We start from the raw sequence: 144,179 nt of genomic DNA on the forward strand, positions 1-144,179 counted from the left end.
ATTATCCTGCTGGAAGACCCATGACCTGTGGATGACCATGGAGCCCATTTTCATCCAGATAGCGATGAGAGCTAAAACTATTGTACCTTGAACTTGAAAATCAGCTTGAATATGCAGTTGCCCTTGGCTCTCGATGATTTGAGCTATCCCTTTGTTTAATCTCGGGTCAATTTTCTTTTTACAACCATGTCCAGAGATGTTGGCTACAGTTCCATTGGCCTTAAACTTCTTACTAATATTGGCAATAGTGCTCCAAGGAACATCAAGCTCTTTGTAGATGGTCTTGCAACCTTTATGTTGACCATGATGGACTATTTCTAATGTATTTTTCCTAAGGTTTAAGACCACTCTGTAGTTTTTTCTAGAAAACTAGAGTGGTACACAGTGGCACAAAACAGAAGAATGAGTAATTTTTTAAAGTGCTGCATGTGTGATAATAAGATTGGAAACACAGGTGATACTAATTAAATAAATATTGTAGTTTCAATGAATTAATTTTTCCTGTTTTTTAAAATTTCTTTTACCACATTTAGAAAAGAAGAATCATTTTTTCCCGGGAAGTTTGCCTCAAGTCATTCTCTGTTATGAATCCACCCAGCAATAGCATGACTAACTTTGAGTAAACATAGTTAGTCAGGCTATTGCTAAATATAAAGCTGTGATGCATACACTGAGTCACTGTGAATGCAAGACAGCAATACAAATGAAAACACCCAACTCTTTCAAAACACTTAAGGTCAATAAGGGTACAACAAAAAGTGTCAAACCATCAGAAATCATAAGAAAACTGAAACCACTGGAAATGAAAATCTAAGCAAACACACATGAGTATCACAGAACGAAAGGGAGAGACAAAACACACCCAGATCACATGGGGTGGGTATAAGCAACTTTATTCGCACCTTTCAAATACATAAGACTGAAAGTGCCATATGTTAGGTATAAAATCCATTCAAGCCAAAAGGCAATGGAGAGAAAATGCTGTAAAGGAAATCAATAGGCATGAGAGGAAAGAATTTCATTAGAATAAAAAGTTGCAAAAGTTGACATGTTTAACTGTAACTGTGAACCTTCTGACACTTGCAACAGTATTTTCTGAACTGTCAACCTGTATAACTGACACTACACCTCAGCTGAGCAGTAACTACGACTAATAATACCAGAGAACAGGAAGTTGGTTGACCAGTCATCTATGTCATACACCCAACACAACTTCCTGCTTGTGTTCCTGCCTGTATGTGGTTTTCAAACTTGAAATAGCGAGAAAGAGAGAGAGAGAAAGTAGGTGGGACTGGGTGGCAAACGTTTTCGACAGTCAAAAATCAACAAAAGTTGCAGCGAACAGCAGCAGCAGCAGCAGAGAACAGGGTAATGGAGCCTCAAGAGATCAGAGAGGGATACCTGGTGAAAAAGGTAAGAATAACAAGAGAATATAATCCACTTCCTCACATTTACTTATAGAGTTTGAACATGTTCTTGACAAGTCTAACATTGTCAACATAATATAACAGGCAAATTTGGTGCTGCAACAATAATTAGAGACAAATTGCAAGAAACAGTTGATTAACACTGTCACTGTGGGTTAAGGTTTAGTCCAGATGTATCAGTTAATTTGTGAAAAGTAAAAAAAGAAAGATCTAAACTGGGCAAACAGTACAAGGAATACTGTAAGTCAAAACAATGCATAGAGGAACAGATTCACATGTCACATTGTACTGGTGCATTATACACAACTACACACTTCTGTTCTACAGTCGGAACAAAAAAACTCAAGTTCCTGCTTCTGTCCTGAATTTGTTTTGTCTTTACAGTGTGTTGTGAATGTACTGTGATCTCCACAAATACATTCCAACTCTGCTTTCATGAACATCAGGGGCTAGACATATAAAAATATGCATGTACAAAAATGATGTTATTTTCCTACAACATAAACTTATGCTTAAAAATGTAAAAAGAAAAGAAAGAAAAGAAAGAAAAAGAAAGTTCACACATTCAGTTCACACATTCAGTACTTTCAGCCACACGCACACACATTTGTTGAGCCAAGCGAAGTGAGGCAAGCGTGACATGGCTAAGTGTAAATGGAAAAAAAAGACAAGTGCCATAAAGACTAAAAAGGTACATTTACACACTTTATTTTAAATAATTGCTCTTTTGTCTCAGTTCCATTATACTCCCAGTTTAGTTTAGTTTAGTTTATAAAGTGTTTATCATTCATCACTCTATTCACCATGTTCTTTTAATTTTGATATCATCTTTCAATATGAACATTAATAACATTTTAATTTATTACTGTTTTTAGTTATGATTACATTGATATCATGATACTATGGATACTAGGGGTGTGACGATACACTCAGCTCACGAGACGAGATTTTAACTATATAGAAAACTTCAATGAGGAAATACATGACTGTTCTTTTATTTGAAATTCACAAAAAGGAAATTGAATTGAAATGTTTTAACTAATCATCTTGTAATGAATCACTTTAGTTTTACTTTCTAAATATATAATTATCATATGTGGTATGCAGCACCGTAAAAGGTTTCCCCATATAGATATTTTATAGATGGATACTTTTGGTATTTATGGAAATAACAACCATAAATACAAAAGTTAGATACAATCACAAATACTAAAAAGTAAATTATAAAGAGTAGAAACAATTCTAATATATAAATATAAATTAAATAAAGAATCCAATTATCACAAATTATAACATATAGCTAATAAAAAAACACAGAAATAAAAGTAAATTGCACAAATCCTGTATCACATAAATACACAAGTAGAATAACATATAAACTGTGTTATAATTTGGTAGTGTGACTCATTTTACTTTTGGCATTAGGCTACCATGGCTGCGCTAGATTCCTCCGCTCCTCCTACCTCAGTCTCTCAGTGTAGAGACCTGAGGTCAACCTACTGCTGCTCCCCTCCTCATCTCATACTTCTGACTGAGATCTTCTCAGCAGGTAGAAGCTGTAACATAGTCAATGATCCACACTGACATTATAAAAAGAAGACATGACGTGCCAATGAGCGATAGAAAACCGATCGTCTTTTTTTTTTTTTTTTCACTTCTACGAGAAATATCGTCGCGTTTTCGTCTCGCGAGATCTCGTCACACCTCTATTGGATAAATGTCCAAAACTGTGCTTGAAGATTGCACCTTGAGATAGTTGGAAGACTTTCCTTCATCACTGACAAATCAGTCAGATAATGGTGCAGCTTTACCCTTTCAATAGAAATGTAATCAAACAGTATACCCTAAGCAAAAAAGAATTTGGGCACTCCAATTTCTTCTGAGTCAATCCTGCATTTACTGTCCTGCTACTGTAATACTCACTGGAGCTCCATGAGAGTATTATTCACAACTGAAAGTATTCCCCAACAATAACACTATTTACTCCTGTTGTTGTTTGCTGAACTATAGTTCCCACATGTTTTAGGAAATTACTAAGTCATTTTAAAAAGTGAACCTATATATTTGTGATCTTTTTTTTTAAGTTTCATGTCTTCACTGTGGGCTAATGGGCTGAGTAGAGACATGCTAAGGGAGTCGGAATGAGAGATGGGCTATTGCGTTGTAGGTTTTGATCTTTTCATGGTATTTGTTGACAATAAGATAAATGCTGATATGTGTGGGATTCTATAAATAGACAAATAATGCATGCAGTCTGTGCATACACACACTCAGTTTTTGTATTGAAACTACACACAATGTTACAACAGATCTAAACATTACTGAGACTTTATGAAACTGTTTGAAGAGTGAAACCACATTCTTATGCTCCTTATCTGTGCTACGCGTGGTTCAAGACATGAATGACAAAACCGGGGAATACAGCTGTTCAGAAGGCAAAGGCTGATATTTCAGCACCATATTGTTACATGTTTCGGTTATTTTATTTATCTCTTGCATGGTTGAATTCAGAGAGTGCCGTCATCATTATTCACACAGCTCTGTTGTGATGCTTCAAGGCATATGTTTCACAGTAGAAACATTGTAGGGAAACTTTGGGTTTGTCTCTGACATTAGTTATGTAACTCCAAGTGTTTCTCAAACTTGCTTAAAGCCGTTGGTTGGCTTCCCCTGTTTCCTGGCCTGGTGGGGGAGTGGGGGGGGGCAGATGACACTGCAAATACAACAGGCCACGTAAGCTTACTTAAAACACCCAAATTGGTCAAGAGTGGGACTTGCTGCAGTCAGTGATTCCTCTTTCCTATATGTATTAATAGAATTTTGTACTGCAGAACCATGTCTTAGATTCATTTCTGCATTTACATTTAGCTGCGGCATACTGTCGCTAATTTAAGCCTGTATGTTTCTCTCTCCTCGTGTTGCCAAATGCAGTGTGGGAAATGCAAATTTAACATTTACAGAGGGGCATTTTACTTTGTTCTCATGATGCATATTAAAAACAAAAAGTAAAGTCTTGTAAAAGTGAACTTTTGTACTTTTGAGTGACCATTGACCTTCAAAGTCATGTACTCACCCTCAAATTTTAATGTCAGTATTGAAAGTATGATATACAGTGCTATCCCTGGTGCTCTCGCAGTGGTCAGTTTTGGACTCAATCTAACAGGAAAGAGTACCTTTAGTGATGTGAAATTATAAAATACTGTCAATATTCACTGCTTTGTCTCAACTAAGTTCTCGACCAGTAATGTTACACCTTTGCTCAAGGTTGCCTGCTGTCACCTGTCTTACTGATCCTCAGGGTACAGTACTAAACTCCTGGAAAGCTGTATGGGCGGTGCTGTCAGAAGATGGACTTGATTTCTATAAAAAGAAGACCGACCGTTCTCCGAAAGGAATGATCCCTTTAAAGGGAGCAACACTCATCAGTCCTTGCCAGGATTTTGGCAAGAGGATGGTAAGAAAATGTCAAGTATAGCTGTTAAAAAAGCAGAACAAATATTGAAGGAAAAGAGCTGTGAAAACAATAGTTATGGAGAAATATATAGGATTTGTAACAGGCCTCCTGTTGCTGAATTTAAAAATGAAATTGAATAATAAAATAATAATTAAAATAATTTTAGACACCCAATTAGGTAGGTAGGGCAAAAATTCTAATGAAAAGAGAAGATATAACAGTTTGACTAACTCATATTTCACGATTTAGATGGTTTTCAAGATTACAACAGAGAAGAAACAGGATCATTTCTTCCAAGCCTCACATGTGGAGGAGAGAGAGTTTTGGGTCAAGGACATTAAGAGGGCCATTACCTGCCTCAAAGGGGGAAGAAAGTTTGCCAGGAAGTCAACAAGACGATCCATTCGCCTGCCTGACACAATCAACCTAACGTATGTTTGGATAGTCTCCTCAGTTGTGGAAATTTCATTCTTAACATTGCTTGTGCTATTGATAGTATGGGCCAGACATGTTGACAGCATTTACACTGTGTTTTCTCAGTGAGCTGTACACTCTGATGAAAGACCAGGATGATGGAGTCAGAGAGTTAAAACTGGAGCAAGAGAATAGAGTCTTCAACCACTGCTTCACTGGTATTGCTGTCAGAGATTTTTATGTTACAGGTGTTGAAGGTGTTTTTTTTAACATTCTTTTTACATTTTTAAATCCTTCCTCTTTTTTGTGCAGGTGCAACTGTGGTAGAATGGCTGATCTCAAAGGAGAAAGCGAGAAATAGGCCTGAGGCCCTCATGTTAGCAACAGGGCTTATGAATGAGGGTTTTCTCCAGCCTGCGGGTGACCTGTCAAAAGAGGGAGCTGAGGGTGGAGAACAATCTGCCTTCTTAGATCAGACAGATGCTCTCTACTACTTTGTAAGTAAACTGAGTATTAAAAAAAAAAGATCTTTATTTCAAGTGTAAATCATGTCTTTCTCAGTAAGTTTTTGATATCATATTCACTTTATTCACTTTCAGCAAGACAAATATCAGCAAATACGTATTAGACATTATTAATAGAACTGTGAATGAATGATAATGAAAAAATATGTATATGTAGCTCTATCTATCTATCTATCTATATACATAACATGTGTGCATTGCTTTACTTTTTGACAGGCAGACAGTGGATTCTTCTGTGAAGGATATTCCAGTGATGATGATGTACTTGTAAAGGAAGAATTCAGAGGGAACATCATAAAACAAGGATGTTTACTTAAACAGGTGAGTTAAAAAGCAAACAAAAGTGTCACAATAGCTGTGTTTCCATCGAAAGTTTGATGGAAACAGCAAAGTTCGATATAACGTCCTTTAATTTGGCTTCAAAAGACTGATTTTGATGTTTTATTTTTTATACTGTGTGTATTGAGTAAGCCCTATACTTTAGCTGCTGCTGGCTGCTAATGGGAGTATTTGTTTAGATGTATACTTAACAAAAACGATTGCGTTTATTTTCTTACTAATATCCATGTTATGCATCACGTTTCATTGAGCTTCTCAATTAAAACTAAAACAAATACAGCCCAATAAATAGATAATCAGAAGCTGTTTCTCCCCATATCACCAATACTTGTGATCAGTGGCCTAAATTTACCCCCTAGTGTTTGAAAAAAACTTTACATTTAACCCAAAACGGATACATGGCTGTGTATGTTAACAATTTGAAGTTGGGTATTTTAATTTTCAGCCTCGGATGTGGCCACTTGACATGACTACATATACACACTCACTAATGAAAACTATCTAAAAATTCATCTTCCATTCAGAAGTCAGCTTCTGTATTCCTTTGCAAGCAAACTACTGAAAAATGCTTTTACAATCACAAATGTGCATGGAAATACCCTTCAGCTATCTTGCAGTAGAAAAGTGACAGCTTTTTTTGTTATTTTAAGTAACTTGTCAAATTCACTGAAAGAGGAAGTCCTGTTCACATTTCTTGGCATGATGGCGTGTTTCCAGATTAGAGATATTCAGCATATTGGATAATGCTATGTTATATTATTACAGGGTCATAGGAGGAAAAACTGGAAAGTGCGAAAGTTCATACTGAGAGACGACCCTGCTTATATGCATTATTATGATCCTACAAAGGTAAATATTTAAAGGCTGAAATGAATTTAAACAACCAATTGAAACAGAAGAATAATTTCAACACATTTTATTCTACTCACAAGTTGTCTTACTGTTGCTTTTTGCTCCTTTCCTCCCTTGTCTCAGGGTGAAGAACCTCTGGGTTCAATCCATCTCCGAGGGTCTGTGGTTACAGCTGTGGAGTATGTGCCTGACGGTGGGTGAGACTGTTGCCACAAGATATAAATGCCCTGTTGCTTTTGCAGTGTGACACTGTGTGAAATGTAATTGGTGTTTACTGTCAGTAGTTTCTCATCAGTTCATCTCTTTTAACTCCCTTCTCCTTCTGTTCCTGGTTTCAGCCAAGAAATACGACGTTGACGGCAACCTCTTTGAGATCATCACTTCAGATGAGACTCACTACTTCCTCCAAGCAGCTACAACTGAAGAAAGGAAGGAGTGGATCAAAGCAATACAGGCAGTGTCAAAAAGTGGAAAATAACAGAAGCAACTAATGAGTAGAGGAATATTTGCTAGCCATTCAAACTTACTGAGTATAGTCCCACATTTGATAGAGATATAATGACATTAAACAGTGTGTCAGCTAAGAATAACTCATATCTTTTAACTTGCAAAAGTCACAAACTCAAAACATTTTCTATGCATAACACACTGAGACATTAAAGGGTGGTTACTACTAAAGAGAGACTCTCTGCTTTTGGTTTCATGCTTGATACTCTGCCAATTGTGTTTTTTTTTATTTCCTCTTTGTTCATTTATCTTTCAAATGTTTTAGATTGAACTATCATGCGGGCACACTCACTTCCTGAGTGCAATAGACTGAATCACAATATGCGTTCACAGCTCAATGTCACTTTGTGGTTCAGAGGCCTGCTGCATCTGTAAGTGACATTTATCAGTGGCAAAAATGACTGGCTCAAGCTACACCATGACTGCATTAAAAACGTCCGTTATGTAACAATTTAAAGCGATAACAGTGAAAGGATATTTTTAGTTTATCACAACTTGGCGGTTATTATTTTCATTTTGCCTACATATCAGTCCTTTTGTATTTATAACATTATACTCACCATGTGTTTTACTGAGATCTAGCAACTTCAAAAGTAAGACATTTTACAGCAATGAAACTGCCCTAATTATAGAAACCAGCTATGCCAACAGCTGATGCTGGTGTTGTTCACTTTTATTTCTACTTGATCTTTGCTCTGCCTTTGATAAAGCTGATTAAACAATTTTGTTGGTTCACCTTAAAAATGGGTTGGGTTCAGGGATACTATTCCCTGAGGCTCCATCCTTGGCTGTCTTGTGACAAATGCTGGATGAAGAATTGGACACAGCAGTGTGTGACCAGGCAGGTGACCAGCATGAGGAGGAGGTGCCAGGCTGTTGTGGCTGTATATGGTTCTTCGACACACTACTGAGGCTCCTGTTTGTTAAATGAATAAATTGTTAAAGTGCCAATATGTCTTGTTTCTTCAGACTTCAGTCATCCAATCCACCAAACAACACAAACAAGAGGCAATAGCAGAAATAGCTGTTCGGCATTGGCAGAGAAGATTTGGCAAAATGTTCAGGGGCACAACCCACATACTCAGCTCTGCTGCTCATCACATAAATGCATGTTCCTTACAAATGTGGCACCATTTAAAAAGGAAATAAACAGGCTTTCCAACAGTAAAAGATGTATTGCCAAGAAGCATTGTTAAAACAAAGAAATAATCTACCAAATACAAATTCCCTTACTTTTTGTGCTATGTTTATATATATACATATATCATTGTGCATGTCTGCATGTGTTTCTAAATGTACTGTTAGTATGTGTGTGTTTTACCATTTTGACACAGGGGGGCACTATAACTCAACCTAAGAGTGTTGCTGTGTGTCATAGTGTAACAAAGTGCTATCTTGCTGCCATTGTTTAATATACAATTTACCATACTTGTAAAAACATGGTGAAAAGTGGGTTAGACTAATCAAATAGCTTAATGCATATTATGCATTAGTGTAGTGTGTCTACACTGTGTGGTACATTGCACAGCTATAGCCTCAGAGCATGATTTATGCATGTCTCCCTTACAGAAAAACAAGAAGAGATGCCATGCATGTGTCTATGATAAAAATTGGAAGAAAGCAACTTACAACCATTCAAGAAAGCTACCATTACACCTGAACGCTTGTTAAATTGTAACAAATCACATGTTAACATCAGTCTTGTTCTCAGTAAGTGAAAATGTTATAAAACAGTTCTGATCGTTCCTGTTTGACATATATGTGTACTCTGTAAAAAGCAGAGCAAGGCAATTATATTTATATAGCACATTTCGTTAAAGTTAAACTAAAGCAACAAGTGACATGATAATATACTAAATCAAATACAGGAATGTTTGTTTTGTTTTTGTGTAAATGGGTGAGGACTCTGACTGACTGCAGAACAAGCAATGGAGGTAACTGTTTACAGCACAGCACCAAGACACAGCACCTATTTAAACTACATTATAAAACACTGATCCTGAAGGAGGCAACAAGCACCCTTCACTGTACAAACAATCAATCCTGTCAACATAGATGAAAGAGACAGTGAGAGCAATAATCACCAGCACCAGGTAAATGACTATTGATTTCTGTTACAATTTGACAGTATTTATTTTATAAAAGCTTGAGATGTACCCTATAAATAAAGGTGCATGTATGTATGTGCAAGTCTTTACGAACAGATTTGAAGGATTTTCTAAATTAAACTAAGAAACAAATCTCCCTGGTTCAAGCTTCTCAAATGTGAATGTTTTCTTGTTCCTTTAGTCCTCTATAATAGCAAACATAATATCTTTGTATTGTGGACTGCTGGTTGGGACAAAAAACAAGACATTTTAGGTTGCATTTTGGGCTTTGGAAGAAGCTGTGTCCATTTTCTGACATATTGTAGACTAAACTACGGTGGCCGACAAGGGCAAATGCACAGCAACGGCCAAATGCTGCAAATACATAAACAATGCAGAAAGACACACAAACACAACAAAATGCTGTAACAGAAAAATGTTGCAAACAAAGAAACGATGCAGAACCAAAGACACACAAACAGACAAAACACATGGGGTCTGTTCGAAACCGCATACTTTCCTACTACTCGTACTAACGCTGACGTCATTTGAAGTAGCCTATGTAGTGTGTTTCAACTGTGTAGTATGCGATTTAGAGTATGCGAAAAGTTCCCGGATGATTTACTAGATTCTCCAGAAATGCGGAGTATGCATCAAGAGCTGCGTACTCACACTCAAATTACCCAAGATGCAACGTAACTTCTGAAAAAAAACCCAAACCCAACGTCACAGATCACCACCATGGTGGTTTCAAGCTTCTTTTATACAGTCTATGGTTTCAAGTTAGCTACAGCGAGGGTGTGTTCGCTTCCTGTTTTCAAAATAACACTGTCATTGCAATGACACTATCAAAGCTCTTATTGTGGTGTAGGTAAACAAAGCAACTTCCTGTTACATCATTTCCTGTTGCTTACTATTGGCTGAGGCTGCAATACCAGCGATAAATGAAAGAACGATGACCCCTAGTGGCCTGGAAGTTCTAGCAGTAAATAAACAGTTTTTCCCTTTTCTCTCTTTTCTTTGTTTCATTTCAATTTGATATGCTGTACATTTCATAATGCAGTTGCCCAACCCAAGGCAGAATGTATTGGATTTCTGTGACACTTCTTGTGCCTTGTTTGTGTGTAATTTGCAATAAAAAAATAAAAGTATGGGGGTATTACACTAGTATTGTATTATAGATAGAGGTCTAAATAGCGGTTTGTTTGTAGTATTGATTTATCTTTAGCCTTTCTTTATGGTAGCATGTACTGTATAACTGTAAAAATCACTGTACAATATTCATACAGTTGGTTGACTGCGGAGGCAGACAAATATCTCGGACAACAGCTCTGTTGTGTGATTGTTAAGCTACCGTGGAAACACCAAATCAGTGATTGCAGAGTCAAAGGCGACTGAGTGGAGTTTCGTCCTGCTGAGACCAAACAGTGAAGACCAAGCTGTTCAAAATATTCTGCTCATTAAGCGACAAATCTTACAAGAAGATAGTGTCACTGCACAATTACGTTGTTTCCAACTTCACACACAACATGATCCAATAATTCTCACGTGTATAGAACGTGTTTGCCTCGTGAAGTGCATTTCGATCAGCACAGAACAACATTTATCTCAACTTTGACTGCATAATTCCACATGAAGTGTTCTTTATGAGTTTGCATGATTTTTAGATTGGATCTGCAACCTGCTGTTAGATTGCACTTCCCCTTCTGCTCAAGTGGAGCACTTCAAAGCTCTTCAGACTAAAAGCTTATCTTCGATCAATTGTGCAATCCACAAGATTGGACCTGGCACCTATTAACAGTATTTAAAATGACTGTGTGCCTGTCTTGTTTCAACTTCAAAAGCTATAATGTCTGATTCTCCAACTAACATATTATGTGCTGGAGATGACATGATGATACATGTTCATGTATATTTTTTCACAGGCTAAGTCGTACTGCACACTATAATATGGTATATGAACATATTGTTATAATGAAATATAACTCTGTCCTTGATTAAACAAAAAAATCATGATATGTAGCTCAGCTACAGTTCAGTGAGAAGAAAGGGTCTTTCATTGGATGTACAGGTCTAACTCCTCAGCAGGAATGAAAGCCATGCTGAGGAAGTATCACTGAAGGGTTTGATGAGTATGAAAATGGCATCCATTATATGGTATAACCTTCCCAGTCAAAAAACAATTCTGACCAGTTGAACATGACTGGAGTTTTGAACCTATGTGTTAGACTCTCCACCACCATCATTAAAACTGCAAAGAGGGAGTATATTTTGGAAGAATGGTGTTTATCCCTCTAGAAGAAAATCAACCACACTGGTTACTTTGTGTTCAGTCAACCATACCGTTAACTTTATTTAAGGTTTCATGATATGTATTGGAAAGCCAAAGAAATTATTAAATTATGGCTGCAGAAGAGGGTGTTCATTCTGTGAGTTTGACATTATAAGAGACCTTTTCAAGTTCAGATGTGACAAAACTCAGTATGTCATAAAAAGTTAATAAAAAATGAGACTGGCAAGTGTTTATTCTTTGCCTGTCTTCTCTACATTGAAATGTATCAAATTATTTTTTACTATGATTTGTTATTCTGTTAACTCTGATTCTTAATGTCCACCATTCCTCGGTTTAAGGTTTAGATACATATGCATGCATTTATTGTATGTTGGTTATAATGAAATAATTGGCATTGATATATAATCCAAATCAATAAATTCTTAGATGGTTTACATCAAAAGGCATGCCAATTAGCTGGATTCAAGTAACAATTTTCTAAAAGCGTAATCTACTTTCGTGTAGCAATAGCTGTCTGCGACAGAAAGAATATAATTATAAACATAATTACTCAGGAAAGAATGGTTTCTTTAAAACACAGACCCATTAAAGGGTGATACAGGAGTATGACTACTACATGCAGGAGCCAGGATGTCTTGTGGATGACACCGAGATTATGAAGTGCTAGGGCCATATGTAATCCATGCTTTCACAACCAGAATCAGAGCTGTGTCCATTGGCCATTGGACTTAGCCAAGGTTGTTCTTTGTCACCAGAGTCTGGTTTAGTAATCTCATGGTTGCATTTGCACTTTCTTGCTCACAATCTACTTCTTCTGGATTCATGATGAATTAAAGTGACTTTTTGGGGTTGTTTGCAGCCTCATGTGAAAGGATTAGGATTAAAGTACTATAGGTGCTTTTCCAACCCGCCATTTTTAAATACCGACAACAGTGTTACAGCCATACAGTTCAATTTTCTTGCTTTGTGTGTGACATAAAGCCACATACAGCAGCAAGTACACCATTGCCACCATGTCCTCCATTGTTTATGTGTTTGTGTCACGTGTACAACGAAATCACGGCAGTTTCGCGGAGCCGTGCTATGACGACCCCACCCACGTTGAGTAGGTACTTCTTTGAAATGGAAAAGGTCGTTCCTGGAACCAAGCCGAGTCGAGGTGAGTCGAGTCGTGCTGGAACTGTGTAGTGGAAAAGCACCGTATGTTGTTTGAATCTCCTTGCTTGCTGCCATGGCAAAGTCAATGTCAAACCACAACAGTGTCTGTCTGTTTTAGATACATCATCAAGTTTAAGCTTTCCTGACAGTAAAATTTATAGCACCATTACATTTGTGATGAATGATCTCAAAAATATGACACAATAATCAGTTTACTAAAATGCAACTTAAATGAATGTGTGTGTGTTATTGAATTGAATATACCCTCAAAAGACAGTCCATTATTTTGACAAAAAAAAGAAATTTGTCCAGACCAAAATTGTTTCATTCTCAAAAATCTCTTTAGCAGCACTATAGGGAATAATAGCCTTTTGAGACAAAAACACTTGTGTTATCAGTTTATGAAACAACATGTGGCATGAAAAGCTATTTCCATCATTGATAACATCATGGTTAAGATTAGAGAACAAAAATACTTGATTAAGATTAGGGAAGCAATATCTTCACCATCCTCAACTGAGACAAGATGGTTATTATTGCTTGATCGCAAGAGGTCACTTGTCATGGAAATGGTTACATACTGCAGCGTTGTTTAAGGGTTTGAACAAAACACCAAAGCCATTTTTTGGAGCAGTGCAGTCTCTCAAAGTAATGCACTTAAGCTGTCATGTTTCATGTACAACAAACAAGAAGGTGGACAAGAGGTCTGCAGATCCTTGAAATAATTCACACAGCTTGTCATTTCAAAGGTCAGGCTGGGAGATATTTCAGTCTGGAGTATTTAGTCTCCACACAGGAGATTCTGACAGGATAAAATTAGCATCATTTGTCCCTTTCTTTGATCCTAGATATATGTATGGTGTCCAATAAAGTCAAAGAGACAGCTATAGGTCAGGAAATACTTTGTCATGATTTCACAAATCAGCTAGCTCACTCCCTCACATTTCAAATATAATTAAAGCTGCAAGTAGCAATGATCGGGCCCTCGCTACCCCCCCAACGTTTCTGTGCATCTGGACATGACACATTTGCATACCAAATTACCTTCTCCTATGTCAATCTGGACAGAACAAATTCACATTTTAAGGTGTCGTATGGGGTTCCATAGAGTCATTTCGCCACGCCCTCACCAGGTCTGATCTGTGTTTTCGTGCATGTTTAAACTGCCATAAATGCGTTTGTTTTGGAGGAAAAAAACAGAGCTTTTCCTACAGATACAAAAGGGCCTTTGCGCTGTTAAGTACTCGGGCCCTAACTACAACAAAGAAGTATTTGAACCTTTGAACCAGATCAAGGGTGATTAACTCTAAGTATGACCCTGACATGAGTATCTATAATTTGGTTTCTGCAAACCATGTTCTATTATTCAAAGTGAAAAAAATACAACCAATTCATTATTTCAAGAATATGTCCTCTCCAACAATATTGCTCTTGATTCAAAGTCAGATTAATATATTGCTATCACACTCATGTGTGTAGAGTTTATCTTTATGTATTTTTCCTTTTGTCTCTCTTTTCCCCATGAGGAGAATGAGAAACTATTTCCAAAGCCAGCAAACCAGAACATTTAATTTTCTATTCTCTGAGGGCCTCTGCATGACGCTGCGAGGTTCATTGAATTTGTCCTGCACCTGTCCAGGCCACAATGAATGACTAGTGCATTACAGCTTAAAGAAACAGCTTGCCCAGGCACAGGGGAGGAAATACTTCCATAAAATATAACAGTATATATATATACTACTAATATTTTTGAAGTAATAGTTAATATGTCTTAAACCAATCAATTTTTGTTTTACTAATGACTCATGTATTAAAATTTTGTCTATGTAGTAAGCCATTTTATAGAACAGTGTAGGTCAAAGTAAAGAGGAGTAAAGATAAATGTGGTTGATTAAAATTCATGTACATGCCAGTTCAATAAATTAGAGTTAACACAATTACACACAAAATAGCAAAAGTACTCATGTTTTTTAGTGTAGCATTAAAGGTTGAATATGTAGAATATTTATTAAAAGCTATATTTAAAAAAAATAATAATACAGCCACGGGGCGTTTTGAGGGGTACAGAATGAAAGTATTGCTTTTCCATAAAAAAAAATATTTAGTCTGAATTAATATTTTTTTTTAAATTTTGACAATGACGTTCTGACACGTTCTGTGTACATTGTACCAGCCATTTAGCGGCCGGAATTGCGGGTCGCCAGGGTTGTCTGTACACCGGCGCAGCTACTGTAGGCTGGCACTGGGTGAAATGGAGTTGTAAACAAGCAGAGCCGTGTTGGACTTACTAAAACCAGCGTTTTTTGCTCTCAAGTACAACTTTTCATCACAAAACTTCGAAGGTAAGACAGAATATCTGTTAGTCGCTGTAAATAAGTGGTTGTTTACCTTTGTATTCTTTGGCTGCTGGTTCACTGAGTTTTTAGCGCAATAATAGTACTGTTGAACTCGCCAGGGTCTTAGCTTTCATATGAGATGCTATTTGTTTGTGTACCATGAAGTATCAAAACGGTAGCAATGGAAATGTGGAGAGTGGGTTGACTTTCTGGCGCTATTCGGATTTTGATATTTGATCATTAACCTCTTAACGCACGCTGTTCCGTTCACGGGATGGGACGGATGTTAGGAGGCAGCCACACGTTCTTCTGGATGTTTTAAACACCAACCCTCAAACATATATATTCATGCCGTACATTGTTGGAAAGCTTAGATTGTTCTGATTCATTCAAGACCACTCACGGCTTATATGGTTGCTCACAGCCGTAATAGTATTAGTGATTAGCTTGGCTAGCCACTCAGCTAAGTGAGAAAAGCTATAATGCCTACATACCTTCAAAGTCTTCCCTTTATCCACACCGATCATCTTATGACTCAGGACTTTCTGTACAGCTCGCCAAGTATCCATTCTTGTGAAATATGAAATCCGTTTCCATAAAACCGGAATACTTTCCTCAATATGTCCATGTATTTAGTCCAACACGTAATGTAATAACACAAATAACAAACCATATACGGTCCGTTTACGTCATTTCCTGACCTGCGCGTCCATCTCAGAGTACACGTGACTAGATGTTTACGACCGCGAGCCTCTCCTGCTTCTGACGACACCACACACAAGCCAATCGGTGTTTAGGATTAGGCAGTACATGCAGAGACATTGCTGCTACTCCCACTGGGGTTACAATGTAATGTACCTCGGTGGTTTCAAGTCAGTTACAGCGAGGGTATGTTCGCTTCCTGTTTTCAAAATAAAAGCACCAACTCTATCGTTATGGTTTTCTTAATAATAAAAGGCAACGGGTGTTTTATTTTGTGAAAATGACCGGAAGTGCGTTACTCGCTACAGCTAACTTGAGTGGCTCCGAATTCGCAGGAACAAAACTTTAAGCAGATGTTATTTGGACAAATTAGCGTCACATTGTGGATCTAAAGGGCTACTTCCTCGCCTAAAAAGGTTACACATGTGGATAAAGTGGTATATTTACAGAGTTAGAGCTAAAATAAAATCCGGCACCGGACCTGGCAACCCGACTGCTGGAATTACTTTTTGGTTGTTGCGACTACGATCTCGAGACATTAGATGGCGTTGTTCTGCTCATTCTACATATTCTACCTTTAATACTGACAACTCTGTCTTTGCTCTCTATGCCTAAAGTAATCTATGTCAGTACTGTACAGTGCTGTCATGTCTATCAATGAAATCGTTGACCTATATAGACAGTAATTGAAAAGTGTGATTGACGGTCTCAGGCCCACTAGTATTTGAGCTGATGAGATATGCTATTCATGGCAGGGGGTTGATGGGTGATAAGAACTTGTACATGTTAAGATTTGTTTACTTGTCCTCCTCCTCTTCTTCTCTGTCTACAGAGTTACAAAAATACAGACTTTGACAAGCTGTCAGCAACACTCTGGCCTCATCATGGGAGGGTTAGGTCGCATTAATAACTAAAGACAGAGTGGGATGGGTGATTTCCTGTTTGATTTTATGCCTGGTGGGGCTGGAGTCAAAATGAATGTATTGTTGCGTAGGATGTCTTAATGATTAATGTCATGTATATTAATGTCTTCTCAAGAAAAACATCAGAATAGGTCATGAATTCAGTAGCTAAAAATGAGTTGCGTTGGGTAGATGCCATCTAGTGGCTGTATTGATTATGATGTAGTGTCGCAGTTCAGATGACTGACATTATATGGTGACAAATTTCCTTTTTTGGAGGAAGAGGGTTGAGAGGATGGCTAGAAAGATAGATGGAAAAAATAGACTTAGCTGCAGGAAACGGCTGTTTGCTTCCTATTTCCAACCACAAATGTAACGTTTCCAACTGTAAGGCAGAACAGTTTTTGTTTAAATATAACTAAAATTGTCAAGCTGTTTAACTGTTGCCATGACATAAAAGGTTGCTTTACTTAAAAGAGGTATTAGGGTAACTACCACTACCACTAACCCTCACCACATTTCAAGCAATCATTTTAAACCAAACCTTGTTTTTTTTCTCCCAAACCCTGCCCAAGTGTTTTTTGTTCCTGAATCTAACCAGACCTTAACTGATGTGCTGTCACACCATAACACATAGACAAACAGTTTTGGAAAGCTGCCGATAGAGGCAGAATATAAGAAAATGCTCCTATGAGTTGTTCTGGATTGCACGGTACAATTGACCTATTTGGTGTTTTAATTATGAGGATGTGTTGAGAATAGAATCACACACACACATATAGCATATTCAATTATGTCCTGCACCATTATCATACTGAAGTCTTCCATGCGAAAGAAGACAGATTACAATGTCACATTTGAAGCACAAAACCACACAGTGTGCATACTGGTTGTTAGACAGAGCCATGCCATTATTATCATGCTCATTACTACATAAACATTATCCTTGAAAACATCCATATAAAACTGTAAAGGGTCCAGTTTTTGATACCCAAGAGACATTTTAATAGCCATTGCTTTCCACTACTTAATCTACATTCAAAAAACAGTGAATAACTGAAAATACCCCAAACCATGCTGAGATCTTACTGTTGCTGTGCTCTTGTGGCTTGACTTTGTGACTTATATCATGATTGATGACTGAAAGAAAAAATGGAGCCAATTAGAGACAAGACAAACAAGAACCATATCTAATATTGAGGTTCATCAGCTTGGTTATGAAGCATGTGTGTAGATGTGATATTTAAAGAGAAGAAATGTGTTTGCTGATTTGGAAAAAATACGGATATTGAGGTTGCAACCAATTTTATTAAGGCATAATAGTAACTTTCTCATCCTCATCCACAACCTCTTACTTCACATGTTGCTGAAACACCTGCAACACCATAACAACTGACAATGGGAACAGTGGACAAATGGACAGTTCCTCATTTAAGCTGTTAAGGGAACAGTATTGATCAAATTGTTCTCCAGTGAGCACAAAGTGAGCCTGAAATCAGAATCATTATTCATGACCAGCCAACGATTTTCTGTCACCGAATGTCTCTTGCCCTGCAAAGCTGTGGGCTATGGGAGTGTGGGTAAGAAAATAAACATTAAACTGCTCTGTAAGAGAGGTGGCCTAATAACAGAGGTTTGATGTCTAAAAGTCAATTGTACATGGACCATGCAAGCTGCTGGCAAAACCTACCGACCTGTTGATCTGAGGAGGAGTGTCTGTTTCTTCAGAGTGGAGTGAATGGAGCAAAATCTACCTTAACTGAGTGTTTTCTGTCAAGTCTTTTTAAGGCCATTGCACAGGAATGATGCACACATTTTAATGTGTATGTTGAACTTTGCAATATTGCACATACTTTGAAGAGGCAGTTGAAAGTTCAGAGAAAAAAGAAACAGGATGAGGGTTTGATGTGCAGGTTTGATGTGCAGCAGTGGTGAATAGACATTGCATTTCGGTGGTCTGCGTGTTAACTGGTAGGCTACCAGAGCACCCCATAGGTTGTGGTTTTCTAGAGAGTTAAGTGTTGTAACTGTTTCTTGGCTGGGGGCAGTGACTTCTTCTTGTTACTATGAGGTTGCCAAACTCAGCAGAAAGTTTTGATATTTTTAAAAGCAAACTTCAAATGAATTTGATTTATTTATTAATCTGCCTTTTATTTTCTATTTTAGCCTATTCTGTTAATTCTATTTTATTGTTTCTTCTTCATAACCCACCTTTTTATGTCTGTTTTACTTCTTTACTTTTACTCTTTTACTCCTTACATCTCCAGTTTTGCTCACTTTATTCTATAGTGCTCTTTCCTGTCATATATTTTTAAATTTTCATTAATCTTTTATTTATTTAGTTTTTATTTATTTATTTGTACGTATTTATTTATTGATTCTTGAGAGTTATGATTGAGTTCCCTGAGATCCTATTTTTAATGAGTTCCCATGTTTAATGATATCTTTTTGTTTGTTGATTTGTTTCTTCTGAATATGTGAAACACGGTATATTACATCGCAATGTATGAAAAGTGCTTTACAAATAAAGTTTGATTGATTGATTGAAAATATGATGATGTTCAGTGATATAGTTGATATAATATATATATATATATATATATATATATATATATAGTTGATATAATTTTTAATGTTTACTTTTCTTAATTTTTTATTTCATTATTTTATCTTTTTGCAATTGTTCCCTTTTTCTGACAACATGGGAAGCCCAAATCCACTGTAGTCCTTGTTACTTTACCTTGACACTTACCTGATGGCTTTTACTCTGCGGCTACTGCTAAAGCTGTAAACATCGTCGAAATATCGTGCAATCATGCACAGATCTTTCGATGTGCTGTGTGGGTGTCTTCCGAGATTGCCCGATATTTCAACGATGTTTACAGCTTTAGTAGCAGTAGCCGCAGAGTAAAAGCCATCAGGTAAGAGTTTATTTTAATAAGCTCCTGGTGTACTTACAAACTTTCCAATGCATCGAGAGGGTAATGGCATGCCAATGAAGTAGGCCTAGTGCATTAGAGAACTTGGCTGGCGATTTTCTCAAGTACTACAATATACAACATAGTGCAGACCTACATTGCTGCACACTGGCATCTGCCTTACAAGGAACTACTCTCTGGAGACAGAAAATGTGGTTGCTTTTATTAGTTACAGCTATTTCCAAATAGATCAATGAAGGAACATGTCATCCTGTTCCTACTGACATGTTTTCATAGTTTTTGAACAACATCTGAGGTCTATGACACAGAGGAATACAATATGTCAGGTACACACACAATACATGTAAGTAGGATTAGTTCATTATTGGTTTGGCTGTGCACATGAGACTTGTTGACAATGAGAAAAATATAGAAACGTGTCAGCCTTGTGCTTGGAACATATTGAAAATACAGTTGAAGGACTGAGATGTCGATTGTGCTGCAATAGTGGTTTAAGACCATATGGACATTTAACAGGGTTTTTGCTATGAGCGTGGCTCATCATTGGTGTGAAAAGCTGTCATCCCCAGAGAGCAATAATTATTATTACAAGCTTTTAGAGCCACCTTTTTAAGCTTACAGGCAGCTTGCATTTGATACTCAAATGATAGATTTTTAAGAAGTTATTTTCATTATAGCAGTATAATATGTCTGGTCCTATAACATATAAATTGGTATCACTGGTATCACATTGACTTCTGATTTACTTTCTAATTGATATAACAATATGGGTACTAATAAACACTTTAAAAAATTGGATTCTCATTTAAAGAAAAAAGAAGGATCTGTGTTTTACTAATGAATCAATAGACACTCTCAGCATAAGACAGGCACATTTAATCAGGAGTAAAGGGAAGGACACAAATACATTCTTGTTAATGTCAAATGTGGCTGGTAGAGTCATCCTGTGGAATCCACTTATGATGACAGTTAAACTAGTCAACCATTCAAGGAGACAGTTTCTACACCAAACAGCATGATCTCTATGTAAGGAATTACATAGAAGGAATTATATATAATAATATAATAATATAATATGAAATCTAGTGAAGGTCAAGCAAAGCAAATTTGAAAGGGAGGAGAGGAAAAGTTAGAAAGAACTCCTTGTTAGTGATTAAGCTTTGCAGACAGAGCCACCCTGCTGGATCTGCTCTTAATGGCAGGTCAAACTGAGGGTCAGGTGGGCAGACAGGTCAAGAGACAGACACATCATTGCTCCAACAGATGAACATTGAACAGACACACACACACACACACACACACACACACACACACACACACACACACACACACACACACACACACACACACACACACACTTCTGAAAAGGATCAGACTGTATACAGACTGGTGGGAGGTTTAAATTATACCTCTTTCAAACAAGTATTAATCATTTATTTGCACAATGTCTTTTCAAGTACATTTTCACATAAATGAAAAGTCACAATTGCCTTCTTCAACATGTCTCTAATAATTACTGTATATGTAGCTACTTAAGTTTATTTCAGTGGTAGAAGGTCAAAATTAATAACTGACTGAAAAATATAAAAAGGAGATGCTTCAAATGACTGAATACAGCTTGAATAGCAAATGTATTCTGTAAGAATCCATTGAAATTAGATGTTGTTTGTGAGAAAAGAGAGAAAATAAATACAAGACACAGTTTCAGTGAGCGTGGGAATAAATCCCCTGGACACTGGTAGACTAGAACACTATTTTCTAAGGAATTCATCACTGCTGCTTACAGTGATGAAAGGAATACAGAACAGAGAAAATCCTGAGTTCATGCATACTTCAGGCAGTGTATCAAAAGTCTATGTTTGCGGTCATGGTATGGGGTGCACTTTCATGGCAGATTGGCCTGAAAGACCTGAAGGCTACAAGATATCTTTCCACCCTCGCTAGTCAGGTGTGTCCCATTCTGGCAGGACTGCATTCAAAAATAGATTTCATAAATAGATAATAGATGCAAAAAGTACTCAGTTAAACGTACTCTCTAATGAACATAGAAAAAATAAAAAGTGACAAGATTTGTTCTTGAGACATCAAAATATATTAAGATTAAAGGAATGCTGCTCTGGGTTTAATGTGGACAGCCTCCCTCAAGCTTGTCTACATCATTGAGCTCACAGTGCCCTGGGAGAGTTCAGTGGAGGAGGCCTATGAGCGGAAGAGGCTGAAGTACGCTGAGCTTGCAGCCGATGTGCAACAACAGGGCTAGAGAGTGAAGGTACGCCCGGTGGAAGTAGGCTGCAGAGGATTTGTAGCCATTTCAACATCCAGGCTATTCAGGGAGATGGGAGTGCGAGGGAAGGCCCACCGGCAGGCGGAAGAGGAAGTGCTCCCCCTGGGTTCTCAAATGAGTCGATGGCATCTAGGGGGTGAACCTGGGATGCTGGGATTCACTGCTGAACCCTCTGGAGGTGCTGTGGGTCTATCAGCAAAACACCCAAGAAGGAGGGCGCCCACTTGCACACTAACCCAAGGATGCCATCACTCACTTGACCTTCCCACAGAGTCTCATTGGTGCCTCAAGCACGTATGTAATATCAGCATCTCGTCCAACACAACAGATCTGAGATGCAACCTCCATGGTGCAATGATGCCAAACATATATCACCCCAGCAAGCACTGACCATGGCTCCCTTTTGGTAACAGACAAATCACAACAATCAGGTGCAGATTAGCAGAAACTGTGATTGCAAAATTTGAATAAAAGCATTCCATAATCAATCTATGGGATCCACTAGGATCCAGTTGAGTTAATCGAATGAATGAAAGAATAATGATATCCATATACTTTATTGCATGATGAAAGGTGTTGCAATAAAACATTATATATATATATATATATATATATATATATATATATATATATATATATATATATATATATATATAAATGCATACATAGTATATATATGATATTTATGCAATTGTGTCTTATCTTGTAATGATTATATCCATAGAACTTTCTAATAGTGCTAGTCTTAAAAAATCAAAGGTGACCCATACAATATTACAAAAAGTACCTCTTTGTTTGCTTTAAGCTGTGCCATAACTGGCCTTTTAAATGAAGGGATAGTACAAAACGTGGCCTTTTAAAGTCAAACATCATGTTTCTTATTCTGTCTGTCTTTGTAAATGCCAATGGGACTCACTATACACTGCAGCCTATGTCATCTTTTTGCAGTTTTGGGTAAGTGAAGTATTATAAAAGTGTAATGATGACCACTTAACACACACACACACACACACCCAAACACACAAAAAAAATACAGAAGGTAAAAATTTTCAGTGCCAAAGAGGAAGGGAAAATATGTGGCTTCAAGTGGGGAATACGATCTCAAGGAGAAATGGTGTGTATACACTTGGCTCTCACAGTGAAAAAGCCCATTAGAGCCAAACAATGAGAAACTAAGGTGCCTGTTGGCAGCAAAATATATGTGTTTGAAAATGTTGTTTATTTGTGCAACCTAATAGCATGTTCTCCAGGAAAGTGAGGTACAGGGAAAAAACCGTGCCTGCGCTAACTGACACTTCACCCACAGGGGCTTGAACACAGAGACTAATGGGGACAATAAGCGAGGACCCTGATAATTGCTAAATAAACATTTCCCAGCATCACACAACAGACTTTCAAAAAATTAGCATGAGAGGTGGAAATCTTTACAAGCTGCTGACATACTGAGCACGAATCTAATGGCTAAGGTCACTGTAAACAGAGTGACACACACTGTGGAATAAAGTGGGTAAAAATAAAGTCAGCATATGTAATTTGAATAAATGTTTTCCAGGAACAATATCTTGTTATTATTGTTCCTATTTTACAGGCTAATGATTTGTAGCATTTAAAATAACATAATGTGAATTATAATGTGAATGGACTTTTTAATTCACAAATGGGAGTTATTTTACATTATTAGCAGTCAGCTGGTCAGCATGCTTTCACTAATACGAATATACATACATGACCCTCTGATTTCACCACCACATCAGCAAAAGTTGGCAAGCAATTAAGTAAAGTACTGTATAGTGTTGCTTACAGTATATTAATTATGTCATACTTTCACTCCACTTCTTTACAGATGGAGATATTGTACCTCTACACACCACTGCATTTGTGAGGGCAAGTGTAGCTAAGATAGACTTTTTAAAAAATAACTTTTTATGAAAGCAAAAGCCGTTACAACAACAATATTGACATTTCTGATTAAGATAATCTTTTCCAAAACTGACAATGACATTTTTTACATTATTTAAATTGTTATTTTTGATTATTGATTATTTGATTATTGTTGATTGGAAAGACGTTGGACATTTTCCCTACCTGTACAGGTGCATGTAATGCGTAAAAATGCTAAATACTTTCAGCTGCAGATTCACTCCATTGGCAAGTATTCATAGCAACAGGAGGTGTGTTTTTATGTCCCATCAGTACCTGTCTGGACTGTGCAATAAAAATAATCTTAAAAGTTAAAGGTATTTTACACTGTTTGGTCTAATACTATATTGGTCAATTTTGGTCCTAAATTTTTGACTTAATAATAAAATCTTATTGAATGCCTTTTTGCTAATTTATTTTAACGACTGTTCTAATTGCTTGAGTCTTAGATTTTATAGAATTTGTTCAGTTTTATTAATTGCTTGCTGGTTCATTACCTGCTGTTTTAATTTGCTGCTTTGTGTGAAGCACTTTGTAAAGTGAGCTTAAAAAAGTGCTCTATGAATAATAATAATAATCATAATCATCATCATCATAATAACAGGTAACTTGATCTCTGTGGCACAAATGAAAATTGATTCATTAAGGTTATATCGACATTAAGGAAGGTGTGAACTGCTGTGAAATGTGCCATGAGGAAGTGGCCCTTAAAGGGAGGTTGCTCTAGTGTGACCCAGATGGCCACTTTCACTTCCTGATAAATCTGCAATCTGTCTAGCATGTGTCATGCCCCTTACACAATATGCTTAGGTAGGCTAGATACACTTTCAAATCATCTTTTTGTGCATTGTCTGAGACCTGACCCCTGTCCTTTTAGATGTAAGGTCTATTACAGAATCTTGACATCAGACAGCAGACTTTCATCCCAAAGTCATCAAGCTTCTTTGCAAAGTCAATGCACTGCCACAAACTGCAATGGTATACAGTTTTAGCACCCTTGATTGGTAAATGTGTGCACCAAGAGAGGATGCACAAAACTCAAATTATCACTCAACAAAGCTGGAGAGATAAACACCCTGGTCAGCAAACCTATCAACAGCTTCAAGGCCAAGTTGAACACAATACCATGCAAGAAAGAGCCTTTGGTAAAAATGTGAGGTAACCAGTTCACATAGGGCAAGTCAGGTTCACCAAGGTGCAGTTACTCACATGAAATGAAAGTTGTTTTCACTTGTAAGGAACAAAAGTGACTCATAGCTGACACATTGCTCTGGATTCGACCACATTTTTCTTTTGGTAGTTGCAATGCCTGTATGTGAATTGGATTGGCAGAGCTTCTGAAGGAGCACAAAGGGAGAGGTGTAGGTGTTTCAGTGTTTAGTTCAAATGTCAACAAACTTTCTCTAAAATGACTGACTCTACCTCTAAATGTAGGATGTGGTGTGCCCTTTATGTAGTGTGGTGAAAAGTAAAGATGTGGCGTTCGGGGGGGTTGGATGGATATGTAAGTTGTAGTGAACTGTAGTTGGCATGCACAGATATTGAAGAAAGCTAAAAATAAAATAAATTAAAAATACTGCCATTGGATGTAAAATAACAATGAACATAATCCAGTCTTTTGTTGTTGTTTTTTTTCAAATATTAATGTTATTAATATTAATGTTTCAGTAGGGTTTGTCCCAGTATGCCATGTGGTTAATCTACTTGACTTTACCTCTTGGTGTATATCAGGCAGGCCTAATCTGCATATCAATTTAACTTTAAGAAGCAGGTGCGAATTTGCTACTTTCAGAGGCAGGTAAAATTTGTGAGCCAGCCAGGTTGTTACATGTTGGGATTCAGGATATCAGGATTTAAAATAAAAGTTGATGACTGCCAGTGCCTTAAGTAGAAAAAAAAAACATTTGCATGTTGACTCAGACACTGACAGCAAAACCTGTGGCGCACTGTTTTTTGGGGTTTTTTAATCATATTTTGTATCAATTCTGGAAATATATGAACATTTGTGCATTTCTAATTCATGCACAGGAAAGATATGGATACTCATCTACATTATTGTAAAGGAACCAGAAACTCCAGGTATATGAGTTTTCCCCCCTTTATCTTCCTGTCAACGGTAAGAATAGCGGAACTTTACTTGAAGGTATCGTCATAAGATTGACATGACACTGTCATAACTGTTACATGGCACAGTCATGAACGTGTCATAAACATTATGTCAATGCCATAAACGTTTATGACTGTTGGCGTTAAGTGTCATTCGGTTTTTGTAATGACAAGTTAACATTGTTTGGGTTGTCTTGATTATGACAACTTGACATTAATCAAAGGGACATGACCAGAAGTTGTCTTTGTTATGACCACTTGACATTAAATTTGTTTGGGATGTTCTTATTATGACAACTTGACTCCTTCATGATATGTCAATGACAAATCAAAATGCTACCAATTTACTGGAGGTCAAAGAATATCTTCATTACACTGCCATAATGGTGTCATGACAGTCAGTTGTGGATATCCTGTCTGTATCCTGTCAAACATCTATGACCAAGTGCTAGAATTGGTCTGTAACCTTGCACATCTAATTATAATAATCATTATGTCAACTTGCCATAAACACAAAAATAGGTGCATATTTTGTTAATGTCAAGATGTCATGACAAATACATTTTCTGGTAATGTCACTTTGATTAATGTCAAGTTGTCATAATAAGCTCCCAAATAATACATCATAAACGTTTATGGCATTGACATAATGTTCATGACACATTCATGACATGTAACAGTTACTGTATGACAGTGTCATGTCACTTTTATGATACCTTCAAATAAAGTGTTACCAGTGTTCATTGTGGTACTTCTGTCCCAGGTTAAGTGTTTAAGTGTTTACCAATGTTTACCATTGCTAATGAAATTATTGTTGAGGCCCCTCACTATTATGTGCATTTCTATGCATGCCGAGGTTTATTTCCATTGTTACAGTTTTGTATATTGTATATTAAGTACGCATCTGCAGATTTACAATAAATACTGAAGGTGTCCTTGGATAGGCAAACTTGCATACAAGAAATAATATTGACTTTTTCCAGTGTTTTATTGTTTATTACCATAAGCACACATGAAATGCATTCATCAACAAAGAAAGCATGTACATTGGATTTTCCCCCTCCAGGAAAAGCAATCACGAAAAGACAATAGAATATGTCTTTGTTGGCTTAGCAGTTTTTCAAAGAAACCTCCTCAACCCTCTACACATTCAAAAAAATAACATTTATACTGAAAACTCCTGGGTAAGGGTTAGGGTTAAGCAAAAACAAACAAACAAAAAACAATTAAATACGAGTTTAAATAGAGAAGCAAGTAAGCGATTTCTTCTGCATCAAAAGTTATTTGACCCAGATAAAAATCAATTTAAACAAAACACAGTCAAAACAAAGATTAACATTATCTACTCTAGGTAGTCAACACAGTGATGCAATAAAAGGGCAGTAGTAGCTGTTATTTATAAGTTTTCCAAGTAATATAGCTTATACAAATGCAACAACATTTCACAATACACAGTTTATACAGTTACAGTATAAATAGCACAACAATGACATTCTCATGTCTTAGCTAGAAGTACTGTGTGAACTGCTGACTAACAGAAGCCCCTTTCACACATGCAGTCTTTCCCTGAAATATTCAGGAACATTTTCTGTATGGGGTCATGTTTGAATGGCAGCAGGGGTCGACATTCAGGGAAATCTGTACCGCTAATTTCCGACCTCAAGAACTAGTAACAATTCAGGGAAAATACTAGTATGGCCGTGTTGTGAATATGAAAGCAGCAACATTACAGGGACAAGCACATAAGAGATTATGCCTGTCTAATGAAAGAAGCTTTCATGTGGAGAAAGATAACCAATTACAAGACTCCACATATGACGTATTTGAATCTGTGACTTGTTCGCAGTTGCCTCGCCACTGCTTTTGTGGGTGATTTGTTTCACAAACTTGGATTACAAAAACATTGGTACCGAACAAAAACAGTTCCCCAGCCACTATGTTCCTGAAAATAATAAGAGACATCCTTTGCCCATGGATGTATTATAAGAGTTGGATATGGCGCTCTGCTCAGCCTTGCAGTCAATTAATCCCAGTGGCCACTCACAGTATTACAGCAAAAAAATCCCCATGCAAACCACAAGATCAATTATGACTCTTTCTATGACTCTAATTTTTGATCCATGGAGCTTTTACATTTGGGGAAATTTTCCTTGAGTGAAAATCACTCACAGTGCCTGAAAGGTAATCCCAGTAATTAGCTGGGAAATATGTGTGAAAGATCACTGTACTATTAGGGTTTGACATTTCAAGATGTTTTATAATGCTCGAAATCTTCCCAAAAGGGACACAAAAAAGAGACAAATGTTTTATGTTAATGTCATCACTGCTATCTACTATATGTAATTTCTTTCTATCAACAGTTCAAATCTCAATGACTCTTTCTTCTCTTCACCTCAGGTGAATGCATTCAATCTCCTCTGTCACAGGCATAGAGGAGGTCCTTATATCCATCTCATCTACAGTCTTATTGGGGGCATACGTAGACCTGCAGCGCAGCAGTACAATCTTCTTCAGGTACTTAACTGTGTTGTTCTTGACGCTAACAAAGCAGAAGGTATTAATCATGCTATTGCTCATGGCAATGCATTCAATGATGTAGAAGGCCACCAATGAGTTCTTCTGGCGGGAGATGAGTGTTGGATGGAAGTCTCGCAGGATAGTGAAGCCATAATACGGTGCCCAGCACAAAATGTATGCCGTCAAGATCATGATCAGGACCATCACTGTTTTGCGTCGACAACGCAACCTCTTCCTTATCTGCTCTGTCTGGAAACCTGGGACATTCTTGAACCAGAGCTCACGGGAAATTTGGGCATAACACATTGCCATGACGATCACAGGTCCAACAAACTCAACAGCAAAAACAAACAAGAAGTAGGACCGGTAGTAGGCCTGTTGGTCCACAGGCCATATCTGGGCACAGAAGACTTTGTGGCTGGTTGGGGTTGTGCCACCATGAGGGTACATGGTCTCAGAGGCAAAGTAGGCAGAAGGGATTGAGATCAGAATGGGAACAATCCAGACTCCTGTTATCAGGCAGTAGGCAGTTTGATACTTCATGCGAGGCCTCAGAGGATGGACTATGGCCATGTACCTGCAGAAACACAGACATTGTTGCATTGAGGAGTCAGGGAATACATTCCGAATAAAATACACTAAAGAAGTCTATTTAGGAGCTGAAGTTATGTGCAAATTCAATAGATTTGGCAAATGGCCCTCAGTCACTCATAGAAAATTAAAGTTCAATACACAATAATAGCTGCCAGCTAAAGCGCTTTTCAGAAATTTTTGGAAATTGTTGATAGGGAAATAGGGTCCAGGTTGAAAAATACCAAAGTTTCCATTTTAGCTAAAAATTACTAGTTACACACAGTATTACAAATCTTAAATTGATAAAACAAGAAATGATCTTCAGATACGTCGGTTAAATGTAATTCTTGATTTAATTGATAAGAAACCAATTAAATTGGTTATAAAATATTTTTTGAAAAGGTCATATTTATTTTCTAATGTCACAATTCTAATTCACAATTCATGTTTCTCACAGCACAATTCCCTTTTATCGCAGTAATGCTGCGCGTAGACTTAACATTTGAATTTGCAACCAGTGTGTTACACTCAAATACAGAGCACCACTCACAAAGAAGTAAGTGATCACCCATTACCTTGGCAGCATGCCTGTGAACTCTCCATAACAAGCTGCAGTCTGCATGCTGTTGCTTGTTAATACTAGAAAGCTCACACAGTGTCAGGAGGATTATGGAGTCAACGTGAATGTACAATAATTAGTTTGTCACGTTAAGCACTCATTATTAGGCCTTCATATTCAGTTTCTAGGCACAGATCAAATAATACTGTGCACAAGGCATCTTATGCCTGAAACGTGCTTCTTTGTGACTCTGTGGGTGTTGAGTACACTTATGCCCTTATCTCTCTGCATTAACAAGTGCACTTTGAGGCATTGTCACCAAACCAGACTAGAGACAGCAAAAAAAAAAAAAAATCCACATCCAAGGGAAACCAGTTTTCAACTCCTAAAAATAAATCAAATATTTCTCTTCACCTGGAAATTATAATAATCATAAGGTGTGTTTCCAATATAGGGTGTAAATTAATGTAGAAGCTATCCGAAACTGTGGCATCTAAAACACGTTTGGATTACTTATTGAGTCAGAGCCGTAAAAATTAAGAAAACCAAATGACAAATGCAGATGACAAAAACCCTAAACCTGTCTGCTAATAATCATGTTTATATGCAGTTATTCTGCATATATTCAGCACTGTGGTATCCTTCAGTTCTGTGTTGACATAAAATCAATTATATGTTGTTAATTTGGAAAATGTTACTGTTTGCTTACACACAAACATGTCTGAAAAGGACCCCAAACAGTCTTATACCTTTACTGCATTATGCACAACAGATAATCTGCCAATAAAATAATCTGAAATAAAATAATAGCAACCATTTGAGTCCCTCATATTTGAGTCTTAGGAAGCCTTGTTTTTGGGGGGTTTTGGCCTTTAAAAAGAAGGAGGAAATATGGACTGTACTATGAGTGACAATAGCACTAATGATCTTCAAATATCCCAAAGCATTGCAACAGTGTTGCCGGCTTTAAAACAATTAATCAAGCTTTATACTACTGTATATGTTAGTATAATGTGAATCTGTTTTCACAGCAGACATTTTGATTTCTCATAGTAGGAAAATCACAGGTATTACAAATAAGATTAATTCTATTCAAGTCTACCAGTAAGCCATAACAGTGTGAAAGTAGGCCAGCATGGACACCATCATGACCTTTGAAGCAGTTAAATAAAGGCCTTCATTAATTTTATTGTTTATATCTGCTTTTCCAGCTATGATGTCAAAATGTGAAAAAGGCCCAGTGAGCATTGTGTGTATCTGTGCTGTTACTTCCACCCTTTAATTAACTGAACCTGCTCATTGATTCCACCTGTGCCCTGTATGCTCAAAGGCATTCATTACTTTGTAGCACTGACACAAGTCTGGAGGACTGAAATATTTGCTATTAGTCTTTTTCCTCCCTTCTTGCACCTTTTTATTTTTACTCTCAGATTACATGTTGTTTGAGATTTTTTTCCCCAGCTTGTTTTGCTTTCTTTTTTTAATTTAATAGCTGAAAGTGCAGAGAGAGAGAGAGATAGCCAAATGGGTAGAGAGAAGGCTATGACATGCAACAAAGGTCTGCAGCTGGAACTGAACCACTGATTATATGGTTATATGATATGGGGTAAGGTAAGGCACCCACTTTTCTTTTCTTACCTACACACCAAGCATTCTGTAATGCTCAAAGTTAATTAAAGCATATCATTACTATACGCTTGCTGATTGTGTTTATTAAAGCATTTGATTTAAAGATTGGTAATCTTGGGATGTAATCTTAATCAATTTGGGTTTTTTTTTTACCTCAACTCAAAAAAATGCATTGGTGGTGGGTTTTTATCCTATCATGAAGGTGCCAGAAATGAAGTTTTATTCTTAAGTTCGGGACCACGGCTCATGCTCATCCTATTTCCACACAGTTTTGTATTTGTGAGTATTTTGGCATACCTTTTCCATTCCTTTCCCCTTTGTCTCCATTTCCCCATCCCTCCCACCCAACCACCTTTTTTAACCTTCACTATCCATAGTTTGAATACTGGACCCACTGGGGGCTCAATCTAATCGGACTGACTGTAGTCTCAACTCCCCTCCTATCTTCCTGCCACTGACATCAGTTCATTGCCGTACACCGCTATTCATCCATCCTCAACCCTGTCATGACATGTCTTATCCTTTTATCCCTCAACCCTCATCCCTCAATCCTCCTTCCCTCAACCCTCATCCCTTCATCTGTCAACCCATCCCTTGATCCTAACTCCCATCCCTTCCTTCGTACCTTCAGTCCATCCCTCAATCCTCCTTCCCAGCTCTCTATATTCCATATTATGCATTCAATAATTTCAAATCCACTATTTTCTTGGCCAGGTCTGTTAGTGAAATGGGTTGTTTTGGAGTCCAGTAATACACAACATATTTTGTCAGTTATTCATGAGAATTCTAATGTTGAGTGTAAGACTAACACCAGTCTTAGTTAATTAATACTGGATGGTTCATTATGTAAACTATATGTTTGCCTTCCAAATCAATGTTTGATGCATGTTTCAGCCCAAACCAGGGAACCAAGGAATAAACCCCTTAATGTAGCTGGCACAGATACAAGAGGATATACAGATAGATTGAATAGCAAGGGAAAACATATTCTCTTGGGTGTTTCAGTCTATCAAAGCATGTTATTACATGGCATGTGTAGTTCTGGTAATAGTATGCATGAATACAAATATTTCATACTGATAAGTTATACATCAAGACAGATCTGAGCTCCCATATTTTCATTGCAGTGCAGTGCCAGCTTATGCCATGAAAAGGACTACATCATTAAGTATCATAGCATCCACTTAAATGTGAATACCAAGTAACCATTAGGAAGTACAATCTTGTACAACTTATAGCGGAGAAATTTTGCCGCAACTTGGTGGTAGTTCAGCTTTAGTTAAATGTGGTAATGTTTATTGTGGTTTGAGTTAACCCATTAAATGGCATATTTAAAATAGTTTTTATCACCCAAGTCATTTTCTATAAGAGAGTGGTTACTAATGGTAGTGGTAAAGAGTGCTGTACATTTGTTGGCTGTTTTTAATTAAAATAGACATTGCAACAGTGTCTCAATAATGGAGGAGAAACTCAATATCAGACAATATTTTCTCACTGAGATGCTCAATGAGAGCTGAATAATAATGAGAGTACAAAATAATGACAGATAAAAACATGGAGGATTAATTGGTTCGGATTTAAACTCAAATATTTGTAGATAATGTTGGGGAATTTTTGCAAGAAGCAGTGCTTTACTGAATTTAAAACGTCCATGCTCACAGGGAAACACTCACAGACAGAAAAATGAAAGAAATAACAGACCCACCTGTCAACTGCAATAGCAAGCAATGCATTTGTGGACACGTAAAGCGACACAGTCCTCAGATAGTTGACAGAGGCACACAGCACCAATCCATAATTCCAGGATAGCTGTCTCACTACATAGTAGTCCACCAGGAAAGGGCAGCAAACCACTGCTACAATAAAGTCTGAGATGGCCAGGTTTGCAATCAGCAGGTTGGTGAGATTGCGGAGCTTTTTGTAGCGTGTCAGGGTGGCAATGAATATGAAGTTTCCCAAACCACACACAAGCATGATACAGACAAGGACCATGCCGATAACAATAGTGGCCACAAAGAAGGCCTGGCCCTGTGTGGTGTCTGGGATCTCATCAGGGGGGATGCCATAGTCCATATCATAATTGTCCATATAATGATCCAACTTGCCTGCTGGGAGAATGTCCTGCTTCTCTGTGTAAGCCACTATCAATTGACTGATGTTGGAGTCCCCCATGTCTTAGCATATACACTCTTATTATGCTTTAGGGAGAAGATGAATACTTGACCAGGCTGTGTCTTCTTTGGAAGCAGCTCATCTTCACCTGAAACACAAAGTTCCCGTCTCAGCATTACTCACGCCGGGTCAGGAATCATAGCAGCAAGATATGATCAAAACCAATTAGATGACCTCAGTGCTTCAAGCATAATCATGTTGGCATGTGTGACATTTCTATGATATTCTCTGATGAAAAATGTTTGTGGGTGAGGTCATTATATCTAACAAAGGCCTTTATGTAATTTATCAGGACCTTGTCACTTTACAGCAAGCCAACCTCACAGATTAGGCTCGGCATGATGACAAGGTATTTCATTTGCAGTAAAAGTAGTCACATAGATTTCATGTGTATGAGGTACAACACAACTGTAATGAAAAAACAAATCACAAGAAAGAAGTTCACACATTTAACCAGATTTACAAGATATGTAATGATACAGTAACACAAGGCGAATAACCTGGCTGCTATCCAAACACAGTGCAAACACAACTACTGTAATGTAAGACAAAGAAGGACAAAGATGATGATGACATTCCCAAAAATACAGATTGGACTCCAGATTTCAAATAACTTAATGTAATGCTGGGTATAATTAATAAAAGAAGTATTACCTTAAGATGTTAACTATAAACTATTTCTAATGCAATGCAATGTAATGCAGTACAATGCAATAAAATAAAATAAAATAAATTAAACGAAACGAAATTAAATAAATCTGCAGAAGTAGAGGTTGCTTGGCTCTATTGCGCTGCAGCGGGTCTCAATTGGAGTATTCACTTCTTAATAGATAACCGCAGTCTGGAGGGGGGTCAGTTTGTGAATTTAAATCAAGATAAGAAAGAATGAACTAAAAAGGTAGACCTTTAGGTGTGAGAGAGTGAGACCATTTTATCTTTATTATAAGAAATAATGCATCATTCATTTCCATTGACAGAACGAAGTAAATGAAAACAAATCAGTTACAGTTCAAGCACTTACCCGCAAACGTTGCAGAAGGTTCATGCAGCTAATGAAAACACAATTAAACAGCCATCAGTGTCAGGTATGTAATCGAGCTGAAGTGCCGTATTACTGGACAATCCTCACAGTAGAGACAAAAGGTCGTTTCATCAGCCGCCCTGCACACTGACTGTATCTGTTGCTCCGCTTTCCTCCAGAGCGCTTCTTTGAAAGGGGGAAAACTAAGTTGCGTTTGTTTCTCCTCTGCCTCAGTGAATAATGTGATGATGCGCGGTGAAGAAGGCATCGCGCGTCTCCCAGGAGGTGTGAGCGAGGATTGTGCGCGTGCGCGTGCGGAGGGCTGCAACTAAAACAACTAGATTAGACAGAGTTATAAAACAATACAGCACTCCACAGCTGCACAATATTAAGCATGTCTATTCTTAATTCTTATTCTTGTTTACCAGCTTATACTTAATATCTCATGTGATGTATTCTTGCTTGAACATGATGGGAAGATCATAAAAAGGTCGGATGGTCCTCTTTAACTATCAACAGGGAGAAGTTGTTGGCTCTGCCCCATCTTCAAACTGAGCTTCGGATAAATGGTTTTAACACGATGTCTTGTAAGACTAGCCTATACAAAAACTTTTACATTAAACTTGCAATAATTGATCTTTTGGCCCACCTAGAGGCAAGCTCTTAACTGAACACTGTCATATCAAATTTGATAGCAAATTTGATAGCAAACAGGCTGGAGTCATAAGTCCAATGTTCACTCTACTTTTTATTGGCACAAAATATCTCACCCTTTAACTGTATATGTTCCACCATATTCACCAGTTAGCTACTGACCCATAGAGCAAAAAAAGAGTGCATGAGGGACATGGTTAAAAGTAGGCTATATTAGAATGTGGAGACAGTGTTGAAGGGAGGAAATGGTTATTATATTTTTTGTGGACAGAAGCAGAAAGACAGTTTTAGAAGTTAATGAACACTGAGGGAGAATAAAACTTGAAGGTGATAGTAATGCAACATCATGGATACCAACTGCCATAAACCAAAGAGTATGTAAGTTCTTTGACACTAGTGAGCAAATTCAGAGGTCCACACAATGCGGATGTTGTCAAAGATTTTTACATTGATTGTCTCAGCTCGAGAAAAGTTTTACAAAACCTCTATGGATCAAAAATTCATAATAGAAAGTCATAATTGACTTTTGTTGTAGTTTGTACTACTTACAATTTTACAAATGTCTATTTTACAATAGTGGTCTATGAGGAAAATGCTTTTTGGGCCACATAGGGATTTTTCACTGCAATACTGTGAGTGACCACTGGAGAAAATTGGCTGCATGGCTGAGTGGCATCACCTTATCCAGCTCTTGTAATATATCACGCAGATGACTTGTGTTCTCTGACCTGTCCAATTTCCTTTTCATTTCACAAAATTATACAGCACTAACACCAGCCTCCGTAAGTATTACAATTTAATGTTATGTCATTGTACACATAAGTATTTTGGTATTGCCCCAAAAATGGTAAATTACGTTATGTGCTACTTCTCTCTGATGCTCTGTCAGACTTTAGCTAGCTACTTTTACTGACATGGCTAACGTTATTTATTGCTAATGTTATTTAATTAAATATCTTAGCTTACATAAAATTACTCTGCCATGAGTTTTATGATTTTTCCTTTTTGTGTGTGGTAATTATAACATAGGGTTGAACATGAACAAGTATTTCTGTTGTGGACATTTTAAATAAGTTAACTTTTGTGAAACTTTGTCCACACAGTGAGGTGCCATTTAAGTTAACTTCTTGCTTTGCAGCATTTTACTTGCATCAGAGTACAGTATGGAGAAAGGAAGGAATAAATGAAGGAGAGGAGCAGACTTGGAATTTGGTAAACACTAGCTGGAGTTTACGGATTGAATTAACTGTTAAAGTTGTATCTAATGTAACAGTGCAGCCTTCAGTCCACCAAAGTACCCAAAACATTCCTGCAAATGCACACAGAGTGAGTGTAAAGCTGCTCACCTCTGATCAAACTGAAACTGATTCTCTATGCAGAGAAACTTGATTCAACATTTGCTCCTGGATTTAAGTTGAAGGTAGGTGTTTGTTTTCGAATTTTTGAATATAAAAATAGACACATGGTGAAATTGCGAAGTTTACTGTAGGCTAAAGGTTACACACAATACATTGTATTAATCTATTTTAGGAAATAATTTATTTTTCCTCAAGAACTTCAGGCTTTTCTTTGTTTTGAAGCAGAAGCTCTGGAGATGTCTTGTAACGTCTAATGCTTTGGGAGTCTGCAGTACGCTATGGTTGACACTTTCTTTCTTAAACCCTGTAGATTGCTATCTCTCTTGAAAAAGATAGATTTGTGCAGAATTTCAGTAATATTTAAGAAATTTTGATCAGATAATCCTACCCTTTTATTTATTTTTGAATTCTCAACATATATTTACCAAAATAATATAGTTCCGATACTAGAAGGGGGTAAATATAGCAAATTATGGTATTTTACAGTGTCAAGTTTCAAGAGTTGGCAGACATAAAAATGTACATATTTTAAATCATGGTATTCCAGTCAGGCAGTCAGTCACAATCACTTTTCGAAACAAGATGCCATGTAAGTGTTTATTTGCGCTCAAGTGCTCTCGCTCAGATAAATAAATAAAACAAAACATCTTTGATATTCACAGTGGCCATGGTCATTACTGGCACTGATTGCATTGACTTTGGTAAAAGCAATCAATGTCAGAGATATTCAAGCCAGGAATATCTCTGCTCGTTAAGTTTGATTAGGTTGAGTTTATTGTAAACTAATATTTCTTTGAAAAATACTGCTACACTGGAGGATCCATATGACTAATTATTGAGACTGTGATTTTTTCTCCTTTTTTATGATGGTGGGGGCGGAGTAAAGACACAGCTATGGAGAATTGTCAACACAGTATCTTTGTGGTCAGCCATCCTGAACAGCAGATAAACAGACATAGACAGCAGCTCTGATGACTTTTTAGAATCAATTCCTTATTGTGATGGAAAGCTAACACTGCTGTTTTTTATATCGCCTCTGACAATCATCTGTCAATAGCAGCGAGATGGCTTTTTGTGTCCTTTCATATAGAGTGCAGTGGGCTGGCAGATATACTCAGCGCAGTTTAAATATAATAACAAATCACAAGAGATACAAGTGAACCAGCAGACCCCCTGTCATCCATTACGAATACAAGAGGGAACAAAAACTTGCTGAACATGAACATATCCATCTCCCAGATTGCGAGAGATGAGAAAAAATGTTTTTGCATGTTCCTATTAGTTTTTGTTACCCTCTAAATATTACTACTTGCTCAGCCTTGCCTGTCTGTCATGGTAGCCCAGGAGGCCTGACCAGTAGGATAAACACTAGGCTTTCATTTCCAACTCTGGACAGCTCTCTAATCTCATCCAGGCCTCGGATTTACAGCCACTCGTAACCAAGGAGTATAGATGGAAAAAGAGGGCAGTGTTATCCTGGCATTCTCTCCTCAACCATGAAGAATATGCACAAGACCTATAATCTACAGCCACTGTGTGAGGGTGGACAGATAGTGGGGTGGTTTATGGGAGACAATGTTATGGAGGAATAAGCAGCAGTGAAACAGGATCCATAGAAAAATATGTCTGGGGTTTAAATCTGAACAGGGGCTGTTTTGGCAAAATGTTTATTCTATTGGGGGGGGGGCGGGGGGTGCTGACTATGTTAGTATTTGTCCAAACACACTACCACTATCCTTTCTAAATAGTCTCATGTTTCTCTCTCTCTTTGTTTCTCATTCACTCATTTATCTGGCTCTATATATGTGTGCAGTAATGCTTCAGGCAGCATGTCAACTAGCTGTGTGTGGTTGCTTCTGTAGGACACAGGAATGTATAAATCTGATAATGGGGGTTCTTTTTTCAGTACATTCTCAATTATCAAAAAAAAGAAAATCCCATATTGTTTGTGAAGCGCATCAAAATCAACTGTGTTGACCTGCCTTCAGGTTAGAGGTACCCTTAAATGTCACTGCACATTTCCTCATGGCTGTTGTACACATTTCATAATGTGGAAAAGGATTTCAAACTGATCTTACAATAACATCTCAGTGACATTCTTTTAAAGAAAACACTATGTTGATGTACTAGTCCTAAAATGCAATACTGCCAATACAAGGTACAGTACAACATCATGCAACTTGTACTTTTTATAGGTGGACAATGTCTCAGTGTTCTTACTGAAATCACTGCATCTTGTGCAAATGTCACATTGGCACTGTGAAAGTTTTGGGAGTCTTTCCACTACACAAACATGAAAACAGGCAGATTGATAAAGTATGTGACAAGTGCATTAGTGACCGATAAAGACGCCGCTCTTTAACCAATCCTTTCATGCACTTGGAGACTGACACAGGAATGGATTTTCGTAACTTTGGAGAGACTGCTTATAAGTTAGATGGAACATTCCTGTTCTTGGTGCAGTAGGAAATACAGTCGCGGATGCTGAATGCTAAACAATAGCAACGCTTTGTAAATGTATTTAAAATGGGATTTTCTGTATCTTCAAGAATGTTGTATATGAATATGCCACAAATTGTTCTGTAATATTCACAGTAAATTAGGGGGAAACGTGTAAGAGTATGATTTTGTCTGCAGAACGTTACATTTGTGGCTAAAATTATTACAAAGTTCAAATTTTTTATGGTGTCTGTCAATTGCAGTGTTAACATTTTTTATACTTAAACAATTACAGTACATTTGCTAATTTTTCTGTAATCTTTAAAGTTGGTAGAACCAGATGAAGGTCATCACATTATCTATGGTTCTATTTACTTGATCACTAACTGTGAATGTGAAGAACAATCCAACATTTGTTGTTTGAATGAGAAAACAACTTACTGTATATGGCATTATTTCAACTCCATTATGTCTATTAATTTTTATACTTCAGCTGAACTATCACAGTCTGCCCTTGAGCCACAGGGTTCGCTGAAAATATGCTGAATTGCTGATGAAAAGCTATTTGACATAAAAGGACATTTGGACTGACCTTGTACCACAGCCTGCAGTGAGCAAAGCTAAAGCAGAAGTCCTCACTGTCTCTTTTTCATTATTATATCATTTTCTTTTCTTCTCATCTTTGCGAAAGGTTACAGTAAGTGTAAGAGACTGGAAATTCAAAAGGAATATAAAGAAATACAGAAAGAGGAGCACCTGGATGAAAACAACTACAGTTTGTTTTAATGAAAACAATTATTTCAGCTTCGAAGCCATTTTCCCCAGAAAACACAAACAACATACTTTGCATTCAACAATGAACTTGACTAATTGCTTCCATCAACACAAATGTAATCAGGACCACTCCTTTAGTCTCAGTTTCTCAGTTCATTTTATCTAGTTTTTTCCTGTTGTTAGCATTATTTTTCATTACATTTTGACTGTAGACAGAACTTATACTATGATTACACAGTAATAAAACATTAATGGTTTTGAATGGCTCAGTAACATAGTTTTCAAACTGGGATCATCTGCCTATCACCGAATGTTAATACATTTCTATAATATGGGTTTTTTGTGTAATATTTTTGATATTACAAAACATAATTAGCACCCATGTGTAACCAAAACAACAAAAGTTTTTTTCAGCACAGTATGTCAACACTAGTGAGTTTTGGCAGAAATAGTTCTCCACAGTCCACACAAATTGGACTGCACGAAATTTCCCCTCTGTCCTGTGGTGGGCCAACATCCAACCTCCCATATCAAATAGGGATCTAGAAAGCAGCTGACTAAGAAGCAAAATAATGGTGTTCGACAGCCCAGTGCTTTCGCAGACTGGCCAATTGTTTGTTTTTGTGGTTCTGCTTTGTCATCATCAGCATGGCTTTTCTAATCTCTGCCACAAAGGCAACAATAAACTCTGGAAGGCCCCAGGCTTGCAGCATGTGCGGCCACAGCCAGGGGGAGGTTTTGGGGGCTATTTCGCTGCCAGCCAGTGCTGTGTAGCGTTTAGTCTAGCATGAGACAGCCAAGGGTGAGCACCCCAGTTTTCACACATTAAAGGTGCTGAAAGGGACCTAGTACTCCAGGGATACCATCTACCCGGGGGAGAGAAACGTACCACCATGTTCAAGACCACCTACCTGCGCGAGGTGCGCAAGGAAAAGTATGAGCGCTCAGATGTTTTTGATGAGGAACCTGAGGACTGCGAAAGCTCTGCAGGAATCTCAGCCATCCAGGGCTGGGAGAGCCTTCAGGAGCTCAACAGTCGCTTTGCCCGATACATCAACCGGGCACGAGTGTTGGAGCAGCGCAACGCCGTGTTCCGCAAGCAACTCGAGACTCTGCAACGAATGGAAGAGGCCAGCGGCCTAGAGGAGGCCTTCACAGAGCAGATTGATGTCAACAGGCAGCGCATCCGAGAGCTGTGCTCCGACCACTCCAAGCTGGAGCGAGAGCTGAAGGATGCTTGCTGTATGCTTGATGAATTCACCAGCAAGTAAGAGAATGGGCTGTGATTGGTCTTAACTGTGTGTCAAAGGTCAAATTTCTTGATGGAGGGAATGGAAATAAATATGCTAAGAATTAAGAGAAAGTTATGAATAACTGTAAACCTAAAGAAATGAAGATGACGGTTCCAAAGAAATCCAAAAACAGGCCATATACATTTCATAAATACATTATTCAAAGTAAAGAAAAAAGTTAATAGTATATTTATTATTGTTACTAATGCACTGCCTTATAGTTATATTCAGGCAGATAATCAACCAAACTGCTGAACTTTTTAAAAAATAAAAAATTAATACTGTATTTGGACAATATGTCAGCGAGACACTGAATTAGAATAGTTGTAAATTAAAGGGTCAGTTCACCAAAATGTAAAAAATAATCCATAAAACAAAAACAACTTCATTGTCTCACTTACCCTTAGTGCGGTCAGTGTCTCAATCCCTACATAATGGAGGTAAATTGATTCACTATTTTCATTTGTGATGTTCATATAATTGAGGAATGTAAAGCAGCATTTAAAAAATATACTCAACTACTTTATTTTTCCAGAAACAGTCAAATTTGCTTCCAGTGAAAACGGATAACAATGAGCTCTGTTGTTGCTATTTTAGAGAAAGTTCCATTTACTTCCATTGCACTGATGTGGTGGCAGAAATTTCACAAATAAACATCTGAAAACCCTTGGCAATAAAACTGTTTTCATGGCTAGATACCAGTAGAGGTAAGTGAAAAAGGACAACAGATTTAATTAACTTTACTTATTACTAGTACTTATTTAAACAATTGCAAGGCATTGAAGCCTCACTAGAGAAGAATATTGATCAACTCTGGCTGTATCAGATGGTAAGGAGAGTGTAATTTATCTTGTGTGGTTTTGATTTTCAGCCATAACACACTACAAACTCACACTGAGAAAAGAGCTTAGTTGTTAATCTGCCCTATCTTTCTATAAGCATGCAATGCAAACATGATATTAGATTAGTGATGTTGATCTTCACATTTTTCACAGATCAAGTAGTCATCAAACTTCTTGATTCCAGATCAAGTAGATGCGATGAGAGGATCATAATGACACAAATATTAGACCCTTAAATTCCTCATCATCTGTGAAACCAATCATTCTTGGCTGCTTGACAGATGATTTGGCAGATGACTTTAGGCTCGTTTTGACTCATGGTGAATTATTTCCCCCATGGTAGTCAAACATGCACTTTTAGGGCTGATTAACTCAAAAGGCATTTTATAAACATAATTGAAGAACTTGTGAGCTCAGGAATAATGAGGAACCTCTCTCTTTACATAAAAAAAAGAAAATCTGTTGTAACACTTTCTTGACTATATCATAATGTTACACCATGTTTTATTTAACATTACTTACATTAGACTCATATAAAGTATATGTTATTTAAGGTGATTCTTTATGCACTGTGTATATAGTTTGATATGCCACGTTTTACCCCCTCCTGCTTAACATGAAACATAATTGTCATATTTTGTATTCCAGATACAGAAATGAATGTGATTATCAAGAGCAGCTGCGGTGCACGCTGGAACAGTTAAATAAGGTACTGTACAGATTCAATCAGATGGATCGTTTATACAGTCATAAAAAAACAGAAATATCAGCATTTTTAAAAACCTGCATTCTCCAACATTTTTTTATTTATTCTTTTTCCAATTTTTTTGTTTTACTTTTACCATCGGGCAAGAGACCTTAACTTACTCTAGATTACTGGAATTTTCTGCATCATTATATAACTACAGTATTTCATATATTTCAATATTTTTTTCTTCTACACACACTAGCCAGATGAATGCTGCCCATAAGTCTTACTGCAAACTCCTTGGGGCTTGGTATAGCCTGATAACCTGCTCTTTTGTTGTCTCTTATGCTCTTACTTAATTCTATGATTTCTTCCGGGACCTTTGTTGTTCTTTCTCTTCTCTTCTCTTCTCTTCTCTTCTCTTCTCTTCTCTTCTCTTCTCTTCTCTTCTCTTCTCTTCTCTTCTCTTCTCTTCTCTTCTCTTCTCTTCTCTTCTCTTCTCTTCTCTTCTCTTCTCTTCTCTTCTCTCCTCTCCTCTCCTCTCCTCTCCTCTCCTCCCCTCTCCTCCCCTCTCCTCTCCTCTCTGCAGGAGGCCGACAGTGCTCTGCTGAGAAACCTTGAATATCAAATCCAGTCACAGTTCCTGCAGGATGACATTAATTCCACCAGAGATAGACACAAGAAGGTTAGTGTCACTAAAAACTAAACCAACTTACTGTGAAACTCAGTGGTTTCAAGCAGCATACAATAACCAAGCCTCTAAATTATATTGTGCAATAGAGATTTTGGCTTTTACTGTAAGAAAATAACACCTCATTGAGATCTCATAATTTAATATGTTCAGTTTTAATAGCTTAATGAAATTTGCCAATGTTTGGATGAATAGAAGTCTATACCCACAGTTCAAAATTGACTGCAGTGATTTAAAATCCATAGATTGCAATTAAGAATAATCACATGTAGCTATTGATGATCACACATTATTTATGAAGATTCTATCTACTTTTATGGCACAAATGTATTTATAATTGCATATAAGTTTTCATTGTATATGTACTATGTTCTTGAATGAATTATCTTAACAACTATTGAGTGGGTTACCATTACATTTTGTATGGGCAATTGTAGTCCTCAAAGGATAAACCACAAAGACTTGAGCTGTTATACTGGTGTTATCATTTTTCTGAAAGCACCGCTGACGCTCAGTGTAGACTCACTGAGCGTCCAGTGTGGCTGAATACTCTTAGGGATACTGTTGCAAATTGCATTGGGTTGTAAATTAGATAATTAACTGGCATTAGTTTAGTAAGTTAACAAAAACAGATAAAAAAATTTAAAAAACTGCACAGATATGTGTTTGTCACTGACAGGTGAGAGTGTTCAGTACCTCACAGAAATCAATATATAGTGATGGTATACCAAAAATAGATACAGAAGGGTTTTAAAACCCACTTAATGAAAAATGGTTTTGATCATTAATTTTCATTGATCTAAGCTATTTGTGTCTCTGAAAGACTGCTTTTAAAAAAGCTTTTATATTTAACTGTGCCCATATTGTTCACAGCCAGTCAAGAGACCTATTCTACATCCAAGAGTATCAGTTTGAGGTGTATTATACAGCAGTGTGAGTTTTTCTTGTGGTTGCTTTTGAACACTGCTGACCTCAGGCCACTGCTCTTCGGATGAGAGGACACAAAACCTTGACAGAGGTGCCAAAGGATGTGCTGTGATGTACCTGGGGCTTTAGCAACAATTTACTGTCTGTGATGTGAGCGAGGAAAGGGCTGCAGGAAAAAATGTAACAGTTTTTCAGTGGCAGAGAATTATGACAGGAAAGCACAGAGAAATACAAAAACTTAAATATTGCCTCCTGCACAGAAAAGAAAAATGGTTTGAAGGCTCTAAACAATCGCCACAAAATGATACAACATAAGAAAACTACATAATGCATCAGGCATAGTTTCAATAGACTCTCTTTCTTGACTGAGCAAGTTTTTTTTTTTTATGTTCAGCCAGCGCTGCTCTTGATGATGAATTAATCTGTGACTCTGCAATATTGAGATAGAATATTAAAGGGCACTGCCGTTATTATGTGGGAAAGAATGGGGAGTCGTCTCACATCAATATATGGAACAGGAAAATATCTGCTCTGAGAGTCTGAGTCTGAGATCACTCTTGGATTCAATCACAAATTAATTTAAAAAGGACCTCTCTTCACTGCAAAGAATTGTTAGCACCATTTCTAAATATATATCAGCCAAATTAAGCCTTTAATTGGATATTGACATTTTCCCATTACTTATTGAATACAAAGTGCACAATAAATAAGCAAGAGTACCAGATAAATTGCTTTTACTTTGCACATGGATGTTGTTTTTCCATAGCTGTCATTTTTACAGTATATTTTCTTTCATATTATTTAACAGAACCTTGCAGAGATCCAGACCTATGTAAACATTTTGCAGCAAATCAACCAGACACTTCCCCTTGCTCCCAATGTGTCAGTGGGCATCTCTGAGGTGAGGTCACTAATGTTGTCACTGTGTGTGTGTGTGTGTGTGTGAGTGTGTGTGAGTGTAAGGGTGAGTGTGAGTATGAGTGTGTGTATGTGTGTGCGTGTGTTCTGCAGTCCCTGCGGGAGAAGATGGTGTTTGCATGTGTGTCAGTCCTGCCTACGTGTCTGGGGTTGATGAGGTTGCTGCCTTCTCAGTCCAATTGGTCGTCTGTGCCTGCATTTGTCTGTATTTTTGTGTACGTGTGCATGTGAGAGAAGCAGAGACGGGCAGTCGAGCCATCCTCACGACACATCGACAAGCCAGCTATTTAATTGTGTCAGGACACATTATGAACCAAATGCTGGGAAGAACAGTTGTGCATGCTAATTTTCTTAGGAAGAGTGTCACAGTGATTGGCATTTGTGTAGCAGATTGAAACGTTATTTATAAGCTACAAACATTTCTCAGAGGCAGAGCTGCTCTGGATGGAGAATTTGTTTAATTCATTGAGTTAAATCTCAGTGGACAGAGACAAAGAGCCACAGTTCTTGCCTATTGTGTTGAGCTGAAACCCAGTTAAATGGGAAAGTGACAAATATGTTAATGTTAAGAAGCTTTGTGATCCTGTTAGTCTCTCAGGCGCAGGTAGATATGATAGACAGGTGGCAAATTAAAGGAATACAGTGAATTAATGAATGAAGAAACATACAAATGCAAATGCTTGTATGAAACTCAAGTGAATCAAGTGCTATGGCCTCCACAGTCACTGGATATTGATGGATTTGAACATTCAGTACTTTGAAGCTTGCTAACATACTAGTCACAAAACTTGTCTCCAGTGTGCCGTGCTTTATTATATTGTTAATGGCTCATAATAGTTATAATGTCCTTCAATTCAAAAATGTGTGTGTGTGTGTGTGTGTGTGTGTGTGTGTGTGTGTGTGTGTTTGATATAAAAATCATGCTGTAAAGATACACTGTACTTCCCAGCATGCATGTTCTCATCGATTTTTGCTCAATGTGCGAAGGAGCAGGAGAAGCTGCTGGCCCAGAGGAAGGTGCCAGGACTGCAGAGTCAGCTGGAGGAATATAAGAGCGCCCTCTGTCAGCTGCAGGCCCAGAAACAACGTCTACAGACTGAGGTGGGTCACACTGTCACCATGACAACACAAGGTTTCATGTTGTTTACATGCAGTTTTTCCCTTTTCTCCACTGAGCCTATATACATTAAAAAGACGTGTGTGAAAAGGATCTTTTTATTCTACTATAAGAAATACAAATAGCATTAGGACCAGTTCAAACTGTTGTGAAATACACTCAAAACAGTAAAATAACATTTATAAACTTTGTAAGGCTGCAACTAATAATTAATTGTATACTTGATCAATATCAATCTGCATATTATTTTCCAGTTCAATTGATTCAATATTTGGCCTATAAAATGAATACAGAAAATAGGGAATATGGACAATCGCAAGACCAAGATGACCAACAGTCTCCTAAGAGATAGGAGATTAATTATAATGTATTTATTTCTCCACAGGGACAGTGTACATCATTATACATTTTTAGAGAACTAAATATGTAAATGCACCCAATTGCAGCCAAGGGCTGATTTCCATTGGTAATACCCCCTGCCAGATGTTACTGGCACAATTCCTAAAATAAATTAAAAAATAACTACATTACACATAATATATACGAGGCAATTACAATAAATATTCACAACAGTCATAGCGTCACAGTATAAGTCCTCCAGCGACACGATAAAATAGTATTGCACACTTGCTTCAGTACATTGTGCTTGTTTAAGCTTCATACCCTGTTTCTAAGTGCAGCTGAGTAGTGATCAGAGGGGAAAAGGGACTGCTTGGCGTGTGTAGATGGATTCTGAGATTGCAGCAATGCAGAATCCGGTACATAGTTGTTATTGTGGTTATGATTTATTATAATGAATGACAGTGGTAGATATATGAACATTTAAGGGGTTAAAGTGCTACAATGCTGATTTCCAAGTGCTGTCAGTTACATAGTAAAGTACACGATGAAAAAGGTATAGCAACAGAAAGGCATAAATAAGTAAATGGGAGAAAAAACAAATAGAAAAAACTGCAAAAAAGAAGAAATGTAATAATAATAATAATAATTGAATTAAATAAATAAAAATAATAAGTAAGATAAAAATAAATTAATTAATCAAATAAAAAAATTAATGAAGAAGCAAACAAGCAAAACAGACATTGTACATTAATAGTGATTACAGATTTGATTATTTTTAAGCCACTTCTTTAGATTTTATATATTGAACAGGCATACTTAAACTTTCTGAAATTGTCAAAGCTGAGAAGGCTATGTTTCAGTAGTATGTGACAATGATGAAATTATATTGTTTTATCGCTCTTTTGTAAACTGATCAACTAATCATTTCAGATCTAAAATTTTGAGGAAATATCATTGGCTGTAGTGTTATTACCATTTGCTCATGCTCAGAAGATAACTGATTAATTGAATGAAAAGGAATGTAAATGGACATTTTGCTATTTGTTTTTCTATACTGATTTATGTATTGATTGATGAATGATAGCCGCCCACTAATTAAGGCATTAACGGAGCCTCGTACTTGCAGCCTCGACTGTATTCTTTGTGGCACAGAAGTACCACTAGATGTCATCCATAACCTTCTTGTGACAACAGTGTAGTTCAATTTAAGTGAGGACATTGTTTCCTCACAAGAAATGAGAAACAAAGCTGAATCAAATTGCATTGATTTCCAAGGAGTCAGTGTTTCTTAATGTGACCACTTTGTTCCTGCAGGTTTTGACTAAAGACATACCTCTACTGTCTACACAAATGATGTTCTTCATTCTGCTTATGTTATGTATAATTTATCTCTCATCTATCTGGATCCTATAGAGGCTTACAGTGTGATATGTTCTAACCGTAGTTATTAGGGAATAAGATTTTTTTTTTAAATCAATAAATTATTGTTATGCTTTACTTGCTTTAAAAACACTGTTTTCATTTGTAGAGTTTTTACAGAATTTATTAGTGAAATCATCTGCTGGGCACAAATTAAACTCCTCCTTTTACAGTTCATCCTCCTTACTTTCATTACCAACACATGCTAAGCTAGTGAATTTATTAATGACCTGTGCATTGCACTGGCAAACCTCTTCAAGTGGCTTCATAATTTTTTTATATATAATAATTTAATCAGAATTTCTTAATTAAACCCTGCCTCTGTCTCTCAGACTGCAATGTTGGAGCAAACCATCAAAAGCACACAAGAGTGTTACGATGATGAGATCCAGATGTACAACGAGCAAATTGAATCTCTGCGGAAGGAGATTGAGGAAGCTGAGAGGTCCCTCGAGAAGTTCACCAGTGAATGTCGCCACCTGGCCATGTATCAGACATCCTTGGAGAATGAGCTGGAGAGGTACAAGAGGATCATCGAGAATGAAGACAACAGGTAAACTTCCTCCACCTGGCTGCTAAAAACACAGTAACACACATGCAGGGCCAGTAACTGAGCTCAGCTAAGTGCTGAAATACTCAGTAACCAATTTAATACACAGAATGAAAAAAATAATAGTAAAATTATTTATAAGACTATGACCAGGAAAGTATAATTATAAAATGAACATGAATAGACAGATAAAAAGATTGACCGTCATGTACTTCTCATAAGACAAAGATATAGTAGCCAGGACTTCAGAAGTACTGAGGTAAAATGTCAAGATTCAAACAATTTTCTAAATATATTGCTTTTTTATATTATATTTGTGTAGTTTTATAGTTTCTGTAAATGTTATCTCCATGATTATCTAAAGTATGTTTCATGGCCTCCATACTGCCAAGAATATATACTTGTTTTTATTTTTGTGTAAAAACAGTAACATTGAAAGGTATTGATTAACACCAAGGGTTGTTAATAGAATTACATATCTATAATAATAATAACCCTAACCCTATAATAATATATGACATTGAGATACATGCAATTGATGTTGGGTTAATGAATCAGCCAGCAGATGTCACCGAGTGGCAATAGATGTTGCATAGCCATCTTGTTCAGTACATATGTGAATTTTTACTGCTCTCTCCCTTGCAGGTTGAATTCAGCGATAATTGGCACTCCCATTACCCTGTTCACCACTAATTACCGCTACACTCACACACCCTCTGCATCAAGCAGGGGTAGAGGTAAGGGCACCATCAGTATGTCACAGCTGGTTTACATTGATAATCTCTATTGTGCACGCATACAATCAGCTGCCATTGTTAGATAGTATACTCTCCCTGAATGCTTGCGACCATTCAATGCCATGTCTTTAGTATACCAACAGAAGAAAAGGTGTGTGAGTGCATACAGTATTGTGACCTTTTTTTAGTTAATCAGTTCCATCTCGCTGACATTTTACCTCATGTGTGTCCAGATATCACCCAGGCTATCCAAGACATCACCAGCATCAAGCCGCGCCAAAAGATCTTGGCCAAGAAGGTCCTGAAGAAGAAAGAGCTGACCCCAAAAGATGTGATTGACAGTGGCCAAGAGGATAAAAATGGAGGAGTTGCTGGAGATGTTCCAGATGAAGAAACAAGGGTGATCCCTTCTGAGGGAATGCAGGAGGACATAGCGAAGAGAACAGAGCAGAGACCGTTGCTCACTGGAGTGTCTCCACAGGATGTCCCAGACGGAGCTCAAATCAGCAAAGCCTTTGACACTCTCTGTAACATTGTCAGAGATCGAATGAGGAAGTACAAGAAACCTGAGCCAATAGCTGACTTCTACACAAAGGGTCGTTATGTCCTTGTCACTGGGGATGGAAGCTACCCCCATCCCTGCTTCTACACCTCCACACCATCAGCTGGCCACATCTTTGTCACGATCAGAAACGGGATGATGCCTCCCTTTGACAATAATGGGCCCAGCAAGCCCACTCCTCCACCTCCTCAGCCCATGCCGGACCCCAGGCCTCTAAGTCCTACCCTGCCATCTAATGGAGGAGGAAAGGCAGATCCCAAAGGAAAGGACAATGGAGGCAAAGGCAAGCAGAGGAACGGAGAGATTCAACCTCATCCTAAAGATCCCACCCCAGTCCCTTCACCCTCTGGCCCCAAAGATCCCACCCCAGCTCCTAATCAACCCGCAGGTCCCAAGAAAAACAAGGATGACAATGGCCCTCATGGGCCCACTCCAAAGGCTGCCCCTCGTGGTGCCAGCACCAGCTCCAGCTCCAGCTCCAGCACCAGCTCCAGCAGCTATACCCCTGGCGCCATGAGCTATGAAAAGGTGGAGGTGGTAGAGTCTGTGGAGAAGTTCTCCAATGACCGCAAGGTCAAAGGCTATGAGGAGACTTCCATGGTAGTGGAGACCATGATTGAGAAGTCCAGCAAGAAGAAACATTGAAACCACTTCACCTGACATGAAGAGTCAGTCAACTCCACTGCGGTCCCACATGGTCCAGGTCCTCATGAAGACAATACTGATGTTGGCACGAGACGACACAAATTCCACCGTTCCACAGACTAAGAACACCAATGTTTTTGTCTCTAAGAGAGACCAACCATGCTTCAAGACCAACTACACATTCCTGCAATGATATTCAATGCTCTTCCATTTGCTTGCAGTCTCTGGTCTTGCGTCCAGAATACGTTTTGCTGGTTCCACAAGTTCTGCTGTTGTTGTTCGACTTAACACCCATGCTCATGCTATAGTCCTTTACTGTCTGAAAACTTGGGACAAAAGAAAGCTCCAAAGCTCCGTGCCACCTATAAAAATGACCAAGAAAATAAATAAAAAACCAAGAAGCTGTGCCACCCTTCTGAACTCTGTCCTAGAACTCCAATTTCCCCCCTTTGAGCTCATTTGTTCAATTGGATGCCACTGCCTGCCCTCAGCACAATTTTGCTGTGTATTAATTTGCTTTGATATCTTGAATGATAAAAAATATTCAAACATCAATGAATCCTGTGTTCTGTTTGCTTTGAGTCTGACATTGTGTATCAAGCATCTTGCATACAGTGTAGGTCGTAAAGCCAGTCATGCATCAGTGTGTATGTGTGTGTGTGTGTGTGATAGGATAAGAAGTACATCTCACACGAAGTACATCACAAAAATTGTAATGTGCATTCAAATATAGCAATTACTTTAAAAAAATCACCCACGGTGATGTACTTAAGAAGTCTTATTTGAGTGCTGCATCTGCAGGAAACTCATTTGACCTCTAGAAGTTCATTCTGTCCCTTGGATTTAACAATAACTAATCCATTAAGTTTCCAGACGGGATACAGCATTAAAGTAAGAAGAAGTGGTGGTATAAAAACACGAAGATAATCTGAGAGAGAAAGTAGGAATGAGTAACAGATGTTAGAATGTCAAAATTATTTTCATAAATGAAAATAAGCGAACATGAGAGTATGAGTGGGATACATGAAAAGACTGAAGGAATAATGGCCAATGAGAAACCATTACACACACATTGTCATTTTATCCATTGTTTTTAAGTTTTTAAGATTACTTTAACTAATAAGATACTGGTTAAGATTATTAGGTTAATAGTCTCCCGTGCGTGTGATATTGTTAGACATGTAAATTTCCTGTAATACATGACACCTACTTTTCCAAACAGCTCTATGAGCCAGTCAATTAGAAGCAGACATTCTTAAAATACAGTTTTCTTTGCATGATTTGCTCATTTATACATCACTGAATATTGTCATGTATCTCATTTATGGTTGCTACATGTACCATTATCTGTAACAAAACACATCAATTACATAAAGAGTACCTTGGCATGAGTAGCTCAGGCTCCACTTTTTAGGGGGCATTTTCCCTTTATTGGACAGCACAGTACAGAATGAAAGAAACATGGGGAAATACTCAAACTGGGTAGACTGGTGGGCTTCTAGGATGCTGCTTGTGCTCCACTTTGAATTTTTGAAAAGTTTACTCCACATTCTCTGTCTTCTTTTGTCTTTAACAGATTATTTGAGTTTCCCTATCAAAGTTTTGAGCATCTAAATGACAGAGAATGGCATCTTACTTTTACACAGTTTGTTCAGGAGTATGTAGCAAATCACTCAAGTGCTTTAATAAACAGCTGAATAGATTTATTACGTCAAAGATTGTGAAATATGAGTTCAGGAACACAGGCTGCAAAATTAATCACACATTCCTTTCCTTGTTTATATAAACAGTGCATTTCACAAAAATATAAACAGAAAGAAGTATCACTGCTCTGTTTGCAAGATATTAAACTTTAAGTAGAATGACACAGAAAATCATTTACAGTCACAAACTGTACAACAGTTGGCAGAGGAGAGGTGCAGGGCAGTTAAAGCAAGAGCATGAAAGAGTGGATTATATTTGATTTATGTACAGTTCTGTAGAGTGTAAAAATTTAGGTGATATAGTTTCCTTTCTCTATGTAGAACAGATTACTGAAGGTTACACTTTTATTCTGACTGGATAGCAAGAAACATTCATTGAAGGTTGGGGGGCTAATTGAAACACTTGATAACAAAAAGCAGAGTGAGGAGGGGCAAAGAGGTAGACAAAAGGGAGAATAACAAGAGAGTGAGAAGAACTAAGGAGATGCAGTGAGATTTAGAGAAGGATAGAGCAAGATAAGAGAAAGTGAAAGATTTGGCAACATGCAGGTGAGATTTTAGTTGTTTTTACTCAGCAAGCTCTTCAAACTTCTCTCTACGGCTTCATCCAGCTCCTCCTCCAGCTCCTCCTTTTTTGACATGGCAAGTTTGGACTGATAATCACGCACTATCTGGTCTATATAAGGGGCACTTTGTGTTCCATGCAGCATGAGAGTCCACTCCTTCAGGACTCCGCGCTGTGGCTCCTCACCTTGAAAACCCACCTCCAGGACCCAGGTCCCGCGGGGGTCCTCGCCCCAAGTATGGGTGGTCATGAAGGGCCACTTGTCAAAGCCCACCTTGGAGTCGTCGTCACGGGGCCTTCGGCTCAGCAGGATAGATTTTGTGCCCATGGGCGAGGTCATGTTGATGTTGAGGTCACCACGGCGGCTGGCATTGACAGTGACCACCGCCTGAACATGCTCCAGGTAGCGGACAAAGTTGTCCTTCCCCTGGCAGGCTTCAGTGGTGATGGCCAGCACTACCTTGTTTCCAGACTGGATCTTACTGTAGACAGAGAGACAAATTAAATACGTTAAGTATATGTGGTATAGAGAAGAAGATAAGATAAAGTCAGATATCATCGCTGCAGCTACTGTACAGTATGACTGAGAGACCAGGCAAGACAAGTATTTTTTATCTTTCAGTGTACTTACACCCTGCCCTGCCCTTCTTTCAATGCCCCAGTAAACACAGTACTTGACCAATTTGTTCTATGGAACCATCCAACCCTGACAGAAAATCAAGCCTCTATTTGAACCTGCTCCCTCATAGCATAGCAGCAGTGATGCCTGTCATGTCTGCTTTGTAATGCTTTGTACCTTGTAATTTATCTCCAACGGAGGGAATAAAATGCTCTGCTCGTTGGTCTGAAAAACACGACCATCTTTTGCATTGGTACCACACATGATTGTCCTATCCACCATTAGTTGCTCTCCAATAGTATTTGTACTCTATTTTGATTTTATTACAAATTCTGAAATTAACCAATTACTAGGTATATTCAATAAGTCCACAGGAAGAAGAAAAGAAAATAATTAAGTTTCTTGTAAACCTATGTTGAATGTTTTTTTTTGGCCATTTGGGGCACAGCAACAAACTATGAAGTCACCCAGTAGATACATTTGTTCATTTGGAGTTGTGTTTGTGTCCAATTCACTTTTGGTTCTGCTTTTGGTCTCCACCAACCCTTGAAGGAAATATTGTCTTAATCTCTTTCGCCACCAAATGCTCCACTGTGTACACCATCTTGTTGCCAACTTTGTAGGTCTGCTATCTGGTGTTGTTGAAAGAGTGTACAGTCGGGTTATGGGGCTTGTGGATTAGAGCTCAAGCTGACATCTGTTTGCTTTGTCTGACCAACAGTCCAAATATCAAAATGTTAAACTTCCAATTATATAACACTGATATATACAGCACATTCTCACATGTGAGAAACTTAAAACAGATACAAATATGTTCTCTCAATTGTTTCAGCACTTGAGTACATTAATGAGTACTATAGTATCTGTACTCTCTTCAGACTAACGGAAATGGGATTAGACTATGAATAATGTATTATTACATTAATTATTATAAAATTAATCATTTTCTGAGACTCAACTGGTGCAAGACTAGTTTAGGCTGGCTCTTCACAGAGTGCTTTAAGTCTGAGGATAATTTAACATCCGATGTTATGATGACAACAGTAGGATATTATATTTACAACACCTCAACAAATACAAATTGAAAACAATAAATAAACTACATTTTACTGTAGGATAGTGTTTGTAATGTAGCCTATACTGTGAATCTGAGGCCTAAGGTCAATAAACTGCATGTAACTTGCTAGACCACGTCTAAAGCCAAGCTCCTTTTCAGTACATGAGGAGATTATTTTCCTTTTTTTGTCACAATGGATTTGTTCAGAACAGAGTGTAAAAGCAAGGTGGTCTTGTTTTTTTGCTCCCATCTCTATGGATGATGCAAAGAAAGAAAGAAAACACAGCAGGACAGGGGTTGTTGCCAAAGGCTACGAGGAGACTTAATAACATTATTAGAGGCTGAGGCCGCATCACAGGCGGTGGGAAATGGAGGGATGGATGTATAAGGCAACAAGGACAAGACAGAAACTGAGCGAGTGTGGAAAAGTGCTCAGTTTGAAAAATGATTAATAGTGTGCAATGCTGAGCACAGAGAGGTGACAGAGTGGTGATGCTATGGGCTGATGAAGCAAATTACTATTCCCAGAAAAACAGAACACAGTTCACAGTGGGGTGTGTCACAGTTAAACTCTACACTGCATGATGGGAAATTTGACTAAACCAAATACTAAACCATATCTCCATAACAACATGACATGTTTTATGTGCTAAAATGAAAATGCATGTTTATTTGTATTGCTGTCTATGTGTATATGATTATCATTATTATCAATATTTTGTATTTATTTGTGTGCAGCAGGTACAGCATTCCCATCAGATAATGTGTGAAGAGTAATTACAGCAGTCTGCATAGAGCTAAGAGAGAGATGTCTCTGAGGGGCAGGACCAGTGGAGATTAAAAACAACCCCACCACACAGTAGGGCACTGTGTGCCAGCTTCTCTGATAATGAGAAGTTCTCCTCTAGCTAAGTAAGCCACAGCCAGCCAGAGCTGCTATCAGATCAATGCTGAGCAATGTGTTTGGAAGCATGGCTATGTTGGTGTTTTCTCTGGCGATACACTATCATCGGAGGTGGGCTTGTTGTAATTATATCTCTACCACAATAGAAGCAGCATAGGTCCTGCAGTGCTGCTGTGCTGCTGTGGAAAAAGTGAACTGATGAAAAATACAACACAGCCAGCAACACAGCTTTTAACATACAGCTCAAAATTAGCCCTCAAAATGAGAGATGTTACTGTTAGTATTTCTCCCTCATAAATTCTACTAGTCATCATCCACTCAAAAATGGGCTTTGCTTATTGTTCCTTCAATCACATGTTTGAGCTTCACTGTACAGAGTGGAACGTTTCCCTATTTTTTGTGCTCACCTTAAATTTCAGTTTAAGGCATGTACCTATGAGTACCTCATGTATGTGATTTATGACAATACAACTAGTTTGAAGCAAATTACAGTGTAGTGTTCAACTTACACAGGTGTGATGTGTAGACTTAAAGTCTCCAGTGCATATACACTGGGACTTTTTAGTAGTAGAAGACATGCTACAACAATATTTGCAAAATATAGCAAAGAGCCGAAGCCACTTATTGCAAAATCAGGGAATTGTTTAAAGTTAAAAAAAACACTCTGCATAAGAGGCAACGTCATCTTCCACATTTGTGTGGCACATCCTGAGGGATGCAGTAAAAGCCATATGACTCTTAGGGGGCGATCCTTTTTTATCTGGCACAGCACTCAAGGGAGGCACACAGGCACAATTTCACGCCATCAATTGTGGAGCACTGATATGGGACTAAAATAACAAACTAGAGTTGTTGATGGTGGCAACAAATACACACAACCTTATAATGTCTGCTTTTTTATCTTCACTCACACATTGACACTTTCACAATGCATGTGAATGCTGAGCATTAGGTCACACATCTACACACATGCACACCTCCACCTGGAGTCTCTTCCTGGCTGTCAGTCAGTCTAATTGACAGTGCTTCCAGGGTACACCATACTGGGCTATTTGTGGTGCTCTAATTAGTGTGAATAAGAGGACTAGCCACAGGAAACCACCAAGCAATTGATTGGAAAGCAGAGCCCTAGTGAGGCATGCAGAGGGGGGCAGGAGAGAGAGGAAGAAGAGGTGAGAGTGGAAAGTACAGAGTAATAGGGAGGCAGGCAGGAAAGTGAAGGGAGGAAGGGCTGGGCTGTGTAGATGAAAGAGAATGATAGTGTGATGCAAGGGAAGATACTGTAAATGTGGGTGGACACAGACATGATAAGATGAGAAGAGGGATGCCTTAATCACAGCTGCATCTGGGAAAGCTAGGAGGACTCCTTCAAAGGACAGGCCAGATGGCTGTATGGTTATCAAAACACGACTCTACCCAGAACAATGATAGATTAAAGCATAATGTTGACCTAATGTTTAGAAACTCATGAAACACTTATTTTACAATAATCCACTTCCAATATACAGGACATAATCTTTGTCCAGTAAGTGCCTCATGAGTTATTTGACTCTTTTTATCTCATTGGATGATGCATTTTGTAATGTGTGAGTATCTGTCTGCAGCTAATCTTGCGTACCACTGGACCCGTCAACCCTCAATCTTTTGTGCACATTTATGACTGTATGCTCAAGGACCTCTTGTGGTTACAGTCATTCACAAGTTTGAAAAACCAATTTTATAACACCATTGACTGCTGTGTTTTATACCACAATTCACTGCTGTGTTTTATACCACAATTGACTGCTGACTTCTCTCTCATAGTAGGGGCCGGATGGGGCTGCAAGTGATCAACACCTGCTTCAGTTTGGACTCCCATGTTAGATTAATCTGTGACGAATTTCAGTACCTTGAGAGCAAGCTGTGTTGTGAATTCACGGTATTATATTAGGTAATTTGGCTTTTTATAAAGCCTTATTGTTAAATTATCTACACTACTAGATGTTTAAAGGTCAATAGAAAATGTTTACCATAATTTACCGAAATCCAACCGAGATATCAAAAGAGTAATGTATTAACCCACAAACAGCGAATGTCAGGATATCAGGCTACAGAATGTCATTATGAATCTACAGGACCATCAGACAGACTGAGCAGCTAATCTAAATATTACAGGGTTATGAAGTGGATACTCCCATCGCAGATGTTTTATTGAATTAGGCCTTATTGGGATTACCCAGTAATTGGATGAGTGTGTCTCTTGTGTTGAGCAGTGTATTTTTTTTCCTTTCAACATCTTGGTAAGGGCAATTTGAGGTTGTAGAATACATAGTGTGCACATGTTATATGCAGTATGAGAATAATAATAAACATTATTGATGTTGCTGTTAGTGAAAATGTGACATACTGGTTCTCCTGGATGGATCCAGCCACACAGTGGAAACGCTCAGGCACTGTCTTCCATTCTTTGGCCATTTTCACCATGCCCCCAGCATCCAGCACACCGTAGCCAAACAGGTGGTTGAACTCGAGACCCACACCATTCCTCCTCCACTGGTGGACCTCATCATGGAGCTGGTTCCTCTTGGAGGTCAGGACTGATAGGTGCTGCATATCTCTCCATGTCAGGTTAGGGCTGGGGTGCACAAACAGCCATTGGGGGCAGGGGGATAAAGGGAGAGTACAGAAGTGTAGGAGAGATAGAATTGTAAGTTAGATATAGTAGGCAGGCTAGCAGTGGGAAAAAAAAGTTCAGCAACAAATATATTTTTTAAATGATTCATGGTTTTGCTTTGATTAAATGCTTTCAAATATCTTAACCTCATGTCTGTGCTTTAAAGCAGATGGTCGCCTTTGTCTGCGTATCCCTCAATTATCTTGGCTGTGTGTAGTGACAGCTTTGTTCTGGCTGACTCACCGACTCCTGTCGTTGCACGGTTCAAGTGTGTTTGACCAGTAAAAAGGCCATGCACTTGTTCTAACAGCCCTATGGGTTATTTGCTGCCGGACAGGGTGAGTATCCGCTCCTCCCAACAGCAACATCATTATCGTGTGTGCAAAGCAAACAGTGTCTCTTTACTCAACTCCACTAGCTGATGTTAGTTAATGGGAGCAGAACCCTGTCGTCCTTTAATGTGAGAAATGAAGCATCTGAGAGAAAAGAAAAGGCTCTTCTCTGAGACATGAGAAGCAGTAATTCATCAGGTTTGAGATTAATTTTACATTAATATAACATGATTAATATATTTTGTTGTAAACATCCACAACATAAGCTTTGCTTTCAATATATACTTTACATAGTTAGTGATACTTTCAGCAGGTTGAGATGATTAAGTACTCCAGTATGTTTCATCATTGAGCTCAGAGTCTCAGTGCTTCATGGATATCAGAAGAGCAGAGATAAATAAAACATAAACACTGAGCCCATCTTAACAGTACATAAACTGTATTTTTTAACCTCGTGCTGAGATATAAAGAGCACTGATCCAAATATGATTTGTGTCCTTAGCACAAGCACATATAGTCTGTACTCTGCAGGCAACAGATTAAGTGCTATTTTACTTTTCATTTGGCTTATGGTAGTGATAAATAAGCAATCCTGTGAAAATTGAAGAAATTAGTCATCCTTTTAAAGAGTGCATAAAGGAAGAGAAAACATTAAAATAAAGACTCTGAGGATAGAGATTGTAAGAGGAATCCAAAGACACTGATGCAACATCAAAACTCAAGGTTAGGAAGAAATAGTAGCCTATAAATGAAAAATGCACTCTTTAAAATCAGTTGAAGTTTCCAAGTCAAATGTGGTAATAAAAAAAAATTATAATAACAGCATTGTGAAGTTATACCTTCTAACCAGCACTCTCCTCAGCCCAGATAATTCGAATTAGGTAACATAATAATGTTAGGTAATAAAATAATGTCCATCTAATAATGTAATACATCTAATAATGTTTTATACAGCCCATCTAAATCAATAAGCACGTTTAGGTGTGTGGAATACATACTTAGCCTCAAGAGCCAGAGCAAAGACGCCCGCTGCCTCTGGAGCTGCTGCTGATGTTCCAGAGTGACGCAGTGTGCAGTTTCCATACAGGTCTGTGGTGGCCTAAAATAAACATATCACAGCATAGACAGAACAATGATACATCTTTAACAAGCTACAAGCTTAAATGGAAGTGGAGGGAGAACAGCAAGAGAAGATATATAGTAAATATGGTACAGTATTTCTAATTTTCTGACAATATCATCTTTTGCTTTAATGTGAATTTTGTAGCAAAGATAGAAAGATGGGTGCATAGTGGACTGTTATATAAATACACCAGCACACAAGGTATGCTTATATTTACTGACCAAACAATTATTTATTTAATATAGTGCTTAATTACAATTGATAACATAGTGACTGTAATTAGAAAAGAAACCCTAGGGAAGGTCCGTGACTCTGTCAACAGAATAATCACAAACACAAACACTGCTGCCTTTATACACTGGGAAACTATTTTTACACATGAGTATGGTATAGAACGTCATTAGCAGGTTGGCCAACATATAGCATTCAATTTCTCTGAACATTAACTGTTAAGGATGGGAAATTGTCCTCAATAAAAAGGAAGTATGCATCATCTGTAATGCTCCAGTTGTCTCTCTTTTCAAAGATAGTATGTGCACTCTAGGTTTGTTTGATTCTGGTGATTCATCCACTCATTTATTCAGGGACCACCCACTGGGGACACAATCCTTCAGGTAAATGTTCAAATGCTTGTGAGCCAGTTACAGTTATAGCCCATTTGTGTATGCTAAAGTCAGTCACTAGATTCACTTTAGTGTCTTGTGTGTTTGCTTTGTTACTTTTCTTCCCACCCATACAGTAAAGCAGTTTGGTGAAAATGAACTCTATCCTTTCCTCATGGTTTCCTTTGTCAAACAAGAAAAAAACAGTTTGCAATTAAATCAGGTGCTTGGAAAAGAGTATTTCCATTTCCTCCTGCTATTTTTTTGCAGCTCTGAACAGGAAGACCTTAAAATACATATTTCATGAGACCAATTACAAAAACACAAAATACAGTTCGGGCTGATAGGAATGTTATTTGTTTTGCAAGTTTTTGGTCATATATCAAAGTGATGATGTTGCTTTGTGAAGTTAGAAGACACCAACGTTGTTACAATTGATCCTGAGGGACATGAATGTCTTAAGTTATATGGCACTTCAGTCAGTAGTTGTGGAGTGGAGGATGTGTCCCTTAAGCCATGTGACTAATATTTCAGTAGCATAGTACATTTTTTAAAATAAGAAAGGCAAACCACAAGTCTGTAAAACCTATTTGTCCCTTCTATTTTTTCCTCTCAATAACACATCCACTATGCCCTAAATGCCAATGCAGCATGGCAGCCTCTCTAAAAATCTAGTGCAGAATGAAGAATCTGAATGTCCAGGAAGGTAATCAAAGAAGAGCCATTCCTCCTGATGAACCTCCATTTTTCACAACCAGCCTGCAATTATAGTGGAAAACAGCTTCTCAGGTTTTACCCCTGGTTTTATGCAATCTCCTGAAAGGCCCAGGATACACTCCCAACTAGGCAAACTGGAAATAAGCTTTTATTATTAACAAGTATTGAGTTGTCTGTAAATACTAAAAGTGAACATTTTCACTGAAATAGTCAACTTCTGAGACCATAACAGTAAAATGTGTCAAGCTTTACAACAAGCATTTCTAAGGAAGAGGATTAGGGCTGCATTATGAGATAAAATTTTGTATTCGACTTTTAAGATGTTTCAATCCATAAAATATGCCTTTACTTAAGCACAAACACACTCACAACGCCAGCCTCTGGGTTCCTCTTGCGTCCGTTGCTGAATGTGGATGCAAGTGTGGAGGAACAGCTCTCATCATATAGGGCAGTGCGTCCGTCATTGATGGCTGAATTGATGGAGATTGTCCACATACTCGAGGCATAACCATCGCAGTTACAGTCGTCATAGCTTCCACCATCTCCTGATGCCCACACATATATGCTGCCTTTTCCTCCTCGCCCCTGAAACAACATCATCAAGAAAGTTATGTGAAAATATGTGTGTCATCAGTTCAAGTGGGACTGCCATGGGTGAAATGATTTGAGAATTAAGGAATTTTAAGTGTCAGTGTAAGTATGCAGCCTGTGCCAGTTTAATAATTACAATATGCAATGTACATCATTTTATCAGAATTGCATAACAAGATAGAGCCACTGATAACTGACAAGTTTGAGGAAGAAAGAAAGATTTTGGGAAAACTGAAGAGGACACAAAAACTTTCAAACTGGTCTCCTGCCCACTAGTTTTAAGGTAAATGGGGTTTTGTTCCAGAGGTACACAGATAGCTCTGAGATTAGCACAATTGCGTGATGCCAATTGACAAGAACATTTTTTAATTAACGGTTATTCCTCCTATATAATGCATGCCCACCAGTATATTCCACTGGTGTTACAACAGATTAGAAATGCAAGCCTAACAGCAATGCAAAAAAAAATAAAAGTCAAAGGTTCTTGCAAAGCTGTATTACATGGTGTACATTCAAAGAAGGTGCAACAAGTCTGAGTCTATGCAACTTGTTCAATATTTCTGATGTCAAAAGCCTCTTTGATCTTGTCTGAGGATCACTGAAAACAGCAATCCTATAAGGAATAATTAAAATGGAAAAGACTGTAAAAGACTATATACCACTGCTATGTAAGATCACTTATATAGCAGTGGTCTTGCAATCTCTTAAAGGTATTTAATGAAATCTTTAACTGGTTTTAAAAGGAAACAACTAGGGAAACACAAGCATACAATCGTATCTCCCAGTTCTACCAAAATTGTTGCTTGCTGCACTATTCAGAACATATGAGGGCAATTCTAACTCGTTCAGTTACATTACAGTAGTCAATGCACAAAAATATTAAATATTTATGTCCTTTCTGCTGTTATTTTTGCAATGGAGCATAATGGAGGTGTGCAGAAACACACAGCAAAAAAAATGTCATAGTCATATTTGTCACTGATACAGAGCCTTGAAACATGAAACAGCTGATCCTGCCTCCACACAGAGAGCATCCTCTTCACCAAATGCTGCACCTGTTTCTACAAAAGGCTTGCCATTTCCTAACAGAACAAAGGGATCAAGTGGAGGAGGAGTGGCATGTCCTTCCCTTCATGATGCTTGTTTATGTCTCTCTATTTGAATTGCAAAGAGAGGTTTGAGCATCGTTAAGCTCAGCTATGAGCTTGAAGCGTTCTGCCTTCTTTCTCTGGCACGATTCAGACAAAGTGCTTTAATTTTGCACAGCAACCTGTGTCATTTATTTATTTTATTTGAAAGACCACACAGTTATGCTTAAGATGCAAACTTGAAGCCACTGTACTTGATTCAGTTGTTGAAATAACATAATGTGCTCCTTAATTTTTAATTTTTATGCACAGTGCACATCATGTTCAGCCTACACAACAGTTTATATAAGTGATCTATAGAATCTAAGAGGCAGATTGCAGGATGGTTGCTTGATTAGTTGTGTTTATATGATCAGAGATTACAGTCAGTTTTGCTTCTACTCAGCTATCCTGTCTGCAACATGGTCATTTTAGAGCAACCCACACCTGCTTCCACATGATGCATGATGATTAATCAAGCAAGCAATTGGCAGTGGCAGTGGTAGCATGGCAACTCTGTGTGTGTGCATATGTGTGTCCAAGAAAGCAGTGGGCCTTAGGGAGTTGTCACCCTACTGTAGTTTCCTTGTATTTGGGGGCCACAGTTCACTAATAAGACAACAACCATATGCAGTATAAACACAAAGAAATACACACAGTTAAATGCCAATGTCACTGTAGTCATTATTAGCAAAACATAGAGACACCAGTGAGAAGAAGAAACTGGGGGACAGTTTTGTCCCACATGCAGCTGTCAACAGGAAACATCACAGTCAGGCTTAAAAGTCAATGATTAAAACATATCAGACTCACTACTTAGAGGGTGCTAGAACTCCAGTAACGTATTTGAGATTTCTGTGTGTCAAATATCATTTAAATGTACAGCTTTCTTTACACGTTTCTTTATGGCACTTATTGTTGACATTATTATGAAACCCTCAGCACATCAGGTATGATGGCACCTTACCTTGTTGACACCATCAGCCATAGCCTGAAGGGTGAGCTCTCGGGGTCCGTCCACCGTCTTGCCGTCATCAGTTGGTCCCCAGCTGGCACTGTAGATATCAATAACCTGCGGCATGTGGCTGATGGATGATGCCTCAATGATGTCAGTCATAAAGGGCTGGTCTAGCATCCTGATACCTGAAGGAGCAGCATCTCCATATGAAATTCTGGTTTCTATTTACTTATTGTATCTGTTGTTACTCTGTGTATTGTTACTGCTGCTGTAAAAGACTATGAATAGGTAGCTATAAATGAAGGGTTTATAAAATCCTTATCAGCTGGTTAGGTTTGCAATATCTACAGTGTCAAGAAAGTACAATGCAACACCTTTATATTATCTAAATCCTTAACAATGAGCAAAAATGTGATGCCATCTTCCTCACAGCACACAAATCAAGGAGTCAATACTCATTTTCTTATTTCAACTGTGTTGCTCCTTGAGCAAATATAAAGAAAATCAATATGCAACAGCAACACGGAGCTGTTTGGATTAATGATGTTGTCATTTTGCTATGCGAACTCTAACTGACCTCTGCTCAATTTTCCAGTAATTCTATGACTATACTGTAGGTATACCATTAGAATGTGCTTCAATACCAAACCCTGGACCAAATTCTTCCACAATTACATATATGTTACATGTGATATATACAGTATTTCAGTCTGCTGTCTGCTCATTATTATTCCGCTCAATTTCCGAACTGCAGATTCAACATGACACACACCTGCCACCTTGGAGTTGTAGGCGACTCCCACACCGCAAATGTTGTTGTTGGCTGCTGCAGACACCTCCCCAGCACATCGTGTGCCATGACTGGTGACAACAAAAAGCAGAATATAGTTAAGAGGATTTACATGACTTTACATACATTTACAATAGTTATATTGTGGGTTAAGTCTGAGATAGGATTCCTAAGATTAACTCAACTCCTGTTTTTGTTGACTTTCTTTCTGACTAGAATGAGGAAATCTTTAATAGAAAAGATTTAGCTATTTCCGTTGCCATTAAATGAATTCAAATTTGCCTAAACACTCACCTCAAGGGCATTTGCTCATGGAACAGCTACATGATTTAACTTGAAGGGGAAAATGTAAGAGTTACTGGATATTTTGGGATTTTACTTGATATTACATGTGGCATGTGTGTTTGAGCACACAGATATCCATCATTCCTGTCAGCCTGACTGAATATGTTCGCACATATCAGTGTTTTGTGTGCACCACGTGATATGTGTCTATCTCTCCATCCCTCCGTTCCCCACAGGGACACTGCAGAGTCAACCCCGCTCTCCCAGCATGCTTTGCTACAGACAGGTAGCTATTTATAACAACCAGCTGATTAGCCAGCGAGTTGTGCCCGACAGTCAGCAACTGCTACACTGGCAACTCCAAATACTCCCTTCTCACTCCCACACACAGACGCAGACACACACAAACACGCACACACACACACACACACACACACACACACACACACACACACACACGCACGCACACGCACACACGCACACGCACATACATCTGAGCAGACGGAGGCATGGCGGAGGAGGATGAGAGGCAGAGAAAGTATATATTTTTCTATGTTCCTGCCCTCCATATGTGTTGCAGTGACAGTGGATCACCCAGTGTGACTTGGAGATGAGAGGCAGATAAGGCGTTATCAGACAGAAGGTCGCCACTGTGAATACTGCAACCCTGAGAAGGGACTAGACTTGTGCTATACCTCTTTTATCCACCTTATCTCCTCCAAGTGAACAGGTAAAAACAGGCATTATGTTTTTTTATTATGTTTTGTTGAACAATAGCTCTGTTTATACTGCACCATTATGTCTTAATGGATCTATGTGGAGAGAAAATCAATAGAGGAGAGCTGCCAGACTCCAGGGAAAGCACACACATGTGTACACAAAAACACACTGACTATGTGTTGGCCCTATATATAAACAGGGTTGGTGGCTGGGTGGGCTTTACCTGTTGAACCAGTCATCTGTGTAGCGTGGAAATGGGTATGGGTCATTGCTGCTGAAGTCATAGCTGGCATCGGCATTCTGAAAAGACCAAATGGATGTATTTACTAATAATAACAACATCGAGACAGAAAAACAAAAGGAGAAGAGGCAGAGAGGAGGATTATGTAGTGAAGTACTGACCTAATCACAGCCTGTTTGGTCACCTAGAGTACACCAGATGTGAGTGTTTTTTCCAAAACATATCCTTACAAGTATAGATACTGCACACCAGTAGGTGCCTCTAGTCATAAATAATGTAGTTTAAAGGAATAGTTATGAATTTTGAGAATTTCAGTTACTTATGTGTTCAAACTTAGATGAGAAGATCAGTACCACCATGCAGCCAATCAGCTTGGTTTACCAATTGCCCTAGAAACTAGCCCGACTGTGCAAAGAAATACTCTGTACCCTCTGTAAAACCACAACTCGACAGCTTTACACTTTGGTTTTGGTACAAATTAAACAAATATAAAGTGTAAATTAATTATTGAGCTGAGAGATGCTAGATAGATTTTGTTGCCTTAGGACAGCACAGACTAGCTGTTCTCCCCTGGGTCTTTATGCTAGGCTAAGCTAACAGTGGTACTGATTTTCATCTAACTCTCAGTATTTGCCAAAAGGTTTAATTATTCCTTTAATATAGTAAAAATTCACAAAATAAAAGCAACAATGTTTGTTTTTGATTAAACGGTTTCAGTATTTGTGGTTTGACAAAAACAATATCACACAATATCAGATCTGCTGAGGTACTGATTCAAAGTAATGGCAATTTTGGCGGCTATAGTTTGTAATGCTATTGAATTTTACTGTGGTATTTCTAATATGTAGTCTAAAAACTGGTTGGATAAATTCAAAACACCTTGATGCAGTACTTAACAACAAATCTTTACTCAGCGGCGACACTGGAAATAATGTGTGGTCACAGCGGGGATTTCAAGCTGAGAAAATAATGGCTCAATCACTTGCTAGCATTTAATTCCAAAAGTAATAGGATCAGAAAGAACAGCAGTGGAAGAGCAGGAGAAAGAAGACGACACAGGAGACACACATATGCCAGAGAGACATTAATGCAGTCAACATAATTATGAGAATAGCCATGTCTAGAGGACACAAACACAAATACAGACAGACAGACAGACACCCACACACAGTTAGATTTAAACAACATGCTTGGAAACGGCTCACATTTATTGCTCATTCTGTAACACAATTCCAAAACTCATTCAGGCCACCAATGTCTGCTGTTACCTCTCCTTAACCTGTCAATCACATCAGCTTGAAGTGCTATTCATTTTTCTCTGTGCACTTAGTAACAGGTGCATGTTGTGGTCATGAGAGAAGGAGAAGTAACAGCAGTGTTCATTAGCCATAGAAACGAACACATCAGATCAATCTTGGGGGCTGTTTCTGCACTCAGGTCTGACAGCTCTGCTGGCTGGCATTTAGAGGAGATGACTCAGTCAGAGACAAAGAGAGAAACAGAACAGCAAAAAGTGTGTGACTCAGTAAGCTGAGTGACCCAATGGAGGAACACCGTAATTATCAAAATGTGGAGCAGCTCACTAGTGGAACGGAAAAATGGCTTGAGTGACTGGGGTGCTTAATTATGGAGACAGGTTCACACTTCTGTTATTGTTACAACTTATTGTTTTCAGCCCCACTAGATGTCAGCAAACAACTATTTGCTATGTAAAGATGTAGTTAAGTAATGTCATCCAGGGGAGAGAATGAAGTGTTATCTGTTCTCTGTTCTTCTGTTTAGTTTGCCTTACGTGCATGTTAACTCATGAGCTTGCATGTAAGTACATGTGAGTCCCTGTGTTCTCTGATTTCACAAAATGTTCACAAAATGTTTCATAGTACAGGTAAACAGTACATTAAAATAGGTTTCTAAAAACATTTGAGGTAAGAAATAGGTGATGCACTAACAGCATCTTGATCCATATTTGATCAGCACTGCCGAGTCTGACAGTTTGATCTCAGTTTTATGAGCTACCGGTTCAGGGGCTGCTTTTGTTTTTCCTCAGCGTTAATGAGTAATTGACGGGGACATTTGTTTTGGTCTAAAGTGCTGGTGCTATAGTGCAACGTCTAGGACTGAATGTTGTATATTGCACATTGAAGGAGATAAAAATGTCAATGGCAAATGCCATATAAGTTATTGCTCTACATCTCTTTCACTTGTTATTACTTTCCCACCTTTCTCTCTCTTTCTTTTTCTTTGTTTCTCTCTGTGGGATGTGTAGATAAAGGCAGTACATTTCAAACAGATAGCACAACATCAGTAGCCAAGCTGGTTAAATGTGGAAAAACCTAAGAATTTGCTTAAAAATGTTTTTATTATCCAAAGCAGAACATTTTGGAACAGAGAACATCCTGCTCCCAAACAGGTTTTGTGCCCACGTCAGGAGTGTTTATTTTTTTATTTTTCATTAAATGGAGTGAAAAGTGCTCAGCCTCAGTGATAAATCACACAGCAGTATGTCCATGAATCACATGCTGTGCTTCTCAAGTTCATATCTTCTGCTTTCAGTCAGGCACTGCTCTTCCCCTGGTGTCCTGTGAGCAACCAGGGTCAGAATAATGGATTGTGCCCTGTTTCACAGTCACCTCACTTTTCCACAGTAACCTGTTCATTGTCCTCCCAGCGAATGGTGGGCTTTTATTAGAGAGAAATGATTCACGTTGCTGTGGTGGAGGCTTATATATGGTGTTTTTGTAGGCCAAAGGAGGTTGAGGTGTATGAGATTAATTTGACAGTTGATGATAGAAGAGAATGAAAAGGTTTTCATTTACTTAATACATTTACTGAAGGCCTATATATAAATACAAATTTTAAGTACTTTAACACTTAATAAGGGCCTGATTTACTAAAGGTCTGCATAGGTAAAAACGTGAGCAAACTTGACATCACCCGCAAAAAATGTGCAAGCTGAACTACGAACTGAGGCTTGCCACTTTCAACTGTGCAAGATAATACTCACTGTCCATTTAGTAAGTTTTCCATAAAGAATATGCAATTTTAACCCCAGTGTGCAAAATACAGGGAGAAGAAAATGCAAATATGTCATTTTGCACACGTATTGTGATTAACTAAACCTGAAGGTAATTTTTCTGACGGAAACTGCGCCTATAAATAATACCTTTGAAGGGTAGGTATTAACTGGCTGTGCACTGCGCTCAGATGACTTCTGTTATTGTGGAGAGGAGGAGACGGAGGCACAATGACAGAATACGTCCAGGACGGATTTTTTTCCACCTGTGTTAATAATTTTGGAGTGGAATATTTTTGGTTTTTACTAACAGCATTGACCTTGTCACAAATATTCTCCCATATGTCAGTTTTTCTGGCAATATTATTTTTTTAATAACTCAATATATTTGTTAACTCCACTAGAACCTGATCACATTTCATTTTGTGCTTGCAGCTTTCTGCTCATCCAAACTCTCCATTCAGACACGCAAAACCCTCATTTAAATACTGCTGTCTCCACCCTGTCGCACCTGTTTTCATTTACGCAGTTATTCTTAGTAGATCACCTACAAAACACACGCAAACATAACATGGAATCTATTGCACTATGCACGCAATTTAGTACCCTTTATTTGGGATCTCAGTAAATCAGTCAATTCTTCCTTTTTTAAGAAATGATTGTGAACAACACCAGAAATCATTTCCTTCACACCATGTGATGAGCACAAAAACAATATGAAACTTCGTTCTTCCCTCTACCTCTGATACACACTCAATCGAGCATAAACTAACATTTGGTTGTTTAAAGTAGAACCACATACACACATAAAGATACATAAACACTAACTGAAAGATGCTGCGAATCCAACATGACATTTTATTCTATTTTTATGTTTTTACTCAGTTGATGGTGGAGGTCTTCGGGGGTTGGCAAAAGACCATGACGACTGTAACAAAACAGGATTATATACACAATGTCCCTCTCGCTCACACAGACACACACATTAGATCCATGCACAGCATGATCCATCAATCCAGTGGAGCATGATCCTGCATGTTATTTTTGTGCCAAGGCTCATCTCTGTTCACAGGCAAGAAACATGCAAAGGGAAGGCAAACATGGTGGTAAGTGTACACACAGATAAATAAATGGATTTATGCATTTATGCCACATTAAAAAGGATCACACAGTGTGTGAGCTGGGGTGGAGAAAACACAAAGCACACTGCAAAGGAATACTCTTTATTATTTCTTTTGTGAAATCAATAAAATGGGGGGATTATTATGCAAACTGGTGGTTTCTATTCTTGACAGTAAAAATGTAGTGAAAAAAGCATAGACATGATTGTCAAAGGGGATGTTTTGAGGCCAACAAAGAACCATGACTCACTCTTTCAAAACACCTCAGTTTCTCTGGAAGCGGGTTTGCATCTGTACTTTAAAGACAACAGTTCGATGCAGTCTCACTGACGACATTGAATAGTTTATAGTCATATCAAACTAAGCATTCTGCATTTCCTTGTTCTATTTAGCAATCCCTCTTGTCCTTTAAGGTTTTATCAGTATTCTGGAGATAAAGCATCACATTATGCAGCGCCAACTACCCTGGCATTATCTCTGCTTGTGACAGATCGGCCTGCCATTGTGCCTGCCACATTGCAGTGTGCATTAACATTAAACAGCTTGGCTGGCCGTCTGCCTGTCTCTGCGTCCTCCAGGAATACAAGGAGACTCGGCAGCCATGAAGGCAACTTGGAAAGCACCTGTCACTGCCAATAGCACACAACACGGGGAGCCCGTAAAATCCACCACCTGAACCCTTACTTTAGTTATTAACAGCATGTCAAAGAAAAGAAGAAAAATATGAAATTCAATAAAAAACTGAGATACTCACATAATTTGATGCCAGGTCTGGATGGAGATAGTCGATGCCTGAAATGCGATTTTAACATTCATGTAAGATATGATGAATCACGAGAGGGAGGGCTTTACAGAGATATAGCATGACTTAAAGTGTCTTTTTTCTATTACACCACAGTTGTTATTTCATTTAATGTTTGGTCACATAATGATTAATAAACATAATTATCAATTGCTGTTTTCTTTGGTTATCTTTCAGTTTTGAACTGGCAACACATAGGTCTTGTGTCTATTTATGATGAGGATTGTTTTACTTAATTGTTTTCAACATATTTCTAATAACAAGTGTGCATTTGTATCTGTCTGCCTGTTTACACACTTTATTCTAATACTATATAACAGCTTTTCTGCTATCACTCATTGCTGTTTTGTACATTTACACTACCTGTATTAATTGTATCTTTCTTTAAATATTAGCAAATGGCGGAAAGTAGGCAAAAGCTTCCATTTATGATTGTATCCCATCTGGCTCTTTGACATTTTACCTGTGGTGTAGTACTGATAATTATTTTCTAACAAATGTTGACAAAGCAGTAAGATAAGTTTTTGTTTCCAAAATTCTGCCACACCTAAAAAATCCATTAAAGCCTATTGAATTATCTTAGACATGAACAGTCACAAAGATACTTATGAAGTTTGGTGTTATAATGCATCAGATTTAAATGCAGTGAGTCACCTTAATCAAAGAATGACAAATCACACATATTATTAATTACACTGAGGTAAGTAAAGTAATTAATCAAATCAGTGTGATGGATACATTCAGGTTTAATTGAGTGTTTCTCAGACGACGCTCAAGGGTATGAATCAAAAGTACTTCTTACTTACCATCATCCATGATTGCAATGGTGACTCCTTTTCCCGTGTAGCCCAGTTGCCAAGCTTCAGCCACGTTAAGATCCAACCCAGGGGTCCCATCTGCCTGGCCTGTGTTTATCTAATCACTCAGACAATATGGAGAGCACCCATGACTCATGGCACCCAGGTGAGCCACCATTATGAAACTAGTCAACATGGATATGTGTGTGTGTGCATGCTAAGGGGAAGCTATGGTTAAAGACTGCTTGGGGATGGGAGGGTGAAGGGAAGTAAATGTCAGTAATATGGCACTTTGCTAAATCCTTAGTGCATCCGTCAGATGTGCCAGATGAATGACAGCAAGCTTGCTGCGGTGTAAAAGTCACGCCTGCCAGTTAGGGGAAACAAGAGGGGTGGAAACTAGGCGGCATGAATGCAATGACGAGATGGCATGGACAGTATTGGTCAGGCTAATTAAAGGATGAATAATATCGTTGATTCAGAAAGTAGTGGGGAATATGCCTGGCCTCTGAGTAATTAAGATGGAACAATGTGGGTTGGTGCTAAAGGTCAGGCGGAATGCAGACGGCTACTTGGATGATTACTCACCAGATACCACTGTTTGGTAAATAGAGGGTCACTCATGTTGACTTCGATATCATTAATATTTCTGTAGCCCCGCTTCTGACGGTCAAAACCCTCCTGCTCAAAGACATTCTTCACCTGTGGAAAAAATCAACATAAATACAAGTCAGTAATGATCTCACAAAACATATCATCACAGGATCACATACAATACTGCCTGTGTTGGAACACATGAGAACAACTAGAAAAAGGATTTCTTAGGATGGGTGAGGCATGCGTTTTTCTGTGCACAGGAAATCAGCAAACCCAGCTGTGCTCCACTGTACTGTACCATGAAGGCAGAACATCATGTAAATCAAAGGGGCTATTCTCTTCTTCCTAATCAGAGGGGCTGCAGCTGGAGCTGAGGTTTCCAAACTCACCTGCCACATGAGAGATTGAGCTTCTTTTTCCACTCTTAGTACATTTTCAACAAAAAGCCACTGTAATTACACCCGCAAATACACCCGTGTTTCTTTGAATCATCAAAGTCAGTTAGGCGGATGAACAGCTGTGTTTTGGGTTAAAATGCTGACTGAAAGCTCCCATAATACCATTATCAACAACTAGAAGATGACATAGGACAGAGCAAAAGAATGACAGGAATTAATGTCTTAGATGAAACAGAGGTACTTGATTAGCTGGTGGCTCTCACTCTTTTTAAAATACAACAATGTTATATTTACATTTCTGCTACTCTATCAAATGTTAGAATGTCCATTTATAAATCATGTCACAGAACAAGCAATACACACAGCATCTCACTGCCCTCATTTCTGTCCGTCCGTTTTTCTTGGGGTCAACAGCAATTGTAGGAGCTATTTGTTAATTTTGTGAAGTTTAGCTATTGTTTATAGTTTGTTTCAAATCTAATTTACTAATTAAGTAATTTTTGTTTTGTTTACTTTATTTGGATTAAAATTGGATAATATATTTGTTAATTATTTGTTTAGTATATTTAGATTGATAGGATTTATATTTTGGGTTTAGTTTTACTAGTTGATTATCACTGAGAGCACTTAAAGTTTATTTAAGTAGGTAGGCACACTTGTACCAGCATGCACCTGGGTTGGCCTATGGTTTTTTACCAGCGCACTAGAGGCGGCAACAGCTTTGGATTTCTTTGTTCTTTTGTTTGTTTTTATTATTTTGAAATAAATCACCGCAAACGCAATATTTTTGAATGGACATTCATCTTTTCATCTCCCCTCTTTTGCCTGCGTTATCCCACACCCATGGTGCGTCAGTGGCCCTTTGATTATGTTTAGTTTAAAGTTGAATTTGTTTATTTTTGTTTATTTGAGGACAAATGGCCACTACATCAAGTAAAAAACCTGCCCATGGACTCAAAGGAAGGATTCTTCATCATTGGAAAGAGTGGATCTTCTTGGCTTATGGACTGATCATCAGCACGGATTGTTTTATTCAACGCCGTTTGTGACATCATCAACCGCAGTGGGAAATGGTCTTCGGCTCAGATCAACAAAAGCACTGGTATGTAACAGGACTGCTGTATTGGACAACAGCCAAACGATTGGAGTTTGAAAGTCAGTGTTTCATACAAAAATGGGAAAAGTTTGAACTGTGCTAAAGTGCGCCACGTCATCATTACGCACACTTTACGCCTATCTGCCAGCGGCTTTCATTCATAAAGTCGCCCGACTGCAATGTGTGATGTCTTTGTGTGATGAACTGAATCTGATCAGCCAATAATCATATTGATTTGCTGCTTTATCTGCATGTTTGGAGATTGTGGACTTTGTTTTTTGCGCCACAATCAGTGTTGGAAAGATCGCTAAAATGTCTGATGAAACTGTGAAAGAGTCTGAAACATTGTCAATCAAAAGAGACATTAAACTCACCTTTAAAGGATTGTGCTTCTACACAGAAATGTGCCAAGAAAAAAGGAGTGTGAAATGCAAACAAGCAAAAAAGTTTGTGGACAAAATCACTGCGTTAATGGAATCAAATGAAAATGTCAATTCAGTGAACTTGGAGCTTTCAAAGCTTATCCAGTGTTGTGACGACGCAAATGAACTGCATGAATCTTTAATAAACTTGCCTTTGCCACAAGATGAAATGAAAAGACAATGTGAATATTTCGAGGCAAAGATGATCAAATTGAATGATTTCACTGAAAGGGCAAAAATCTGGCTTTCTGAACTGGGTCATCCATATGTGTTTACCGAGTGTCACGATGAACAGGGTGTCACTGACGAAATACAAGCTGATGATATAACTGAATCTCCTGATGGTGACGCTGATGAAATAAAGCCTGATGATAGTGCTTCCAATGTGTCAAGTGTAAAAGCAAGCTGTTTAAAGCCTCCATCCCAGCTATCTCGTACCTCCTCAACAGCTTCAGCACGCATTAAAACCCAAGCAGAAAAAGCAGCGCTACTGGAGCGCGTTGCTGCGCTAAAAAAGAAACATTCAATTGAAGCCATGGAGGAGAAGTTGAAAAGAGAAAAGGAACAATTGGAGCTTGAAACCGAATTGGCTGCAACAAATGCAAAACTTGTTGTTCTGGAGATTAATTCATCTGAACGTGGTTCAAAACGGTCAGACGGTATGAACTCTTATTTTGAAAGGAATAAATCTCAGAGAGCAAGTGTATTAAATCCAGATGTTGACATGTTTGTGCCATTAACCTTGAATGAAAATGTGAATGTTACTGATGTGCCTGTCATATCTCAACCACAAGTTGTGAAGCCTAAACAAAAAACATGGATGAATGAAAAGTTTTTCAATGTTAATGAACCAGTTCAAGTCACATCAACTGCAAATCAAAATCAAGCAAGACTGATACCCCCTCAACATCAAACTGTGACAAATAACTCTCAAAATGAGATTGTGAATATAATGCAAAAGCAAAACGAAATCACTGCTCTGCTGGTTCAGCAAAATCTAAGCTCTGTACTTCCCTCTATAAGCATCCCTGTGTTTGATGGAGACCCTCTTCACTACAGGTCTTTCATTAGAGCTTTTGAGAATGGAGTGGAGGATAAAACATCTAACTGGAGTGACCGCTTGCACTATCTGGAGCAATATACCAGAGGAGAACCAAGAAACTTAGTGCACAGTTGTCAACACTTACCTTCAGAGATTGGATACAACAAGGCCAAGAGTCTCCTTGCAGAACATTTTGGTAATGAATACAAAATATCAAGTGCTTATATGGAGAAGCTTCTTTCCTGGACACCTGTTAAAAGTGAGGACGTTAAAACATTACAGTCTTTCTCTCTGTTTCTGCGAGGATGTGCAAATCTAACAGAGCAAATGACGCAAATGAAAGAACTGGATTTACCCTCTAACATGAGAAGTATAATCATGAAACTTCCTTACAAATTAAGGGAAAAATGGAGAAGTGTTGCATGTGACATACTTGACAAAAATGGTCGGAGAGCACAGTTTGTTGATCTTGTCACCTTTATTGAAAAGCAAGTCAAAATTGCCTCAGACCCACTTTTTGGCAACATTCAAGATTCACCACCCATCAAATCCAAGTCCTCCAAGCCTAGCTCTTTCATGCAAAGGAAGAAGGAAAGCAGTTTTGCTACTAATGTCACAACAGTAAAGGACAAAGACATGGCTCATTGTACAAGTAACAAAGTCAAACCCTCTCCAATTCACAACTGTCTGTTTTGTTCACAAAGTAGTCACTCGCTGGATAACTGCTCACAGTTTAGAATGAAATTACATCGTGACAAGATTAATTTCATCAAAGCAAAAGGGATATGTTTTGGTTGCCTGAAAATAGGTCACACAAGCAAAGACTGCAGGAGTCGTTTGGATTGCAACGTGTGTAACCAAAAGCATCCAGGAATCCTTCATATCAAGTGGCAGGATACAGGTACATCCTCCAAACACTCACCTGTGAGCACTCCAAGTGTTACTACTGTAATGACACAGACCTGTGGACATATCGGGGCCGGTTCTGAAGATGACTCCATCTTTTCTATTGTTGCAGTTAAAGTTAAGAGCCACAAAAGTGACAAAACTGTGCTGACATATGCTTTCTTAGATCCAGGAAGCTCAGGAACGTTTTGCACAGAGAAGCTGGCAAGAAAATTAAATCTGAGTGGAAAAAGAACAAGTTTTTTGATGAAAACAATGGGACAAAGGAAAGTTGTGAATGCTCATAGTCTGTCAGGTCTTGAGGTGTCTGGTCTTGACTTGAATGATTACATCCAGTTACCTGATGTGTTAACACAGAGATCCATGCCTGTTTCCTCACTCAATGTTCCACGACAGGAGGATCTTGATCAGTGGTCTTATCTGAGGGATGTGAAAATCCATGACATTGATGCAGATGTAGAACTGCTAATTGGAACTGATGCCCCCAAAGTAATGGAGCCTTGGGAGGTAATAAACAGCCAGGATGAAGGACCTTATGCAGTAAGAACCAGGGTCGGCTGGGTCATTAATGGCCCGCTTCGTGGAACAAACAATATGAGCAAGAAGAACTGCCCTGCTGTGTCAGTGAACAGAATATCTGTTGAACACCTTCAAGACATGCTGATTCAACAATATAACCATGATTTTAATGAGAGATCATCTGAGGAGCAAACTGAAATGTCTAGAGAAGATGTTAAGTTCATGGATGTTGTAAGCAGCACGGCAGAAATGATTGAAGGTCATTATTGCATTGACTTACCTTTCAGACAAGAAGATTGTATCTTGCCAAATAATCGCTGTGTAGCAGAACAGCGCCTCCAAAGTCTGAAAAGAAAATTTGACAAGAACAACACATTTAAGGAGGAGTACACTAAATTCCTAAATGACATGATAACTCAAGGATATGCAGAGATGGTGCCTGCTGATCAACTAGAACAAAGTGATGGAAAGGTGTGGTATATTCCACATCATGGAGTTTATCATCCCAGAAAAGGCAAGCTGAGAGTCGTTTTCGACTGCGGAGCAACCTATAAAGGAACATCACTGAACTGTCAACTCTTACAGGGACCTGATCTGACCAATACTCTCATTGGAGTTCTCATTCGATTTAGACAACAACCTGTGGCAATAATGGCAGATATCACAGCAATGTTTCACCAAGTACATGTCCCAGATAAGCACACCAACTTTCTCCGCTTCCTCTGGTGGCCAAATGGTGACATTACACAGCCTCCACAGGAACATCGCATGAGAGTTCATCTGTTTGGCGCTGTATCCTCACCAAGCTGTGCAAATTATGCTTTGAGGAGAACAGCAGAAGATAACACACAGCATTTCCCACTTGAAGTGATCAATACAGTGAAACATAATTTCTATGTGGATGACTGTTTGAAAGCCATGGCTTCAGAGGAAGAAGCTATTCAAATGATCCAAGATTTGACTGCTCTCTGCAACAAAGGAGGATTTATTCTTTCGAAATGGATTAGCAACAACCGTACAGTGTTGCAGTCTATCCCGGAGGAAAGCAGAGCAAACAAAATCATGGAGCTGGATTTGGATGCAGAACAACTTCCAACAGAGCGAGCACTTGGGCTTCAGTGGTGCATTGGTACTGACATGTTCAAGTTCAAGACCTCAGTCCGAGAACAATCGCAGACTAGAAGAGGCATTCTTTCAGTGGTCAGCTCTCTTTACGACCCTTTGGGATTTTTAGCCCCATTCAGCATGCCAGTCAAACTGTTGCTTCAGGAGCTCTGTAGGAGAAACATAAAGTGGGATGAGGTCATTCCCCTTCCCCTCTCTGAGCAGTGGACTGAATGGCTCAAAGACCTAAAAAAAATGACTGAAATTAAAGTGGAACGCTGCATTAAACCCAGAGACTTCGGAACACCTGTTTCAGCACAGCTTCATCATTTCTCTGATGCCAGCCAGGTTGGATATGGAACAGTGTCTTATTTAAGACTGGAAAATTATCATCAGACACATGTGGCATTTCTTCTGGGAAAAGCTAGAGTTGCTCCTCTCAAGCAGACTACAATCCCAAGACTGGAACTCACTGCTGCAGTTCTTGCTGTTAGAGTCGATAAAATGCTGCAAAAGGAGTTGCAACTTGTGCTAAAGAAGTCAGTTTTTTGGACAGACAGTACAACAGTCCTTAAATACATAGCAAATGAGACCAGACGATTCCATACTTTCGTGGCAAACAGAACTTCTGTCATCAGAGAGGCCACAGCTGTTGAGCAGTGGAGATATGTGGGTTCAAAGGAGAATCCAGCAGATGAAGCCTCAAGAGGAATGAAAGCTCAGGATTTCTTGAATGGCAGGAAATGGTTGAATGGACCTGAGTTTCTCTCCAAATCAGAGGAGGAATGGCCTAATCTGAAAAATGATCTTGCTGTGGTTTCTGTTGATGACCCAGAGGTCAAAAGGGACTTGATAGTGAATGCTATTGTCAAGGATGTAGAAAACCCTACCAGCCATCTAATCCATTACTTTTCATCCTGGATTAAATTAAAGACATCCGTGGCCTGGTTATTAAAAGTCAAAACAGTTCTGTTGACATTGGCCCAAAAGAGGAAAGAGTTTTGTGCTTCTGCAAGCCTAAATAAAGAACATGAAGTGGACATAAAAGTGCAGAACTTCAAAGTTACACTCAAAGGACAAAGTCTGACTCCTGAGGATCTGGTGAAAGCAGAAAAGTCCATCATTCGGCATGTACAAACACACAAGTTTAAAACTGAAATTGCTTCACTTAACGGCGGCTTCAAATTCATCTCCAAAGAAAGCCCACTATACAAACTGGATCCAGTGATGGATGACGGAATCCTTAGAGTTGGTGGTCGGCTGAACAAAGCAGCATTACCAGCAGAATCCAAACATCCAGTCATTCTCTCCAAAGACATGCATGTATCCACGCTCATTTTGCGCCATATTCATAATCAGCTGGGACATTCAGGCAGAAATCACATGCTGTCTAGGTTACGACAAAAATACTGGATCATAAATGCAAACTCTGCTGCCAGGAAGGTAATATCAGACTGTATTGTATGCAGACGTAACAGAGGAAAGCTGATTGAACAGAAAATGGCTGACCTACCAGAGGAGAGGGTGTTGCCAGAAAGGGCACCTTTCACAAATGTGGGAATTGATTATTTTGGCCCTATTGATGTTAAAAAAGGCAGAAGTCTTCTTAAAAGATATGGAGTGCTGTTTACATGTCTGACCAGCCGTGCAGTGCATTTGGAAGTGGCTTATACCTTGAATACAGATTCCTGTATTAATGCAATTCGGAGGTTTATCTGTCGAAGAGGTCCAGTTTCAACTGTCAGAACTGATAATGGTACGAACTTTGTCGGAGCTAACCGGGAGTTGAAAGAAAGTTTGGCTGCTTTGAATCACAGCAGAATTCAAAGAGCTTTTGTTCAGGATGGCATAAAGTGGAGTTTCAACACACCAGCAGCTTCCCATCAAGGTGGCATCTGGGAGCGTCTGATTCGTTCAGTTAAGAGTGTTCTCGTCTCAGTACTTAAACAACAAACTCTGGATGATGAAGGACTCCAGACCATTTTCTGTGAGGTTGAGGCAATATTGAATGACAGACCTATCACAAAAGTCTCAGACGACCCAAATGACTTGGAAGCTCTCACACCGAACCATGTTCTAATGTTGAAAGGAAAAGCAATTATGCCACCAGGACTGTTCGACCAAAACGATCTATACCTGAGGAAAAGGTGGAAGCAAACACAGTATATTGCTGAGTTATTTTGGAAAAGATGGATTTCTGAGTATCTGCCTATAATGCAGGAAAGACAAAAATGGATAAGGCCAAGGAAAAGCCTCACTCCTGGAGACATTGTTCTTGTTGCAGATGCCTCAGCTCCAAGAGGATCATGGATCATGGGGAAAGTTTTGGAGGTCAGATCAGATGCGAAAGGTCTGGTACGCACTGTTCGACTCCAAACAAGGACCAGTATTCTGGAGAGGCCCGTGACGAAGCTCTGTCTACTACTGGAAGCAGCAGTCTAACGTCATCATTCTCTCTTTTCTACTTCTGATTTTTCTTTCTATTTCTTTCTCTAATTAACCTGTGTTTTATTTTTCAGGTTATTCAAGAAGACAATTTATGCAGGGTTACTACATGATACACAGAATAGGTCTGTTTCATAGTCATAGTTTTATAAATAGCTCTTTTTTGTGTGTAATTGTGATATAATGCACAATTAGGGGCCGGAATGTAGGAGCTATTTGTTAATTTTGTGAAGTTTAGCTATTGTTTATAGTTTGTTTCAAATCTAATTTACTAATTAAGTAATTTTTGTTTTGTTTACTTTATTTGGATTAAAATTGGATAATATATTTGTTAATTATTTGTTTAGTATATTTAGATTGATAGGATTTATATTTTGGGTTTAGTTTTACTAGTTGATTATCACTGAGAGCACTTAAAGTTTATTTAAGTAGGTAGGCACACTTGTACCAGCATGCACCTGGGTTGGCCTATGGTTTTTTACCAGCGCACTAGAGGCGGCAACAGCTTTGGATTTCTTTGTTCTTTTGTTTGTTTTTATTATTTTGAAATAAATCACCGCAAACGCAATATTTTTGAATGGACATTCATCTTTTCATCTCCCCTCTTTTGCCTGCGTTATTCCACACCCATGGTGCGTCAGTGGCCCTTTGATTATGTTTAGTTTAAAGTTGAATTTGTTTATTTTTGTTTATTTGAGGACAAATGGCCACTACAGCAATCAAAAGCATCAACTCAGCCATTCCTTATTTGATAATGCACCCTATTTCCTGCAAGGTAACAAAAAAACAAGTACCTTCACACAGTAGGAAAAACTGGAGACGTTAAGGAGAGGTAAAGGATGGACGGCTTATGTAATCAGTTGGATATCGGCATTAGCTAAACTAAGCCTGAAGTGAAGCACTCAGTTTGAAATGTATTACTAACAAGCTGCTTGTCTCAAGGACAGTGATTTCATTTAAAGGTTTAGGTCTTTTTCTTGCTCTCAGTGGCTCTTTTTGTGAGTGAGTGAGTGAGTGAGTGAGTGAGTGAGTGAGTGAGTGAGTGAGTGAGTGAGTGAGTGAGTGAGTGAGTGTGTGTGTGTGTGTGTGTGTGTGTGTGTGTGTGTGTGTGCGTGTGTGTGTGTGTGTGTCAAGAATAGAAAATGTTTACATAAATTGTCAACCCTTACCTAAAATGCCTCATTAACAAATCTTTCTTTAATTCTATTTTTATACCTGAATTGCTGATGCTTTTAATAAGAATAGGTAATTTGCACAGCTTCAAAGCTTCATTTTGAAAATGGGCTCCTGTGGCTAAATGTTCCCCTACTCACCCTTAGCAAATTCACTCTTGTATGGCTGAGAGAAACAGGCATTGTCTGGTGTGTTTACCACCACCGATAAGAGACCAGAGCAGCACTTAAGATGGCCTTTTAAAATGGCCAAAGCCTATTCATCCACATCTTTTTTATAGCATGCTTGAAGCAATCAGAAAGAACACACACTGTAAATCAATACCTCAGTAAATCCTTAAAACAGTCCTTACAGTATTTTCACCATACAGTATTCAAATATTCATCTTCTGTCGGGGAGGATTTGATATTGTAGTGAGAGTAATTTTAACAATGCTTTCTTTTCTTTTTTTGAATTAGCCTCATGTTGGCCTCATAATTTCTTTGCCATTTAGAGGGAAACTAGTGCTTTCTCAATTATCTCCACATTTCTGCCCCTCCTCTCCATCAATCATCAATTTATTCCATCACTTGGCAGAGGAGCTGGTATTTCCCTTGAGACAGCATGTCATACTGCCAACTCACAACATCAAACAGTGCCCATGCACCGCCTTCACTCTCCGCCTTTGCCCACTGCCTGCTCACAGCTCACAACGCTTCAGTTCACTTCAAATCAAAGAGCAGGGCTGCCTTTCTCCTTTCTTCGTGTCCTCATTTCTCTTATGGCTTTCCCAAGCTGGGTTTTTCAGGGTCAAGGAATGCTGAAGATTACTTCAGTTTTTTTTTGCCACCTTTGTTTATTTCAATGCCACCCCCTAGCGTGCTTTAAATGCTTTTTTTCATGAAAGAAATATGCGAGGAAGGAACCATGGATGTATAAATGGATTGATAGATGGATAGATAAATGTATGTATTTATATATATGAGTTAGAGCTGTGTGTATGAATACATGTGTCATTTGAAATCAATGTGAGACTTGAGTTGTAAAAGGACAAGAGAGGACAAGAACAAGTAAGCATAGAGAAAGATGCTGAGAGGAAACACAAGGAAAAGCGGGTGAGTCAGAAATGGGTCAACATGCTCCACTAATAGAATCCAACAAAGAAATGGGCTCTTGGGTAACTCAGAAATCCATCTAATACACTGTCCAGTACATTCAGTGCTGCCACTAAATCACACATGTTTTAAGTGTATTAAATGAGAGGTGTAATGACTTAAAAAACTACAAAAGATATACCGTTTATGTTTTTACAAATACATATTACTATAATTTATTTCTGACACAAGTGCAGGTATAAAATGAAAAACAAATAAAGCCAAGACAGTTCCACACACCATCACCATACTACCTACGGTAGATGGATGGGAGGAGGACACTTCAGAATGATAAACAGGTAACATCAAATGCGGCTAGCTGACCTCATCCATTCCAGACATGCACAGAAATCAATAACTGCAGTGTCGCATATGAGCACGTCAAGCATCTGATTAAAAATCTAGGATCTGGAACGTAGACCTGACCGTGTCCACACTGTCTCACTTCCATTAGCTGTATTAGCTCGGTGGAGTGGCACGTATTTATTTTCATTAGCACCTCTCACAACTGCAATTAGAGAGGTTAGTTGATTGTCTGCAGAAGGACCTCCACTTTCACTGCCTCCAACAGTGGACAGAGCTTAAACATGCAGAGCACAGCATGCAGCAAAACTGTGTTATTTAGACAACTGGTTGAAGACACAGCACACATTTGTGTTTTATATTGTGAAGGAGGATGTGCGGGTGTTCATAAAGACAATTATTATATTAATACATCTTAAAGTTGGACTTAAAATTATATTTAGTTTGAGCTAATATCACTTTTTGGGGCATATCATTAGCATATTAGAACATAAATGTATGACATCATGAGTTATTGTACTTTACAATGCAAATACAGCACCACTGCTACACCTACTGTTATAACTGCTACTTTAATCATGTATCCAATCATAATGCTTCACATAATGTAATCAAAACAATTATCTTAAAATACACCAGTGGAACATAATATGGAAACAGATTCAACATTTTAAAAAGACAAAAAAAAGCTCTAAATAAAAGGCAACTCATAAAATATTTTGTAGTCAGTGATTTAGAGCTTGATATTTAATTAGTGGCATTCCACAGGATTTAGAGTTGCCCTGATGGTTGATACAAGGAAATTTGGAAGCACCAAGGACCTATGATAGTGATGATAATATGATGTCTCCAGTTTACTTGACGTCTTGAGGATAGAACATGCTGTGATTTAAACTCTATCTCAGCAATCATTGCCAACAAACAGCTTGACATTGATCTTCTCTCCTTGTATTATGCATATCAACCACAACTCATTAAAAATCACATATGATTATTCCACATTTAGATTTTTTTTACCCCAAAGATTTCACTTTAATTGTTCACTTGGTGGATGAAAATGGTCTTTTGTCATCGCTGTAAGGATTAATGGAATGATTTCCTGTTGATAACTGCTGGTGTCACTGATATCAGTTACTGTTTGACATGACAGCTGCTGTAATGAATGCTACATCCATTGCTGATTGTGATCTTTGTACACCAGAAAATCTAAATAACACACAAAAAAAATATTCACTCTAATTTCAAAACAATAGTCAATTTTGCTTCAGTGTATAGTTGTTGGCACAAGCTTCCAACCTTTGGGACATTGACACTTCCCAGTAGGTGTGGAGACCCCAGCACAATGACTTTCTGATCTTGCCATTGTAGCTACACTCGAATCGAATGAACATATGAATGTATCAATTTCTGTTCTATTCCTGTTTTTGTTTCATTTTTCATCCTCTTCAATACAGCCTCCTCCTTTTTTATCTCCTTTTTTATTATGTCATTCTTTTCACCTCCCTTGTTCCTATTAAAATCTTTTTTTTTTCTAGTCATGTTGTCTTCTCATTACAGTATGTTCTGTATTCCTGGGGTGGCTTTTGGTCTCATTTTTTCTGTCCCAGGTGAACTCTTTTTGTTCTGTATACCTTTTGTGATTTCTGCAAATGACATGTTATTCCGTGATAAATATTCAAATTTTTACAAGCTAGGTGCATCCAACCTTCTTACAATAATATTAAAGACCTGGTTTTACACTGTATTTGACACGGATACTAGCCTCAGAATAACCATTGTCATGCAATTTAAAGGGGAAATGTACATGCATACAGGAAACACAATGTGCTCTTCTCTGTGTGCGAGCTTACCCTGCGGTCTTTTTGGAGCCACTGTCTGCTGCGGGCACTGCGTTTGCTCCGCCTCTTAGAAGTGTCCTGAGGATAGAAGTGAAAGAGCCCCTCTCCAAAGGGAAGCTGGGTGAAAAGAGAAAAGAAACAACTAAAGAGGGGAATGGATAAGGAGCAGAAGCAGATATAGGAACATAATACAGCGACACCAATCTGAAAAATCAAATAACAATGGATCGTAAATGGAGGAGAAGAACAGCAGGTCATTCTCCAGGTGGGAACAAGGGCACTGATTCCCTGGCTTTCATGAAGGGTCTATTTTAAGGCGAGCACAGTGTTTTTGGAATAAACTATAATACATTACGAGGGCAGGAAAATGAGATGCATCATCCAGAGCTTTTTCCTCCGGCACTGCACTGATTAAAGACCCCTTATGCTTTAGTAACAGCAAGGGTACAGGTCAATCCTCAAACTAAATGCGTTCAGATGTGCCTGTCAGATCTCATGTGAAAATGAAATTCTCATGGAGGGATGAGGATTATTCCTATCTTTCACTGCTCTAGTTCTATCACTGTTGCCAGAAAACAGACGGATGCTTATGCATTTGACGTGAGGCAAACAGAAATACTGTGCTATTATTTAACGCTCTTTTAGAAATTAAGGGTTAATGCATTTTCTTTCACATTATCTCTTCTATTTCTTTGTGCTCACATTTGTATGTGTGTCCCTCCCTGCACTATGTCCCAATCTAGTTAATTAAGCAACAATAGAAGATAATTCAAACAACACAGACAATGTTTAATGGTGCATATCCCATTAAGACAAATATAGCTGCCGATTACATAACCTTAGAGGCAGGGAGGCAGTGGGGGGAGGGGGGTAGATCTTGTGCCTACAAGAAAAAGAACTAGCAATCAGAGGTAAAAAAAAAAATCCTCATTCAGAAGAGCAGACACCTCTCTGTTCACCGCTACGCCTCACTGGCTAAGACTGCAGCCAATTTCTCCCACACATTTATTTTGACATGTGACAAGGCACACACACTGTCAGGAAATTATTTCCATTGCTTTGCCATAAATGGCTCGTTACGCCTTCTGACATGTTGTGATACGTGGTGCATTTGTCAAGCTATTTAATAAGACGTCCCTGGGGAGTAAAAAACACCATCAGAAGGCCGTGTTTGTCTCAGTTTGTAAAGTGAAAACATTATAAAATTGATGTTTGTGTGTAAGAGAAATAAAGATGAGTTTTTTAAATAATTGTCAATGTTTTTATAAATCTCAACAAAAATATTCTTTCCACTTTTTGATGAAATTAATCGACTACTTATAGAAGGATACAATCTATCTAAATACTTGAGGATGAAATCACATCAGAACTTCACACTGAGCGTGAAACCCCTGCTGATGTCATGGATTGTTGTTTTTCACAGAGGTGTATTCTTTCTTCCCAGGACACTGAAATTGGATGTGTTTTCAGATATATAATATATTTTGGCCGAGACAGATTTGAAACCTCAAGGGCCATAGGCCAATGGGCAACCTATTAACTAAGGCTTTCATTTTAGTGGGAATGACGTCATCAAATTAAACAAAAGTGCAACGAAGTCAAATCGAGAATCCTCTCAGTAGCCTGGACTCCTTGTGCTGCTAAATACATTATGTTTCACTATATCTGATGGTGCAAGACGTTGCCAAATAGGCTTATTTGCTTTAGTTGTTTATCTGAATTATTTGATTTGCAATAATAAATCAATTTATAATCTTTATAATCCCTGCAGATAAAATAGCCTAGCTTAAAGTGAGAGAAATGCAGCACAATTTCATCCGAACATCCATACCTTTCGGGCACTCTGGAACCCATGTTGTGTTGCAAGTTGGTGCCCCTCATCCTGTGCGTCCTCATGCAACTGAACCAGAAGATGGTCCGTTAAGACTCTTTCTGCAGCCTGCGTCGTAAGCAGCAGCGCGTTCAGCAGCACTATAAATCCCATGGCTGTCCCATATCGGGGAGATCCACGCATCGTGTCTGGCTTGTGTCAATCCGCCTGTCTGCCTGCCCGTCGGAGTAAAATCAGTGTGCGGGATGCTCCTCACCAGGGATGGAGGAGGAGGATGAGGAAGAGGATGATGAAAAGGAAGTGGGGGTCGAATCAAAGCTTTTGCGGACGCATCTCCTCGTTGTCAGCTGATGAGACCACTGGAAGTTGTATTTCACCGAGCTGGAGCCGCTGATGCTGTGGTTCGAGTGGTGAGCTTGTGTGTTGTGGACCAAACCTGCATCCTCAGCTTTCTATCTCGCCTCCTCCTCCTCCTCCTCCTCTCATCTGTAATGCATTTACCTTCCAAGCTCGGGTAATTCTGCGCGTGACGTTTTACCAATGGGCTCAGGCGGGTGTGTCCCGTTGTTTCCTCCCCCCAGATGAGCTCGGAGACACTTTTCAGCACCTTGGAGAGTTCCCCCCATCACGACCAGAGTTGATAGGATTTGTATTGATTAGCATCTGATGCTAGCCTCATCCCAATGAAAAACACTATATATCATATCAGGATATAAATAGCTCATGGTGACCTTTTGGATGGAATACTTCTATAGAATTCCTATAGGTCGCCTGTAGTTGTACACCATTATTCTACAATATACTACCTAGCCCATTAATATCGTTTTAAAGGTTTGACATACAATATACCTCTATGACCAGCCTGAGTGTCTTTGTGTAGTGGAATGTAACAACAGTCCCACTGGACTGTAATTGGTCATTTGGATGAGAACAGCTGGTTGTTAGGATGGAACTGCTCATTAAAAAGACCTGCTTCCCACGCTTCTATATGGCACATGAATAAGATAAGTCACTGCTGTCAACTGTTCTAACAGTGAGGTGTGTATGTGAAGGAGCAGAGAGCAAGAGAAAGAAATTGGGTCTTGTAAATGTGATACCACTGATTTCCATAATACAGACAATGTTCAGAGAAAAGGAATTATGTGTGCTTTCTGCTGCACAGCTGGTAATTGTTACAACTGTGGTTACAACTGTGGTCCTTTCAGTGTAGCCATAAGGACTTGACAGTGGCCACCTGATGCTGCAGGTCATTCCCATGACTTAATATTCTCTTTGTAAGCACTTTTCATTCAGTGGCTCATTTCAGAATCAGTGGGCTCTTCAATTAACAGAATTTGGTGTGTGGTTTTGCACTTGAGCTGACTGAGTGCAGCAAGATGTTTCTTTATTTTTTTTTAATCTTGAATAGCAGAGCAGTGTTTAAGGTATCTAACAATCATTATGGGCAACAAACATAACAATAAAGACAATATTTAGAAAGTTAGTCATCTCATTGATACCAATATATCTGATTATTAAAAGTATTCACTATTCATAAAAGACAGATCATCAGAGAATAATCGTTTCATAAAACCCATTGTGAATTCACTGATGAGAAATAATTTGTTTTCATGCCCTACAGTCTTACTCATTCAGTAAAAAGTTAGATAAAATGTGCATGGAGAGAATAAGAAGTAGTCATCTCAGTTAAATCAGTATGTGCTCTTTGAAAGATACTAATCTATCACCATAATGGCAGTTGACACGTGGAGTGTTCATTATTATATAATGTTATTTGAAAGGCGGTATGGGAACAAAAGAACACGTGGATCAAAGATCAGTAAAAAATAATGAAGGTGGATTTTCTGTAAGTGGATCCGCTTTACTAATCACTGTTTCCATGCTCCCTGCAGACCTCCTCCCACACTCCTGCCATTCTGCAGCCCAGAGATTATTTATTTAGCCTGGGCAAGCCAGAATCCTTCCCTTCTCCATTAGTTCACTGGTCTTCACTGCTGGGCTCTCATGACTGATCATCATTCCTGTTTTGACTGCTAATTCACAGATACCATATCTTCTTCATCATCAATGTATCTGAAAAATCTGTAAGGGAAAACTACAGAATCTTCTGCATGTATAGACGGTGACATAATTAATAGTTTATGTTGTAAAAGGAGTGGGTATCTGTATGACTTTCATCTCCCACTATATGAAGTAGGCTAATACTCAAAGACTATCACACCTCTACTCTGAGCCAGTATGCTTGTCATTTTTACAGAGGGAAATGCACTCAATTTGACATGGTAGAAATCATGTCACTCAATCAAGTAGCTTATACTCTTATTATTGTACTTACATGCATATAAGACAATATGTTGGGGTACATGTCCTTCTGTATGGAGTCCTGGAGTCTTAAAATTACAAATATTTAAGAAATATGTGAGAATTGCATCTAAATATGATTTTGAAGTGCCTTTTTTCAGAAGTCTATTTGAGCTCTCAGAGATTCAAGCTTTATAAAATGTCAGAACATCAGTCATGTCACTATGTAGGATAACATACTGTACATGTCTTTGTCTGCAAATGACTTTTTGACAAAAAAAGGAATATATTTTATTTCATGCCCAGCCCATACAACATAAAGATTGTATACATCATATTTTACCTCATTTGGTGTAATAGCAATACTATATGGTATCATCATGCATTGCTATTACAACACATAAGGTTATATGTCATGTATACAACCTTTATAGTTTTTACTATATATATATATATATATTGCATATATGTGGTAGGATCTACGAGACCCCGAACAAAACAACAAAACCAATATTGACAGTACACAAGGGTTGAATTGGTAATTGTTTTTAGTTTTTTAGTTTTTTATGTTTACACTGATCTTCTTGACTTGGTTTGTATTTCACATAAAAACATGAGAGTGTCTATGATGGATTAAAAGTCTGTAGCACAAGACATAATGCTAACCAAACCCAATTTCAAGATTTAATACTCTTGCTTATTAGCAGAACCTAGTACTTAATAAACACCTCTCCAGTGTTATTAGTCTAACTGTGTGGCTGTTGTTCAAATGGCACAATATGGCCACAGCTTTTAATCAGCTGACTATGCACTGATACACAAGAGGCAAACTATCATTGTACATAAAGAGCAAGAGGGATGGCAGAATTGACACTACAGTAATCTTCATACATTTATCTTCAGTAGACTTGAGTACTGTAACGGTGTCTTTACAGTGCTCCCTAAAAAATCGATCAGGCAGATACAGCTGATTTGGAACGCTGCTGCTAGAGTCTTTGCTAAGACCAAGAAAGTGGATCATATCACTCCAGTTCTCAGGTCTTTACACTGGCCTGCTATCTGTCAAAGAACTGAAACACGACTATTGTTTTATAAATCACTGTTGGTTTATAAACTACTGAATGGTTTAGTGCCAAAATACATTTCTAATCTTAAAACTAAACATGGCGAAGCAGAATTCAATTGTTATGCTCCATATATCTGGAACAAACTCCCAGAAAACTGAAACTGCTGTAACTCTCAGATCAATCAGGAGAAACCAGATAATGAAGTAAAGGAGTTTAGTAGTTTAGTTTATTTCAGTGTAGCCATATACACTACAACAGTCTTTGGCCCTTCAACACTGCAGGGAGATTTTTGAATCGAAGGACATCACTCTGTAAGATAGATCCCCCCATATTTCCAGACACTGGTGGTGGTGGCTGATGACTTCAATCAATCAATCATATAGAGTACCAAATCACAACAAAAAGTTATCTCAAGGCACTTTAAACACAGTAGGTCTAGACCGTACTCTTTAATTGAATTTAAAGAGACCCAACGTTCCCCCATAAGCAAGCACTTGTGACAGCGGCAAGCAAGACTCCCCTTGAATGGGAAGAAACCTCAGGCAGAAATGGCCCCTAGGTGGATAGCCATCTGTCTTGACCAGTTGGGTTGACGTGACAATCGACTTCAATCCGAATTCTGCTGAGACTAATCCAGTTGATGAGACTGATGAAGTGATGCACTGATGAATCAGAAGACTAGGTGGTGACGGGGAGGTGATGGGATACGCAAAACAGTATAAACAAAAGCACTATATAGAGAAGGAGAAAACATTTAAAGAGACAGTTGCAATACGATAGGCTGACAAAGAAGGTGTGTCACCGTGCTATTGGTAAGATGTGACCAGGTGATTTGAACAGCTGTCATCTTAATTGATGTCCCAGAAATAACAGCAAGAAAATGATGAGCTTTGAGAGATCAGTATGAGCAGTGAGAAGGATCAGAATGACTGGGGGATGAGAAATGAAATACCTTGAGCATGCAAAAAAAAAAAAAAACAGAAGCTCTTCCTGTCTGATCTTTTGCATAGACTTTTCTGTTTGATGTTGCCTTTGAATAAATCAAATAATTAATAATTTCTTACATTGCACTGCAACTTGTATTCTTGCATTTTATACCCATCTTATTCTATTCTCTCAGCTCTTTTATGACTGTTTTTAATTATATTTAAATGTTTCTTTTGCACTTTGTCTTGATGCTTTTAATGTTTTATGAATTGCCTTGTTGTTGAAATGCCCATTTAATCCATTATTTAAACATGGATAAAGACTTAAAAAAATACCAATGGCATATTGTGACACCTGAAGATAATTACAGCTAAAAAGATTTCTGTAGAAACATAATTTCGCTCGTGCTTGACAGACATTCATTTGAGTCTTACTTGTTTAGAAATTCCCAGAGCTGTAGCTTCTTATCCATTCATTTTTATTTAATAATTAAATGTACTTGAGTATTCAGTGTTCTGCTCACAGTTTTGCTACATGCCTGCTGCCACGCAACTCACATGCTTACTTGGTGCTGTGGGGGGGGGGGGGGGGGGGGGTACCATCACCCCCCACTCTCTGTTATGTGAGATCAATGATTTTTGTGGAGAGCAATGAGGTCAGAGCCTAGAAACCAAACATTAATGCTGTACATATTCTACATGGAAATAATAATCTACTCCACATGAGGTGGCTGACTGAAAGTGAGTTGTTAAAATGTACGAATGTGTGTCTGCAGCAGGGATGGAGGAGGAGCTGACAAACATGGATCTTTAATTTTTTATATTCGCCCAAGGCTGGAGTGGATACAGGCTGTCTGTCAGTGCTTCTGCTATGAGTTTAAGTGGGAACAGCAACAGCAGAGATCAAGACCGGCAGCTACAAGCTGATACTCAGCAGATAATAAAACATGCACACAGCAAAACACATAGATCTCAAAACCATAACAAAGCCTCTACAGCCTCTACCACCAACTGTTCAACCAGACAGGAATCATTCACTCACTCTTAGACAAGAGCATTGATCTTTAACTCCTGCACTCTGCAGTGTGTTTTCAATGCTAAATCAAATGAATCCACAAATGCCCAAAAGGTTTGAAACAAAGCACTCTTTTTTGTGTATTTAACATGCAGAGTTTCTTAATAGTAAGAGTAATAGTCGATTAAAATAAGCTTCTATTCCTGTGTTCTCATTTAGATGAGACTAACTTGGGAAACCTCAAGAAAAGACCTGCAAATGGAGCCGAGAGCCTGTTAAGATGTTTCCATCTATTAGTGTCACAGAAATTAGGAGCAGCACAGAGAGGGGGCTGGATAAAAAGACAAAAGCAAAAGGCCTTTCTTATCTCTCCCTGTAGTTAAACTGTCATTTTAGAGGTGGCTCTATACTCTACTGATCCATCAGCACCAGCCGGTGTTGTGGGAGGGGGTGTGTCTGAATGAGGGGGGGATTGTGAGAACTATATCCACATTGAGTGCAGTGCGGATTGTGTCGGGAGCTTTACTTCTGATGGTTTCATTCACTCTCTCTGTCTCTTCCCCTGTGTCTCTCCACTCCACCTTCTCTAAAGCATAGGAAGCTACTGCCTGCCTCTGGTTCTGTGAGATAAGATGCCGGCCGTCACAGGTAGACAGATATCAAAACCAACAGACGCGACCAATGCTGGTTGTCATAATGGCAAAGGGTTGACAAGTGATGACATGCCATTATCACTGTGCATCTTGCTTTAGATCATTCAGTTTGGTTTCAAGTGAGTTCTTTTTACATAGAAATCTGGCCACCTCTGAGAAAAAGGACACCATTTTTTTTATTCTGTGCACACAGGCTCTGATGTATAGGCCCCTGTTTTTTATATGCTACAGCATGTACAAGAAGTTGGCAGAGGAAGTCACGAAGGAGGCTGGATTTAATTGCAGCTATTCTACAAGCAGATTGGACTGTAACACTGTGTTGTACAGATCTATTACTTCTATCAGGCCAGCTGGAGAAGCAGATAGCAGGTAGCAGAGCGACAGCGCAAGGTTATGTTGGGCTCAATGTGCTGTGAGGCGTGGCAGACAGCAAGGCCAACTCAGGTGGAAAAGCAGACTACAATTTGTCATGGACCACATAACTCATCACGGAGGAAGATTAGAATGAACCCATCACTCTCCTCCCTCACTCATCCCTCACTCTTTCTTTTTCCTCCTGCAAAGTCTTAGGAAAAGCTGTTCCGTCCTGTGGGAAACAGGTAATTTATGTTAACACAACAGCAGCTTTCATGTGTGTAAGGTCCAGTACTACACTGCTGTGATGTTTTGATTTTCCTCTCCACAGGGTGCTAGCTAATATGGACACTATGGTATTCCTGATTGTGCCTCAGCTCGGACTTGAGCCAACCATGAGTTTAATATAAATCATAAAGTAGACTGCTGTAATACTCCATAGAGTCTTGTAGTATGTTCATGAAGTGAGAGATCATTGTCAGAGTCCTTCACCTAATACTGAATATGCCGCTCCAGTTAGACACAAGCATTTATAATGTGATTAAGACAAAACCCCACAAAACACACTGAATGTAAAACATAACAGTTTGTGAGATAGTCATGATATATTATCAATAGATACATACAAGGACACACATTTTCAAACTAATGCATTTCAGTTGGAAATATCGTTTGTGCCTGTGCCACATTTCTTCTCCCAGTTGGTATTGGGAAACCATTACAAATCAGTGTTTAAAATAAATAAATAAAAGATAGCTTATGGTGTGACAACACTGTGGTTAAGGTCTGGTTACGTTTAGGCAAAAAGAGGGTTATTGTTAGGGTTAGGGTTAGTCAATTACATACCTGGGTAAAAAGGTAACATCTGAAGTAGAAAACATTGTCTCGGTCAACTATGACCCCATCTTTGACCATATGTTTAAGCTGCTAGAATTTCCTTAATTGGAAAAATGTACTTTCTTAACCACTTAATGCACGCTGTTCCGTCTACGGGACGGGACGGATGTTAGGAGGTAGCCACAAGTTCTTCTGAATGTTTTAAACACCAACCCTTAAACATATATATTCATGCCGTACATCGTTGGAAAGCTTAGATTGTCCTGATTCATTCAAGACCACTCACGACTTATATGGTTGCTCACAGCCGTAATAGTATTAGCGATTAGCTCGGCTAGCCCCTGAGCTAAGTAAGAACAGCTATAATGCTACATACCTTCAAAGTCTTCCCTTTATCCACAACGATCATCTTATGACTCAGGACTTTCTGTACAGCTCGCCAAGTATCCATTCTTGTGAAATATGAAATCCGTTTCCATAAAACCGGAATACTTTCCTCAATATGTCCATGTATTTAGTCCAACACGTAAGGTAATAACACAAATAACAAACCATATACGGTCCGTTTACGTCATTTCCTGACCTGCACGTCCATCTCAGAGTACACGTGACTAGATGTTTACGACCGTGAGCCTCTTCTGCTTCTGACGACACCACACACAAGCCAATCGGTGTTTAGGATTAGGCAGTACATGTATTGTTGCAAACAAAAAAATATGGTTATATGTAATAATAATAATAATAATAATAATAATAATACAGGGGGCGTGTGTTAAGTGGTTAAATTGAATATACTTCCTAAATGTCTTTACTTACTTCAGAATATACCATTGCCCGTACAAGAAAACTTCTTCCAGAGACTAAAAAAAGTCTTCACTAATTTTATTTGGAATAACAGGCGCCCAAGGATAAAATTATCTTTGCTATCCGTACCATTATGACAGGGGAGGATTTCAATGTCCCAACCAACAGTAGTACTAATTGGCAGCCCAATTGTGTTCTTCCTCTCAAAAGAATCCCCTCCAGCATGGATAGACGTGCTCTGTTGCATATGTAGTCATGCAAGCTGAAATCTTGGAAGAAAAAATCAAATAACCTTATTATACTGAATAGAATATGATAAAAGTGTGGTATGACAGCCAAAAATAATTGAAAACGTTGCAGCCTTTATCATATTTCAGCCCTGAGTTTAAACCTGGGGTTTCTGTACATGGGCAGAGAGGGGACTGAGGAAAATTTGTGGTCAATTCAAAGAGGGGAAGCTCATGACATTTCAGGAGATAACAGATAGGTTTGACCTACCAAGAAAGCTGTTCTTTAAATACTTGCAATTACACAGCTTTATCTACGCAAGAGAAAAGGGAAGAAAACAACAGTTTGGGCCACAAAAAAATCTGCTTAAGCACCCCCACATTATTATTATATCATTATTATTGATCTAGTGTAGTAAGGCATCAGGCATCAGTGTTTTACTAATGTTTTTGTTTTTTTGAAAAATAGATTTATTGCTATCTTTTATTTTCTGAAATGCCATGAATAAACCTAAAACCCATCATAATGTGCTGTTTGTCAAGCTACGATAAGTTTTATTCACTAACTGGAAAGATAAACCATGCAATTGTCTTCCTTCCCAGGGATGAAAAACAGTGATTTCTTCTCTCTGCCAGGCTCCTTCTATAAATCCCAATACAAATGAAACATAAACTCCCTGGGTTGATGCCAAGGCTCAGCATCAATGTGGGGTGGGGTGGCGGGGTTGGGGGGGGGGTCATATATTATTAATGATCTCTCGAAAAACAATCCACCATCGCAGCCTAAAGCGGTACAGTTCTCACACAGCTTTCCTCACTAACAGCAATGAAGGTGCAGCGTGAGCAGTGGTACCACCTGCTATGTTATTCAAAGCATATTCCGAATATAAATTTGGTTTAATTGGAAAAGAAAAACAACTGTGCAAGCAAAGATTATGCATAATCACAATAATTATTTCCCCCTGTGTATTATTTATTTTGAGTTGAGTATTCTGTGCTGTCTAATGAATGCATCAGCTAGGAGGTAATAAAAGGACATGCAAATTAACAACAGAGACGAATCACATTGAGAGAGTGAGAGAGGATGAAGAAACATCTGATTTGATTAATTATGGCTAACTCATTCTGACTTTGAAGGAAAAAACATTTTTTCACAATCTGCCAGAAAAAACATTTATTGTAATATATTAAAAAATGCATCTAAAGTGAAGTTTGTGGTTCTGTAACATAATTCTTTAGAGAACTGTTGTCTTAATTTATCTTACCAGTGTGTGCTTCTTTAAGAACATTTTGGAGAATGTCTCATAATTGCTGGGACATCTAAACCTCAGTCTGCCTTTTTCTATACTGAAAGATATCTCATTGCAAAATGTATTTGGGTCGCTGCTTTGCTGCTAATAAATCATGTCCTTGCACCATGTTACAATAATTTGATTGCTGTGACTATAGAATTGTCAAATTGGCAATTTGGAAAATGTGTTTTGACCTTGAGCTTTAGGTAGAAGCATTATTTGAGTCATATTTTGAGCAGAACCCATTTGCCAGCAGCTACTGCTCTGTCATATAATGGGATGATTTTTCAAAAGCACAACAGTAATCAGCTAAATTATGTCAGAAGGTGCTTACTTTACGGCAAGTTTTAAATGTGGGGATTAGTCATTCTCATCTCATGCCCAGCATGCATTCAGATATTATGTTGGTATCATGACTGCAGTGGTTTAATTGGCATTACGAGTGTATCATGCCAAGTGCCCCCCAACATGCCAGAATCAAACACCTCAAACACATTTGCAGCTGATGATTTTGATTGGACATTGTGGAAAACATTACCTCAAAGTTAATTTTTTCTAATCAAGCCTCCTGAGCTGGACCTAGTCCTTGGCTATTCACAGCACTGCCAACTTTCCCATTTCCTCTTATACGCTCATTAAGTCGTTAGCGAAGTCAGCCACCTCCAATCTGATGTCTGAGCAATTATCAGCTTCAGTCGGGCTATGACGTTTGACAATGCAGTGTTTAACATTGCATGTCTTTTTAGAGAGTCTGAAGAGACAGCCTGACCTTTGAGGCACAACAGGAAATAATCACCATGTCACCACAGTGACTGCCACAAACCCTCTGGACATACATGGGCAAAAAAGGAAAAACTCACTAGGAAAATGTAGCATTAGCTTACCATCAGTTTCCCATTGGTTTCTTTTAGGTTACAGCATTAGAGCTCTCTGACGTACCAGCTAACTCTTGACTCTTATTTTGTCAAAATCTAAATGTTGAGCGTACAGGGTGGTATCATGTCCACACAGCAACAAAAAAAAGAAGAAAAGCTAAATAGATACAAGAAACATTGGGAATGAAGACTAAAATAAGGAACATCAGCTGTAGAAATGTTCCTGTTTGCTAAGAGGCTAATTTCTGTGTCTGTGACTACAGGAAGGGCACAGACCAAGTGACCTTGGCAGGATATGATGACAAGGGGACTGTAACGCACAAACAGCATAAATAGCATGCACAGCAGTCTCAGTGTGTGGGCCCTGATGCTCTTTCCATTTTAAAAGGACATTAGTGCTAATGGTAATGGTATCTCAGAGGTTTCCAAGCCTCTTTCCAGTACTGCCCTATATACTTGCAGCTAAAGAGCATAGTCCATTAAGAAAGCAAACATGATATTTTTCATAGGCCACACAGGGCACAGGGTAACGACGGTTATGCCACAAGAAATTAGTGACATATCATGTGCTTTAGTGTTATTGTAATGCTTAAAGTTCCAACATTATCCTTTAGTACAAGCCAGGAAGGAATGAATGAGGAGATTTGTGCTGGAAAAGGTGATGAGTAAACATTTCCAGGAACCTGGACGCAAAGTCATTAGCACCACCACATGACATTTAAGCACCAGTTACTGAGAACAAAGGTTACAATGGATGCAAAGAAATGCTGTGTAAAAAACAATCTATTTTACGTGTGTGCGTATTACACGTGTGAATGGGTGAGTTTTTCCACGTCCCTCGACTGAAAAGCTTTTTCTGATTGCCTTTGTGTGTGAACAGTGCACACGTAAGCTGCAGCAGTGACTCTCACGGAAACACTGAGTTTGACACCTTTCGTCAGGCTCTTAACACAGATGTGAGGAGCTGTATCATTTGATCCAGCCTGGGATTAGTGATGGTCACAGTCTCTTTATGGCTCAGGAACTGCATTGGCTTGACAGAAGCTAAGCCTGCCATTCTGCTTACTGACTGTGAAGTCAGCACAGCTAATTAACAGTTCTGTCCTGTGCTGATTAATTTATTTGTTATAGCCTCATTTATTTAATCGAATAAAGGTCATTAATTTGCATATACTTTAATTGTTTTCCCATCACAACTTTACTTACCATAACCACTTTATATTTAGATATTATTAAAAGATGGTCACTTCATTATAACCAGTCAACTGAGCAGTGGACAAAGTGCAATACTTCCATCCAACACTTCCTTTACCAATCCATCACTCCATTGTAAAAACAGGCTGCGAGCAAAGTGTGTAAATAAACCCCACATTGGCTGTTCAAGGAGGGTCAATAAAACTACCAGCTGAACTGCATTTAGAGATCCTCAATGAGAATCTCATTGTTCATTCTGCCCCTGCGATTTGCGAGGATCCCTCAGCCAATCAATACAAGGACCATTAGGTTTAACAAACCTGGTTTGTCTATAAACTGCCCACAGGCTCTGCAAAGCAACAACATACTCTGGGACAGCCTGGCTACCTGTAATGGCTCAGAGGCATGTGGTTTGTGGAAAGTAGGTTGCAATTTGACTGTGCCATACTGTACCAAAAACATTTGACTCATGCTAATGTACATGGTGACTGAGATAAACCCCCAACTACATGTACTAATGCCTCTAATATGTTGTGCATGTGCTTTTTTATACCAAACAGTTTGCTACAGTTTGGCATTCAGTAAATAGGGCAACACATGACCAGTTTTTTCCATAATGAGAAGTTCTATTACAGCAGGGGTTTTTAAAATCACTGTCAGTCATAGTCATGTCACTCTCTGGCAACAGGTTTTGGGAGGCTGCAAGACAGAGATATGGAACTTGAAAGAAACATGAGGAAACCCTAATAGATGAGCCATGACCTTATGCAGTGTGCTGACACAGTACATCAAGATTCAACATTCAAAAGGAAAGGTGCTGTGCTTTAGAAAACCTGCAATAAATAACAATTCAGTGATCAAAAGTCAGAACTCTTACTGACAGCAGAGCTATACAGTTTGGAAGGATACATTTACTGTTTATTGTTATGCAGTCATTATTTATTGAAAATTGATTGAATTTTGAGTTATTCTATTACAATGGTGTGCCGAGAAACACTTTAGTAATGAGCCTACTACAAAACAGAAGTGTTTGCAGCTCATTGTCTAATTAAACAACATTGCTATATGATTGCTTCCACCAAATTAAAAAAAGCAATACAGTAAATAAGTTACAGTTGATCACAGTTGCATTATATTACAGTTGTTGTTTAGTTGTATTACAGCTGTTTAGATATCTGGATAGCATATAGAAATAAACACAACATCCACACAAGAGCACTTTGCTGTATATTCACATACAGAACAACGCACACACCGAGGAATCCTGCAACACACAATTTTGTTTCAGCACTTAATTGCCTTACTTAGCCTCACTGCTTTTGTAATGGGTAATTGGTTGTCATGACAAACACTCTCAGTCTATTCATAGCTCGAAAGGCTTGTGCAAAAACCCCTCTGCAAAAACATTTGAAGACAGGATGTAGGAGATTTCTCATAGAAGCTTGCCTCCACTCCAAAAGCTACAGCAGGAGAGATGAAATTAGCCTGTTATTTCTCTCCCCCCCTATCTCTCAAACTGATGCCTAGAGACTCCTCAGGACAAAATGGACTCTACTTTTTTTTATTACAAACGAGAAAACGGCCCTAACAGCCCACTTACATGCTAAAAGGAGACCAAAGCATCCTATCTCCACTGCAAGATGCTAAATACTTTTTCTGGTGTGTATACTGAAGGAAGGTAAAGTAAAAGAAAATAAATAGAGTGAGTCATTTTCATTAGTGTCACTCTGATATAACATAAACACATTGCCTATGCTGGAATTTCAAGTGTTTTTCTTGTGAGGTGAAGCAATGTCATGACATGTAAGCATCAAAAACAGAAGACAGCATTTGCTGAGACCTCCAGCTACTGTGTTCTCTAAACACATACATTTTCCATGATACAATAAAGTGAATAGACAAGACTGTGAGATATCAGTGACCTCTGAGTCACAAAAATATAACTAAAAGAATGAATGGAGGAGGTATTTTGAAGACAGAACTCAACAGTTTCATTGTTTTCAGCTTGCACAAAAAGATACCTGGGCATGTTCATGAACTTAATAATGCTTTATTACACCCAGACATGATAGCAGGATACTGTGTTCATGTAACAGGTACAAATGATGTTTTCTTTCTTTCTTTCTTTTACTTATCATTTTGTCACTGTAGGTTTTTGTTTTTTTAATGATAACGGGTGCTGGTTGATAGCTTGGAACATCTAGCAAATACTCAGCCTACTATAGTAACCAAGCTGATGTGAAATAGAAAATTGGCAGGCTACCAAGGCAAGTTTATTTGTATACCACATTTCAACAACAAGGCAATTCAAGAGCAAATAACAGCCAATAAACTGGGGAAAGGAGTCTGATTGAACATAAACCTCCACCCATCAATTGTATGATGACATATCGCTTTCTATTATTAGAGCTAATCACTTGCTGGTCTTTTAATTATTTATTTATCACCCAGTACATCTGTAACTCAGTAACCTGCAAGAACCCCATTAGCCCAATAGAGATGGTTTAGCTGCTTTACATAAAGTAACTCTTGCATCACGGTTCTAACACACTGTTATCTCTCCACCATGAGAGTGTAACCTTTCCCTGAATCTTTTTGGTAACCAGGGTGATTGGCAAAACAGAGGAAAAAAAACAATGGTGGCGTCCTAGTTAGGAATGGTGGGGAGAGGGTTGTCTTGTAGAATGAGGTTTATTCAGGTGTGACCGAAATGTAGGTGACAGTTGAGATAAGAAAGAAACATGGAACATTATTACCAATATCTCAATTACATTCAGAAAAGGCATGTTTCAGCACTTTTTTTCATACAGTTTTCAGACATTAATTCCTGGAGTAATGTGTGTGATTAGCTGAGAAGGTGAATAATATATGGGCTCACACTGGGAAGAGCAACTTAGCTCACTATACATCAGTTTTTCAGTATATAAATACTGCAGGTTCAAATGGGCTCTCAATGTGTTTTCTCTCTTTATACTAGAATAGAGCAGTAACCCTCGAGTAGTACATACAATGGAGTCCTTAGTTGTTTAGAGGGTTGAACAAACAAGAAATGAAACCAATGGTTTCTTTGTGTGTTTGTGTGACAGAGAAAATGGGTGGAATTACACTAACTTGTGCAATTATATGAGTCAGAGATCTAACACAGACTCACATGGAGACAGAGAAAAGAGCATAAGAGAAAAAAACGTTGTTGAAGCTACATTTATTTCTCAGCTAATCACTTCATTAGTTAATTTATCCTTGAAAAACAGCAGCAATACACATGACGTGGCTGGTTGATGGTCAGACACTCTTGACACAAAACTAGACTGACAAATACAATTTGAGATGTAGAAGATATTCACCAAGTGACAGGAACACCACTGATCCTCAGGCTTCACCAGTGATTGATTCATACTGACTGATTGATTGATTTAGTTCAAACAAGTAGTGAGCTGGCATTTTCTGACACTGTTGAAGAAAATCTGCACTGACAAACTCTGTCACCTTGAAGACACTATACCAATAAAGTCAGGCACTGCAGACACACACACACAAATGAATGCTTTTGCTTCTAGTCATGCATGTACAAATAAAGCACAAACTCTTTTATCGCTCCAAAGAATAAAACATTAAATCATTTTCCTAAATACCTATAAAAGAGCTACTTCATCGACAAGAGCATTTTCTTCTGTGTCTCATTCCATGTATTTTTTTTGTCATTGCTACCTCATTTCGACAGGGCCAGACTAGTACAGTGTTAAAATCATCTTTTGCTGATAATATTTTATTGTCATTTTTTGTTACTGTTACTCATCTTCACAAAACAATCAGCTGCAGTTGTTGGAATCCAGTTATTTGATTACTAAGAGTTTTTAGACCACATTTGTTTCACTGCATCACATTACATCACACAGACGGGCCAGATGTCAGTCAAAAAAACAAACAAAACACGACTCATGTTGCCTCGGTCTAAAATGTCATGTTCAAATGCTAATCAGACCTGAAGCTGTTGATTTCACAGCTCTACAGGGTGCTATGCTGCTGGGTGTAGAGGTGTGGGTGTGACACCAAATGGAAAAAAAACAAAAAGCAAAGTCGTCTACTGTAGCCTGCATTTGGCAGCTGCTCCTTTAAACTCACACACTCAGGATGAAACACACACACACATCAGTCTTTTCTGTCACAGAGTCCCTGCCTGTCACCATGGTAACACCCTAAAGCTACAGCTGTCTGACTGAAGATTGACTTTAGACAGGAGTAACTTGCTGTGATTTGTGTATTTTGTGCAAAGGCCACGCTCACGCAACTGCAATTTGCAATCAGCCGAAAAGATGCTGAGCTTTTCACCGCCTCAGGACAAATGCTAATAAAAACTCTTTTATTCACCATACATTTTCCATGCTGTGTAATGACACCAATTTCATTCCAATATGACCATTAATTGAAACAAATGCTTCTCTTCTCTTCTCTTCTCTTCTCTTCTCTTCTCTTCTCTTCTCTTCTCTTCTCTTTTCTTCTCTTCTCTTCTCTCAGCAGATGTTTCTTCTTTGATATCTATCTCAGACATGCCCGAGGTATGTTTTTGTTGAGTGACATTTTGCAGCAGATGTCTACGTTTTAAACAGATTTGTATCGATCTGTGTGGAGAAGGGGACCAGGGATTGATCGTAATGTGTGACAGTCCTATTTCCTAAAATGGTAAGCCTGCCTTTCTAAGAATGCCTTGGGTCAGACAAAAATAAACCAATTAAAATAACCAGTTTGTAGTGGCCACAAAAATCAATAGATGCAGCAATGATGTAAGAAACTGATGGAAGAGAAATTCAGTGAAAGCTCTGAAGAACATGAACTAAAGCGCTGAATCTTCTTTTATCAAAATGAAACATCTTTGTGTCTGATAATCCAGTGCTGTAAATGAAGAACATTTGACTGTGACGTTACATTTACCACTGTTACCACTGTCTCTCGGTGGGTTGCTGTGACGCAGAAAGAAAAGATTCTGATTCAAAAACAATCAAAAAGAGATTAAAATCATTCATTGGAAAGAGTCTTAACAGTTGCAATATGTCAGGCCATGTTTAATCACGATGGCTGTGAATGTGTTTGTGTGGGTGGATTGGTGTGTGTGTAAGAGAGAGAGAAACTGGCATAAAGACATAGTCCCCATAAGGGGAAACTGAGAAACACAACAATATACAAGATGTAGGGTGGGATTTAAGGAAAAATGTAATAACACTTCACTGAAAAGGAATTTAACATGCTGTTTTTTTAACTTCATCACAATTAAAAGCAAGACTGCAAAGGTCACATTATGCTAGGCTGTAAGCAGCCTCTGTTGCTATGGTTCACGTTGATATATTTCAATTCAACATGGGTCATCACACAGAGCTCCAAAGAGGCTAAATCATATTAACCAAAACTGCAGGTACACTTGTCCAAAAAAACAAAACAAAAAAACCCTGTAATGATGGCTGTCCCTATCTCTATCATTCAATTAATTGTGGTCTCATATACATGTAATAAAACCAACACTAAAGACTGCTGTAATTTTGGTTTAATGAATATTTAAGGTTTAGCCATGCCAATAAACTGAACTGACAGAGAAACAGTTGGAGAGGGAGAAGCAATGACTGAGTCTGGGTGAAAAAAGACTGTTTCTTTGTGCAGCCCCTAAAAAAGATATTGCCATTTCCAGGTTTGTCACTTTCAACCCTCCTAACGTATAAAGTGCCCACATAAAACCAGTAACTGTCTTCCTCCGTCACTTCTCGTTTTTCTATTTTTTCCACGTCTTACAAGTGCTGCTGTAGACAATAGATTTGTTACACTTCATTTGTCAAAATTACATCTCATCTCATTACATTTCCATCTCATTGATGTTGCAACCGATACCACCATAACTCAGCAATTCACCTTTACTGATGCAACTCATAAACAAAGGTACTGTGTGAAATGTAGATAGTTTCCAAAAGAACTCTTTGTCCTTGATAACAGCGTCAAGAGGCCTTGACATTGCAATAAAAACCTACACTAGCGTTACGAATTGAAATTCATAATACTGTACAACATGAGTGGGTCTTTTCAACCTTTCAAAGCGAATTTAAAAATGCATCAAAAAGCAAAGTTGCAATAAAAAATAATTCTTATCATTTCAAATAATCAGCATTTTTGCATTGACATGAAAGAGATTTATTGAGCAAAGTGTCTGTTACTGAATGAGAGACAGACCAAGACAGATACGACTAGATGACTCAACAGCAGGCGTGTCAGACTGTTACATGACCTGACACACCTGCTCCAGGGAGGAAATCTGCACTTTTCTGCATAATAGCCTGGATTACAAAAACAAGCACAAGAAGAAGGGAAGAAGAGGCCTCAATGTTTTGTGCCTTAATCACAGTAGAAGTCCATTTCCTGCAAAGACAAAACAAAAATTGAATTATAAGCAATATAAATATTGACTAACACCTAGCATTATAGAAAAACACAAATGTGCATCTCAGACATATTGCTAAAAAAGTGACTCACAGTTGTGGGAATCTTGACTGTGTCTTCCTTAAACTTCTGCGTCTCCTTCACCATAGTTGCAGGGAAGTATCCAATGATACCCATCTGGTCCACATACCGCTCACTATAAATCTGCCAAATAAATAACAAATAACATGGGCTCTCTTTAAAATGACCACACACCACATTTTACAGTATACACTTTATGTATTTAACATTCCATACTAAACTAATATCATTAAAATTCTCACTCATTTCAAACAATAAAATCAAACAAATGTCTTCCTTGACATAATTGCTCCAGTCAGAAAGGCCACACCTGTTTGCCACAGCACTCCACATCCTCTGTGCTTTTTCTAACTGCTATTAAATAAAATGGAACAAGAATTTCACATACACTTCCAGACCAGAAGACACCGGCGCCCTCCTCTGGTACGAGTTTAGAATACACATAAACCATCTGACCCTTCTTAATGTTGATGAATCTGCAGTCAGGAGCGTTAAAGTCATCCAAGGCTGTGGCCACTGAGAGAACGTCTAATGAACACAAAAGAAAAGAGGAAACAAGGAAATACAGGAAAAAGAATCCACTTTTTTTTGCAAAAAAATGTATCAAGTACATATGTTCCATCTCATGATCTGTTCAATAACAGTTTTCAAAACTACATTGCACACATGCAGGTCTTGTGTCTTTTTCATGCTATTCTGACTTACATGAGCATTCGGCATCTCCACATATCTTGTTGTCTGCTAGTTTATCCATGCGGACAATGCTGGAGGTTTGGTGCAGTAGTCCCACACACAGCAGAATCACCAGTGGATAGCTCATTTTAACCAAAAAAACAGAACCAAGGGAATGTTTAATCTACATGTGACTGTGAATGTGGTGGTTTGAAGGAACTAAAAGCTATAAAAATCTGAAAACTCTTCTCTCAGCCAGGACAGAATGGGCTGAGCCCCTACATCAGAGGTCGCCTGTCCAATCAGGGTTGAGTTTCAGTAATGTCACACTCTGGAAGTATTCATTCCCCAGAGGGGTGTTGGCTGGCTTTTCTCAAAATCTCAGTCTCTTTGCAAAAACAGTCAAAGTTCATGTTAACTGTGCGTCTTAAACTCTATTTGAATTTCCTTCTGTTGAAATAAAGTATGCACTTAAATATGTGAAACATGTTTGGACTAAAATGTTCTATGCAAGTGACATCCTAACTTTTAAGATATGTTATTCAGTCAGAAATAAAATCTAAAAAATAATCTTTTAAAAAAGTGCAACTATGAAAATGTTGAGCTAATAGGTCTTATTTACTTTTTAGATTAGAGTATTTAGTTAATCATGTGACTCTAAAGACCAAACTACATTATTTTGAATTAAAAAGGAAGCGTCTAAATAAAGTGTATGCAAATCAATAAATCTAGACTTTTAAAACTAAAGACATCTCTGTACAGAATGTAACAATATTGGGAAATACACTAGCTGTAACTGAGTAGTCTAAGAGTAATGCCACCTCTTAAAACACATCCTTTGCATGAAAAGTAATTTCAACAACAGAAGAAAATGTAATGTACATCCACCATGTTGCCAATAACTGGCTTCAGGTCCAATGTAATCTGGAGGTGAATTTAATAAATCTGCCAAAAAACAAATCAATTTAGTAACATTTTAAAATCATGTTCACAATAAGAAAATGGTCATGATTAATTAATAGTAATAGTTATTTAACTTCCATTGAAGAACTTTGTTTAGGTTGAATCCCCAAAAGGTCCATGGAATTTGAACCAATATAGGAGTCCTATTCTTAACCGAACACATGATGGCACTATTTCCCTGTAGCTGATCAAAGGACACACCACTCAAATGTCTCTGTATTTGTTTTTGTTTTTTTTATAAAAAGAAGATAGTGATCTATCAAAAATATTACTGATTCCTTTGTTTAAGAATTGAGGCGTTGTATGGTCTAGAACAGCCGAGTTGTAGGTTGACTGATTTTTAGATGTGGAAGAAGGTTACTGATTACCTAATCATACACTATCAGTGATCAGATGTAACGAACTACATTTACTCATTTAAAGTAGCCTACTTGTATTTTACTTGAGTATTTTAATTTTATGTTAATTGATTATTCTACTCTGTCACATCTCAGAGGGAAATATTGTATTTTACAGTTAATATGCACTAGTTAGGTCTACTTTTCAGATAAAAAATTTACAAAAAATAACATAATGATGACTATATGGGCACTGCACTGTTAATTAAACCAGTGGTTCTCAAACTTTTCAGCTTGTGGCCCCTCACGAAACAGTGTCTGTATTTGTGTCTCCTTTTGTAGACAAATGCAAATATTACAGAAACCAACTGAAAAATTAATGCAAATTTATGTAACAAAAAAAGAATTGTATTCTTCCATGACCAGGTCAAACAGGTCAAACTAGCTCCGCCTCCATCAGCTACAAAAACAAGTTATTCAGTACATCAGTTTATAGCCTGGTTTCTGCAAATACTTTAACTTTAGTTCCTTGAATATATTTAGCTGGTAATACTTAAGTAAAGCATCTGAGTATTCCACCACTGCGTACTGCAATCGTGTAGGCTATAAAATAATCATTGTTAAGAAGTATATTATATATTTGTGGATAGCCTAACCTTAACTCAGTGTCGATGAATAAGAAGAGAGTGAAGAACAACTAAACTGATCACTGTTTGTTGGTGAAACACTGAAACAACATTTGTATATGAATCTAATGCTTGAAAGTACTTTGTGGTCGGCTGTATTTCCATTGTTTAGCATTAAATTATTTGATATATAAATACACAGCTATTTTAAAGTCTTAACATGCCAGCGTGTAAATCAAACTCCATGTCAGACATTAGATGACAAAGTTGATGACATTTTTTTCGATCTTGTGTCATCTTTTTACAGTCTATGGTCATCACACTCTTTGTAAACAACTGTTTGTTTGTTTTTTCCTTTTTCGTCTGATGCAAAGCGCTGCAAAAGCGCTGTATGTATGTTGTTTTTTCTTACCTTGACTAGGCAGGGCAGGCGGGGTTTATACATAAACACGATCTCGTGCGAAAACGATGAGAAGCGCTCGCCGGCGCTGAGCGGTTGTTTAAATCAAGCGCACCCTTTGACATCTAGCGCCGTGACGTAGGCGCACTGTAAACTCAAAACGCTCGTCTGGGACGGTACTGCTGTTATTGTTCGGTTTGAAGAGTTAAGGGGGGGTCGTGGGTGCCTTGTTTTCATTTTGTGGGCTGTAAGCTACCACCAGCGGGGTAATTACTATACTAAAATACAAACACCTGCATGCCTGGACCGCTGCACATTTTAATACATCATATTTGTCCAGGTAGTGGAAAGCTTGCAAGTTTAACGCTAGGTCTGTAAAAGTAGCTGATGGATGAGCGGGTATCGGAGTTATTTGGATCAGGAAATGGACACGGCTCTGGATCTCAAGGTGTTGCGTCCAACGTTAAGCCAGGAAATGCCTTTGGGATGGGGGTAACTCCTAAAAAAGCGTCTGCCAAGAACAAGAAAGCAAAGGCTCGATCTTTCCGCAACTTCAAACCGAGCAATAACACCCCATATCTACCTCCAGAGGTAAGCCTGAAATGACGCCAACAACACTGCCGCTAGCAAGCGTAGTCAAGCTAATATTATTTCGCAAAAGTCTATCAGGTTTCTGTTTGTTTGTGCTTGTTATTGATGTATAAGGATGATAACACTGGACTGTTCCTCCTAGCATTTCCTGCCTTTGGGCTTATCTGGCTTGTGACTGAACCTGCAGTGACACGTAGCTAGTCGGAGGCGACAAAGAAAATGAATTAGGGTGTTCTTATTCAGCTAACATTGGCGATTTTGGTGCTTACAATGTGCCCATTAGGGTATTGTTAACAATAGCAAGCCAAATATGGGCTATAGATAATTATAAGTATATTTCTACCGCTGGGCTGTGTTGTGCTTGCTAGCAGAGGAGGAACAGCTGTGTTTGTAAATATCTAACAGGGGGCGGGTGTGTACTCGGTCGACCATTGTATATTTAGCTAGTGTGAATGTTACAGCCACTGACTTTCACTCAGTCTAGGACTGTGTTACTACACAGTAACGAAAGACAGATATTTGTGCAGTGACCTAAATTTAAACGTGTTAAATAATTGATTATTTTCTCAGTAACCCGAGAGAAAAAAACATTGAGCTCAAGTCAACTAAGCTAAAGCTCAGCCTAGTTTAACATTTGTAGCCTAATAGAGGAAGTTTGGGGTTTGATTTATAATTTATTTTTAACATCAGTGTAAGTAATTGTAGGGAGATAAGCACCATGACCATGAACAAGTGGCCATGGCACATGTCTCAACATGTTTCATGGCTTCAATTGTTGTATGATGTACAATATGAAAACCAGCTCCACTGTCCTCCACTGATCATTGTTAGGATACTGTACATGTGAGACATTTGTCCCACTTGTACCAATATTGGCCAGCTAACTCTAAGTGGAAATTGATTTTAACATGCCTATATGCTTTGTCTAATAACACATTAAGTAGCTGTGTATTAAGGCAAGCTAAGCGGTTGGTCAGTTTGTATAGCTTTCAGTGACTACCTATTCACAGTAGTGCACTCACACTGCTCATTCAGTCAGATTGCTTTTCTTTGTGTCTTTTAACAAATCAATGCCCTGTTGTCTCACCTCTTTACAGTCTGACAGCTGTTGTTCCTGTTCTGTCTCTTGTCTGACGCTCTTTTGTTTCTCTTTCTACCTCTTAGGCCGAAGAGGGAAATATAGAGTACAAGGTAAGCAAATTAGGTGTCATGCAAGGACCTTGTTGTGTTTGAAAGATGTTTTGTTCTCAAAGTGAGTTAGTTGCTTCATGTAACACGTTAATGATGATAATTATTGGTTAGGAGTGGAGTACATAAATATGTCAATCATCACTGTAACGAGCTGTCAGCATTATGTAGGTAATAAGTCAGAATGTGTATTTGCAGTCTCACGTGGACACCACTATGGATTAGCAAGATAATTTTAGTATCATCTGGATAGCTGCTTCTACAATTACATTAACAAATATTTATTTAGTATTTTTTATGCCCTTAGTCCTTTTGTGATGTTAGTTATTTTCATCAGATTTTTTTAATGAATGACCACACCCATTGTAGGTATACATTTCTAAAGTTTAGGTTTTAGTTCTGATTTCTGTGATCTTTTTCTCCTCTCTAGCTGAAGTTAGTGAACCCAACGCAATATCGCTTTGAGCACCTGGCTACACAAATGAAATGGCGTCTGCAGGAAGGTCGCGGAGAAGCTGTCTATCAAATTGGTGTTGAGGATAATGGCATGTTGGTGGGACTATCAGAGGACGACATGAGGGCATCACTGAAAACCCTCCATAAGTTGGCAGAAAAGTAAGTTCAGAAAGTATCTAATTCACTTTTTATGGAAGACACACTGAATTGTGCCTGTTTCAAGGTTTAGTTATTGAGTTAATGCTGTCCCTAATCAGAACCAAATAAGTAAATGCAAAATAAAATAAATTAATAGCAGATAAAACATGGTTAGTAATAGATGATATTTTTGATTTCACTATCTTGACACCATATTTTATTTATTTGTTTATCTTTCTGTTTTCTGACAGAGTTGGAGCCGACATCACCATTCTTAGAGAGCGAGAGGTAGACTATGACTCTGATGTGCCTCGTAAGATTGCTGAAGTTCTCATTCGCAAGGTGCCAGATGACCAGCAGGTTAGTAGGGCCGAAGTGCACTGTGCTTTTTTGGCTGTTATTGTACTTTTTGATTAATTGATTTTTTGACTTTGTGTTTTTCCTGAAGTTCTTGGACCTGCGAGTAGCCGTACTGGGTAATGTGGACTCTGGCAAGTCCACCCTGTTGGGTGTTTTAACACAGGGTGAGCTTGACAATGGACGGGGAAGAGCGAGGCTCAACCTCTTCAGACATCTCCATGAGATCCAGACTGGACGCACGTCAAGCATCAGCTTTGAGATCCTTGGCTTCAACAGTAAAGGAGAGGTGAGGAAAGAAGACTAGAGAATCTTTGATGTGTACCCACCCGTAACACAGGGTTAATACAATACTTTTACTCTTACTTATCAAGATGTTCAAAGGAGATGAGACAAGAAAACATGGTCTTAGTAATAGTGATGTCAAAATCAACACTACTACATGTACAATAATGTGAGTAACTTATATTTAGCTAGACCTATACTTCTAAATCAGTAACTAAAAAATAAGTTGATGCTTTTTTACGCTCTTTTGTTTACATAATCTTTGACACTGCATATTTGGTTCACGTTTTCCTAGGTTGTGAATTACAGCGAGTCTCGGACAGCAGAGGAGATTTGTGAGAGTGCCTCTAAAATGATCACATTCATTGATCTGGCGGGTCACCACAAGTACCTGAAAACCACCATCTTCGGCCTTACCAGCTACTGTCCTGATTTCGCTATGCTGGTTGTCAGTGCAAATACTGGTATTGGTGAGTACTGACTAATTAAAGTTTCAGTTAATTATTTTAAGCGTAATTTTATGTCAACTAAAAAGTCTGCATGTCCCTCTGTATGAACTTTATTCAGTTGCTTGACTACCCAACAGTGAAACGAAACTTAAAGTGTCATAGGGACACAGGCTGTCAGGCAGTCTGAAACACACCGCCAGTGTTTGTTTTCACCACAACTCCACACAAACATGTGATATCCAAGCTTATGTAACAGACTAGATGCTCCTGCCTGCCACTACTGGTCCCAAAATATCTCAAATACCATCCATTCATGTAAAAGACCTCTGACCCACCTGAGGTAGCTCTGTGCTTGGTCCCATGTGGATTTGGTAAACCTGACAGACACAAGTGGGTCAGTAAGCTACTGACTATGTCAATAATGCTGACTTTGCAAAAAGGTCAAAACACTTGACCTTCACCATATAACGTACAGACTATAGGTTTTTACACATAGGAAAGGCCCATTGTTTTCTGTGATAAAAAGCAAACAAATTCCACTGAATTTCACCCAGATTGCATCTCTCTGATATGACACATTTACTTGTGGAAGGCAGCAGCTCAGAATATACTTGCAGTAATAGAAATTAAGAAAAATGACAAGTCAATCCTAATAAGCGGTTAATCGTGTGAGCCACATTTGTGTGCCATGTGTTGTACAAATTATATTTTTATAACATTATTTTCACCTTTTCATATTTTTTTGATCTTCACTCATTTATGCTCTTCACATAACTTTCACATTTTAATAAAAAAAACATAAACATAACTTGTTACCTTTTTCATCATAACAGTTTTTTTATGAATAGACTCAGTATTAGTGTGTTATGTCTGTGTTATACATTATGTTTTCACCAACTCAGACATGTTATGATAATAGTTCAGACTGAGTGCTTGAAGCTTGTATGATATGCAGGTCCAGGACATACTATGAAACTGGAGTTGCTATTTTTGTGTTTTTACTTCCTGCATAGTATGTAGCAAAAGCTGTAAAACTAGAATGCAGAACTAGAAATAGTACGTGTTTGTAGGATTTGATATGTTTTAAAATTAATGTCAGAAGTGGGATTCGAACCCACGCCTCCAGGGGAGACTGCGACCTGAACGCAGCGCCTTAGACCGCTCGGCCATCCTGACATGTGAGAGGGTGGGTTAACTCTGCCACATGACTGTGAGCCAGAAGGGGAGGAGGGGCATTGACAGGCACAGCAAGCTGGCCCTGATAAGAACCCACTGCTTGTGACCCTCTGTATGGAATCTGTTTTTGAAAGCAAAAGCATAATGTTTATAAAGAAATCTGTAGTTTAGTTTGACTTTTGGAAATGGCAAGGATACTCGTAGTTGAAACCTGAGCCTTAGAGATAACACTCATTACTTAGTACTCTGGCTTGCTGTCATGTTTAGTCATTAGGTGAACTGTATTGAGCTGCTTATTTAAGTGCTCATTTCCCTTATTGTGCAAAATGTTGTACAACAACGCCAACCCACATCCTGTGTTTTAGGCTGCAAAAATCAACAAGGAAACAATATGTTTTCTACCTGCAGTAGTAGAATAACTGGATGAACAAGTAGAAAAACTTTGGACTGCTAAGGAATAATCAAAACAATCAAACAAGAGCTGCTTAAAGCTGGATTGATTATCGTTATCGCCATTTGTAAAGAAACGTGCAATTTAATGGTTGGTCTACATTGGACCTGGATGTGTTGTTCTTTTCAGTAAATCAGCACTATTTTATTTACATTCATTCAGTAGTAATATGCTACCTCAAAAAATAAAATTACATCTACTGCTGTAAAAACTAAAGTACCGGTAATTTCTCTTCAGGGAAAATAAGTTGAGTCCCAATGATTAGAAAACTGATTTCAATTCTGATACGCACAAAAAATACTTTGAGCATTTGAGCCACATGAGACATAACAACAGTGTGGATATGGAACAAAACAAAGCAATACAAAAAAAACCCGAAAGCATTACTACACTGCCGATGAAAACTGAAATAGGCTTCAAAGAGGACTGCTGATTATCCTCTGGAGTAAAAACCTTATTCATTCGTTGATCATTTTGCTTAAATTTCTCCCCTACTTACCCCGCAGGTGTTGCTGTGTTTGTGTGGGTGTCTGTTCTAAAATAGAGCATGCGGGGAGAAATGGGGTCAAGAATGAGGACCACACTAGCTATGCAACAGGCAGAAAGAGGACATGGGTGTCTGCAACCCAAGAGTCCCAGCTTTAATTATGAAACAGAGTAATGGTTCCGTGTAATGCATAGGTTTGTCGTATCTGTGACAAGCCAAATCATCATCTTGTATCATTCTGTGATGCTTTGCCAAATATTTTGGCACCACCACTTCAGCCATATTCACATTTAAAAAGGACTCTGAAGGGATTTTCCTTTTCCCGACCCCAGCTGACCTGTAAATGAATGTCGGGATCATGAATGTTGGGGACATGGTCTACTATACATACCTTTCTCAGTCACGCGCCGACTTTATTTACAAAGAAACATGAGCCACTAGGACACTGCTGGGTCTGTGAGACGACTCTTTGGAAAAGACAACGTAGGCATTAGTGATACGATTGCAGTATGGTTGGGTATGTTCCTGCACTGCTATCGTGTTCCTCCTCTTATGATATTACAACAAACATACGTCATGGTAAATTACACCTGCTCTTATCTGTTTGGTTCCTTTACCCTCAGACTCACATTAAGTGTCAGCTTATAGATAAGCAATGTTATCTCAGGTTACAATTATCCTGTACTGCACGGATATGAATTTGCTTATCCGTCTAAAATGGATGGTTGCCTGAGACATTTGATGCAAAGTGATCTGTACCAAAGCATTGTATTCAGTACCAAGAATGAACATTGTGTGAAAGCATGATAAATGAGGTGCAGCTGAAGATTTAGTGTAGTGAAATTGACACAGCAACTCTCTGACAGGACTTAACCTATTCTCTCCCTACTCTCCATCTTCCAGTTGGTACAACGCGAGAGCATCTTGGGCTAGCCATGGCCTTGAAGGTGCCCATCTTCATTGTCATCAGTAAGGTGGACCTGTGTACGCGGGCCACTGTGGAGCGCACAGTGCGGCAGTTGGAGCGTGTCCTGAAGCAGCCAGGCTGCAACAAGGTGCCTATGGTTGTAAGCAGCACGGACGATGCCGTCACAGCAGCGCAGCAGTTCGCCCAGTCTCCCAAGTATGAAACACATACATATACATATTTGAATGAGTATATAAATCTGTCTTGTAGTTAAACAGAACATAGAAACTAGCCAGTGATGTCCGTGTGTCCTAATCATGTAACTGTGCACTCCCTGGCAGTATCACACCTATCATAACCTTGTCCAGTGTCACTGGAGAGAGTCTGGAACTACTCAAGGTTTTCTTCAACATCATCCCTCCTCTCAGCAACAGCAAGGAGCAGGAGGAACTTATGCAACAGCTAACCGAGTTTCAGGTAGGTCTATGTCACATTTGTGTATGTATGGTACATAAGAAAACACCCTTACAGATGCAGTGTAAATACATAAATGCTTTTGATGATAGGATTGACAGCAATGTACATCCTGTTACAGGTGGATGAGATATACACAGTGCCAGAGGTGGGAACTGTGGTAGGAGGTACTTTGTACAGGTCAGTTTGTTGAAATGTGTACCTCTTCCTTCAAATAGCATTTTAGTGGACTTTTTATGACCCAGCATTCTCTTTTGACTGCACAGTGGTATTTGCCGTGAAGGAGATCATCTTGTCGTAGGACCCACAGATTTGGGCCAGTTCCACAAGTTGACTGTTGGAAGCATCCAAAGGAACCGCTCGGCATGCAGGGTACTCCGGGCCGGCCAGGCTGCTACACTCGCACTAGGCAACTTTGACCGGTCACTACTACGCAAGGTCAGACACTTAATGCTGAAATTCTAGTGTGGTACTTCAGTACTGATTCATATGGAATATTTAATTCCAAACAATGTTATTGTCACTGATAAATCAGTTAATTAGATAGTTCTTTAATGACTGCAATAAGAAAACATGCAATTTGAAAAGCTTTTAACATGTGCACTGTATTTTTAAGATTAGTGGATTGTTAAAACTAAACTATATTTTATTATCTTACACACTGATAATACATGTACAATGTCCATATGTTTTTCCTCTTGCAGGGCATGGTGATGGTGAGTCCAGAGATGGATCCCACTATCTGCTGGATGTTTGAGGCTGAGATTGTGCTGCTCTTCCATGCCAAGACCTTCCACAAGGGTTTCCAAGTTACTGTGCACATTGGCAATGTGAGACAGACCGCCACTGTGGAAGCTGTGTACGGCAAGGTTAGTTCATCCACTGACCTTTAAATATAAGTACTAACCCTTAAACCAAACTCTCCTAAGAAAGTATTATCCAACATTACATTATTGGATTATTTTAATTCTTACTTTTATTTCCTCTTGGTTCTTATGATACATCAATGTACCACAGGAGGAGCTGAGGACAGGGGAGAAAGCAGTGGTTCGCTTTAGATTCATCAAGCATCCAGAGTACCTGAAGGTGGGAGCAAAGGTGCTTTTCAGAGAGGGTGTGACCAAAGGTATCGGCCACGTCACCAAGTTACAACCCATCGCCCAGTACCAGCCATCCCAAAGCGACGAGGAAGCCTAAAATATCTCTGAGAACCACAACAGAAAACACCGTCCCACCTGAAAACAAGGTGCTTCATATAAGCTGCCTCCCTCCCTCTGCCCTCTGTTCCCTGCACAGTAAATCCCTCTAACAGGATTTTGTTGTTTTTTGCCCCTTTCAACAGCCTTTTTGGCACCATCCTCCTAATTTGTGCCCTTTAGCATTTTAAAGAACTGCTGATATTTTAGTCTGCTCTCTGGTGTTGAGATTTTATGGGTGTTTGTTTTTCATGGCACTGATAAGAGGAAGTCTTTTAGCTCTCTAACACATTCACTTCACACAACATCTACCAAAGTGAAATTGAGAACACCATTGGAATGCGCATATCAAAAAGTTGCAACAGGGAAATTGCTTTCTCACACTTGTGATGAAGTGCTGCTTATAGTGTACACCTTAATGCACTCCTCACACTTGCCACACACTTGCACTGAAACGTACATGCCGGTGTTGACATACCTTTGGCAGACGATTGTTTACAAATTCAGCAGCTGCAAGGATGAGATTCTCAGACATTAAGGTGTAATGTATCACCGACGTCATCGCCCCAAAGCAGCTGGTCTGTGAAACCAGCATAGTGCCTGACAAGCCTCTGATGACGAGCCTATGATCTCATTGTATTTGAGTACTTGTAAGCGATAACTTTTTCATGTCACTGCTAATTACTTAATAACAGCAAACGCAATGAGGGACATTTGTGGTTCTCAGACACAGCTTGTCAGTTGTAGGGAAGCAAAAGTAATCTTTCAGCTATAATGCTGACAAGGGCACTTTAGGAAGGTGGAGAGCATTGCAGCATATGCAAAGTTAGAACTTGACCCAGTTTGTATGTCAGTCTGCCAAGATTACTCACATTGGCAATCACCTTGTAAGTGGCTTTGTCACATCAATTTGTCTGTGAGTATTATGTTTTTATTCACAAATTGCCTCACGATAGCGCAGTGAGATGCCAAAGATCTCGCTGCCTTTCTTTCAAGTGCTTTAGTTACTCAGGTCAGTGTAGATATCGTGATAGACAGCATTCCACTCTCACAGAACTATTCCGTTGGAGGTTTCTGTTTCTGACTTGGGGGGGCGGGTAGGGTAGGGTAGGGTAGGGTAGGGGGTGTAGGAGACAACAAGACAACAAAGTTGTTTCTCCCAAAGAGATGTTTGATTATGCATTATGCAGAATATAAAGCTGACTACTGATGCAGCTTTGTTGAAACTGCTCTGTTTAAAAGCAATTATGTTTGAGGTACATCAATGTCGTCTCTTCATTTAAGTTACTGATGTCACTAACTTTGATGGGGGGTTAACACAGTGCCTGATGGAACTACCACTGAGTAGCCTTCCATCACACCCAAAGTTTTTACAGCTTAGTAAAAAAACAACTTAAGTTGGTGCTACTCATTGAAGCAGCTTTTGATATCTAGATGACCTTGAAAATGAATGTTAATTGCTACTTTGTTAAAGGCTGCTGTTGGGCCTTATCATGTTTTATTACTGCATGTTGATGTGATTTATACATAGATTGTTGTCCCACTGACATCAAGGATCAAGGCGACAATTGAAATGTATACTGTTTTGTTGCATTCACTTTGTTGTTGTTACGCACAGTTTGTGTGCACTCAAAGAGAGGAAAAATGCATTTCAACCAAAATATTTTACAGCATTTATGAAGAAGTATATCAGATGTTTAAGTTTGTTTTTATGCGTCTGAGAAATATTTTATAGATTTCTAGTAGTTTCAGATTTTACAATTAACTCAGTTTTCACTGTTGGAGTCTTCTTTGTGACACCATCACGTCTTCACTTTTTTGCAAGCAGATTTAAGACCTGTTTTACTTTTTAATTGAAAGTGCAACATTTTTGATCATTTGGGTGAAATGCAATATCTATGTACAGATCCAATTTGTGTATCATGGTGTACATGAATAAAACTTTTATTATCTCCTTAGCAGTTGTTCAAGTTTTTTCTCTCTTTATTAAAAATCATGTTTTAAACCATGTCTTCATAAAACCAGTTTTTTTTATCTGCTGGCGAGCATGTCACAGAGCTATGACTCATTTCACAAAATTGAGTTGTAAAATGATTTGTAATTGAATTAATCTGCTCCCTGGCTGATGCAACACGATGCAAGAAGCTGTCTTTCAATGCATACTACTGAACAGGTTCACCATTGTAGAGGAAGAGTATCAACAAACAGTGACTCATCAACCAATGGTTCAATTTCCCTCATTGTACTGATAATCATTAACTAGACAGATGCTTTATCAAAGACTAATAAACATTTATTTGTAATAGAGCTGGAACTTAGTAATAAAAGAGCTCTATGACTTGTTTATTATATGCTTTTAAGAGACTTAGTCAAATGCCCACATGAAACAGACAGTTCTGCAGGCCTGATCACCAGTGGGGCCAGTGGTCTGTGTTGCTCAGATAAGCTATGGCCTACCACAAACAAACACTGACAAGTACATTCACCTATAGCTGTATTAATATATTTGTCCTTCCTGGGGGCATTTACATTCAACAATGTTTCAAATACACACTCTTGTCTCACAGCAGACACTTTTTCTGTATGCTTGGGTTTCTAAGAAAACAAAACTTCCTGCCATATATTTAGCTAATTGGTGACATCAGGTGGCATGTTAAGGTATTGCAACAAAAGTGAAAAGTATCTTTTCCAACTCTGGCTTACAATATTAAAATAGCTTTTCCTCTTATGATCAAAGACATATATAAAATAAAGCATCTAAATAATCTATTTCTTTAATTCTTGGACATCCATATAAAATACAGCACATTCATCATCATTTATCATTTCACACAGGTCAAAGTGAGATTTTGTAACAGTATGGCTTTCCGTAAGTTTATGATATACATGCATTTATCAGAATTGTGACTGATTTAAAAATGCTGCTCTACAGCTCATCTTCAGTTTCTCTTAAAAAAAGAATCCAGAGTGCCTGCATTTCCGCTTGCATTTCCACCTTGGGAGCGATGCCTTTTCGACTGAGGTCCTGACTGGCCTCTGGTTTTTGTTTTACCCCGGGTCGACGCTCCTACTCTATGAGGAGTTAGAGACACACTAGAGGAAGAGGAAGTGGAAGAAGAAGGGGCAGCTGCTGAACCTGTGGATGCAGAGAGTGAGTTCTGAAGGTCCAGGGCAAAGTGATAATCATTGTGTTCAGGCATTTCCCAGACTAACACCTCCTGACCACAGCGATCACAGTTCATCAGGTCTTCTCTGGCCACTGTGGAAAGTTGGTGATTTTTCTCTGCCTCAATGTCCACTTCATCCTTTAACTCTTCACGTGGGAACTGGTGGGATGAAAACTCTGCGCTATCTTTTACATCACTATCTTTTACTTGCAGGCCTAACACAGCAGCAACAGTGTCTTCAGGATGTTCTGTATTGATAGGCACAGGCTTTTGTCCCGTTTCCAGCGTGCTCAAGGTTGAGGCTGCAGCCTGTAAGCTTCTTTCAACAGTCTTCTTGTGGAAGAAAGAGGAGATGCCAGTATTAGGGCTGGCTGAACCATTTTTAGAGTGAGAAGAAAGACTGAAGGAAGAAAGGTGGCAACTGGTGTCTGTCTCCAGCTGACAATCAGTTGCAGAGGTTTTATCAGAGGAGGTTGATGGTACAGATACAGTGGTATCTGCATCTTCATGATCCTCCTCTTCTCCTTTTGTAGTCTTCTGTCTTTGTTTCTCAGCTGCTTTTTTAAAGAAAGACTGAATGATGCCAGGCTGTTTGCATGTGGACTCATTTTTCACTTGCGTGGGTGTCTGGGAGGTGGGACTTTGGGTTGAAGTGACATCACTGGAAAGGAAGCCAGCTATGCCACCTGCTGAAGGAGCATCACTGAATTTGCTAGCTGAAAGATGTAGCAGGGAAAGAGGGGGAGTCCTGGGGATATTAAGCAAGAGAGAGTGTGATATATTGCACAAGATTTAACAACCAATGACTTTAAATGTGTTTATCCTCTAATTACCATGTTGCCTGGTGGTTTGCTGCCATGTTGAGACTCTTGATAATGGCAAAGCTGTCACTGGCTATTTTGGATGCCTCATAGCGCGCTAAAGCACAGCAACGAGAGAAGCTGCTCTGCCTCTTGTCCCCCAGTTGACGTACACCAACTGTCAACAATTTAGCCACTCGACCGTTCTGCAATATGGTGAGAAATTACACTAGCATTAATGTAAAACCCAGTTATATTCACTCTATATTACATCAATATGAAACTCAATAGAAGGAAGAGATACCATTGCTACAACTTTTTTTCAAAAAACCACACAAAGCTTTTTCTCACCACTTCTCTGTCTTTGGTTAGCCTCTCCTCCAGCTCCAGGGACAGCTGTTGAAACCAGTACTGTACCTGCACAGAGTTAATTCATTATTTACATGAAAACAATCACAACAATCATAACTTAGTAGAAGAATGCATATTTGTTCACAATATTACAATCATGTTTCATTACTGTTCAGTCAATATGAACCTAACAATAAAATACTGATTGCCAATAGCTTTTATATACCCCAGTGTAACACAGGATGAACATAGACTGACAGCCAGTACCTGCTCTTTTGTAGCCAGAGATGTTTTCCCAGGAAAGTTTTTACTGCAGCCGATTGACTTGGGAAGCTGTCTGGGTTTCACTGCTTCAAACTCAATCCCCCGACACAAGTCATAAAGCCACTGACTGCAAATCAGAACGGTTCATTGATGAATGCAGTTGGAGATCAAGCACAAACTAAATGCTCAGAATTGAAGTCAAGTCCAATTTAAATTATTGCCAGTCACATTATGACACTTACGTATTTTACATTAATATTTGGTCGGCCTTACCCTGTTTTTTCTCCAAAGTGCTGTCCCAGTTGGGCCTGAGAGAAGCGGGTCAGCTCACCCATGTTCTCTATTCCCAGAGTTTCTGTAATGGAGGCACCCAGCTTACCCCCCAGGTTACGGCTGCGCAGGTAAAATAAGAAATACAAGAGTTACAGTATAAAGTTAGTCAAAATCTGTTTATACACTTATTTATCAAAACATGAGTGTAATTTGAATATATTATTAATAGCAAGCTGCACTTTGAACTCACATTTTACCAACTGGCAGAGAGTTGAAAAGTTCTGTCACAGAGTCCAATGGCAAAATAGTTTGTCGATTGGGTTTGTTCAGGCCACAGGCTAGTTTAGCTAATACCTGGGGATAAAACATGATCACAAATATAACCACAGCTTTTTCAACACCGCTATATTCACATTAGGAATGAACCAGTGTCAGTTTATCCTACTTTGTTGTGCGAAATCCCTGCTGAACAGCGGAAACCTGTGTGTTCCTCCACAGCTGCCCTCATTTCCTCAACAATTATTGCCCCCATAGTAAGCCGTAGTTCTGCAGAGTCAAGCTCTCCTGACAGGGGGACAGATGTGGATGCCAGCCACTGCTGAAGACCTCTGGACCTCTGCTCCTCTGTGTGGAAAACATTAAGCTACTATTACTACTGTGGTCTCCGTTTTGTTCACTTTTCAACACTAGCTTTCTCTGTACAGTGCTGAAACATTTAGTTGAGTAATTGATTTGTGGACATTTGGGTATAACCTACCTTTATCTAACACAATGTCCTCTGCAGACGCCTCCTGGTCTGCAACAGTTTGTGGGTAACCCTGGATGTAGGTTGTTCTCAGCTGATGAGGTTCTATTTGTTTCCCTGCCATGTTCGTCAGTCTCTGCTGCACCGCAGCAGTTAGATCCATGTAGGCCTCATCAATACTGGCTCTCTCAATCACAGCAAAGCGAGACATCACCTCAATCACCTCCACACTAGCCTCCCTGTAACTGTCGAGAGACAAGAATGTTATTTAGCTTATAACTGGTCACAGAAGTGGGAGTGTTACAATAACATATGTACAGTTAATCCTATCAAAGAGTAAGTTTGGAGTTGTAGAGACTACATAGTACATCATTAACACATACTATGTCAGGTCTGCCTTGCCGTGAGACTCCCGCACTCGTGCCACCTGAAGATCTTGGCACAGTTGCTTCGCATCATCCACCCACATGTTCCTGGTGACACCATGGGCCCTGGCCTCGTAGCTCACAGCTATGATACTAACAGAGGATGATATGAAATTGAGAGCTGTATAGTTTCATGTTTCGTGTCATGTTTACAAACAATAAGAACAGGGTGGTTATCTTGTCATCTGAAGGCAAACCTGTAGCATGGAAGAAGAAGGCAAGTGAGTTGCCAACACAGAGACAGCAATTGAAATGGTCAATGCAACTGAATGGACACAAGCAGAGTATGGTGTCACCTGATTGTATACACACTGTGTGTTGGCAACAGAGAAATCTTTACAGTCTGTTAAAAAGGTAATAACTGTTTAGCCTCATGCTATTCATTTATTCACGCTAGTCACAGTATCAACCATGGACCAAGACAGGGGTCACAATTCTCATCCCCATGCATAACCAACTGTTGTTGCAGAATTCTATAGGTATATCTATACCATGTTGTGTTTGTGCCAAAGATGACAACTCACAGCTTTGTGACTTCTGGAAAATGAGTCATTTATTTTGCACAGAAAAAGATATCACTGGTTACAGGTGTTTCCTGTTTTTAACCCACAAGACTAGTGTGCGTGCTATCTCACTCTCGTTTATCATCCCAAGAGCCATCTTCTAAGCAAATTCCCTGAAGGCAGTGAGTAATCATAATTAAGTGTCTTTTTTATTTTGCCATGTGTTGCTTTTATATCCTGACTGATTTTATGTTTTGTGCAAAATACGTACTAGCCTTGTCATTGAAATGTGCTATACAAATACATTTGCCTTGCCTTGTTTAAAATTCAAATATGTGGACCCTGTATTGACGTTTTACTGTCAAACTACTTCATCCAAAGTCAAGACTAAACTATCATGCAAGTTTAATCATTCAAGTCAGCTTTTTCTTAATATTTTCCAGTCTTTTTCCGTTTGTGGTTTTTGTTACATGTTCATCTCTGTTTTCTGATATTACTGACAATCACCTGTTTGATAACACTCCTTGCAATACACCCAGGAAGAATTTTGGCAATATAGAGATCATGACAGTAAAGCCTGATTGAACTGAGTTCTGAGAGACAAAGAGGTTTGTTTTCGGGGTTTTATGATATAGATATAGATATATATGATATAGATATCGGTATCAGTTGCATTGATCATACAAACTGTGTCTCTGTGTCAGAAACTCACCTGCCGCCTTTCCACGTCTTGTACTGGGCTACCACACAGGAAGTGTTTTTCAGGGCTGGATTCAGTCTCTGCTCCACCTGCACGTAAAAACAGTCCATGTCTACTAAAGCCACCACTCTCTCCTTCCCATACTCCATGACAGAAGAGGAGAGTCGGCCGACGAGAAGAAAATAGCCCTCCTATGTCCGCGTATCTTTGTATTTCGCGCAGTTACACAACTTTACATAAATACGTCATTAAAGGTCGACGAAAACAACTCACTCGGTCGGCCATTGTGGTGAGGTCTGTTAGTATGGTTCCTCCAAGTGGTGTAAGCAGGAAAAAAAACGTCTTCTTTTTTTTTTTTACTTCTAATACTATTATTATTTAGCACACTAACCATAATTTTGGAATAATTAAATCTAGAAATAATAAGTAATTCCACCAGTAAATTATTCTGCCGCATTTACTTGTAAGACTTTTTTTTCTTTTTTTTTTTAGAGTGACTTTTTTCTTTATTGTGCGACACACACACACCTTACATACAGACACTTCCGCCACTGTGTTTCATAAACAGATTATCTCTTAGTCATTGATCTACAAACATAATTTCCCCCCACATAGGTACTACATATGGAGCAATAAAGACATCATATATAGAAACAAATCCTTATTTTACCCTTATTGGTTTACTTACAGTCTCACAAGTCACAACATACTCTTGGTTTGTCAGTTGTTTAACTCAGATGGATCATTAATGACATGAATTTATCTTAAAATATAGCATCGTAATCCCTATTAATGAATTTAATATTGTTATAAATGCAATCCCTGATGGAGTAATTATGTTATTTAAAAGTACAGAAAAGGACAGAATCCTTTGATCCAACCAAACTAAAAATTGGTCAAATTTGTTTCTCTTTAACATTTAATAGTAATCATTGTATACGCTCATTATTTCAGAAAAATGTATCAATTCCATATGTGGTAACTTATTGGAACACCTTTATTAATAACCTTGACTGGAAAAAGATTTGGAACTTGCCAGCTAGATATATGATAAATAATAAAATGAAAGTATCTTTTAAAATAATTCACAGATTTTACCCATCAAAAGTTTTTTTTATAACGATTCAAAAAGGATATCTATGTGAATTTCTCCTTCTGTGACGGACACCCTGAAGATGTTTTTCATTTATTTTGGTCTTGTTCTTGTATTGAACCACATTTTTCCTTTTGTTTTGAACATATATTGTTTGGCTTCATTGATTATCCATCTGCGGAAAAACAACAATTTTATATCATTAATCTTTTTATAGGCTACATTTAGCCGAATGGCATATCCACAAATGTCGATCCACTAATCAGAAACCTCTCTTTTCCATCTTTGAATGAGGTCAAACAATATATTAAAACTATTAAACATTCCATTAATATGAAAGCCATTAAGACTTTTGATTTATGTGCTCTCTTTAATGTATTTGTGTAATTGTAATATGATGACCTGAAATATTGCCTCTGATTTATAGACTGTATAAAGCTCTGAATGTATGTAGCCCCCTGGCGGTTGTCGTTACACTGAATTGTATTGCACTGTACTGCATTGAATTCCTTAATAAAGTTTTTTTTTTTAATAAAAAAAAAGACTCAATATAACATTTTATTTCAATTAAAAATAACTTAAATGATGGGGTTGTTTTTGATATTGGCTTTGTGGATACGAAGCTTGATTACCTAACAAAATAAAAAAAAAAGGTTTACAATGCTACAAATACTGATATTTTTATACACAAAACAGGAAATTATTTTATTTTGTCAAAACAAATCTTTTGTTTTGATTTTTTTTTAACCCTCAAAATCAAAATACAAAATGAGCAATTACAAAATACATGGATAACATCCTCTTTTTCAGTTTCTGATTTCTGCTATTACTCACATAGACTACTCATCGTGATGTCTAGTGTGAGTGACGTAATAGTCTTTCTAGTCAGGCACACCTCTGAACGGCCCTGGTCCTTTTCGTGGATGTGATAGGTCTGAACTCAGTTGCGGTGCAGTCTCCTTCAGCTCGCCCTCCAACCGGTGACGCCTCCTTCGGCCGTGCGGTGTGAGGAACATCTCTTTTAAAGTCACTTTTAGTATCCTGCTAGCTCCATCTTCTACCGGTAAGAGACTCATTTTAATCTCCTTGACATTGTTAATAAACTCAATAAGACTAGAAACCGGCGGCCTAGCTTTGCTTTACACATACCGGCACTCTGCAGGCTAGCCAAGTTAGCTGAGCTAGCTGCACTAGGCACGCTGCGTCTGACACATGTCTGCTGGAAATGTATTAAAAAATCTTGTCATGTCTGAAAATCAGGGCAGCTTTGCGTTGTGTTACATGTCTAGTGTTGCTGAAGAAATAGTTTTTGTAGCTGCAGAGAAAATCTAGAGAAAAATGTTAACTTTATTGTGTAACGTCAGCGAACATTATGTTATCCTCCCTCCGGCCTAGTTCACAGGAGTGCGAGTGAGCACAGATAATTAACACATCCAGCTAATTGGCACCGGCATGTGCCTCGCCACGCCTGGCAGTGCAGGCCAACTAACGTGGAGAAGTCAAATAAGAAGCAGGCCCTGAACTAGGCACACCAGTGCGGCAAAATGGCTCCTATTCCTCGGTGTAACCTTGTTCACGGGCTGTCAGGCAGGCTTGTTGCTGTGACTACCTGGAGCTCTACAATACCGGCGTCAAATGCAAAGTGAAACCAAGATTGTGCAAATCAGAAAAGAATTGGAAATTTGACTGATTGATAGTTGTACCCTGATCCACATTTGAGTAAAGGGTTTGTGTAGTAGAGGGTGTTTTTTTTTCTACAGTTTTGCAGTAAAATGCTGACTGGTACAGGAGGTGCAGGCCAGTCTGTGCAGTGAGGAAGGCCCATGTATCCTGTCATCACAGGACAGCAGTGGGTTATTGGTCATAAATGTCAAACCCACTAATGTAAGGCCTTATCTGACCACTCAATAGTTGTTACAACTGTGCAATTACATAGTGTTGCAATTGACATGAGAATCCAATTTTATTTTTCTACAGAACAAATTGATTTTGACTAGTCAGAATTGTCCACAAATCAAATAATGAGAAATAATACAATACAGTACATATTGTATGTCATATTTATAAGATCCTCCTACAAAAACACCCATTCAAATATGTTACTAGTTTCGACTGTCAGAACTTGCGTTTGGAGCTGCTAACATCACCATGTCACTATTCTATTTTTTTGTGTTTTTAAAATGTACACAGTCTAGTGGAAATACATTATAGGTCAGGAGAGTAATCAGAACTTACTGTTTTTCTTCTGTCTACAGAAATAATGGCTGTGCCTCCCTCATATGGTGATCTGGGCAAGTCTGCCAAGGACATCTTCAACAAAGGCTATGGTATGGTTTCCTACAATTTTACCACTGTGATTGTATGTTTGTACTGACAAGTCTAGTTGATATTGTAAAGCATTTCTGACATGGTTTGAACTGATCTCTTTCAGGATTTGGCTTGGTGAAGCTTGATGTCAAGACAAAGTCAGACAGTGGAGTGGTAAGGTCATTCCTCTGTGAAAAATACGAAATGAGACCTTATTCTATTGTCATTAAAGTGATGAAACTATGCATTAAAGTCACACAGGATGATGTAGATTTTTCATTCTGAAAGTTTAGTTGATGACAATTTATTTTTGACACATCCTCTGTAATGGCTCTGTCTTTGGAAAGGCAGACTTGGCATCGTCCGCTGTAAAGGTAGCTAGCCGCCACCCACAACAGCGGAGTTTAACCTCATTAAATGTGCCAGTCTTAATGTGTAATCACCCAGCCATGTTAATTTTAAGGGCTGATAATTGTGATTATTTTCCATATCAGTTAATCTAATGTCCATCTTTATGATTATTTGTTTAGTGTATACATTTAAAAAAAAAAATAGGCATCACAGTATCTCAGAAACAAATGGCTTACATCTCTTATTTGGGCATAGCGTTTCCATTCATACGTCAAAGTAGTTTTTAAACTGAAAAGGAACATATGCTTTTTGTGATTTTTTTGTCATTTGTATTCTTTTCTATCAGATGTCCATGTTAAGTGAGGTCTAACCTCCAAACTTTGACCGGAAAGTAATGTAAAAAAAAAAAAAAAAAAAAAAAGACAAAAGTCCAGGTTTCAGCCTGACCTGAATATTTTGTTTCCAGTGTTGCAAATATGACAGAACACTGAGAGAACCTATTGCTTTGTAAATTGTCTTTACAATTTCCGTATTGTAATTTCTTTAAAAAAATGTCTCCTGCAGGAATTCAAAACATCTGGTTCCTCCAACACTGATACCAGCAAAGTTGCAGGCAGCCTGGAAACTAAATACAAGAGGTCAGAATATGGCCTGACCTTCACTGAGAAGTGGAACACCGACAACACCCTGGGAACAGAAATCACAGTTGAAGATCAGGTGAGGCAAATATTCAAGTAATAAGTAATAATATCTAAAACTGTCTTTACATTATTTTCCCTACGTGTGACATTATTTTTTAATGTCAAATAATTTGTAATTGCTTCTCACAGATTGCCAAGGGACTGAAGTTGACTTTTGATACAACCTTCTCACCAAACACTGGGTAAGAAGATTTGTTACTTAAAACATGAGATGTACTTCTGAAAATATAGATGTTTGATGTGAATTTTATTTGAACTTGATTGGTTAATATGCTTAAAGGGCCAGTGTGTAGGGTTTAGTGACATCTAGCAGTGAGGTTACAGATTGCAACCAACTGAATACCCCTCCCCTTCCAAACTTCCAAACTACGGCGGCTGTGAAAAACACAAAAAGCCCTCTCTAGAGCCAGTGTTTGTTTTGTCCATTCAGGGTTACTGTAGAAACATGGCGGTGCAACATGAAAAAGGACCTGATCCCGATCTAGATATAAAGGACTCAGCTAATGAAAACACAATGATTCCTCTGTTTGAAATGGGTTTATACACTAATTAAAACATATGGTTATAAGCGTTATATTCAATTTCTGCAAAGTATATTCAACTGGATTCAACTAAATTCTACACACTTCACCTTTAACCAACATAGTCTGCTCTGCCTGCTGCCTCTCTACAAGACTAGTTGTGGCAACCTGATCTGTGTTGCACATGCTTCTGACAAGTGTCGTTGCAGGCCATCTGACCCATGTCTCTATATGGAGCAACTCTGTTGTAATGTATAAATGTGATTTGCTGTTTAGGTTTTTCACATTTTATTGCTTAAATTATTACACTTTGGAAAAATGGAAATCTGCCTTACTGGTGTGCCCTTATGCCCTGGCAGTTCCAGTTGTTTTGCTTTCGGTTAGGTGTAAATCACACAAGGAATATGGCACACAGCCATGAGGAAGCTTGTCCTCCCTCATGTTGAGTGTTTGAGGGTGGAGTTATGCCACTATGTTGAGACATCATGTTCAAGTCTTCAGTATCATGGTGTCAGGCTGGTAAACAAAACACCAGCATTGAGCCAAATGCTAGTCAAAAATGAAACGAATAAGATTCTCATAATGGCGGTTACTCAAGCTGACAGCTGGTAGAGAGCCAAGGTGTGGCATTATTTCTGAGATCATAAAACGAAAGCCATAGACTGCATGTTATGTAACACTGATTTAATTCCAAGCAGGTGGTTGAGATCTTTTATGGTTTTATTGCGTTCAGACAAAATTTAACATTTCTGCATGTTAACCTGTCAAGATTTGTTATTTAAAAGACCATGTAGTAGTATGGTAAATGGGCTAACAGCATGCTAAAATAAATGTGAACCATACCCTTCTACAAATGCTTTAATAGCTCATCTACAACTATAACGATTATTTTTATTGATTTCCTCGATTAATCATAGTCCAAGAGTCCAAGGTGTGATGTCTTCAAATGTTATCTGTTGTCTAAGAAACGGCTCAAATCATCACATTTGAGAAGCTGAACCACTGAATATTTGACAAATTTTGCTACAAAAAAATGTATCAACAATTAGTCAGTTATCAAAATACTTTGTTTTCTGTCGATTGATTAGTTGACTAATTGTTGCCGCTTGAATTTGAGCCATCAATTTACCATGTCTCTCATCAACAGCAAGAAGAGTGGCAAAGTTAAGACCGCCTACAAACGTGAGTTCGTCAACTTGGGCTGTGATGTCGACTTTGACTTCGCTGGCCCCACCATCCACGGAGCTGCCGTTGTTGGCTACGAGGGATGGCTCGCTGGTTACCAGATGACCTTTGACACTGCCAAATCCAAGATGACCCAGAACAACTTTGCTATTGGCTACAAGACAGGAGACTTCCAGTTGCATACCAATGTGTAAGTAGAAGACTTTCCATATAAAGTTGGGATTTTTACCATCTAACTTGCACATAGTCAACATAAAACATTCAGTTCAGTATTTCAGAGGCATTAACCTTATTTTATGTCAAATACTTGAACGTGATGTATTTTATGTTGCCTAAAGTTACAAAAAAAGTCCTCAGCTAACATGGTATTGTGGATTTTATATACAAATGTATGACAATTGCTTGAAAGGGCCATGAAGAACGAGACTAAAAACAAACAAGAAGAACTAGAAAAAGTACACACAGCTCAGGTTGCTACGGTGACACATTCCCCATTGTGACATGCGCAGTGAAGACTGAAATTAAAAACCTGTTTAGTCAGAAATGCTCTAGTTTGTTTTCTTGTGGTGTGTAATCTTTGTCACATGCTTATGATCTTTTAAAGCAATGATGGATCTGAGTTTGGAGGCTCCATTTACCAGAAGGTGAGCGACAAGCTGGAGACAGCAGTCAACCTGGCATGGACCGCTGGTAGCAACAGCACACGCTTCGGCATTGCAGCCAAATACCAGCTGGACAAGGACGCCTCCGTCAGTGTAAGTAGTGCAGCTAAGACTCCAGGTGGATGAGGCAAAAGAAAAATGTAACTGTAAACTTGTTAACTCCACAACTGACTTGAATTTGTTTTCCCCCCTCATAGGCTAAAGTGAACAACAATAGCCTTGTTGGTGTTGGATACACCCAGACTCTTAGACCAGGTAAGTTTGGGTTTACAGATTAATGGAAAACTAGAGAATGTTTGCTAAATGTTTCAGTTAATGGAAGTTTTACAGTTATTTACCTTTTTTATTTTTAGTCTATTTCCTGTATCACAACTCAAGGCTCAACACTCGCCTTCCCACACAGCGCTTCACTTTTGAGCAGATGGTCTATAAATGACTTGACCTAGAATAGAGTCAATTATAGCAACACTTACAACACTTAATAGCCTATGTTTCCAGTTAGCTTTGATTCTTAAGTTTGACCTGTGTTTGAGAATAGAAAGGTTTTATTAGCACGCACAACGGCTAATGTTGGTTCCTTTTTTTCCTGCGCAGGTGTGAAACTCACCCTGTCTGGCCTGGTCGACGGCAAGAACATCAACGCTGGAGGCCACAAGCTGGGTCTGGGTTTGGAACTGGAAGCCTAAGTTTTCGTCATACTGCAAGGGACTAGGGAATATCAGAAGAATCTGGCCTTAAATGTATTTCCAACCAGCAAGGGGATATCTTGGAGAGATTGGTTCAAAGGCTACAACAACAAACTGAGCACCACTTTAAGCTGGTGTGTTTGTCATTGGTACATTTTACCTCTGTTGCTTTTTACTTTGTAGTTGCATCTGTTCAGGAGTCAGTTGTTGGCATATTATTTATAAATTATGTCATTGTTCCTGTCCAGCACTGCCATAATAATGAAATCAATACAATCCCATTGCCTGTCACCAACTCTGTGTGGCTTTTTTGTGATAATCCAAGACACTCCCGTTTTGTTTTGTTTCATCAGTTACGGTTTTGTGTGGTGAGCGTGGTCATACCTTCTCTCTGACTTTACAATCACTGATCATCTGATATTCCTTTGTCATCCAAACAGTTTTTATTTACAAACCTCATTAAGTACACTAGACTACTTCTGCTATTATTTAAATACTGCTGCAACCTTCCTGTTCATGCACACAAGGACAAGCTAAAGCTCTGTATGTTTTGTTTTGTGTCGGCCATCAGGGTTTGTGATGTTCTGTTAAAGATGTACACGTGACCTTCCCTTAAACTGGGCAGTTTTTGGGTAGCTTAAAGTTGGGTCTGTAAGTTTGAGAGGAACCCTTATACCTGGCCGACCAAGCAGAATTAGTTTTTGTTCATTCTGTACTAACAGACAACTGGGGGGCACATAATTATTGTTCACAGAAATGCCAAACGATCATGTCCGGAAGAAGTGTAACTAAAAGTTACATGTGTGCACTCTCAAAAGTGCTTCCCTGTACTGGGCAGAGACAGAGTCCACAGGAAGTTTTGGAGGTCCTTAATGTGTATGTATAAATTTTCAATAAAGTCTTTGAACTCCACTAATGCTTTTTTATTATGTGATCAACTGCAACCAACAACTTGACATGTAATGATTTGCGTGGTTTATTATAAATTGTGTGCCAATAGTTGTTGGCATAATTCAAGTTTACACCCACACTTAAAATGCTTAACTACAATATAAAAGCAAGGTTTCATTTCAGAATCTAGTCAGCATAAGATGTTTTTAAAAGTATTTTTGTCATATTTTGTGTTATATTTAGGACCTGTTAACTGTCCTTTAGTGACAGTATTTTTTTATTTTATTTAATTTTTAGTCAAATGTTCTTATAATTTGACAAACTGAAGGAGAAACAAAAATGAAGTCTTTTAGCAAAAAGCTTCACTGATCCTTGGGGTCTCTGGGACTGTACTCTAAGAACACCATATTCTCTCCAAAGTCTCCCACAAATGTTAAACTCAGTTGAGATCTCTTGACTCTATATGATGATAGTGTATGATTAACATCGTTTTCATACTCCTCAAATCCTTATTTGACTCATCCATAAAGCACAAATTGTGTTTTCCCTAAATCTGGCACCCATCTTGAATATTTAAATCATGTATTCATGTCTTCATAGTGGTACCACTGACAGCTGTCACAATTTGTCAAATTCTTCATTGTGGATCTTAAGTTCTGTCAGAATGATAGTCTGAGGTTGTTTGTGCCTTTTGATTGATATTGAATCACGGATCTTTTTATGCCATTGTCAAACTTTTGTGATTTGTGTGGAATAGCACTGACTTTGGCTCATGTGTTAAACAATCTTTATTGTAATGAATCTGTTATTTATGTACAGCATTTGTTTCATTTAGAGCCAAGTATCAGCAGTTCAACCGATTTCAAGATCAGATGAATTTGCATAGAGTCACAAAAGTAAGAGATGCTTATTGACTTTTTTGTAATATGGTCATATCAATTGAGTTATCCTTCCCTAGAAACATAAGTGAGACTCTTCACACAATGTTCTCACAATGTAACTGTGTGAGGTGTGGTCAACAAAACACGTAGAATCACTGAATCATTTGATATTGCATTTATTTGTCAGCACAAACCAAAGCAAAGAAATATAGCAAATTCAAAATTCATCCCGCATCTCAAGTAGTGAGTCGAAAGATTTGTATGCATCACAAGATTTAAAGTTCAAGGGGGAAGCTGTTGCAAACATTAGAAGAATCATGCTCTCTCCTGTTTAAATGGTCTTAGAGCCTTCTCCTCTCCGCTTGGCTCTGCTGATGCCTTGACTTTTATTGGATGAGATGTCTTACCTCTAACTCAGCTGCATTGGTTAAGCTGTTTTTTAGCTGCACTATCTCTGATATTTGCCCCTCAACTGTCATGTCTTTGAATTTAAGGTGGAAATGACCCATGCTTCCTCAAATATCCTTCTCAGCTTTATCTTGGGATGTTCTCAGAGCCTTCCAACTGCTTTCATTTCTGAACCTAGCTGCTCTCTGTTGCCCCTTGAAGTAACTCCCCTATTTCTGCAGTGGTACTAGTCTTTTCCCCTGGCAACACAGTTTGGACTGTTTGGATTTTGTCGCCACTGTCTGGCTTTTGATCGCCCCCTTCAGGAAGACTTTTTACATCAGATTTAAATGATGGTCCTTCATCTTGGCCCTTGCTGCCATCACTCATGACCTCTTGTATGTTTTTTGTGAGTTTATCTTCCTCTCTTAGAGTTTCAGATTGACTGTTTTCCATTGGCTCTGAATGACTGTCTTCTTTTCCCTCACTCTTGGTTATTATGCCTGAGGTTTTTTTAGACTTATTTTCTGAAGGATCCTCAGTCTCTACAGGCAGAGTGCTCTTTGGCTCTGCTGTTAAATCTGTGCTTTTCTCGACCATTTCTGAAGCCAAAGTGTGAGCCTTATCTTTCACTTGAACATTTCTGCTTAGCTCTTGAGTTTTGTCTAATTCCTTAGAGTCTTGGGTGGAAGGCTTATCAACGGGCTTCTTCACCTGAGCTGGGGTGAGAGTATCTTTTAGATCAGCCTTCTCAGCGCCTTCATTTTTATCTTTGTCGGATTTTTTCATTAGTTCTTCCTCCAAGGTGACCTCGGGCTTTAACTCCTCTGGTTTTGAAGGGAAATCGTTCTGAACTGTTTCCACTCTTGTTGCATCCTCTTTCTCTTCCTCTGTGTTTTCAGCTACTTTTTGATGTTGCCCATTTTCTTCTTTATCAAGGCTCTCAATTAAGTCAACTTTGCTTGGATTATTTGTATCTATGCCATTGTTCTCCTCGTCAGCTGCTTCTGTTTCTTCCGACTCCTCTTTACTTTTGTCACCTTCATCATCCACCTCACCAGGACTCGCGCTTTCCCCATTGCCGTCTCCATTCACAACTTTTTCCTCTGATTCTACTTGATTCGACTGACTATCAGACACCTGCTCACCTCCGTCCTCTCCACTGTCTTTATTATTATCCTTCTCTCCCTCACTGCCCCTTCTATCTCTTTCCGTACACTCTTGCTCATCTTTTCCCACTTCCGTCTCCTCTGATCCTGTCTCCTCAAATTCTGACATCTCAATTTCCCTGGTGGTCTCTGTTATGATCTCCTCTACAAACTTGTATTGGGGCTCGACTCGCCTTTGTGGGCCTCCAGGGCGGCTCAGGCAAGGAAGAGTGTACACAGGTGACTGGTGGTAAATGTAGGGCAAGGACATAGGGTTGTCTGACATTTTAGATAGCCGAGCTTCTTCACCACAGAGAAGTTTCCTGCAAGATAGGAGACACAGATTGTAGCTATATTGAATTGAAACTTTATTAATGAGACATGGGTGACTTTTCCTTGTCTGAATCAATGATGTTCAGATATTAAAACCCTCTGAGGCAAATTTGTGTTTCAGGGATATAGATAAAATTGACATGATGTCTTCATATTTTTGACTTTTGCAATTACAAGTCGACATGCCTTGGCAACAAGGAAATTTATGGAAAACTTAGATTTTTTCATCCCAAAAGTGTTTGCTTTAAGCGCTGTCACTGTTGAAGTGTGCCTATGACCACTTTATCTGGATATAATAAACTGTACCTGTAAGACATTATCTCCATATCCAAAGCCATCTTCACATTTAACAGGTCCTGGTACTCCCGCAAATAACCAGACATGTCAAATTTACAATTTATGAGCTCATTTTCAAGTTCTTTGATTGTGTTCTGTAGCAAGAGAGAGGAGAGAATATGTGTTACTGGATATACAGGTTTGAACATTAAACATAACTTTTTCTTTTTTTAAATTCAACCTAGCTAATGTTACCTGGTAATGAATGATCTCTTCATTGTGGCGATCCTGGACGTCATGAAGTTGCTTTTCCAGCGCTTCCCTGGTGCCCTTAGCGCAGTCCAGTTCAATGCTCTTGGCCTGCATACGCTTCCTGTACTCCTGAATCTTTTGCTGGGTAGCTTTTATCGCCTCTCTCTTTGTCTCGGCTGCCTCGGTTAATTTTGCAAACTGAGATTGGAAAGTTTCTCCTGCTTGCTGGACGTCGGATACGACATGACCTTCCAGTTGTGCTCTGATGTCCCTGAGTGCCGCAGTGATGCCTGGGCTGCCAAATTCGTGCGCCCTGACACTCACCTGCGCATCCTGAATTTTGTGAAGAATCTCGTTCACCTCGGCCTCATGGTTTGTCTTCAGAAAGTGGATTTCATCCACGAGAGACTGCGCTTTCTTGTCAAGCTGTAGTTTAGCCTGATACGCGTCACTGATGTCCTTCTTCAAAATCACAATATTGTTCTCTGCATCTGATCTGCTATGCGTCTCCTTATCATGTTCTCTTCTCAAGTGGGACAGCTCTTCCTCCAAATTCTCATGTTCTATTTCAATCTGGTGCTTTTGGTGTGTAATGTCCTGGACCAGCTGTCTCAGTTTCTGGAGCTCTGGTCCATACTCCTGCTCCAAACAAGATGCGGGTTTTGCTTTCCCTCTGATCTCCGCGATTTCTCTCTCTAGCAGATGATTTTGGCGCTCCAGCTGGTGCACCTTCTCTATGAATCCAGCAAGACGATCATTCAAGCCATGCAGCAAATCTTTCTGGTTAAACTTTCCAATGCACGGGTTGGTTAAATCCATGCCCGCAGTCGGGTTGTATAGTAAATACTCAGATTGAGTTGTTCTCTGCGGAAAACTGCTGTGACTCATGCTGTCGGCGGGAATGTCTGCAGAGATTCTCCATGCAGGTTTATATACGAGTCGCCATCTGCTCGGTATGCAGAACGGAGCTGTCCGCGGTGCTGAAAAGGTGTAGAATCAGCTGCTGCTTTAATGAGAGCTTACATTACGTTTTGTCGCAGACAGCAGCAGTGACGTAGATGACCTGGCTGAATGTCAATAATTAACAATTAACTCGCTTTGCATTGTTACTATTATTGTGTCTGTCGTGTTTGAATTGTTATTAAAACCCATCTGTTAATACCAAGCTGCAGACAACCCGTTTTACTTCTTTAAGCATATGACGTCATTTTTACCTTCAAATCCTTGAGGAGAACTTCTTCTTCTCCTCTCCTCCAGTGGTGAAATATATCTAATTACATTTACTCCTGTACTTTGGTTTTATAAAACTGACAAGCTTACCTTCTTACATTAATGTTACTTTACTTCTACCCCCACTACATTTTGGAGGGAAATACTGTACGTTTTGCTCCACTACATTTATATGGCAGCTAGAGTAACTAGTTACTTTACATTATTAGATTTTAAACAATTTATAATATGTTGCAATAGTGAGTAAAAAACAAACTTTATGTGTATAAAAAGCTCTGCCTGTACAAACTACATGCTTTTTACATGTTAGTGCATCAGCAATCATATTTTAATATGATAGTGTATAATGATAAACAATGAAGGAGGCTGTTCTGCATGATATATTTTTATACTTTCACTTTTAGTTGCTACATTTTGCTGCTAATATGTTTGTGCTTTTATTTACTGAACTATAGGATGCAGTCATTTTACATGTCATAGAGTATTTCTATTTCTATGTAATTAAATTATCCAAATACCCCTCCCACCACATTTTTTTTGTGTTCTAATTGAATATCAGCACATATATTCTGTAAATTTCCTTTCAAACTAATAAATAAAATAACTGATTTAAGATGTGTGGTGTAACACATGAAATATGATTGTTATTCAAGATTTTACTATCTAACTGTACAGTGTAATGCTATCTCATTACATGGTCTTTGAAAGCATAATGTCATGCTTCACTTTGTACCACTGACAGTTACATCTGTAAATCAAAACTTACATTTCATACAACACTCATGCTGTGAAGGCCTTTTATGTGTATTTACAAATCTGTACTAATAAACTGTGACACCTTAGGCCAGTGTTGACTGAAATATTGCCCCTATTTTTAAAGAAAGGGACTCCTTGAATGTGAGCTGCTTGCCTAGAGCTAGTAACAGAGCTAGAATGTAAAACATCCTTGTCGCGGTGTAATTCAAATGAATTGTTATTGCATTCCAGATCCAGCTGTAATGGTACATAAAACATGTTATATTTATTAAAAACTAAAGATCACAACAATTAAATACACTGGGCTGTGAAATAACAAATGCAAAGACTTCAGTCTTCATCTTCCTTTAAAGAGCTGAACTGTTGTTTTCTCTTTTATTACCCGAACCTCATTTTGGTTTTTTGATGTTTGAGCTGTAAAGTGGCCACAAAAAGAGCTGATGATATCAGCCTGTAAACAAATGATGTGTTTCATGTTATTTTACACTGACAAGAAAACTACTATTTATATGTTTGTCTGATCCTGAGATGCACACGTATTTATTGATTTTAGGCATTTTTGATGTTTGAAATGGTATGTTTTATTTAGCTCTTTTATGATTGCCGTCCATGTAAGGCAAATCAACACAATCATAAGAGGAAGCTGTTTTAGTGTTTAATCTGCAATTGAAAAAAGCATTCCCTGGATGATTGATATAGCTGATCAAAAATACAAAAGTCAAAGTACTCCACATATTATGTTCTATGCTTATATGCAATATCAGAACTAATGCACCGTTATGACAAACATGCAACTTTTTATAACTTTTAGCGTTTAATGGCAATGGTCAGCCCATCACCTATAGTGAGCATGCTCAGATCAATCCTTTGGTCCTTGTGCAGCTTCTTATTGAGAGTATCCAGAGCCTGTGAGGAGTGATCATCAGCAGCAGGATTCACAACCTTTCCGCTCCACAGCACCTTTAAATAGCAACAGAGTAGTCAAACACCTCTGAATGACACAACATATGTTCACTAACAGATGTTCAACCTGCCTGTGTAAGGTATGCTTACATTGTCAATCGCAATAATGCCCCCTTTCCGTATGAGCTCAAGGGACTTCTCATAGTAGTTGTCATAGTTTACTTTGTCAGCATCAATGAACACAAAGTCATATGTTCCAGCTTCTCCAGCCTCAATCAGTTCGTCTGTTGAAAGGGAGGTGATAATTAAATTGCAAAAATTATTGAGTCAATTCTGTTTTTATCAAAAATTGTAGGTGAGATTTATGAAAGCACGTACTCAGTGTCTTCAGTGCATCTTGAATCCGTACGTCTATCCTGGTTTCAACCCCAGCCTATAGAGAAGGTTACACTTGGTGAGTAGAGAGTTGTCCAAAGATTTTAAGTAGTTTTTGTTCTTTAATTGTTTTTTAAAATAATGTTAGGTAAGGCTAAAACAGGAATTGATTGCTTGACTTTGCATCGTTATGTGACACAGTCTCCTGAGCAGACACCTTTTTCCTCTCAGGCTCACAGCATTTTGTGAAGACATACTGACAGAAGGTAGATATACAGTATGCTGTCTGCAGCACAAGTTTGCTCTGACAGATACAACAATCAATCTTACTAAAAACAATAAGTTGAAATGTGTAAGTACAGAGAACTTGAAATGATTTGGTTGTGTAATGTAACCTGTATTATTATGCAGTTAAATTTTCTTGAATAAATCAAAATTTTAACATCATTTTCTTTTATCTTGTGTAGACAACTTCTTAACAGATGTTTTAATATTGAGTCAATCTTTGTATGTTTTCTCACCTCTTTGAAAAACGGTTTGGCAATGTCCACATAGCGCTCTACTATTTCACAAGCTACCACGCATCCATTCTCTGGCATGGCCAAAGCCATGCTCAGTGCATTATACCCTGTGTACATGCCTGCAGAATAAACACAATGTTAACTTTTTAACATTTAGATTTATAGTTTTAGTGCTTTAAAGAGGATTTTTTTAAATAGAAAAAAAACACAGGAAATTTCAAAGTGAGGATTGAAACCAAATAAAATAAAATCTGCACCTTTCAGGGTGAAACATTTCACTGCTATAATTTCAACATTATGTAGTCAGGAGTGATTTGATTTCTCAATTATCCAGTTGCTTTTAAATTTCCAGTCATGTCAGCCTTTCTTTGCTTCCACAGTTTTCCATTTACTGTTTGGCTTGTTGACCTGACATAGTCTTACCTATTTCAATAGCTTTAGTTGCATTGATCAGTTTCATGAGAATTGCCATAAACTGGGCTTGTTCACTGGCAACCATCATTCTACTCCATTCATCTTCAAGGGTTATCTAAAATGAAAATGAAAAATCACGTAAAACATTTCATTATAAATGGATAAAAAACATATTTCTCTTGGAAAGGTGTGTGTCTTTATTTGAAGTGAGAAGTGTTCTTTGACACTGTTCTGCTCTCTAGTGGTGAAAGACAGTACTGCTGCTCAAACCCTGAAATCATGTATTGAAGTAATTATATATTCCTGATAAATAAATAAAGAAGTTGTATAAAAAGTAAAGACTTAAATGTGACACCAAAACAGAAACAAAACCAAAACTCGAAACTAAACAGATATAGCTGTCAACAGATGTTCATTTTAGTGGTGGTGAAAGTTTAGAAGTTGCAACTTTAAGGCACAATCATCTTTACTTAGTAGTCTTCATCTACCTAAATCCGTCTGGTTGCTTCAGCAGGCTGCTTAACACTGGCAGGTGCCTGAACATACTAAGTAAAAAAGGTTTATGGGCTTAAATCTTTCAGAATCAGCACAGCATTATTCTGAACCACTTGCAAACAGTCCAGCTGTGTTGCTGTGGCAAGTAAAAAGCAATATTACAATCTCTAATGTGAAATGAAACTACTTCAATTATCATCTCCACCTCCAAAAAAAGACACATATGTATGACAGCTTGCTTGTTCCCTTTGTCTCTTACCAGTCTGAGTTTGGTGAGGACTGGGTGCTCCCTCAGTGAGTTGTTAACAACATACTGCAGCACGGGATCCTCCTTTCCTCTGCTGTGGCTCTTCCCAATAAACGCAGACTTTCCAACACCTGATCGACAAAGAAACAGAATACTATTACAAGAAATCTCTGTCACCTATCACATTACACACAAAACTTCATCCACATGTCATCTCATACCTGTTAGTACAACAGCAAGTCCAACACAAAAGAGCATTTTAATATCTGCAGCCATTATTGTCTGATCTCTGCACTGGTTTAGTTTAAACAAAAGGCTGAATGGTGGTTGTTTGAACCCACTGAATCTCTCTCTGTGTGTCAGGTCTTTTTGTAGATAGAGGCAGGGACATCAAACTGTGACAGTCTTTGTTTGTTTTACTTAACCTTTGAGTGGGTGGCTCAACTTATTGATTTTTTACTCATCTTGCAAAACTCGAGACATTTTTGTACAGTTGATTCATTTATAAACTTAGAAAAGATATTGAAAAACAGAATATGGCTATAAGTAGTAGCTTATTTAGTTACAAGTTTAAATAGCTGAAAATCACAGTAGAGTGAAAAGTAGAGAAAGTTCTTATATGTTAAAAATTCTGAAGACAGTCTGTCAGTTATTTTGCAATCTACACAAGCACACAAACTGTTTTATCAGTGTGTGTTGCTGTGACTGAATATACACTACTGCTCAATACTGTAGATCAGTGCAATTCATGTGGTATGTGATTCAAATGTTTATGTAACAAGACAACACTTTCCTAACTGTGATGTCCATCATATTTGGTTATTTCCAAGTTTATCCAGCTGCAGCTTGTTTTAAATGTGACCATAAAAAAGAGAAAAACAATAAACTGCAGCCAAGAACCCAAGAGAACAAGCCAGCAGCTGCATTTTCAAAGGAGCTGGGAATGTGAAAGAGGTAATGTTTGATGCCAGAGAGGTAACAATAGTATGAACATAAGCAGATAGAAATTCTGAAGGCACTCTTCAAAGTGATAAAAATAAAATAGAATAAATAAAAACAGGACCATTTTTCTTTTGAATTGTTGTTTTCAACTGAAGGAAGCAAGACTACCAAACTCTTTCTCTGTTTAGAAAATCTTTATACAGCATCCAAAATTAGTCCCAAATTTCTGGCATAAATCATCATGAGACAATCAGATGTATGTGGGACCCAAACAGATATGTCTAATTTATTTTAATTAAATGGTGGAGAAAGGTACAAAATGCAACATTTCACTGAGGTTGTGGCTGTGACATGTTGCGCCTGTGAAACACTGTCCTCTAGTGGGACAGGGATGAATTACAGTAACACCTTTGTCCTGCATTTTGCTGAACACACATGAAAACTTCTTTACTCTTAAATGTGTATGGACATGGCTGGTGACAGTATTAAAGAATGTCTTTTAATTGTGAATTAATGTACTTCCTTCAGTTCCAGAGATGACAATGTTTGTCTGTGAAATGTGCAACATGGCCAAAAGTAAAACCCAGGGTTGCATGATAAGCAGTTCCATTTTTAGTGAGGAGTGCTGTTCAAAAACCGACTGAGTTTTCTTGAGTTACAGGAAGTCATTTAAACGATTGGTTTCTGTTGAAAGGATCCCATTGCAAACTTCTTTCACCTAAGTGGTGAGATTAGCCTACTATTTTCTTTTTACTGTTTGAGTACTGAGTCACTAATGTCTGTGCTCTAGCAGGGGCCATGTCACAATTCAATAGGTGACCTAATTTGACATGACTACATGAGTCTTTGTAACATACCAGCCAAGTCTGCTTTCTACCTTTGTTCATGTATTATCATTTTGAGACCATTTTTGCAATAAATGTGTATGGCCACTAAAATATACAACCCATACTTCAACAAAATTCAATATCACTTCATATTCTTCAAAGTCTTATGAAGCCATGTGATCACTCTGTGAGTAGAAAAACAACAAAAACAAGATTTGATCCACAAAGTCAATTTGCATTGTATTTAGATCCTCATTACCAAACCTCAGGAGATGGAAGTATCACTGTTGCATTACTAACCCTTGTGTAGTAGGTTAGTGCAGTGGCCCCACAAGGATCAAATAGATAAATAATAATGAATATCACTGAATCATGGCTATATGGATGGCCTGGTATCACCATGCATTTAATATCAGTGGCTGTGGCATGAGCCTTCAAAATAAAACTGATCTGTAACATTCTGCACATACAGTAGTACATTAGCATTTATGTAAGAGTCGGAACCCAAAGCAGAAATATCAAACTGACCCAGTTAAATGTGACAGAGTATGCATTCACAGAACTTAGATGGAGATCACTACCAGACAACTCTGGTTAATAGTATTACACCACAGGCCGTGGTAGTGCTTTTGTATTGTGCACATTTTTTGGGTGTGTTTTTTTTGTGCTCTCTGACTCTTCACCTCTTAATGAGCCTCTCTTTCACTTTACTTTGCAACTTGTCATGTAGTGTAGAGCCCTGAGTTATCAGAGTCAAGATAAAGTTATTATAGTTAAAGTTAAAATTGTAATTGTAATTGTTATTGTTTTACCTCTGAACACTTTTGAGTAAAATTGAAAAAAATAAATAAAAATAGAATTTACAAGTAAATGTAAACAAAAAGGTCAGTATAGCTCTTTCTATTATATTGTATTGTATGTTATATGACACATTTTGGGAAAGGAAAAATATTCCAAAACTGTGTGAAAATACAATACAAGAATATATACTATGCAATTACTGGAAATGTGTACCTTGGACTTCAAGAAAAATATGTTATTTTCTATTTTGAAATAATTGTCACAAAATAATATTTTTAGTACTCAATCTTAATCTTCCTTATTATGCATTTCCTTTTGAATTAGTAATTACTCTCTGTTTTCAGCCATGTTGTTGTTAAATGTGTAATTGTGTGTGTTATTGTTGAACATAAAGATAGGTTAATGTTGCTGGGAACGTTAGATATGCCTATTTACTGTATATCGGGGAACGCTCAAATTTACCAGGGGAAAAGTTAGCTTAGCCTACATTTGTGCACTCTTTTGTCTTGCTTACAAACACTATATGGAAAACAGTTCATGCTGGTTAAGTTACAGGGTAAAATAGTATACAGCAAAAAACAGCAAAATATTATACATCTCTTGCAAAAACAAACTATTCATGCAAAACTCTTCAAACTCATTTAAAAATGTGCTTCTGCATCAATACAGTACACACAAACCATCATTTGAATAAGCACACACAGCACCAACTACACACTGATAGTATAAATGGAGAACACTTGTGGCGTTTGCTTTTTCTGTGTGCAGGACAGCAATTTGTCATACATGTAGAAAACACACATAAAGTATCATGTGTATTCTGAACATAACAAACTATCAATATAAATAAGGGGGGATTTATTTTTTCTCTCAAAATGATCTAACACTCTTCAAACAACAAAAGTGCAGCAGAAGACAACAGAAACATTTGTGTTGGATACAAAATGAAAAGGAAAAAGGTTGTTCTGGCCATAAGACCTCATTGATGCATTTCCATGGATTATTTAAAGTCCATTGACTTTTTCACTCAATTTGTTTATTTCACCACAGTACATTGAGGAGTTGAAAATTATAACCATTATTCTTTGCAGTAACGGATTTTTAAGGTAGTGCTTTAAATTGATTTTACTTGTGTGTATTGGCTGTTTTGTGTATAGTGTTTGTGTATTTGACAGCTTTTGTGTGATGTTGGTTTTTATGTTAGAATACGTGGTTTTGAGTGGAGAGTGTAGTTTGATATGGAAGTTTGAAGCAAGTGTGCAGTTGTGCATTTGTGCTTAAAGTTTTGGGGAATCAAGTGTAATTTCAAGACGTGTCTGTGCAATCGAGAAAAAATTGTAATGTACAAGTTTGTTCTCATCTCATCTCATGCTGCAACTTCAAAATGGAAACAGGGAAGATGGTAGCCAGGAATGTTCAAAAAGGAATTTTGGGGATGTGAGTGGGATGCGAGGTCTCCCCAAGGACACAGAGCTTCCTCTGTCTATTCCCTAATTAAGAATGCACAGATACAAACAAAAACACGCCGCCGACAAGAACACATCAATTAAATGAGCAATGACATAAACTGTCTCTAAAAAAAATGTTGGAGTTGTGACGAGGAGAGGAAGGAGATGTCTCAGAGTGTGCACACAGCACTGCTAAGGTCCTCTCAGTGAAAATGAGATGCCGTGTTTTTTCCACCATCCTCTCTCCCTCTTTCTTTCTCTCCCTCTCCCGCTGCTTCGGGCCTCTGCTTATGTGACGCTAATTGTTTCTGCTACTTGTGCCAAGTACCTACTCTTCCCCAGCACATTCTACAGACAGGCCCTGGTCCCTCAGCTGCTTTTTGTGTCTGTTTAAGGAATGAAAAAATGTGTGCTGCCATCTGCAGCGAGCACACCACTGTTCCTCCTCCCGGCCGTGACTGTCAGAGTGCCACAATGATACACATTCACACACTCTCTCGGAGGTAGAAAAAACTGTGTGGTGGAGAAACAAGAAAACAAAACTGACACATACAACTGCTAATATGAAACAAAATAATTCAAGAGGTTCCTGTTTTGATGCATTTAGCGTACGGGAGGGAGCACACTGTACATCTGAAAAAGGCCTTTAAATTTTGCAAAACATGCAGAGAGGAAATGTAGGAATGGAATCAATTTAAAACAGGACACATTTAAACTCATGTGCTGGTCTGTGAAATGATTCAAGCATTAGGTAGAAAGACAAAAGGCCCTCTTTCACCCCAATTAAATATGTTCTTTTAAGGCCTTTCTGCACATGTAAATACTTTTTAGCTGCATTTTCCCTTTATTTTGTTCTTCAGTACCTGAATGTTACCAGCAAGTGGCAGTGTTGTTTAGCTTATCCACAGTCTGCTCCATGCAAAC

General features: G+C 38.4%; 10 protein-coding genes and 1 non-coding gene across 11 annotated transcripts; 4 read left to right on the forward strand and 7 right to left on the reverse strand.

Moving 5' to 3' along the window:
* The first annotated feature begins 1,215 nt into the window (after positions 1-1,215).
* On the forward strand, positions 1,216-8,518 carry plek (pleckstrin). The gene is made up of 9 exons (XM_053333393.1): positions 1,216-1,413; positions 4,726-4,881; positions 5,131-5,312; positions 5,422-5,513; positions 5,608-5,792; positions 6,036-6,140; positions 6,924-7,007; positions 7,134-7,203; positions 7,349-8,518. The coding sequence occupies exons 1-9, from the start codon at positions 1,372-1,374 to the stop codon at positions 7,486-7,488; spliced, it is 1,056 nt and encodes a 351-aa protein (XP_053189368.1). The 5' UTR covers positions 1,216-1,371; the 3' UTR covers positions 7,489-8,518.
* Positions 8,519-28,632: 20,114 nt separating this feature from the next.
* prokr1b (prokineticin receptor 1b) lies at positions 28,633-33,694 on the reverse strand. The gene is made up of 2 exons (XM_053332611.1): positions 33,228-33,694; positions 28,633-29,338 (listed from the first exon to the last, which is right to left on the reverse strand). The coding sequence occupies exons 1-2, from the start codon at positions 33,692-33,694 to the stop codon at positions 28,633-28,635; spliced, it is 1,173 nt and encodes a 390-aa protein (XP_053188586.1).
* Positions 33,695-40,833: 7,139 nt separating this feature from the next.
* On the forward strand, positions 40,834-50,670 carry LOC128373129 (filensin). Its single transcript, XM_053333390.1, has 8 exons — positions 40,834-41,207; positions 42,723-42,783; positions 43,352-43,447; positions 45,189-45,281; positions 46,286-46,399; positions 48,509-48,729; positions 49,372-49,463; positions 49,697-50,670. The coding sequence occupies exons 1-8, from the start codon at positions 40,834-40,836 to the stop codon at positions 50,668-50,670; spliced, it is 2,025 nt and encodes a 674-aa protein (XP_053189365.1).
* A 2,260-nt stretch (positions 50,671-52,930) lies between these two features.
* pcsk2 (proprotein convertase subtilisin/kexin type 2) lies at positions 52,931-86,380 on the reverse strand. The gene is made up of 12 exons (XM_053333392.1): positions 86,198-86,380; positions 84,379-84,483; positions 71,979-72,092; positions 71,400-71,508; positions 70,546-70,583; positions 65,640-65,716; positions 64,394-64,482; positions 63,631-63,806; positions 61,315-61,530; positions 59,502-59,602; positions 57,905-58,132; positions 52,931-53,420 (listed from the first exon to the last, which is right to left on the reverse strand). Exons 1-12 carry the CDS (start codon positions 86,378-86,380, stop codon positions 52,931-52,933), a joined length of 1,926 nt encoding a protein of 641 aa, XP_053189367.1.
* Positions 86,381-103,666: 17,286 nt separating this feature from the next.
* LOC128373136 (otoraplin-like) lies at positions 103,667-105,168 on the reverse strand. Its single transcript, XM_053333396.1, has 4 exons — positions 104,946-105,168; positions 104,629-104,768; positions 104,253-104,363; positions 103,667-104,138 (listed from the first exon to the last, which is right to left on the reverse strand). Exons 1-4 carry the CDS (start codon positions 105,058-105,060, stop codon positions 104,115-104,117), a joined length of 390 nt encoding a protein of 129 aa, XP_053189371.1. The 5' UTR covers positions 105,061-105,168; the 3' UTR covers positions 103,667-104,114.
* A 2,276-nt stretch (positions 105,169-107,444) lies between these two features.
* gtpbp2a (GTP binding protein 2a) lies at positions 107,445-116,486 on the forward strand. Its single transcript, XM_053333391.1, has 12 exons — positions 107,445-107,830; positions 108,995-109,021; positions 109,449-109,633; positions 109,864-109,972; positions 110,061-110,258; positions 110,550-110,724; positions 113,721-113,940; positions 114,066-114,201; positions 114,320-114,378; positions 114,465-114,636; positions 114,903-115,067; positions 115,216-116,486. Exons 1-12 carry the CDS (start codon positions 107,627-107,629, stop codon positions 115,393-115,395), a joined length of 1,830 nt encoding a protein of 609 aa, XP_053189366.1. The 5' UTR covers positions 107,445-107,626; the 3' UTR covers positions 115,396-116,486.
* trnal-cag (transfer RNA leucine (anticodon CAG)) lies at positions 111,797-111,879 on the reverse strand. The gene has a single exon. It is a non-coding gene; the product is annotated as a tRNA-Leu (tRNA).
* Positions 116,487-117,754: 1,268 nt separating the features above from the next.
* On the reverse strand, positions 117,755-122,771 carry polh (polymerase (DNA directed), eta). The gene is made up of 10 exons (XM_053333389.1): positions 122,635-122,771; positions 121,378-121,512; positions 121,007-121,239; positions 120,695-120,873; positions 120,500-120,603; positions 120,250-120,369; positions 119,980-120,103; positions 119,713-119,778; positions 119,395-119,567; positions 117,755-119,309 (listed from the first exon to the last, which is right to left on the reverse strand). Exons 1-10 carry the CDS (start codon positions 122,769-122,771, stop codon positions 118,334-118,336), a joined length of 2,247 nt encoding a protein of 748 aa, XP_053189364.1. The 3' UTR covers positions 117,755-118,333.
* Positions 122,772-124,660: 1,889 nt separating this feature from the next.
* Positions 124,661-131,040, forward strand: vdac2 (voltage-dependent anion channel 2). The gene is made up of 9 exons (XM_053333394.1): positions 124,661-124,778; positions 125,971-126,042; positions 126,147-126,196; positions 126,938-127,090; positions 127,204-127,256; positions 128,743-128,970; positions 129,385-129,535; positions 129,640-129,697; positions 130,037-131,040. Exons 2-9 carry the CDS (start codon positions 125,976-125,978, stop codon positions 130,126-130,128), a joined length of 852 nt encoding a protein of 283 aa, XP_053189369.1. The 5' UTR covers positions 124,661-124,778; positions 125,971-125,975; the 3' UTR covers positions 130,129-131,040.
* Positions 131,041-132,482: 1,442 nt separating this feature from the next.
* Positions 132,483-135,115, reverse strand: LOC128372517 (neurofilament light polypeptide-like). Its single transcript, XM_053332612.1, has 3 exons — positions 134,300-135,115; positions 134,075-134,199; positions 132,483-133,758 (listed from the first exon to the last, which is right to left on the reverse strand). Exons 1-3 carry the CDS (start codon positions 135,113-135,115, stop codon positions 132,483-132,485), a joined length of 2,217 nt encoding a protein of 738 aa, XP_053188587.1.
* Positions 135,116-136,915: 1,800 nt separating this feature from the next.
* Positions 136,916-139,603, reverse strand: comtd1 (catechol-O-methyltransferase domain containing 1). The gene is made up of 7 exons (XM_053333395.1): positions 139,459-139,603; positions 139,250-139,368; positions 138,505-138,610; positions 138,082-138,200; positions 137,564-137,618; positions 137,336-137,469; positions 136,916-137,242 (listed from the first exon to the last, which is right to left on the reverse strand). Exons 1-7 carry the CDS (start codon positions 139,511-139,513, stop codon positions 137,090-137,092), a joined length of 741 nt encoding a protein of 246 aa, XP_053189370.1. The 5' UTR covers positions 139,514-139,603; the 3' UTR covers positions 136,916-137,089.
* Between the last annotated feature and the right edge of the window lie 4,576 nt (positions 139,604-144,179).

Source organism: Scomber japonicus, chromosome 14 (genome assembly GCF_027409825.1).
Source record: "Scomber japonicus isolate fScoJap1 chromosome 14, fScoJap1.pri, whole genome shotgun sequence".
Classification (NCBI taxonomy): domain Eukaryota; kingdom Metazoa; phylum Chordata; class Actinopteri; order Scombriformes; family Scombridae; genus Scomber; species Scomber japonicus.

Coding starts and splice junctions, on each gene's coding strand:
- gtpbp2a (XM_053333391.1), top strand. CDS start 107,627: ATGGATGAGCGGGTATCGGAGTTATTTGGATCAGGAAATGGACACGGC. Junction 109,634..109,863: donor CTCCATAAGTTGGCAGAAAA/GTAAGTTCAGAA, acceptor GTTTTCTGACAG/AGTTGGAGCCGACATCACCA. Junction 114,379..114,464: donor GTAGGAGGTACTTTGTACAG/GTCAGTTTGTTG, acceptor TTGACTGCACAG/TGGTATTTGCCGTGAAGGAG.
- LOC128373136 (XM_053333396.1), bottom strand. CDS start 105,060: ATGAGCTATCCACTGGTGATTCTGCTGTGTGTGGGACTACTGCACCAA. Junction 104,769..104,945: donor TGGAGATGCCGAATGCTCAT/GTAAGTCAGAAT, acceptor TGTGTTCATTAG/ACGTTCTCTCAGTGGCCACA. Junction 104,364..104,628: donor GTGTCTTCTGGTCTGGAAGT/GTATGTGAAATT, acceptor TTTATTTGGCAG/ATTTATAGTGAGCGGTATGT.
- LOC128373129 (XM_053333390.1), top strand. CDS start 40,834: ATGTTCAAGACCACCTACCTGCGCGAGGTGCGCAAGGAAAAGTATGAG. Junction 43,448..45,188: donor CCAGAGATAGACACAAGAAG/GTTAGTGTCACT, acceptor ATTATTTAACAG/AACCTTGCAGAGATCCAGAC. Junction 48,730..49,371: donor ATCGAGAATGAAGACAACAG/GTAAACTTCCTC, acceptor TCTCCCTTGCAG/GTTGAATTCAGCGATAATTG.
- vdac2 (XM_053333394.1), top strand. CDS start 125,976: ATGGCTGTGCCTCCCTCATATGGTGATCTGGGCAAGTCTGCCAAGGAC. Junction 127,091..127,203: donor AAATCACAGTTGAAGATCAG/GTGAGGCAAATA, acceptor TGCTTCTCACAG/ATTGCCAAGGGACTGAAGTT. Junction 129,698..130,036: donor CACCCAGACTCTTAGACCAG/GTAAGTTTGGGT, acceptor TTTCCTGCGCAG/GTGTGAAACTCACCCTGTCT.
- plek (XM_053333393.1), top strand. CDS start 1,372: ATGGAGCCTCAAGAGATCAGAGAGGGATACCTGGTGAAAAAG. Junction 5,313..5,421: donor CCTGACACAATCAACCTAAC/GTATGTTTGGAT, acceptor GTGTTTTCTCAG/TGAGCTGTACACTCTGATGA. Junction 7,204..7,348: donor TGTGGAGTATGTGCCTGACG/GTGGGTGAGACT, acceptor TCCTGGTTTCAG/CCAAGAAATACGACGTTGAC.
- pcsk2 (XM_053333392.1), bottom strand. CDS start 86,380: ATGCGTGGATCTCCCCGATATGGGACAGCCATGGGATTTATAGTGCTG. Junction 71,509..71,978: donor TTACCAAACAGTGGTATCTG/GTGAGTAATCAT, acceptor CTGAGTGATTAG/ATAAACACAGGCCAGGCAGA. Junction 63,807..64,393: donor CTACAACTCCAAGGTGGCAG/GTGTGTGTCATG, acceptor CTGCTCCTTCAG/GTATCAGGATGCTAGACCAG.
- polh (XM_053333389.1), bottom strand. CDS start 122,771: ATGGAGTATGGGAAGGAGAGAGTGGTGGCTTTAGTAGACATGGACTGT. Junction 119,779..119,979: donor CTCTGGCTACAAAAGAGCAG/GTACTGGCTGTC, acceptor AACTCTGTGCAG/GTACAGTACTGGTTTCAACA. Junction 119,568..119,712: donor TAACCAAAGACAGAGAAGTG/GTGAGAAAAAGC, acceptor ACCATATTGCAG/AACGGTCGAGTGGCTAAATT.
- LOC128372517 (XM_053332612.1), bottom strand. CDS start 135,115: ATGGATTTAACCAACCCGTGCATTGGAAAGTTTAACCAGAAAGATTTG. Junction 134,200..134,299: donor AAGAGATCATTCATTACCAG/GTAACATTAGCT, acceptor CTCTTGCTACAG/AACACAATCAAAGAACTTGA. Junction 133,759..134,074: donor ATGGAGATAATGTCTTACAG/GTACAGTTTATT, acceptor CCTATCTTGCAG/GAAACTTCTCTGTGGTGAAG.
- comtd1 (XM_053333395.1), bottom strand. CDS start 139,513: ATGGCTGCAGATATTAAAATGCTCTTTTGTGTTGGACTTGCTGTTGTA. Junction 138,611..139,249: donor TCCTCACCAAACTCAGACTG/GTAAGAGACAAA, acceptor TTTTCATTTTAG/ATAACCCTTGAAGATGAATG. Junction 137,619..138,081: donor CCAAACCGTTTTTCAAAGAG/GTGAGAAAACAT, acceptor CCTTCTCTATAG/GCTGGGGTTGAAACCAGGAT.
- prokr1b (XM_053332611.1), bottom strand. CDS start 33,694: ATGGGGGACTCCAACATCAGTCAATTGATAGTGGCTTACACAGAGAAG. Junction 29,339..33,227: donor CTTGCTATTGCAGTTGACAG/GTGGGTCTGTTA, acceptor GTGTTTCTGCAG/GTACATGGCCATAGTCCATC.